At 39.8% G+C, this 109,860-nt stretch overlaps 5 protein-coding genes and 1 pseudogene across 8 annotated transcripts; 5 read left to right on the top strand and 1 right to left on the bottom strand.

Annotated features, from left to right (window-relative positions):
- The first annotated feature begins 4,689 nt into the window (after positions 1-4,689).
- On the top strand, positions 4,690-18,791 carry LOC137272691 (serine/threonine-protein phosphatase 6 regulatory ankyrin repeat subunit B-like). Of its 2 annotated transcripts, XM_067805072.1 has the most exons (4): positions 4,690-4,787; positions 12,259-12,349; positions 13,204-13,303; positions 15,862-18,791. In XM_067805072.1, the coding sequence occupies exon 4, from the start codon at positions 15,866-15,868 to the stop codon at positions 17,195-17,197; it is 1,332 nt and encodes a 443-aa protein (XP_067661173.1). In that variant the 5' UTR covers positions 4,690-4,787; positions 12,259-12,349; positions 13,204-13,303; positions 15,862-15,865; the 3' UTR covers positions 17,198-18,791. The 2 variants fall into 2 exon arrangements, with proteins under 2 accessions (XP_067661173.1, XP_067661174.1); XM_067805073.1 differs by lacking the exons at positions 12,259-12,349; positions 13,204-13,303; positions 15,862-18,791 and adding an exon at positions 8,731-10,368.
- Positions 18,792-25,446: 6,655 nt separating this feature from the next.
- Positions 25,447-46,038, bottom strand: LOC137272690 (E3 ubiquitin-protein ligase RNF14-like). 2 transcript variants are annotated; one of them, XM_067805070.1, is made up of 7 exons: positions 45,924-46,026; positions 33,543-33,828; positions 32,616-32,758; positions 31,432-31,938; positions 29,904-30,132; positions 28,743-28,915; positions 25,447-28,081 (listed from the first exon to the last, which is right to left on the bottom strand). In XM_067805070.1, exons 2-7 carry the CDS (start codon positions 33,721-33,723, stop codon positions 27,878-27,880), a joined length of 1,437 nt encoding a protein of 478 aa, XP_067661171.1. In that variant the 5' UTR covers positions 33,724-33,828; positions 45,924-46,026; the 3' UTR covers positions 25,447-27,877. The 2 variants fall into 2 exon arrangements, with proteins under 2 accessions (XP_067661171.1, XP_067661172.1); XM_067805071.1 differs by having other exon boundaries at positions 26,894-28,081; positions 33,543-33,732; positions 45,924-46,038.
- A 6,470-nt stretch (positions 46,039-52,508) lies between these two features.
- On the top strand, positions 52,509-55,142 carry LOC137271881 (acid-sensing ion channel 1-like; annotated as a pseudogene).
- Positions 55,143-59,547: 4,405 nt separating this feature from the next.
- LOC137272689 (acid-sensing ion channel 4-A-like) lies at positions 59,548-74,256 on the top strand. Of its 2 annotated transcripts, none has more exons than XM_067805068.1 (9): positions 59,548-59,652; positions 63,694-63,856; positions 64,858-65,389; positions 65,981-66,079; positions 70,129-70,309; positions 70,648-70,704; positions 71,956-72,118; positions 72,801-72,892; positions 73,140-74,256. In XM_067805068.1, the coding sequence occupies exons 2-9, from the start codon at positions 63,699-63,701 to the stop codon at positions 73,283-73,285; spliced, it is 1,428 nt and encodes a 475-aa protein (XP_067661169.1). In that variant the 5' UTR covers positions 59,548-59,652; positions 63,694-63,698; the 3' UTR covers positions 73,286-74,256. The 2 variants fall into 2 exon arrangements, with proteins under 2 accessions (XP_067661169.1, XP_067661168.1); XM_067805067.1 differs by lacking the exon at positions 59,548-59,652 and adding an exon at positions 61,567-61,626.
- A 6,721-nt stretch (positions 74,257-80,977) lies between these two features.
- LOC137272688 (alpha-glucosidase-like) lies at positions 80,978-92,607 on the top strand. The gene is made up of 10 exons (XM_067805066.1): positions 80,978-81,238; positions 82,828-83,007; positions 83,660-83,814; positions 84,970-85,095; positions 85,706-85,831; positions 86,643-86,758; positions 88,400-88,583; positions 89,321-89,506; positions 90,295-90,429; positions 91,013-92,607. Exons 1-10 carry the CDS (start codon positions 80,995-80,997, stop codon positions 91,355-91,357), a joined length of 1,797 nt encoding a protein of 598 aa, XP_067661167.1. The 5' UTR covers positions 80,978-80,994; the 3' UTR covers positions 91,358-92,607.
- A 1,633-nt stretch (positions 92,608-94,240) lies between these two features.
- Positions 94,241-109,529, top strand: LOC137273922 (sterile alpha motif domain-containing protein 9-like). Its single transcript, XM_067806829.1, has 6 exons — positions 94,241-94,388; positions 101,365-101,680; positions 102,195-102,414; positions 102,813-102,970; positions 103,362-108,139; positions 108,562-109,529. Exons 2-6 carry the CDS (start codon positions 101,374-101,376, stop codon positions 108,643-108,645), a joined length of 5,547 nt encoding a protein of 1,848 aa, XP_067662930.1. The 5' UTR covers positions 94,241-94,388; positions 101,365-101,373; the 3' UTR covers positions 108,646-109,529.
- The last annotated feature ends 331 nt before the right edge of the window (positions 109,530-109,860 follow it).

Below are 109,860 nucleotides of genomic sequence, written 5' to 3'. Positions count from 1 at the left end.
TATATTCTTTTATATTGACTAAGCCGCATGTATAAAAGAACGTAAACGTCGCGATCCTGGGGTAGGAACGGTGCCAGCACAGATGTTAAAGTGATCGCTCGTTACACCGATCGGTGGTCCAGTGACGACCGAAGATCTGTTTTCGGGTCGATTCTGTCTATGGGTACACAGTGTCCTGCCCGTTTCTGGTGTCCCCCGCCGTGATATTGCTAAAAGTGGCATAAATCCATTTTCACTCATTCACTCAACCCTGTTGTAACACTCAGTGAACCACGTAACATTGTGTGGCTGATTCTGTCGTCCCCTGCTGGCAAGCATTGGTTTCTTGAGACCACTTACAACTGGTTTTCTCCCCGGCCTCCCGTTTTAAACTAATCATCAGCACCATCCCGAAGCATTGTCCTCCATTTGCCACTGTAGAGATTGCTCTCAGTAACATCACCTTAATTTGTGTTAACGATGTAGTCTGAAATTAATGAGATTGCTTTCCTGAGTCACGGTATTCTTCACTTAAAGAGATGATGGTTGTCTCGCTTGGACGCGTATTTAAACATCTTCGTATGTGGGCAGGATAGCACGTCGATATGTGTCACGCAGTACAGGTTATTATGACATGCCAACAAGATGGTCGCCGAAGGAAGACATCGCTTTCTCTCGATGGAAAACAGAAGTAGTGAGTAGTAACAAGAGACGATAAAGTGGTAACACGAGACGATAAAGTGAGAACTCGAGACGATATGTAGAGAGTGACAAATGACGAGAAAACAAGAGCAGGAGACGAGGAATCGATAACCAGCGAAGAGTGAGTGATAAGATGAGACAAACAAGCAAGAGCTAGAAACGAGAAAGCGATAATGCAAGAAGAGAAAGTGATAACACGAGACGAGAGAGCGATGTAAAGTCCTCTTTATCGTATCGTACACGTGCTATCGCCTGTTTTCTGACTTGTGAAATCTTAGTAAGATTACCCTTCATGGCCACCATACCGCGGTTTACTCTACAGACAACTGATGGCGCGACCAGCTAAACTCATCCAGGCCTGCTGCATTCGCGTAAGTGATTAAGTGAAAGGTGTCACCAAGCGTGTCCCAACAGGGATAATCTACAACAACATGGCATTTGTATACAGTCTCACTGGTCCCAATACACAACTTGGCTGTATTATGGCAATCTTGATTCTCCTCATACAAAACCTCGGTCTGACTGTGATGACAATCAGGGCAATGTCCGGCCACAGGCATAGGTGCTCATACGTTGTTAGCCCGAAAACACTTTTTGACAAAGGCAGTTTTCTTGACAAAAACAACGCAAGCAGAACATTTTCAATCTAGTTGAATACCTGCAGGGCTCAAGTAGTTCTCACAACAGGCAGAAAGTAAGATGGATTCAGCTGTTATAGCGGAAGAGGTAGTCAACATATCTGACACAAAACAAAACAGTTCGTGGAAGTTCATGCTAGTCTGATGGTACTGTGATGGGATATCAAACGTTTACCAGCTTCTTGCTCACTGTAGACACATGCTCATTTTACACTTTAAAACCTTAAAGTGTTGGGGATTCTTGAGCACTCTTTCATGGTTATGGAACCATGTCGACCTGACTGCATATGTCTTCCTGACCATATTAAACCTAAACGTCTAAAATCAACGAGTAGCTGCAAACCTTTAGGCATCATCAATGAATTAAGGCAGACACTTCGTCACTTTACGCAAGCATGTTCAAAGTGTCACTTTGCCACATATGAGCTTGACTTATTTTCCCTTAATCATTCCCAACTTCGTTTTCGGACATAATCTGTATCATTTAAAAATCATCATTTTCTATTTAAAGACATCAAAGAATATTGGCCCTGGTGAAAGGAAATCTCCCTTTTTGTGACAACTTTGTGCTAACAAATACAGGAGTAAAACTCACATTTGGTGCTAGAGAATATGTACATAGGGAATCTGAACATGAAGTCTGTCCGTTATAGAAAATGTCCAAGCGTTTTAATATTAAAATATTGTTTGTATTGTAACTACTGACCTAACTGATCAAGGAACAGTATATATGCCGAATCATTACATCATAACAGAAAATGAATTTTATTCTGCTATCTATAAACACTAGTGCTTTTAGTGTTACACGTGTCAGTCAAATAGTTCTTCATAACCTTTTATTATAAAGCTTAGGTTTGTACTGTGTAATTTTTAGAGATGTGGGGACAATGCGCTTAGTTAACGAGTAGGAGAATCCCAGGACTTCCATAATCATTAAATCTTCACTTTTACTTAGGGCTGTGGGTTAGCTCGCCTCCTGGATAAAGCGTTTGCTTGACAGGCCGAAGTCTCGGGTTCGATTCCCCTTATGGATATGATTATGTGCTGGATAAAACCAGGGAGAATATATACATGGAGACTTTCACATATAGTATTCCCAGAAATTATTGAGAATCATGTTGCGTCATGTAACTCATTACGTTTATTAACTTCTGGCGTTTTACTTACATAAACATGTTAAAACATCATCCTTTTACAGTCTCAGTCTTGTTTTAGTACTTTGTTAGACCTCCTCGCTCAGCAATGCATGCCTGAATACGCCTAGGCACACTACCCATCAAAGTTTGTAGGTAATCGTGTGACAGGGTATCCCAATATTAAACCACCTCGGCCTTCATATCTTCAATATTTCTCAGTCCCTTTTGGTTTATTCTGTCCTTCATGACTCCCCACACATTCTCAATTGGGTTTAGGTCTGGGCTGTAACTGGGCCAGTCTAAAACTTCAACATTTTCGCCCGACAACCACTGTTTTGTGTAGCGCGCAGTGTGTTTTGGGTCATTATCATGCTGGAAAATCCAATCATCTTCATACAGTGTTTGTGCTGTCGGAAGAAGGTGACCATTTAGAATGTCAACGTATCTTTCTTTTGTCAAGTTTCCCGTGAAAACACACAATGGCGTCACTCCGCGAGCCGATATGCCACCCCACATGTGAAACTTCGGGCTATGTTTTGGTCGCTGGTAGATAGGTTTGACAGTATCTTTGGTCCAAATTTTCACACAGTTAGGGAAAAGCCAAACAGAACTTTCATCCGAAAAGAAAACATTATCCCAATCTTGATTTTCATGAGCCCGACACCAGTTTAAACGTTTTTCCTTTTGTGCATCTTTCATCAACAGCGAGGGAATTCCACGTTTTTTCACCCAATTAAGTCTCTGTAATTCCTGCCTAACTGTTTCATTGCATACCTGAGGACTTCCTCTGCTAATCATTTCATTTCTGATGTTCTCAACACTTTTCAATTTGCCCCTACTCACAATCTGCCCAAGTCTTCGGCGATCCACAACACTGAATTTCCTAGGCCGACCTGTCCCTGCTTTGTGCTCTATCCCGGTTCCTGTTTGAATATTCTTCAAAGTTCTGTATACTGTAGACAGAGGAATACCATGTCTACAAGCTAACACTTTAGCATCAGCCTCACCCCTTTCAAAATCATCTAGAATGAGCTTTCTTTTCTCTCTTGCTGTAAATTCTGCCATGTCAACACAGGAAGCCGTCTGCCCAGACAAGGGAGATAACTCTTGACGTAATGAGCTGCCTTCTAAGCCTTCAAGAGTTGTCTCCCTTATTTAGTATGCTTAGTGCATAGTGAAAGCCCTTTTTCCAATCTTAGCATCATTAGAAAAAAACCCAAAGATTTTCTCAATAATTTCTGGGAACACTGTACATCTTCAGATTTGTGAGGGGAATATACCATCAGGTGAAAGTTGTTTGCAAGTAATAGTGGTGGTTTTATGATTTTTGATAAATTGTTATGGTGTGTGATGTCTTTGAAAAATGACATATCGCCGATCTGAACTGATCCACTATTGGTGCTTGTGCTGCTTATAGTTCTATAACTTCTTTCTTTCTTTTTGATCTTATTATTTGACAAAACTGGAAAGGTGTTTACAGCGCTGTGTGATAGTTTTAAACCTTCTGGGTTTTTTAGGGGTGTGTGACAGTGTCAGTTAACATTTTGTTAATGTTCATGCCATTCCCCACATGCAATAAGATATCTGAATTAATTACTACACAAAAATGTCTCAAAGTAAAGTTTTTAAAAACGACGTAATGTTAACACATGTGTTCTTTAACGTTTTGGGAGGATTGGCCGTGGTGTATCATTTATTCTTTCATTCATTCACATGTAATTCTTGCTCTTCGTTCTTATTATAATTCATTAATTCATTGTTAAATGCCGACTGATACAACAGACTGTTAAGTTTATACAGAGGAAGTTGCGCTGAGAACGAGCAAAGTCACTGAGTGCGTTGGAGCCTGCCGAAGCACGTTAATCGGTACAAATGGTAAAGAAAGCAAGCGAGTGACCTATCCATGTTGTAGATTATCCCTGATAATCCAAGTCTGTGCCATTTAGTTCATTGCCGAACATTTAACAGTAACAGTTGCAGGTAAGGATCGAAGTTCAGATCTGCGTTATAATCTGATAATTCCCAATACTACATAGATCTAGATATATTTGCAACCCAGGTCATCTTGGTTGCAAATATATCTGTGTTGTATTGGGAGTTGTTTGGATGATCTATTTCTCCCAGTTATGTGTAGTTATACAATTACCTAGCTTACATTGAAACAGTGCAATCAAAGGCAAAATAGTGGCGTAAAATATAACAGCACCTAACCAGAATGGATCAGTGCTCGTCTCAGTTATAACAGTTCTCGAAGTTTGAGTGACACTTTCATCGCCAGTGGGTCCCGCCAAAGAACTTTACTCACCGGAGGACTCGTGTGTTGATTCGAAAGGTAAATGTGATCAGCTGTATGAATGTGACTACGACTACTGACGTTCAGTGTTGTGTTTAAGAGGAAACGACATAAATTTTCCACTGTACACCATTCGTTTTGGGCGGTTACTGTTGCCGATGCGTTTACTCCGGTTTTCGCGTGGTTTTACTATGCGTGCCATTGAATGAGTGATAGTGACGTTGGAACCCGCAAACCATAAATAGCATAAATGTCAACTGACTGACCACGCCATCAACAAAACTTGCATGGGTAGTAACAGAAACAACGGCGCACAACACCAAAGCTGCTTAGTCCAAACCGGTTTTAATAACCGGAACATAGTGTGGAAAACTGTTTCTACGTATTTTGGACGAGATCAAAGAACCAACCAAGTCCACGTGTAATAGTCTACTAGTCTAGTAATTGTTGTGTTGGTAAGGGACCGTTCATAATTTATCACAAGAGGGGGCGATGAGGATTTTTATATTTTTTCTGTACAAATATGGGGGCTATATTGTATATTTCCTGCATATTCGCACAATTCTTTCAGTAAACTTCTGCATGTTTTCTCCCAATACATATGACCATGTCTTAACTGTTCTCAATGCTATAGCTCTTATGGTGAATTTCTAGTATTAGGGTACTAACATACTCAAGAGGACCACTAGTTTTAATTTGTTATCTGTCGTTTGTTATAGGCATTTTAACTAAAATATACAGCATATGGCCTGGACCAAAAGAGTTCTAGATATCCGTTGCTTTAATGTATGGATGTTCATTATAAACACATGGATAAAAAAATCTCATCGTCTGACACCCAGGACAAGCCAGTTTTCAATTGGGGTAATCAAATAATGGTATCTTACTTGTCTACAAGGTAATTTCTGCAAACGGATTCAAACTGCAAATAAGCTTGGATTTCATTTCATATCTGCTCAAAATGTAGCTATTAAATTTCACAATAAAGTAGAGTTATCTTTGTTGTTTTTCTTTTCAATAAACAGTCCAGTACACATTAACATGAAATACCATGTTGATTTATTCTTTCACAATTTCATCATCATGATAATGTCATAAGTCAGGGCAAGTGGAATATTAGTCAGGACAAGTTACTTTCTTAAGGTCACTTGCCCCGTGGCAAGTGGCTTTTAAAACATTTGTTGAACCTCTGAAACAGCCAATGATTATGATCAGTAAAGTTAGTCTCAGTACTATTCGTTACACTCCTGCACTGAGTCTGAGAAACCTTTAAGCGACCCATGACTGTACAATAAATATAGAGACGGCTGTACGGATTTAAACGATCAGACAGTGGGTTTGGTGGGACTAACAGTATTCCCCAGTCACTGACACTGAAAAAAATGAAAATCCGCATAAAACACAGATATTTGAGCCACAGTATATATGCTTATGGATTTCTGATGACATTGTTACCATTAGTTAATATTTCTGCAAGCTGACATCCTTGAATATTGACAAAAATGCTCTTTTCAGCAACTGTTGCCAGTGCTGTGGCCTGCTATATGTGTGCATCAGCCAGAAAAGATTGTACAGAAAATAGCATTCGGAATCGTTCTCTTGCAAACCTTTTCGAGGTAAAACAAATCAGAAGGAATGTGCAAATGTCCCCTTTCCCAATTTAATAAGCTGTGTTCTGATTGGTCATTCTCACAGGTTAACTGATGCAACCTACCACTAGGGTTTGTTACTCAGTAGACGAGTGTAATGAAAAACACCGAGACTCAAGTTTACTTAGACTGCTACTGATAAACATAGTTTACTACATGTACACTTCCAAGTTGCATGGAAGGGGAACAACCTACCGCTATCTAAAAGGTAACATCCTTCACATGATGTCACTATCTTGTGAGGAGATGTTTAATCTATAGAAATGACACCATTATAGAAAGAATATCTCACTTTATTATTATTATTGTAACCAAAAGTTACTGTGTTCTGTAACCTGATTGGTTGAAAAACATGATCAAATGGTATTAGATTCCCGGAAACTGCAAGACTATTCACTGCGTATTGACACGTAAACAATTGTTTTGTTGTGTCATCAACAGTGGTGACGTCATTGAAATCATATTGTGATGTAAAGTTAGAATAATGTCACAAATGAGCAACTCGAGACGCTACCATGGGAACCAGCTGAAACGGCCTGCTCGATGTAAACAAGTGCAGACAGTAAAACCCTTTGGTTTACTTTTGTGTTTACAATGTCGATAAACATCATTTGTTGGCCAATATACGGGAATGCATTTCGAACTGACGGCGTTAGCCGGAGGTTTCAAATGAAACATTCCCATGCTTCAAATACACAATAACACCGGAAATTGGCCAATAAATGATGTTAATCTCCTAATTGTCAGTGTTCTCGAATGGTGTTTCAAAGTAACAGGACACTGGGTCCTGTAAGTTTCAGATGTCTGTCTGACCCACTGAAAATTCACAGGACCCACAGAATAAAATTAAACATACATTTCAGATTTAACATTTGTCATGATTGGCATTGAAATATCAACATTATATAATGAAAAACATTATAAACATAAATATATAAACACTCTCACATGCCACAAATAACAACTTCAGACAAAGTCATTGTGATATATTCAATCAGACATTGGGTACAGCAGGTTGGGGACTTCTGTCTGACCATTGGCAAATCTGCCAGATTTGTCAGAGTGTCAGACACTATTCGTGAACTCTGTATTATTCTTTATCAATGATGAAAGGTAATTAGAAGTGAGTGACACCCTGTCATACTGATTTGAGCATGTGTGTTCATTCACTAGAAATGATGTCATTTACTGGTTTTCTGATGATTGAAAATCATCAGAAGAAGGATTAAAAGTGATTATCAGTTGTAAAAAACATATTTTCAGTTAATCAGAATGGTATTGTTTTAGTATAGAACACTTGAATGAAGTAACCTAAACATTATAGAGTTTGATGATTCATGAACAACCATGTGCTAACAGTGAAGAGCTATGTGCATTGTAAAATTTTAACCAATTTTATTGTTCAGTTACAATTGCAGTATCTTTCATGATGCATTTCATTGCATGACAGTATTAATTAGTAAAAATAATTATTCAGAAAAAGACTTGTGAAAAACCCTCAAAACTGGGGATTACATAGAAGTGTTTACATTTTGATTATGATGGATAATCGTTCGCCACAAGTCCTCTGATGATTGATAGTGGGTTCGATTTCCAATTCCCAACACTAATGTCAGCAAAATGGATGAACCTATTTCTTGCTAAATGCATAGGAAAATGTTGTACCTTGTTAAACACTTACTAAAAGACAGACACTAGATACATGTCCTCAGAAGGTCAATGGTCACTCGATTCATTGAAGTCAAAAGGGTTTGTGATAATTTTTATGTTAGGAAGTTTCATGGCATTGAGGTATTGGTGGGAATGGAATGATTTCCATCTTTGCCTGTTATGCAGACAACATTCTATCCTTTTTCAAATTCACAGTATCTGTATCTTCCTCTTTTTGCCTCCTTCACTAACGTTCAAAGCAGCTGTGAGGTTTTCTAGTGGTCAAATTATTCGCTCATCACACCAAAGATCAACACAAACACAGGAATTATTATTCCCTTGCCATGAAATAGGCGGTGAATGTAGAGGCAAAGTTCCCAACTGCACAGATCGATGCTCATGATGTTGATCACTAGATTGTCTGGTCCAGACTTGGTTATTTACAGACCGCCGCCATATAGCTGGAATATTGCTTAGCGTGGCGTGAAACTAAACTCACTCACCTGTTATAGTGGGAACAGGGAGGCATATAAAAGCGTTTAAAGTTCCAAGTGAGTTTTAAAATAGTGTCTGAAATTCAGGATATTCAGGATTATTGTTCAATGTAATGCATACTGTATTTTACTTAAGTTGGTGTGGAAATGACTCCCATGGTTTCTCTAGGTGTGGTTCCCTCTTTTCAGATGGTATCATGGAAGCCCTCACTGACGCCATACGAAACAATGACATAGATAGAGTTGCAAGCCTCCTTGACTCAGGAGAGATAACTGATATAGATGAAGCCTATGATGTTCTGACACCCTTGTGTGAGGCATGTCATGTCAATGCCAGGGACATAGCACTGCTACTTCTTTCATCTGGAGCTAGTGTTAATGCTCCTTCAAAAAGTCTAGCCAAACAACCTCTGCATTTTGCTTGTGATACCACAGAAGACAGAGTTAACCTTATTGAATGTCTTCTGGAGGCAGGCTGTGATATAAATGCCCAGGATGAGGATGGTAACACTGCCCTTCATCTTGCCTGCACCCACTCAAATGTTGAAGCTACTCGTCTGCTTCTCAGCTCAGGAGCAGACGTCACTTTGGAGGATGTTGATGAGGAGACAGCCTTACTCCGATCCTGCTATGCAGGGGAGGAGCCCTTAATACAGATGCTACTGGAGCATGGATCCGATCCAGCTCAGAGAAACGGAACCTGTTTGTTGACCTGCATTTTACAAAACAAATTCAAAGGAGTTTACATGCTGTTCAAGCTATGCCCAGACCTAGAACTGACAGATGTGTTAATGCTGACTGCCTCCAAGAAGATGCTGGAAAGTAGAACACATCTGTTGGACCAAGGGACATTTCCACAAGATGTTGAGACAACAGCAAAGCTTCCTCCTCTACATATAACCTGTTCCAACCCCCTATTCTGTCCCTCCTACAAAGTGATAGTGAGTATTTTAGAGGTTCGCAATGATGTTCATAAGAAAGATTATGCGGGTTACTTGCCACTACAATATGCTTGCTCCACGGTCAATCTTCATGCTGTTCAGGTTCTACTTGCATATGGGGCAAACTCACTTTTGGATGGATGGACACCATTATGGAAGTTTTTCCCATCACCAATGCTACACAATTTTCAGGATTATTTTCTGGTACTAAAGTTGTTAATGTTGTCAGGTTTCAAAATGGAAGAGGAATCTTTCAGGATGTTCTGCAGAGCTGCAGAAGATTGTACCAAATTTTCAACTGGTGAAAGAAGACAATTTGTGAGCCTTGTGACTCAGTGGAGGTTGCTGCCTTTAGGTCTAAAGGAGCTTTGTCGTGTGAAACTACGGCAGTTACTTCCAGCAAATGTTGACAAATGTGTGGAACAGTTACAGCTTGGCTTGCCACAGTGCCTTGTGAGATATCTTTTGTATGAAGATGTAGTACCGCCGTTGTTGTTTGATTTTGAATAATGTATTAAAACATGTGACACAGTGTAGAAGTGATATTATTCAAAATAATGAAAGTATTGCATTTGCCATCTGCATTTGAAAAGTGCCCCCAGACCAGTTTGACCAAGTGGCCAATGGCATCAATGACAATGTAACTGAAGCTGACGACAAATGTAACTATTTTGTGAAACTGTTGATAGTTTTGAACTGAACTTCGTTTTGAATTTAATCTGAATGCACTTTTAAAACAGTGTAATAAATGTGTTGATATATTGGCCTCTATCATAGTGTTATTGAAAGTTTGTTTTATATAAATGATACGTAAGAAACTTGAAAGGCAGAAATTCTGTGGTCAGGTGACCAATAATGGCATAATAAATGGACTATCTACCCGGAGAGCAGTAAATGGTTCAATCCCATCTGCGTCATAAAAATGAACATCAAAACATGGTACTCTGTCTGGCTCTTGGATAAAGAAGTGGCCATCTGAAAGTCAGTGCATTTTGTCTGAGAGGATGTTCACATATTGTAAAAGATGGCATGCTATCTTGGCGAGTTGATCCTATTAAATGGCGAGTGGTAGCCTTGTGCTTAAAGCGTTCGCTCGTCATGCTGAAGGCTCAGATTCGATTTCCAACATGGGTACAACTTGTGAAGCCCTTTTCTGGTGTCTGGCATTGTGATATTACTGGAATATGGCTAAAAGTGGAGTAAATCCAAACTCAGTCACTGTTAAACTGGCAGTGATCTGTATTACTCAGGACTATTAGTACAAACAGGAACACACACAAAGGCAAGGACCTAACATGTAACCTTGAACACCCATATCAGAATCCAACACTTCCAGTTTCTTCCAGTGTTTCTGACCCGTCCGGGGTAGGATAGGCCTTCAGCAACCCATGCTTGCCATAAAAGATGACTGTACTAGTGATAATAGGCGACTAACAGGATTGTGTGGTCAGGCTCGCTGACATAGTTGACACATGCCATCAGTTCCCAGTTGCGCAGATTGATGCTCATGTTGTTGATCACTGGATTGTCTGGTCCAGACTCGATTATTTACAGACCACTGCTGTATAACTGGAATATTATTGAGTGCGGCGTAAAAATAAACTCACTTACTCACTCACTGTTTCTGTGAAGTTAATGATATGATAAACAAACAAATGTCCTGTTACAAGGAAAAATTTGAATTTTTCAATTCAAGATATTTTTACAGCTGGTAGTTTTTTAATTTTATTATTTTCTCTGATGAAGTGTAATAGGACACAAAAGCTTCAAAAGATAATCAGTTGCAATAGCAGTCAGTTTATCTTGTTGCTGATAAAGATAGATATATCTATCAGCGATAAGCTATACTCATGTGTCACATGTATACAAATAGAATGCCATCTGATTATCCTTATCAAAAATTGAGTAGTATGTTTTAGCACTGCCCTTTTAATCACTGACATAAGAGTTTCGTTATGGTAAATGATGCTGTTATCTCTGACAACTACTTTCAGTTGACACATTGCAGAGACTTGTCCATTATAAAAGGTTGACATTTTCATATTCTTTGTGTGTGTGATTGAGAACAAAACTGGCTCCCTTAAAATTACTTTTTGTCCAAGGGTGAGGTCTTTTGGTTGCGAATATTTGGGGTCATAGAGTGTTTGCCCTTAAGCCTGAAAAACTGTCAGTCCTAAGGACCTAGTGCCATAAAAGGTTGTGGGTGAAGATCAAAATATGTAGGCTCTCTCAGTATTTAACTGACAATATAAGTTGTTTGAGAGGCATTCTAGAAGTTGCTGAGATAAAGATGACAAGAATTTTTTATGGATGATCAACTTCTTTATTGCAGGGTAGCGACGTTTCGGTATAGATTCTTAAACGTCGCTACCCTGCAATAAAGAAGTTGATCATCCATAAAAAATTCTTGTCATCTTGACAATATAAGTAATTCCCAGCAAACAAAAAACGTCAGCTAGCAAACTGAGTTAAAGATTTTTGTTAGAAATTTAATCTAGAAATTACTGATTGATATTTTCTGAAAAATAATACTCAAAGTTATCGGGGATGAAAAAGCTGTTGACCATAAGTAACTGCAGGAAACAAAAAATCAAAAACAAACAAAAAAGTGGTATTCCGTCGGGCCTGGGGACTGATGTTTATTTCAAACAGTAGTCCAGGATCAACAAAATATCAAACACAATAAAGTGAAAATGTCTATGTAATGACACCAGAGATATGTTCATAATGTTTTGTGGCATGGGTATATAATTTGTCCAGTCATGTGTCTGTTTAGGTAATCAGCTCTCCCTGATATTAGACAGACGTGTGACATAAGCACAGAGGAACAGTGGAACTCACATCTTGAGCATCTTTTGGAGCTGAAGGTGAGTGCCTGGGAACTATATTGTGTTTTATGATACATATTTTATTGCATTCATATTGTTATGTGGCAGTGTTATTTTTGCGTTATGATGTCTTAAGTGTTATCCATTGAGTAGGAATGCTTCAAGTGTGATTCATTGTGTATGCATGATTCAAATGTAGTACAATGTCCATGTTGACATGCAGCAGAGGACACTGGTTAGCTGTATGTTCCCAGCTAACATTCATTGTTGGCCCAACATTGGCCCAATGTTTGCCTATGAATGCTATCTGGGTTTAGACTTGTGCTGCAGTTAGACTTGTATATATAGACAGAGTTATGGAATGTACTACAAACCCATTAGGTATGTCAGTTCTGCTATATTCTGAGTCAGAGAACATTATAGAAAAACCCTTTCCTTACGTATGTAGGGGAGCTTACTCTTGTCTCTCAGTTCACATTACAAGAAGACCAACCATCATTCTTACCCTTGTTACTTAGCTTAGACCTACTTTAGAATCTTGCCCATTGTTGTGGACAGGCGTACGTAACCATCTCTCTTCATTGCTTCAGTCAGTGCTTTTGTGTCATACCTTCTTTGGTTTTACTGCTGTTCTCTTTTGCACTGTCTCTGTAATACATTTATAGTGATTTGAAGGGGTGACTAATGAGGGGATACAATATGGAACATACTACTGTGATACTGATAGTCTATTGCAATCAGCTATTGCAATACTATTAATATTGTATCCTTAAACATTCTTATTGAAGTCATATCCAAATGAATGTATCTTTTACATGAAATGAAAACAAGCTGTTTTCAGTCTCTTTAAATAACTGACATGGAACTTTAAACCCATATCATGTTTGTTTCAGATCATGAGGTGACAGGGGCGGATAACTCTTCGTCAAAGTGAATGAATCTGGTACTTCTGTATTTTGAAGTGTGCATTTACAACTGAAGTCAATTACTAAGGTATTGATAGTCACAAATACTTTTAGAATACAACTTTTAATTTTATCACATTTCTTTGTTAAATTTTTGTACAGACTTACCCACAGTTAACTGTTAGTTTCCCCTTGGGAATCAACAGGTAAGGGAAAGTAGGGGCATGTAGGAGATTGAATTTTAAACTAACTAGTACAAAGAGCTTCAAGTCTATCCAACCTTTTTCATAGGTCTATAGTTAATGTTCAGCAGCTGTGGATATATTAACACAAGCCTTCCAACTGTCAGTGTTCTCCAATACGTTTTGAATGCACCTGTATTCTTTGTGTCCATTACGATTACAAATCAATGCTATGTATCCCCTGTCGTGCCTTTCTCTTTTATCAAGCAGTGCTCGTGACCTATCAGTGCTAAATTAATTTCTGGCATCTCTTTGTCCATTTCCCATTACTGCTAATTAACTGTTTTCTTAGTTTTCCACCACTGTTGTCCTGGTTCTTTTGTTGTGCATTCATGTTCAAATATACAAAAGTTAACATCCATTAACCTGATGAATGAGAAAGCATTTACTCTGAACCATTAATTTCTCAATACAGATGATTACATCACACATTATTTGGTGTGAGGCCTGGAGAGAGACATAAATAGACATGAACATTAATGCTAACTTAAGTGAAATTGCACAATACACAGCTACTTTGCTCTAATATGAACAAATCTTACATTTCAGTCATGTCAGGATGTGCTGATCTTTTTTCTGGATTTGAACCATGTAATAAAAATTCAATCAATGCCTATTACTTCCAGAGAGATTCATTTTGTGTTTCTTTCATTTCTGAAAGTATTATTCCTTATCAGTGGAATGAATTGTTTTCACTTCAAAAGTTTCAGCACATGCATTTGTTTTTGTTGATAAATCATCACAGTATTTAGTGGACTGTAATACCTTCCTCTCAATCTTTAACATTAAAACTTAATGTACTGTTATATTGAGTACATGAGAAAGATTACAACAATGCTCATATTTCTGAATTAATCATGTTAATTCATAAGTTCTAATTTTTGAAGGCATGAGGTAGTATATTCAAGTGATCAAAGGGTTTGTTTTTGTCGCTCTGAAATTTGAGGTTGATTCACATCACGGAAGTCCTGCATTTGAATTTTGCTGAAAACAATTTCAAAGCAAAGCCATACTACTGCATATTTTATTTATTTTTGTTTATAGCTGTTATAATGCTGCAGATGATTAGAGCTAGATAACAGTGGTGGATTAATAATTGAGCATAAAGTAGACATTCCACTGACCGACATAGTTATAGACATGTGGTGACAACAATTGCAGCAGATGATTCGAAAGGATTATTTCAGGTTTTTGCCTTCACCTGTCAACAATTAATTATTGAACAAACACACCGAAGAACATGTTATCATTACTCAGCCGTTGACAGTGAAAGTATGTTTTCTCTCTCTCACATCCGCCAGCACACAGGGAGTAGTGGTGTGAGTGGATATCTTGACCTGAATTGTAAGTCACACAGGCAATATTTCAGTCATATCGTGACAAAAACAAGTTATAATTTCATGATAAGTGATGGTACGTTATTAACACCTGAGGGACGGTGGAATAACCAGTTTATCGCAAATATAAATATAAAACTAGAAATTAAATTCAAATCTTTTAAACTGAACAAGAACTAAAGTTTAAATTAGTATTACTAACCCACTCGTCAATATAAACACTACCTTATTATCCTTCTTCTCTTTCATGAACTACCTGATCTTACCTGTAAAATAAACAATCGATCAAATTTGTTTGTTCATTGTGACTATTGAAACAGTCAATCAATCTTCAAATCAATTGCTGTTATTTAGGATATATATAATCTGATAATGTCCTTGCAACTATGTCGGCTGTTTTTTCTCTAAGCACAGTGTCCGTTTTCTCTGGGTTTGGAGGCTGTTATCTCCTGCGCGTTGACCGCTCTCTTGATTTTTTTGGGGGTCTGTTTTCTCCGTATTCCCCCTTACTCATCGCCTTTGGTTGCAACTGGTTGCTGAAGACCAGTTAAACTTAGTTTTCACAGGTGTGTAAGTAGTGGTTGTCTGATTTATTTAAATAATCAATGACAATGACTAAACAACTAAGCAGTCTCTGATGTTTTCTCCTGATTGAACTCAAATAATTTGGGAATTCTTGCTTGCATTAACAGTGTTTGCACAAGGTTGGTTTTGTCTGTTTCATTTCATAAGCACTACAAGCCTGTTCCACGTCAGGACTGAAGTTATCTGAAAGACTTCCTGAAATTTACATTCCTAACATTCTAGTCACCTTTAAAGATATGAAATTTTAAATTGTACTGTGTGCAATTTGCCGAAAAAACATACAAAGAAACCTACATGCGTTTTCTTTATTTTTTGTGTGAAAACAAACAACCAGGAAAATTTGTTAAATGACACTTCCCAGTTAACTTCACGATTGATTGGTTGTAATGAACAAATCATCAGTTAAGAGATTTTATCCAATTCCTAATGCTATGTGTAAATATTGAATATTAAAGCATTCTTTTCTTCATTTCCTGTCACAGGATCATGCAGCCAGTGGTACCGAGAGTCACAAAGTACATGGAGGTGATGACAGAGTATGACCAAAAACCTGGCGTCTGGGGAACTGGAAGGTCCCTTCAACTCGCTGATTTGACTGAAGCAGTAAAACAGCGAGACCATGATGCTGTTCGAGACTACTTAGAGACACACACAGGTCCAGAAAAACAAGACTATGTTGTGCCTCTCACAACAGCATGCATGCTGGGAGACACAGAAATGTTGAAACTGTTCATATCCCATGGGGTGGATGTAAGTAAAATATTTCGGCCGATTCCAAACTACTCACACACCCCTGTTGTTTTCTGGCCGTTGATCCAAGCAAGCAGATCCGGGTCAGCAGAGATGGTCCAATGCCTCCTTCAGGAGGGTTGTGCTGTCGATGTTTGGGACCAAAATGGTGACACAGCTCTCATGCATGCTTGTGAAAAGGGACACGTGGCTGTAGCTCATGTGTTGATTAAATCTGGTGCCGACGTGAACCACCAAAATATTGAATATGCCTCTCCATTGGTGCAGGCAACAACATGTACAGAACCGGAACTGATCAGACTAATACTAGAAGCTGGCTCTGACCCGATGGTGCTGTGTGGTGTTTGTCTTCAAAACTGTATCACCAATAGCAACCCAGAAGGTGTGGGCCTTTTGTACACGGGTCACAACGATTGTGTTGATGATGATGGCTTGAAGGCCAGACTGCGTCTGTTGACATCTAGAAAGAAACTGACAAATGTGAACATATCCCGATTGTGTTCAAACTACTCATCAATACCCGCTCTGCATTTTGCATGTGGAATGGACAAAGCTGACTCTTGGAAGACTGTTGAGGTTATCCTAAAATTTGGAGGAGTTGATGTCAGTATAGTAGATGACGCTGGTTTCAACTGTTTACAATATGCCTGTGCATGTGTAAATGTCAGAACCATACACATACTGTTGGCCAATGGAGTCTATCCTGAACGTGATGGCTGGAGGTCATTGTGGACAGTCTTCCCTTCATTGTCACGGGACCTTGAACCTGACTACCTCACGTCTTTAAAACTTCTGGTGATGGCTGGGTTCATTATGGATGAGGAGTCGGTGAGGGTGTTCAGAGAAGCTGTGGAAGAATGTGACCTGTCAGACAAGGGGAAGATAAAGTTGTCAGCCTTCATCCATGAGTGTAGTTCAGCACCACTCAGACTGACAGCTTTGTGCAGGATAAAGATTCGCCAATCTATTCCTGTCAACATTGACCTCAACATTGACAGACTGGATAATCGGCTACCAGCTGCATTCCGAAACTATCTGAGGTTTTCTGACGTGTTTGAAGCCAGCTAGTGTTGATGTTGCTGATCATCCTGTATCAGTACATTTAAACTAATACCTTGATGTACTTGGTTGCAGGTTCTATTATTTTGGGTTGTGAGTGAGTGAGTGAGAGGTGCCTTACACCAGAAATGGGTGTCACTTATTGTACATGTGTGGAGAATCAAACCCAGGCCTTCGACATGATGAGCGGACACTTTAACAACTAGGCTACCCCACCACCCTTCCACAAAGCAATCTTAATGTTACAACATGCTGGTCCTTTTCTGGAACACCTGGTGTCATCACCGATTTGAGTGGTCATTACCCACAATTTCTCCAGCTATTGTCCCTCTCCGCAAAAACTCAAATGGAATTTGTTTCTTTGTATTTTTAAAACTTGTTATTCTTTTGAATGAACGTTCTGTATTTGGTCTGAACATCATCATCTGAACAATCATCTCAGCAGTGACATTTCTTTATGGAACAGGGCCCTTGTGTCGACATAATCTTTGTTCCAAATCTATCATTCGAGCCAATCTTGGTAAGTGCAATGAAACTATTATATTATGATGTTATTATTTCCGATTCTAGTGGTTGTAAGGCAATATTCAGCAATGAGAACAACAATATAAGTATGGTACATGGAAATGTACACTTATTAACAATTAAGGCTCTCTGGTACTTGATGGCAAGTGTTTGCTTGTCACACCGAGGAAGCAGGGTTGATTCCCTTCATACGTACAGTGTATGAGGCCCATTTCTGGTGTCCCCTTCTGATATTAATATTGCAGGAATATTGCTAGAAGGCCCTAAATTCACTCACTTTGGTACTTGATAACCAATCCCTGAGGATGTATCTACAAAATTAGTTGTGATGGTGGAAAAAGTTATATTGGAGAAACTTTCTGGCCCCTTAACATAAGACTTAACGAACATAAAATTTCATTTGAAAAACAGATCTTAAGTCTACTCTCTCAGAGCACACCGTCAGAAATACAGATCACTCAATCAACTGGCAAGACACTCACATCCTGGATTCCAACATCAGTAACAGGCGCAAAAGAAAACTCTTTGTGTCAATCAACATAAAACGATTAGTGGCAGGTCCCGGGGTAGAACAGGCCCTCAGCAACCCATGCTTGGCATAAAAGGCGACTATGCCTGTCATAAGAGGCGACTAACGGGATCAGGTGGTCAGACCCGCTGACTTGGTTGACACGTCATCAGGTCCCAATTGGGCCGATCGATGCTTATGTTGTAGATCACTGAATTGTTTGGTCCAGACTCAATTATTTACAGACCGCCGCCATACAGCTGGAATATTGCTGAGTGCAGCGTAAAACTAAACTCACTCATTCACTATTGCCAGAGATGAGCAGGGATCAAGGGGTTTACCTCCCTAGTCATAGACTCTGTAACCACTCCTCTATGTAAACGTACCCTTGTCCTTATTGTTAAAGCAGACCCTTCCTTTCATTTTTGTCCCCTTTTTCATCTCACCTCATTGTTTGTACATACTTAACTATATCTCCTTTTTCCCTTGTTCTTGTATATTCTTACCTACATAACTGGCTTCCTGTACATAAATATGAATATACTGTACTGTTCACATTAAACTCCAAAATGATGATGACTATTTCATTATTCAACCTGATGAACTAGCCGAGAAACGTGAAAATAACCCAAAAAGTTGTTACCCATAAGATTTGTCTTGCGTTATGCACAAACACTAAGAGTGAGTGAGTGAGTTTAGTTTTATGCCACTTCTAGCAATATTCCAGCAATATCACGGCAGGGGACACCAGAAAATAGGCTTCACACATTGTACCCAAGAGGGAAATCAAACCCGGGTCTTCGGTGGGACAAGCGAACGCTTTAACCACTAGGCTACCCTACCGCCACAAACACTAAGAGGGAACTGATGATGATATTACACATTTATCTCTCAATACACCTGATGAGCTATGTAGTGACTCCCCAGAAAACTATACTTGCTTGTCAAGGCAAGGTGGATTTTGGGGGCCAGGCGCAGTGAGTATTTGATAGTGTACCATCATACCACAACGACCTACAAGGTGACTTGATTGTTTCTGTTTATGTAGCTGGATTCATTATTAAGAATATACTTTACAATTTCATTTACACATATTTTGTATTAGGTGTATCGAATAAAGTGTTCATTGATGCTTTCCACTCTTCATCTCTTCCGAGACCCTACAAGTTGTGATGGTCTCTATGGACAAGGAAGTGAGTGAACTGAATATGGAATGTCAGTGCTAAAGAATACCCAGTCCTGCTTATCTTAAGAAACAAATTCTGTTGGGAGCAAGAGGACAAAATAGCGGTGATGACATTTGGTATTTGACAGTAGCCACTGCCAGTCACAAGATTTGCCTAATCAGCATTTCAGATGTCAGTTTAATGTTGGATGAAACTGAGTGCTAATGGAAAATGGTTTTAATTTGTATGAAGTGATAACTAGCAATCATAATGGCCAAACCTGGGATTCAAACACGACCCCGAAAGAACAGATCTCTACACATCAACTAAAGTACTGTCGGAAATAGAGAACAAACTGTTTTAGGCTCTTACTCTATACGGCTCAAATTTACACAATGGCAAATAGCATATGTTGAAATAACCCACTTTGGCCTAACTGAGCGTTCAGTGGAATGCGTAATAGGATATCCAGAAAAACAAGTTTACTTGTAAAATCAGGCAAAATGACAATTGGGTCACATGGCCAGGAATGACGACAGACAATTGACTTACCTGGCAAGAAATGCATGTGATGCATACAAGCATGAAGGGTCATCTTAAAGATATTCTGTGTGACTTTTTGTGTGCTGAATATGTGCCATATTGTGATTAACATCTAACAGTTTAATCCCACTGTGGCCATTTTTCTATAAACAACAAAATGCAGTCACCCGTAGAACAATACTGGAATACTGGATTATTAACAGCCTGTTTCAAGGTAAATGTAATGTAAGTGCAAATCAAAATCTACTATTGGCCACTATAACAATGTGTTTAAGTTATCTCTCCAGTTATCTATTACACCTTCCATTAAATGAACACATGTCTTACCTATATCAGAACTTATAACCATAAACTCACAATAGAAACAGGGGGGATGAAGTAATACTATTAAAGGAGAAAGATTATGTACATTGTGTAAGAAGACAATGGGAGATGAACTTGACTTCATGTTATATTGTCCATATTTAAGTAATGTAAGAAATCATTTCTGCCAAGTTATTACTGTAATTACCCATCATTAGATACATTTATATCCCTCATGTCTTTTACACATAATGCACTTCTGTTAAAAATAGACAACTACATGTATGTGAAAACTGGTCTACGTATGCTCCCATAAAACAAATCTGTGCATTTCTATCTTTCTCTACGTCACTAATGGGATCTTCATGGGCATAAACCATTCATTCAAGGTAAGTGTGGTGACAATACATTAGTGATCACATCAACAAATGATAATAGATAAACCCAGTGACGCCTTGATCACAAGTCTGAATAAATTGGTGAGAATGTTCCAGAACAAATTGGAGAACACTAACAAATGACACAGTCATGTATATTTATATATATGATGAAACCTCATTATTCATTGTCAGGGCTTAGTTCAGTACACTGAAGACACACAGGGTCCAAGCACTAAAGTACTTCATGTTTACTGGCTCTGAGAGTGCTGCTCAAATTGCCTTAAGAACTGCATTATCCAACTGCCAGTTGAAAGGATGTTTCTTTCATTTTGGTAAGTGTATCAGGAGGAAGGTGGAGAAATGTGGTCTACAGTCTGATGACAGTGAACATGTAAAAAGCTGAAGAAAATACCATATACCATACAGCATACCACTACCCACTACCCACTACCCTGATACAGACTATACCCTAATTCCAGTTGTTTTAACACTGCCCATTTCCAAAAGTGGGCACAATGGGAGTAAATCCATCTAACTTGTTTTCCTTTTATAATGTTTATGTTGAGATATGTATAATAGTATAACTATAGAAAGGCTTAAATAAGCCATCATATTAAATTTCTTAAAATATAAAGGTGCCTGACCACTCTACAAAGATGTGTAAATGGATACTTCCCCAGTTCAATTCCCCTAAAGGATTATCTTATGTTAGTTGATATCTCAATCCCCAAGCCTGACCCCAACCACTGTCTGCAACACAGCTTGCCCTCATTTCGCTTACCATTGAGATCGCCTACAATATCTTGTGTGTGTTGACCTTCTTTTAGCTCAAACTCATTATTTTAGAGGTAACACAATACTTGATTGATGTGCAGTGAGATGTGAATTTGTTTTTATAAGGATGTAGATGCAATGAGGATACCGTTCTGGTGTTGCGTTTGAGACGACCCCTCTAACCTGGTTGTTTTTCTAGTGTTAGACTCCACAGTAGCTACATGCTGAATATTTTCAGAATTAAACATGTTATTTTTTACGTCAGTTAATGTCATCACTTTGAAGAAGAGAAGACACTAACTTAATACCAGCTAAATACTTCACTAAGTACTGCGAACAACAAAGGTTTGCAAATTCCTTCCATCTCTAACCAGATGACAAGGAATAAAATGTAGTGTTGGCACTCTAAGCATGTCAATATAGTTGAGATTGATAACACATGCCTTGGAGATTGACATCCAGTGATCCAGGAAGAAAAAACAAGTGCAGAGTTGGATATACAAATGTTAGTATGATAATAATACAAAAATCACTCACTGTAACATTCTTGATGACTCTGCTACTTCCTAAACAAGGTAAAGTTGAGACTGTCTTTGTCCAGGCAATCTGTTCAGAACCATTTTCTTGCACTCTTTCTTGCTGAGAACCCCATTTGAGATCTAATTCCATGCTTACTCCATGAGGTAATCAGAGGTCAAACTATACTGAGGTAAAAACGAAACTTCACAAAATGTAATTTTTAAAAATAATAAATGATTTTTTGCTGATGACACATCTATATATCTGAAATTGGATCCCTATCTTTCGACTCTAGAAAAATATTAGCAAAACCCACTCAAATCCATCCATTCGTCATGCAAATGACGTTAGTGCCAAATCAGGTTTTGCACATGCAGTCAATCACGTGATCTTCGCATCAAGGTTTTCTTCAATTGCGTGCATTGGCCTCAAGAATTGAAAAAAACACTTAAACCACAGTTCTAACGGTACTTTAAATGCCATGATTGTCAAATGTGCAAAGTGAACGTGCCGTTGGCAAGTTGCAAGCATGAAGATCAGTTATTGACATCGCAATACCAATGGGATGCAGCCGTTTTACTGTGTATGACTTGCGAGGTTGTCTACAACAAACTGGCACCGCTTCTGATCACTCAAGGTTGGGTCGTCCACATGTGACGCCACTAGCTGAAGACCGTCAAATCGTCCTACGTCACCTATGTGACAGATTACAGCCGGCTACACGAACCAGGGCTGAGATGGTTAGAAGTCGACTATCCTCACAGACCATTCGAAATCAGTTGCGGGCTGCCAGTCTCCATTCTTGACGTTCATATTGTGACTTGACATTCTGTGTACCCATGTTTTGGAATGGCTGTGAAGCCTAATGGAACTGATTGTGGCGCACTGTCAGTGTATCGAGTACATCACACAGATCTCAGCAATGAAATAATAACAATTTAACCATCGTACCATCACTTGTTCTTTTATAGTGCCCTGAAGAAAGAATGTGAGGTTTCTTTTTTGACTCAGTATATGACATTCTACTTCCATTCATAAGCTTCTCGAGCTCCATTCGAGTTGAGCTACATCAATATCCAGAATTGCTATTTTAGCATGTTCAGAAACGTTCATTGATATTTTCTTGTATGCATTATCATCATTGTTGTGACAGGACAGAGACATTAAAGAAACTTATTAGTACTTCATAGTTTGATCATGACAGTGGACAGAACATGCAATCAATTGAAGCTAGCATTGTGTGATTTTAGTATGTGTTACTGATGAAAGTAATACAGCACTCAAGTTATACAGCACTCAAGTTATACAGCACTCATGGCTATCATGTCTTGTAACTGGTTTGTTTAAACAATAGGACAAGCAAAATATGAGGTCTAATTAGCATATTTGTAACAAGTCAAAAGATAACAGGTATTTCACAAATAATTGTGTAGTTTGTCTCTATGTATATTGTTGGATAAATTTTGAGACATTTGATATCAATAGAGTGGCCTGTTGAATATGATAACCACACAGAGAATAGCCCGTCTATAGCCTAACCTTGCTGTAATTAATATCGTACATATATGAAGGAAGCCAACTGTAACAAAAAAATTCCTTTTATTCCATATGTACACAAACAAAGCTAATGCCAACAGGTATGAGTCAGTTCCCATGAAAGCAACCAGCTCTGTCCAACATGGAAGTATAGCAAGGTGATGACTTCATCAACAAAAGAGTAGAGTAAGGCAATAACTGCATCAAGGAAACAGCTCACAAAGAAACAACCATTGTGTCAATCTTGAAGAGTTTGTGGAGGATTCCGCCTGCCTACTGGACCTCCAGATTCTGAGCACAGTTAAAACAGTGTAGCGCTCTGGATGAAATGTTTCTGGAGAATATTGCCTGCCATTTGGTGCTCCAGATTCTGAGCACAGTTAACCTGCTGCAGTTCAGTGTTCCAGGAAGCAGAAGCCAATATTTCAGTATTTAAGTTAAGTTTTGGAAGTTGGGAGAGATGAATCAATGAAATACCTTGAAGCATGGTTGAACATTCCCAGTCTAATTTACTTGTATCAGATGCACGCTGGAAAGACTCGAGTTTAATCCCAAGATAAAGTGGAATGCTGGCACTCTCCTAGCCAGCAGGATTGACAAATTTCTTGATCATTAAATGACTATAATAAATAAATAAATTTTGTTTGTGCAATACTTGTTCATTATAATAATACTCTTAATTGATAATACTCCTAATCTTAATTACACACATCAGTTCACATCATGATCTAGACCATTGAGGTTTCACTAAATCAAGAGGAAATTAGACTTTTCTTCATTTCACAAAGAGAAGAAAAAACATTCAAAATCCAAATGTCTCTTACAGGAAACAAATGAAAACTTAAGTTTAACAACCTCCCTAGGTAATTAAGTAGACTTAGAAGGAATAATAGTTCACAGTTTTTATAAAAGACATGACAGATACAATCTCTAGTTACCATGGTAACTCATGTCATATGAAACAAGCACAATCTAAAAACATTTAAGAGTTCATGACAAAGTTTATTTCTCTTCCCTGTGATGCTTCATTTCATATTTTAGTGGATGCATCTTTTTTTTTTGGTTTTGTCTAGGCCAATTTTATTTCTTGTGTTAGAGATTTTTGTCCTCCAAAAACCTAAAGCAGGAGGAAAAAGATATAACCAAATCACCTGTTACAGTAACATCCCTTCTGAACACTCAAGCATTTAAACATATTTTACTCTGAGCAATTTATGAAGTGTATATCAGACAAAAAAATCTAAAAACCTTCTTGTAAGTTTACATTTTTGGCCAATAAAACATTAAGATATTTTTTTGAGCAGGAAAAATTAATTCTCCATTTTTTTCTTATTCTTGAAAAATATGACAGGCAGATCCATAAAAACAAGAAATAAAACTGGTCTGGCCTTAGATACGAAATACTGTTGTTATGATAGGATAGTGACATTTTACCTACTTTATCAGGAATATAGCATCTTGATTACATGCACAGTGATACTGACACATCGCCAGTCATGTAAATATGGTTGAGTAGAGAGATGTGTGCTTCTCTGAAGAGTATTCAAGTTTCACTAGGTTAATGTCTGGCAGGGCAAGAAGTGATGATGTTTCTTACTTTTCAAACTGAAACCAAATGAAGTCAAGTACAAGCTGTGTAACAATATGGTGAGGCTGCAATTCCATACGTGTCTTGTCAAGTTGGTGTGACAGGATTTGTTTTCTGATACAGTACTTTCATTCAAGTTCAATGCGTCAAACAAGTCATCGAGGCTGGCCACCCAATCCTGTTAGTTGCCTCTTACAACAAGGATTGTTGATGAAGACCATTTCTAACCTGAATATTCATGGGTCTGGTCACTTTTGCCAGTCAGCACAGAAAGGCTTAAAAGTTTCAGTACCTCTTGAAATACCTAGGGAAAAGCAAAACATTGTTACTTCTCTCCAGGATACATAACTTGAAAGACATTTTAAAATTAGTAGCTGAACACATGCAAGCTTAATCACAGATTACAAAACAAAACACAAAAACAATCCTTTTTATGCCATCTTAATGATTCCAAAATATTAAAAAAGAAAACTCTCAAGTTTTGGTAACTGGAAAATATTCCAGTAGAAACTAAATGGTGGCACTGTATTCTTATAGGCCTTGTAAGTAAGTCACAGCATTTAGTGTTTAGTACTTCTGGTGACAAAGACCATTTCATGGTTGTCAGTAAGGAACTGACAACCCTTGCAGGAATAACATATATCCGATCTAACTATCCCCAAATTAACCAGCTATTACGACAGTCAATGGCTGTGATAGCCAAGCATTGTTATACACCTGGTCTTGTCTAGAAAAGTCATATATGGCCGTTGTGCAAATTTGAATGTACACTGTCACTGGAAATCCGGTTCTGGAGGTAAGCTGGTTCCCGTCTCACATATCACATGATGGTGTGCACAAAGGGAACCAGCGTAATACCTGAAGAGGTGCCTCACCTGACATAAAGGCCCTATTCACAAAAATATTAAAAATGTTTTCAAACACAATACCCTTGCTATGTTACTGTCAGATTTCTCAACAGATAACACAAACCTGAACATTTTAACTTCAAGAACTCTCAAAGAAGGTATTTAATTGCTAAAAAATATATATACGCTGACTATCCTGTCAATATGAGGTACGTGTACCTGATTTGGCAATATTCTACAGGAACACATATTTGACACACATTCTAAAACCATGTGACCAGCACTATGTTTATAAGCATCAACAGTGTTTCAGTCTTGGGCAAGGATGCTTTTAAATGCTGCGTGTCAGTGAAAGACTACATATGAAACTAAAAATATGTTCTAGAATCAGTGTTCTGTTGCATAATGCTCTGAACATTAAACCCTGAGCAGTATCAAGCTATATTATGGCAGTCTATAAGCAGGTCGAAGTTTAGTGGTTGATATTATGAACATGCAAGGAAATATGAAACTTAGTATGACCATCCAATCCATTTGATAGTCTCTCCTGACCTGGATAGATCTCCAGGAACTTGTTCTCGCTGGAATCACCTTGTGGGTCTCAGCAGTCATAATTCTTACATATTCTGACATCTGACAAGATGCCAATGAACAATTAATGCCAATGAACCATTTGGTATAGAAAGGACACCTTCACAATGGCAAAATAACTGGCAATGAAACCAAATAGATATGGCATAAACACACATTCCTTCAAGTGATTCAAACTGTTTGCTTTCTAGTCATTTACTTCAAGTGGTTAGTTGCAATGGTCTTGTTAACCAGGGGAGACAACCACTACTTCATTCACTAATGGCAAAGCATAAGACATGCCAACAATGTACTGGTGGTCTGATTAATTGAAATAATTGAAATTAATTAATTGAAATAATCAAAGGGTGGTCACAGTGACTAAATGACCAAGCAATTAATCATGTTTTCTCATAATCAATCACAAACAATTTGGGAACACTTGTTTGCATTAACAATATTTCTCACAAGGTTTATTTTGTCTGTGTCATTAAATTTACATTTCATAAGCACTACATGCTTGTTCCAAGTCATGACTCAATTTACCTTAAGGCTCCAGTAGATTTGCAAAAGAGAAACAAAAATGTAACAGGTAATGTTAATAAATGTAATAGGAAGTTTTATTAAATAACACGAACCAGTTATATAGATGATTGATCAGGTGTAATAAACCAATGACCAATTATGAGATTTTAACCAATTCTCAGCACTAAGACAAAGTTGAGTTTAACAAATAGTATATGGTCCGTAGAATGTTTTGGTCATCTTACGTGCAATTTGAATAACATTCCTGCCAACATGAAGTAAAAGGAGCAAATGATATGCCAAAAGTATGACCTTTTAGAATATGTTCTGAAAACAGCTTATAATGCGAAAAGCCTATTTATAATGTTGGTTCCATGGATATCTTTAATAATCATAATTATGGCTATCTTTCTGGTTTTCTAGTTAATCCAATGCAATGTGCAAATTATAACAGTAACCCAGCCAGATTCAATTATATTAAAAATGAGTCTACCTTAATTAATTAACTAATCTGCAAAAGAAAATGCTATATTTGTCTGAAAATATTAATTAGCATTCAAATCATTGCTTTGCTTGTATTTTTCAAATTTGTTTTCAGAGGGAAACCTATTCCAGTCATTTTACTCTATTCCAGATCAACTCAAAAACACTTCCACTTTTCATATTTTGTGTTCTGTCTCTGGTATATTGAATATTCACACAAAGCAAAATTCCTTTTTTTCCTAATGGGAACTATTAGAAGTTGAATAGAGGCTTACAGCTGTGAACAATAAGAAATTAATCTTTACAAACAAGGGAAGTAATCTATATACCATTAACAAGCAGATTTCTTGCAAACAGCCCTACAGATAATACTCAGATAAGATTTTAGAAGTCGTCTTCTTCTCCTCCTAACAATTAATCTTCAGATAAGATTTAAGAAGTCGTCTTCTTCGTCAAAGTCAAAGCCATCTATGGGTCCCATCCCTTCAAAGAGTCTGTTGTAGCAGGAGTTGTTGGGCATGTTGAAGTGAGCGTAGGGGTTGGTCCTGGACAATGTGCTGTTACATATCCAGCAGAAGTAACACCGACACTTGGTACAGGTCATCTTGTTACAGCCATCAATTTTCTGGAAATAAGAACCAAAACAACAGCATTAACATGCTGCGTACTGCTCACCTGTATATGTGTGCCACAAGAAGGACACTATCTAGCGTACTGCTCACCTGTATATGTGTGCTAAAAGAAGGACACTGTCTAGCGTACTGCTCACCTGTATATGTGTGCCACAAGAAGGACACTGTCTGATGTACTGCTCACCTGTATATGTGTACTACAAGAAGGACACTGTCTAGCGTACTGCTCACCTGTATATGTGTGCTAAAAGAAGGACACTGTCTAGCGTACTGCTCACCTGTATATGTGTGCCACAAGAAGGACACTGTCTAGCGTACTGCTCACCTGTATATGTGTACTACAAGAAGGACACTGTCTAGCGTACTGCTCACCTGTATATGTGTGCTAAAAGAAGGACACTGTCTAGCGTACTGCTCACCTGTATATGTGTGCCACAAGAAGGACACTGTCTGACGTACTGCTCACCTGTATATGTGTGCCACAAGAAGGACACTATCTAGCGTACTGCTCACCTGTATATGTGTGCTAAAAGAAGGACACTGTCTGGCATACTGCTCACCTGTATATGTGTGCCACAAGAAGGACACTGTCTGACGTACTGCTCACCTGTATATGTGTGCTACAAGAAGGACACTGTTTGGCGTACTGCTCACCTGTATATGTGTGCCACAAGAAGGACACTGTTTGGCATACTGCTCAAGCCACTCGCTGGACCATGTCTCCTCTAGGGCTTGTTCGATAGTTCTCTTTCCATACTTCTTCTCTAGGAATCTCTTTCCTGTTTCATCAGCTGCTTGATATTCCTCCCTTAACTTCTTCAACTCATCTGCAACAAGTTTGCAATCAATATTGTGTCTACAAACCTAGTCACAATCAACCAAATCATTCCATGTCACCTTGTATATATCTCAAACATATCAATAATGCACCATGCACTGCTGGAGAGGTCTAAGTAGCTAACAGACATGTTGAGGTTAGACTGATCATTTGTTGCTTAAAAATACATTACAGATTTTACATATATATGGACATTGGCAGACTCAGTCATATTCCAACTGTATGAGTAAACTTCAAGTCTGAACAACACAACACACTGGTCACCTTGGGCATTGATCTACACAACAGGGTATGATGACAAATATCAAGCACTTCTGACAGCCTGACCATCAGATCATTCAGCAGCTGTATGTTTGCTTGAAAACACAGATCCTTTACAGTCGATCTACAGACTTTTCAACTACATATTTTCAAACAGGTCAAATGTAAATATGTCTTAATGTTTCTGTTTTTCTTGTTCACTATGCGTGACCCATGGCTGGTTTGATGATTTATACTGCAGTGAGCAATACTGTAGTCACACAGTGGCAGTCTGTAAATAATAAGGTTTGGACCTGACAATCCACTGATCAACATCATGAGCATCAATCTATGCAACTGGCATACAATGACATGGCCAACAGATCCCAGTAGTTGCCTCTATGTCAAGCATGGGATGCAGATGACCAATTCTAACCCAGATCATCACCAGTGGTCAAGGTAAATGCCATTAATGAATACAATTCTCTGCTATATGTGAGAAGACTGTGCATGTTTAGACACTGCTAGTTGATAATTTGATAATCAACCAAAACTGCAAGTGCAAAACTATAACTTCAAAATGATGATTAGCAAGTCAGACTGGTACATTTACAGTAAGTTTAAAGTGTAGTTGAGCACCTTCTTTCATATTTCCTGTCTCCCCAACTGTCTACAAATTCCCTGTGAGACTACTGGTCTGTATTCTCCACCTGGCCGTAACATTTCTATAGTCTCACCTGACTTGATCTTGCAGGGTGATAGTCCATGGAAGACTAGCTTACACAGAACACAGAAGACGTAATGACATGAGGGACAGGAGGCCATGTTGCTCTCTCGGTCCATGATGACGGGGAACTGGCAGATGGGTCGGGGACAGTACACCACATCTGTCATCGTCTCCAGGGACGTCTTTAGTAGCAACTGGTCATACCGAGTGAACAGTTCAGGAGACACCAGCTCCTTCACCTGTGTGTCAGAAAGAGGAATTACATCAAAAAGAACTGACTTTCACAAGAGATAGTGATTAGTTGAGATCAAGCGTTTGTTTGTTGTTTAACACCGCACTCACCAGTATTACAGATATGTGGTGGCAGTCTGTCACAATATCGAGTCTGGAGCAGACAATCCAGTGATCAACAGTGTGAGCATCAATCTACACAACTGAAATATGATGACATGTGTCAACCAAGTCAGCAAGCCTGAATAATATGTGCATTTACATTGCACTAACCTCCATTCATGAGGTGAATGCTCATAGTGCTAATAGTCAAAGCAGACATATTATTACCCCAAGTAACTGCCTGTCAGGCTCTTGAAGGTTATAGTCACATGATTTATCCCACTGGGTACCCATTTTCTGCTGGGTGAACAGAGGCAATTTTTAACAAACTTGCCAAAGCTGAAACCACATGTATCACACAGGGATTGGGAAAGAGAACTTTGACGATGGGTCATTTTCAGGATTATTAGCCATTTTCTGAATTTGGAATAGTAAACTTCCAAATTTTATTGGGCCATTTTTTATTCCAATGTTCAAAATAGCCAATGGCCCCTGCCTTTCCCAATCCCAGATCACATGTACTTTTTCGTGGGGCAGGGGACAGGAATGAAGTCCTAGAAACTCTCAGGAGTTAAGCTGCCAGTCACCCACCTGAGTACGGCCATCATTGCTTAACTTCTCCTGAATGTGACCTGAGCTCTACGCACATGATCACACGCCACCACTTACCACCCAATCCTATTAGCTGCCTCTTATGACAAGCATGGGTAGCTGAAGACCTAAATCTAACCTGGACCTCACTCCACAAAGCGATCCTAGCACTATGACAGTCGTAAGTCTATGTTAAAGTACTGGAGTTATGATCTTAGGATTACGATCACTTTAAGGAAAAGAGTCTTGGATCCTTAAGACATATCTGCAATGACATCACACCACTGCACTTTGCAGACAAATGAGACATTATCTGTTACCATGACATCACAATCAAATGACTAGGGCTAGCTTTCTATTAAAAAACTGTCGTTTTCAAAGAATATTTGAGTCAAGCAATCACAAATGAAGAGTTGACTTCATGAACAGAAATGGTTTGAGTCATTGAATACGATGAATAGTGGGTCATAAGTGTTTAGCTTTACGCCACTTTTAGCAATATGGTGGGGGATGCCAGAAATGGGCTTCACACCTAGTATCCATGAGGGGAATAAACCCATTGTCATTGGCATGCTGTGTGAACGCCAACCAACACAGTCTACAGAAAGACTCACCTGGGCCGGATGTGCCTGTGACTCACACTTGTCCTCAGGACAGGTGAGAGCAGAAACATTCCCGTCGCCAATCTGTATCGTAAAGTAGTCTTTCATACACTCCTTGCAGTACACATGGTCACACTGTGCAAACTGAATACACAAAGATCCTAGCTTCTCCATGAAGCACACCTTACAAGAATACACTGACTTCTGAAACTGCCTCAGCTGCTCCTGGTGGCTGAAGTCTCTGATTGCCGGTAGCAACAACTGCTGGGAAGCAATGTCCTGAATACCTCGTGGGTCACAGCTAGAAGGTGTGTCCTCACTGGGGTTAGTCCTGGGGTGGGGAGCATTATCACTCTTGCTAGTCCTATAGGGGCACACAACATTGGAAAGATCTAGCGGGGAAGAGAGGTTCAGGAAGTCATAGGCTTCACTTTGGAGGAAGTTTGTCCACATGAACAGAATCACACATCCTGAATTTTCTTCCCAGAGTTCATCAAGTTTATGACACAGTCGTGACAGCTGCAGAAAGGACAATATCACTGGGAATTATCAATAATTTCATCGCAAATGAATTTGGCAGTCAAATAAAGAAAAATTTCATAATATTGTTTAATTATTTCACAATGCTATAAGTTCTGTACACTGGTAGTGCTACTAGTCAACAGTGATTACATAATGAGTCAAGCGGCTTTTACTTTTTAACTTCATTGTTCTGTAATTGGATAATTAGTTGTCCTTAGCAAGGTTTGACTGAAATATTGCCAATACGATGATAAATATTAACTTACTCATAAGTTCAGCGAAATCATGAAATTTGTAATTTAAGATTAGAATTCTTACAGCCATTTGCTTCAAACTGGAAATCAATTCTGAACAGGTTTAGATAAATCCCTTTGAAACTAAGCAATAGCACAGCTATATGACAACATACTGAACCCCATCACCACTGTTCACACATTGGGGGCACAATAACCAACCAGATACTACACCATGTAGTTTTACACAAATGGCAATAATGGTATTGCTCTATCATGTCTAACAAGTTTCAGTGGTCCAATTATTATTCCGTACCTTAGGATTACATACAAACACAGGTATCTGCTTTGAAAAACATATTAGTTAAACATCAAGCTACCAAAAATTGGTGGGCATCAGTAATACCAAACCATCAAATCTTCATAGAATTCAGGACTCACCTGATGCCTTGTGAGCCATTTACATGACAGTGTGAACTGTGGGGGGTGAACAGACGGGTAGTCAGGGGGAAGGGCAAAGTTCAATGTCACTGGAGGTAGAAACTTCACCTCTGTTAAATCTTGTGTGGTATTGTTTGAAATATCTGGAGTGTGAAGTAAAGGAAATTCAGAATTGAAGCTATCAAATAATTAAAGCTAATCATAATTAGCTAAACTTTCTTCAACAGAGGAAAATGACAGATGTAAGTGTGATGTGAATTAAATCACACTTTCCAAACACAAAAGTGAAAACACTGGTTTAGGCTCTAAGAACCTTGGACAGCTCATAACAATTTGTATGCATTTGTCCTTCATCCTATTCACAGGATCTTGTGGCCATGTCACTTGTCATGTTGTCAGATGACAGAGCATCATACAGTGATCTCTGTTTGGAAGCGGTTTACCTCAAAGTGTCAATGATTCATTTAAGGCAAGTTGTATGTGATAATAAGTCTTTTACAGCCTCAACAGGAAGCTAAAGAGAGTACATATGCCTCAATATGTATAATATAGGCCAAAATATCTCCAAAAAGTGTCAGGTTGTGCCTTTAAACTGTTACTTTCTGATTTCGGCAATTGGAAATAAAATGTCTTGATGTCGGTTAACCTATTTGGTCTTGAGGAAAAGGTGTCTGATCTCGGATCAAAAGGCCTGTGGTTCAAATCCCATCACTGGTTCTTGACTAATACACCCAATAACAAATAACTCCATTAATAAAACAAATTAACATAAACAAAAATAATAAAACAAGAGCAAGATAATAAAACAAGGAAATTTTCAATCCATGAAACTTTTAAGTTACTTCATACAGATTTAAAATAAAAAATATGATTAAAAAATTACTGATGAATTGCCAGTGAACAAGGAGTTGAACAGCCCCAACAAACCTTCATCTTCATTTTTGTCTCTGTGAGGGTCCATTCGGATGTAAAATGGGTTGGGGATAGGGAAGCAGGCCACAAACTGACCCCCAGGTTCCTCCCCATCCTGGGACAGTGTGAGGATGCTGTCATCATAGATACTGGCCAAGACAGTTAGTTCATCCTCCTGGTCCTCCTTGTCAGTCATTGCTTACATCTGAAGGCAATTCGCTGAATCAGAGACACATTTTACATGCACTTGATTGGTTGCTGTCCAACACCATCCACAGTTTTCAAGCTACATGGAGGCAGTCTGTAAATAATCGAGTCTGGATCAGAAAATACAGTGATCAACATCATGAGCATTGATCTACACAATTTGGATATGATGACGTGACAACCAAGTCAGTGACTGTGACCATCCGAATTCCTTTGTTGCCTCTTACCAGAAGCATCAGTTGGGCCTAGCTCTCTTAGTGCTAAGACAGTCGTAATTCAATGTTAATGTACGGCACTTATGGCCATCTTAGCCCTAAAAGAGCTTTGAAAATCTAGGCTCAAGGTCATGGATCTTTTATATACAGGCTTAATAATAATAAAATATTTAACTCCTTATCCGTCAGTCTTAAGTGGAAGATTTATCCTCTTTCTCTTAAACCAAGATGGATCTTACACTCACCTATGTCAAATGACTGCTTATCTGTCTGCCACTCAGTCTAAGTAAACTTATAGTCAGTACTTTTCATCACACCCCACTACCGAGTCTGACAAAACCTTATGGGAGGTCGCATCAGGTAACCTTTGAGACTGACCAATCAGAACACAGCTTACCAAATTGTGAAAGTGCACATTTGCACATACCTTTTGAACTTTGTATCTCGAAAAGGTTCGTACCCGAAAGATTCCGAATGCTATTTAGTGTACACTCGCTTGCGGGTGATGCACATGGCCTATGTACAACCATGACAACGGTGAGTAAACAGTCGCTGAAAATAGTGTTTTTGGCAACATTCAAGGATGTTATCTTGCAGAAATATTAGCTAATGGTAACCATGTGAACAGAAAACCAATGCATATATACTGCAGGTCAAATAGCTGTGTTATATGCGGAGTTTTGTTTGTGGAGAGATCTGTGTCAGTGACTTGAATAGTTTGAAAGTCCCTCCGATCCCTAAATAGTAGACTGGTGGAGTGTAACGAAATACACTGAGACTAAGTTTACTTAGACTGGTCTGCCACTGTATTATAGGTATGGCTTGATTTAAGTAAGAATGCATGCAAAAGTCTGAAATGGTAAGAATTCCATAGTGTTGCTCCAGTTTGTTCATTTAAGATTCTTGTGTGGCTGCTTCTACTCATACTGACTTGCGTCAGTTTTACAGTGCTGGCCACTGTGACACCATGCCACATTTTCACATGCATACTCCACTCTCACACAAAGTACCACCTCTGATAGACACAACCAGTCCCTTTTTCAGTCCTCTTGAACATATTGAAGCTGAGCATGAGGCAGAGAAACAATAAGTACTGTCTTGAAACTCCTCTCGTAGAAACATGACATTTATGTCAGAGAATTTCTTAACCCTCTAGTTCCCGCTATATGAAACAGACATGGGAAAATTCTTAAAATGTGTTACCTTATCACTTTCAGTCATATTTGAACATATCATCAAGGTTTTTGGAAATATCTTTAAAACTCAGAGAATTACAAAATGTATCACATATGATACATCGGGAATAAAGTCATGTGTATCATATATGATACAATTTCATATGATAATCAAAACTAACATCATATCTGTTATTTAACCATTTTATTAACGAAATGTAAACACAACAAATTCCAAAAATTCAATTGCAAATAAAACTGTTTGAAATCAGAACAATCTGGACGGAATAACCGGCATCACATGTTGATATACTTCATAGGTGTGAATCAAGGAAGCAGTTTCTGTCCTTATTCAGACAGAAGTGTTGCTGACACTTCATGCATTTGATGAAGGACAACCTGTTGCAGTTGCTGTACTTGCATCTTTGTCTGCTTGAATCCCAGATAGGAAAATGGTTCGTCCTATCCAACCTGACTTGATCGACAACTGGCCTACTTCGAGGCGCAGGGGGAGATCTTGGAAGGATCGGAGGAGAAAGTGAAGGTCGTCCAACTCTGGCTCTGTACTCAATGAGACAACTTGCCACTTCGCTTATGAAGACCCTCAGTTGCATTGGCTTCTGTTTGAGGAGACAACAATGGCGTTTGTACCAAAGCCAACTGTTCACTGCGGTGATCATGACAGAATGCCAAAAAATGTACATGTACCAGCAGCGTGACTTCATTTTCTGCTTGTAGAGTGATGTAAGTGAGTCAAGTAGGTCAACACCACCCATAAAGGCATTGTATGTTTCTATTATGGCTGGGCGTTCAATCATGATGTAAGACTTTGTGCCTTTATCCCATCTTCTTACTTCGCCTTTCGGCTCAACGCCAACAAAAGAAGATAGCATATCCACACTTTTGTTGTCAAACCATCTGACGGCAATTGTGTTGCTCTCTGTGTCAACCAAGTAGTCGGACGCTCCACGGCCTTCTCTCTTCAGTTCTTTTTCGGTTTTGAAATGACACCCTTTAAGTCTATTGGACCTTACAGTTCCAGCAAACTGAATTGAACGCTCGTTGAGTGCCTTCACAAGGGCAATAGATGTGAAGAAGTTGTCGGCAAATACTTTATAGTTGTTGCCTGGGGCCAGTGTTTCAGTTAGTTGTTAGTCGGATTCGCAATTTCTCTCAGGGAGATATTCGTCTCCTGAACTTTCACAAAAGTCCTCTATGTCACTGTCATCAGCAGTTATGGTACTTATGGCATTTCTCAATGACAATGTCCTTTTAGGCCGAGAATTCATCCTGAAAATAACATTTAGAAATAAATATTTTAAAAAATCATCATGTTATTTATTGTTCATTTCATCATTTTGAAATGATAATACAATCATCTTTTATTAAGATTTGGAACAAACTCACATTATATATAATATAAACATATTTAAGCTGATTTACATTTTTTATCAAGTTATCCTAGGCAAAAAGAATTCTTTATGTTTTGAATTTCATTAATCAAAAATAAATATGGTATTTTAAAGCATAAAAGAAAGATATTTACAATGTATCCCAAAAGGTGTTCAGAGTGATCTCCCTTTGACATTCACGTCTTTCCCGATGTATCATATATGATGCACATAAATATTCGTGCAATTTATGAATCAAATGGTATGATTTATGTTTATATGATATGATATATTAATGCTGTAGCATTTCAGCAAACTGAAACAATAACAATTAGCACTTTAACTCACCTGTATCAGTGAATACGATCAAATCAACGGCTCAGTGCACACAGACATCTGTCTTCCATGGAAGCTGCCATATTTGATGACCTTTCTGCACTAAGCATGCAGAGTTAATTTTTGTACGAAACTACTGAATGACTTGCAAAATTGGCTGGACCAAGGTCCTTCAAGGGAGATAACTCTTGTTACCTCATAGGGCACACTAGATGCCAGGGAGTAAATTGTATCATATATGATACGGTGGGCACTAGAGGGTTAAACTATGTAACCAAATAAATTCGTTGGCAACACAAATGATGCAGAGGTACTCTCAATGAGTTCTTGCATGTATGTTTTTAAAGTTTCAGACCTGTCTGCCTGATATCCCCCCAAATCTAAGTCACACTGCAAATATATCTTCGCTGTTGCAACTGCTGTCTTTGTAGATAGTGGCAGGTTGTACCGGTGTCCAAGTTGACTAGCTACAGTGAGAATGCAGAGCCAGCAGACTGGGGTAAGAAAATTATTGGGGCAAACCATAGATGCATCCAGGGTATAGTGGAGATATACCAGAACGTTTACTCCAGACATGTTGAGGATGCCATGGTTACTAATATATGAAAAGCATGCAAGGGAAAACTTACAGGAACTGGCAACCTGTTACATGGTATTATTGTTTAAAGGTCACATGCAACCAAAAAATCAAACATAATTAAAGCACAATAATCACTTATTCATGACATCTAATATACATTGCTGCTTGTTCAAACAAATAAACAAAATTATAAGTGTACAATCGCGATTCAAAAGTGCAATATTTTGTACTTGGGCTTACTTCCCTCGAAACGAAGCCCTTGGGAGACTGAACCCAGTCACAGCGGGTGGCTGTGCACTCAAGTGTAACGACGGCTTCTGATTGGCTGGTTCATTTGCTGACACTCTGAGGGCTCATTGTGTGTTCAGAAAGATGATCTGTTTGATGGGCCTTTCATAAGTATGGCTAGTCACAAGAAAGTAAGATTCTTTATGGACAACAATTTCTTTTATTGTACTTGATGTATCGTTTCAGTATGGATTCATATATCGTTGTCAAACAAAATCATTTACACTAGAATAAGTTGTTATCCCTAGAGAATGTAAATAGAGACGTTGGGTTTTGTAAATACACGCTCTCTGAATTTGAGTTCGATCAAATAAAAAACCATCTCAGGAGAGATGGTGAACTACTGCGTGACTGGAAAGTGTCATTCGTCACAGTACAAAGAAGGACTTAAAAGAGTTTGCACCAGTTTCCGTCAAATCCAGTCATCCGGAAAAATTGCTGTAGTTTGTTTTCAACCCACAGACATAAAAACTTGTAATGTGTACAAGTATCACACCGGCCTAATTACATAATGTGGCAAAGACTGGACTCGGGTGCATGAGTCATAAATCAATTTATTTTGTTCACGGCGTATAGCCTGATAGGTGTTAAGTTCAAATTGCATGTGGTCAATGATTGAAGCTGACTATTGTATATTGTCTTTAGCAGACAGGCAGGCAGATTGGGGGGTGGGGGGGAATTTAGTGAATCATTTGAACTCTGATTTCGCAGGCTTTTTTTTTATCGTGTTTTTTTTCAACTTTACAGACTGAATTGGTACTTTTCATGATTTGTTTCGGTAAGTGCATACCTAAAGGTATCAGAATCTGCAAAGTTGTGTTTTACATTGTATGTGACCTTTAATGAAGTGAGTGAGTTAATATTTAACGTCACATCAGCAATATTTCAGCCATATCGTGACGGGAACAGACCACTGAAAACGAATATGTGTGTGTTATAAAACCTGTCGACAAAGGACAGTAAAACAACTACAGTATCACAATTTGAATTAAAACTAGCTTGGAAAGTTAAAACTAATATCAATATTCAGACAATACAATATAAAAACAGACTATAGATCGCCAGCAACAGAAGGTAGGTCACCATACTAGGGACCATGGGGACTTGTAGTACCTTTGCTACCTGCATGGACCCTAGTTGGATTTACACCATCCCTTCAGCCGCTGGCGAGTGTACAATATGCTAGCCACAATTAAAACAACAGGAATACTATGATTAAAAGCCTGGTAGAATTAAATTTACTATGAATGTTTTTGGACTTACGTACCCTCTCAGGAGGACAATATTTTTACAATACTTCAACCCCCTTTGAGGGTACAGCCACTAACAATTCTAGTTACGAATCCAAACTACCAATTATTAAAATATATCTTTTTACAGAAACATATTGCTCACAATTCAATCAAAAAATCAATTTCTTTTAAAAAACCAATAATTAAATGAAAACTAACGCTGGTAAAAAGATCCTTCATCGTTTTAACTGTAAAATACATATCCCTTGTGATGGAGAATTCGACACAGTCAAGCAGAATATGCTTGACCGTGACTCTCTCATCACAAGGGATACAAAATGGAGGATCCTCACCTTTTAACAGGTATGCATGAGTATATCTAGTGTGGCCAATACGACATCGTCGTAGTATGACCTCTTCAAATCTGGACTGACAACCCAAGTGGGTATAACCAATGTAAGGTTTTATCTCATGTAATTTATTTATACCAACTTGGGTGTCCCACTTCTTCTGCATCAGATCATGGATATAAGATCTAATGGTAGCTTTATAATCAGTGTAAGGAATAAGAAGTGGTGTCACAGATTTGTTGAGTGCTGCCTTGGCAGCAAGATCGGCCATTGCGTTACCAGAAATGCCTACATGACTGGGTAACCAACAGAAGACGATGTCGTATTGGCCAGTAGCAAGATTATTATACAGTTCAATAATTTCAATTAAAAGTGGATGTTTACAAGAAAGATTTTTAATAGCCTGAAGGCAAGAAAGAGAGTCTGAATAGATTATATACTGTTTACGTTTCGGGTGTCTTTGAATATATTTAAGAGCTGTTAATATGGCGTTAGCTTCTGCTGTAAAAATAGAACTATTATCTGGTAATCTAGAAGATATTGTTCTGGATCCAATGACAGTGGCACAAGCCACTGCGCCACCGTCCTTGGATCCATCTGTAAATAAGGGTTTGTAATTGCTATATTGATGTTTCAGTTGATTATATTCTTGTTTATACTGTAATTCATTCGTTTCAGATTTTTTAAAAGTCGTTAATGTTAGGTCAACTTGTGGCCTAACCAACTGCCAAGGAGGAGAAGAAAGAAGACGGGAAGGAGCTATGTTTTCCAGCTCAATGCCGGCCGAAGAAAGAAAGGGTTTAATTCTGTGCCCGAGAGGTGGAACAAGAGAAGACTTTTTGTTGTACAAGTCCTCGTAGAGAGGATTGAAAACACAGTTATATGCAGGGTTAGATTCGTTAGAGTATAGCTTTGTGATATATTGTAAAGATAATTTTATACGACGTTGTGTAAGAGATGGTTCATCTGCCTCAACATATAGACTGTCAACAGGAGAGGTTCTAAAGGACCCAAGACAAAGTCTTAGACCTTGATGATGAACAGAATCTAATACTTTTAAGTTGCTGTTGCAGGCTCCACCATATACGATGGAGCCATAATCAAGTTTAGAACGGACAAGTGATCGATATAGATGGAGAAGGGTAGCTTGATCACCTCCCCATTTAGAATTTGATACCACTTTCAACAAATCAAGTGCTTTCAGGCATTTAGTTTTCAGAGATTTAATATGAGGCAGAAACGTAAGGTGTGAGTCAAAAATTAATCCCAAGAACTTGGCTTCCTTGACAACTTTAATGGGAGTGCCATCTAGAGATAGTTCAGGGTCTTTATGTGGTTTGTACTTACGACAAAAATGTATGCAATTAGTTTTCGATTTAGAAAATTTAAAGCCGTTTTCAAGACACCATTTATTTATTTTGTTTAAACATAACTGCAACTGCCGCTCTATGGTATGCATATTTTTACGACAAGAAATATTAAAATCATCCACAAATAAGGATCCATCAATGGAATCGTTTAAAACTTTAGATAAACTGTTGATCTTTATACTAAAAAGTGTGACTGACAAAATACTGCCTTGTGGAACACCCTGATCCTGATTGTAATGATCAGACAGGGTAGAACCTACGCGGACTTGAAATTGTCGGTTATTTAAAAATTTGCCTATGAATTGAGGCAAACGACCACGCAAACCGAAATCATGTAGATCTCTCAGAATGCCATACCTCCAGGTTGTGTCATATGCCTTCTCAAGATCAAAAAAGATAGACACAGCATGTTGCTTATTAATCAGCGCGTTTTTCACAAATGATTCTAAACGCACTAAGTGATCGACGGTACTTCTGTATTTACGGAAACCACATTGTATATCTGTGATAAGGTTATTTGTTTCCAAGTACCAAACAAGTCGATTATTTATCATGCGTTCCATGGTCTTGCAAACACAGCTAGTTAATGAAATCGGACGATAACTGGATGGATCCGTATGATCACGTCCAGGTTTAGGTATTGGTACCACTATAGCATCACACCACGAAGAAGGAAATTTCCCGGATGTCCAAATATCATCAAATATTGATAAGAGCGTCTCTAAACAGAATTCTGGTAAATGCTTCAGGAGTTGATAATGTATGTTATCAGCTCCTGTAGCAGTGTCATGAGCTTGATCAAGAGCAGTATGGAGTTCATGAATAGAAAATGTTTCATTATAATCTTCCCCATTATCTGAATTGAAATTAATAGTTTTCTTTTCTTCTTGTTTTTGATACTGCTGGAATTTAGGTAAATAATTAGAAGAGGAAGAGTGTTTAGCGAGGGTTTCACCCAGTTTATTCGCAATATCTGATTTATCCGTAAGTAACTGATCTCCATGTTTAAGATGATGGACTGTAGATTTAGTACCCTTACCTTTAATTTTCTGGACCATGTTCCATACCTTGGACATGGGTGTCCGTGAATTTATTTTGGATACATAATTTTGCCAAGATTGGCGTTTATTCTGTTTAAAAGTACGCCGTGCTTTAGCATTTAAAATTTTAAATTTATTTAAATTATGCACCATAGGATGGCGACGGAAATAATGTTCTGCTTTTTTCCTTGCCTTCCTAGCTTGTTTGCATTCATCGCTGAACCATGGTTTTCGAATATGTGGAACTGCAGAGGACTTTGGTATACACTCATCAGCTATGGAATTCAGTTCCTCAGAAAAAGATTTAATAGCATCAGGAACGTCAATAAAACGTTCGGGTTTAAGTTTTTCAGCACACAGTGTTTCATATAATGCCCAGTTAGCCTTTTTAAAATTCCGTCTTGATGATGGAGGAACATCAGATGGAGTTACAGCTTTTAATATAGTAGGAAAATGGTCACTTCCACACAGGTCATCGTGGACTGACCATTCGAATTCATTTAATAGTTCTGAATTTGTAATTGACAAGTCGAGAGCAGAATAAGTCCCTGTACCAGGATGTAAATATGTGTTGGAACCATCATTATAAATACACAAATCATTGTCAGAACAAAAGTCCTCCAACAATTTCCCTTTAGTGTTTATATTTACACTACCCCAGAGTGGGTTGTGCCCATTTAAGTCTCCCATTATAATACAGGGCTTCGGGAGTTGGTCACATAGAGCTTGAAGATCAGTTTTGGCAAATGTCGAAGATGGCGAAATATAGAGGGAGCATAGCGTAAATGCTACATGTAAAGTAATTCTCACAGCAACAGCCTGCATATTAGTATTAAGTGAAACGGGGCTTTGAATAACGTTTTGTCTGACTAGAATGGATGCTCCGCCAGTGGCTCTATCACCCGGAGGTGAAAAACAATGATATGTATTAAAGTGACGAAGGTCAAATGTATCTGTTTGTTTTAAATATGTCTCTTGGAGACATAACGCTGAAGGTGTAAAATCTTGGACTAATAGCTGTAATTCGTGTAAATTAGTCCTCAATCCTCTGCAGTTCCACTGTACAATATTATTGGAATAAACTATCTTTTGGGGGGATTTATTGGGGATCTACCCCGCACTCTTTTAGAGGGCGACAAGCTATGTGCCCTAGAATGGACGTTTTCAGAAACGTCCATGTCTTCAAGAGATCCGTATTTATTGAACAATTGAATTTTGTTCTGTGACCCTTTAGTTCTACCACTTTGATGTTTTGAAGCATCAGGCTTTGGCTTCGGTTTACTTTTCACCGTTTGCTGACTATCAGATGTCGATTGAGACTTTGAATGTGAATGAGATGATGATTTGTGATCAGAAGACCTTGAGGTACTAGGAAGTGATTCCTCAGTCTGTGATGATATAGCAGGGTACAAATGCTGTGGAGAATCGCAATTTACATAAGTCAAGGTAGTTTGGCAGCCTGTGGTTGATGTTGTTTTAGAGCTAGAAACCGATGATGTTTTTGCTACTGTTGCATAACTTTCTGTAAGATCAGATGTCTTTACCAGTTTTTTGGCCTCCGCAAAAGAGATATTTTGAGTGAATTTTATTTTATTGATCTCCATTTGCTCTTTCCAAATAGGACACTGTTTAGAAAAGGACGAATGGTCGCCTGAGCAATTGGTGCATTTTTTATAATCGCTGTCACAATCTTCTGTTGTGTGTGTCTTCTCACCACAGTGAGCACACACAACAGACAATGTGCAGGTAGATACACCGTGTCCATATTTCTGGCATTTAAAACACCTGAGCGGGCTGGGGATGTAGGTATCAACTTGTATGTTGCAGTAGCCTGCCTTCACTGATTTTGGAGCATTTGGACATGAGAAAGTAAACAGATACGTATTTGTTTTGACGGTTTCGTTGTTTCTGCGAGTTGAAAAGCGCTTGACATATAGTACACCTTGATCCTTCATTTCAGATCCTATATCAAGTTCCGACATGTCATCAAACAATCGATCTCTATCTCTCACGATACCTTTACTTGTATTCAAGGTTTTGTGTGCAGAAACCGAGACGGGAATGCCCACGAAAGATTTAATATTCATCAGATTTGTTGCTTGCTGCTTTTTCCCGCACTCGACTAGCAGGGCACCCGAACGTAAGCGCCTGATGTTCTTCACATCCCCAGCAATGCCTTGAATACCTTTGGATACAGCAAAGGGGTTCAACTTCAAAGGTGTCTTATCAGGAGTCTCAATCACAATGAAACGTGGCCAATACTCAATCGATGTAGACGGTCTATGGTCAGTATCAACAGGGTCAATATCAAGTGGACGTTGTTTTTTTGGTTGGAGTTTCATAAGCCATGGTTAGTGTAATACGGTTCATCATCCGAGCTCCCCACCCACCACGGAGTATCACAAGGATAATGCTAAAGTAAGCAGGCCTCCAGCTTACAGCACCAAGGATACCCGGATGATATACTCCAGCAGAAGAATTAGAAATAATTAGTCTACCAGATTGGCCCATGAGCCACCGCCTTCTGGGCATAAGACTCTAGGCAAAAATTTAGAACTTCAAAAATGCATTTTCAAATTCGAAAAGCTCAATGAACAAATAGGCCAAGACCGAAAGTAAAAAACCAAATAAAATTTGTGCAATGATATATATACTCCATGCACAGGGCTTGGCATGACCAGCCGATTGGTCGAACCGGGCCCATTCGACCACCCGTCTAGGTGAAGTAAGGGCCAAAGTGGTGTGTTGGGCAATGGAACGCAGTTAAAAGCCCCAGTGCCCTCAACCACCAGGATCCCGTCCTCCACCGACACGGGACGCAACCCACGGCAAACGGGTTGGTGGACCAAATATCCCCCCGGGTCCACTACGGGGGTGTCGGCGAGCTCTTCGCGTTACCCAGCACCCACCACGAGGAGGTGGCTCGCCACGGGTGCCCCTTTAATGAAAGGTTTTATTGGTGCAATAGAACTCTCTGATAAAAATGGTATCCAAATCTTGTAAATATGCAGATTAGGTCAATACATAAACTACTTTCACCAAACGCCTTGCAAATCCTAAAGCTTGAACATTTCATTGATGACACTGTCACAAGTTTACTGGGGTTTTCCTGCGTCATGAACTATCTTCACCAGTGTATGAAATAAGAAAACATAACTAGCCAGACATCAGGTCTGGTTAACTTAAAAATGTTACAGGCCCTAAATGGATTTAACCAGACCAGACAATCCAAAGAAAATAACTCAATTTAAATAATTTAATTAGCGTGAGACAGATATTTACTTAACAACTCCTCGTATATGAGATGGCACGATAGGTGTCACCTTTTTAGTGATGATGCATATCTATGCAGTGCTTTGAGCTTGAGATAGAGAGAGTCAATTTTCAAATAGTAATGGTCAATTCTAAATGTAATGCTTGATTTGAAAAATAGAATTTACTCATATGTATGAACATGATATCTAAAATTTTTACCAGACCATCAGGATGGGTAGCTGCAAATTTAAATGATTCATCAGAAATGTAGTCCATCTCAAGCTGCCTTCACCTTGGTACGTGCTGCTAAGTATTCTTACGTCAGTGCAAGAATCTCTTTTATGAATTCATGTAAGATTTGATTTTTTTAAAGAGAAATGATAATAATAACACTACATGATAAAGAGATTTAGAACAAAGGCTCGCATAATAAAATTCCACTGTATGATACTAGTGATACGAAACACACAAGGTTAATAATCTCTATGTAGTATCCTTCAACATATTCATGAAACCTCCTAGTTCAACATCTTGCCTTTGTGTTATCATTAAAGGGCAGTGGTAGAAACAGAAATGACAAAAAATGGGTTTTACATCACAGTGGTATGATAACGTCCATGAATTCAAGAGGGCATCTGTGGGTGCCGGTGTAAGACAACAATATGGGGTGGTCAGGCTCGATCAGTTGGTCAGAAACATCAGCCATGAGCGTAGAAGTGTAGGAAGTCAATCACTGGATTGTCTGGTTTAGACTCGATTCCCTTCTGACAGTTGTCACACCGATGGGTGATGCGTTAATGAACAAACAAACTGGCCTAGTAAGTCAGTCAGACAGTCATTCCGTCTGTCAATGTTTACATAATGGTCAAGTTGAAACACCGTCTGTCGCTATGGAATACAACCGTCTTCAAGTACGTTTTAAAATGATTTTTTTTAAAGGGGGCAAATAGTCCTCACCTGTCAATTCCACCATTGAAACTGGATATACCAAGACACTCTGACATGTGGCATGACTTGCACCGTTCTTCGCAAGGTTTCGTGTTGTTTTCGTCATGTAATTAGAGTTACTTCCCTTGTACTTCCTTTGACATTCGGAAATTGTCGGATGAATCCGTTGAAAACGGACTACCCCGTTGCAAAGACTTGACAGGCTTATTAAGAAGTTTAACATATCTTCAGTTAACTTAAAACTATGTGTTTTCTATTTAAAGACATCACTTATGTTTTTTAAGATATCGGTAAATAATTGAAGATACATTTTGATACTTTTATTCAACATAATAGAGTTATGCATGTCTGATGTATATATATACATAAAGTATGGTGGGCATGTTTGAAGAACATCAACGCGGTTGTTATTTTGGCAATACACTGATCAGTGGCACCTTGAAAAATTATTCAGATTCGGGATTCGTCAGACAGAATTCCGATTCTGAAAAAAATATTCAGATTCGGGATTCAAATGCCGAAACCCAAACGTGAAGAAAACTCAAACTTGAGATTCAAATATGAAAAACTGTACTTTGGTTGTTTATGTTATTACGTATGTATGTACTTACGTACGTATGTGTGTGTGTGTGTGTGTGTGCGTGCGTGCGAGCGCGTTTGTCATGCAGGTACGTACGTACATACATACACGTATGTGCGTGCGCATGCGTACCTCATTCGGGGTTCTTAAGCTGAAAAAATATTCGAATCCCGAATCTGATAAAAATATTTAGATTCGGGATTCGAATCCCCAATCCCTAAAGCCGAATTCGTTTCTAACTTCATTAAAATCCTAAAATCCTAAAGTCAAAGAAATCTGCTTAAAATAACACTATTTGTGACACTGTAAAGCAATATTTACTGTTCTACACATGTAGGTAGATTTGATGACATCTCACTTTTGAACAACGTATAAATAAGACAGTACAGCCAAGGCATAAACAGCAATTAAGAGGTGAGGTTGTTCCCAAACCAAATGGGACATGAGTCCTTCGACCTCAGTTCAGCGTGGATCAGTGGTAATGCCCCGTAACTGGATAGTTTAGTGGGAACGAGATATGAAGACTCATGACCAAATCGAAAGGTCAGCATATGAAAGCTGTTGAGTATTTATTATTGTTCGTCAATCGTTTTTTTTTTTCTAAAATGAGCGCCTTATCTGTTTACGTCCATTAGTGTGGACATATAACAGTAAGAAATCATTGTAACTTTAGGTTTGTAGATATTATAATACGTCCTTTTGCTGATGTAGATTTGTTTGAATGTTGGGCTTGTCCTATTTCTTTTTTTAGTGGGTAAATTAGCTGGAAGGAATTGTCCAGTTGAACATTTTAAATACAGTATCGGTATGCATGTACGTCATTCCCCCTGACATCTTTGACTGGCATTCTAGAAGTCGGGTAGATGAAGCATAGAACTTAGGTAGATGAAGGATAGAACTTAAATAAATGGAGGGTGAGGACATATTTTATAGATGTATTCCGTATAGGCAGTGTAATCTCCTGTATACAAATTGATTATCCAATGATTACAATATTGCAACAAAAGGTGAGACGTATTTCTACGTTGGCAGTGTATGGCAAAACCAAACACACTTACATGGCGATAAAGTCTGGCACATCCGATTTCCGTGGACAAAGACAGTTCTCGAGTGCACAACTTTCAACAACAACAACAACGACAAAAAAGAACAAAACAAAAACAAGTATAATTGGACCAGTTGTGCGGATCGCTCTATTTTATCATTATCATTCCCAACATGGAACAATACCAAATTTTCGAACATAAACAACAGGCACTGTTGAAAAACCACCAACATTCGGATGTTGCTACATAATATGTATCTAAAGTTTACACTTACATTTGAGGACAGTCAAAGGTAACTGAGGCCAGACACGTTGAAAAGAAGATACAAACATTTTTTAGAAGAAACAAATCCTCCGGAACCGTGTTCCCTCGACGTATGCGACACTACCTAGTCTACTGGAGGGTTACAGTAGTAGACACGCATAATACATTGTCATAAAATGAAGTAAGAGTTGAATATCCACATGTATCAGAATCTCGAATGTTGCATTTTGCGTTCCATGTGACCTTTAATGTTTCACATCATTGATACCTACTACATTGATAATGAATGTCAAAGGTACATGTATGTTTCTGCGAAACGCTATAACCTGAAACACAAATTGTAACTTGAACATGACGTCCTGGGGAACAAGAATATGTTTTATGGTGTCTTCCAAAGATTGTTTGAAAAATCTCACCTGCAAGGCAGGTTCTCTGTCGACCTCATGGAAGAGCATTTTGCCTCCAGAAGAGTCCTCCGTCGACTTCTGTCCATGGAACGTCTTCTTGGGAGTTGTCACGGTGGTGTACACAGTCCTAATAGTAAATATAACAAAAGGCTTAATCTCTCAAACCATTGATGCCCAAAGGATATGCATATGCTCATTCGTGAGAAACGCTAAAACCTTAAACACAAGTTGTAATCTGCACATGACGCCATGGTGAACAGGGATACTTTAATGCTGTTTTCAAAAGATTGTTTTCAAAAAGATGCCTGTCTGGTGCTCTGTCGGCTTTGTGGTATTCACGATGCCTCCACAAGAGTCCTTGGTCCACTTCTGCCCATGAAATCTTTTCTTGGCAGTCGTCATGCCTCTGGGGGACTTCAAGGTCCATGCATCAACGGTCCTAAGAGTAAAGGTATGTTTTACATTCTTGGAACGTTCAGTGTTTATTAATGCAAGGTATATGCCTACACGTGAAAAAAGCTCAAACCCGAAACACGCGTTATAACTTTGCAGTACACGTCATGGAAAAGAAGGATGCATTATGTTTTCTTCGAAAGATCGTTTGAATAAAAGCAGTTGCTTCCCTGGACTCCTACTAAAAAGGTTAAAGAATATTTTACATCATTTATTCTTTCCACACAGATTATGACTGCGTGAGTGTTGTTTTACACTGCTCTTAGCATATTCCAGCAATATCACAGCGGGAAACATCAAACACTGGCTTCGAACATCATAAACATATGTGAAATCGAATGAGGGTTGTTTGGAGCGTCGTGAGCGAACGCTTTAACCACTAGGTTATTTGACGATCCCCGCAGATTTAAATGCAAAACAACTATGTCGAGTCGTGAAACAAGATGTTATCTGAATATTAAACTGAAATATTGAAATACTTTACCAGCAGGTGGTCGCTGTCGGGAAGTTCACTACCCCTCAAAGTGACCATACGGGACTTGCTTTGTCTGGGAACCACCTACAGAAGGGCGGAATGGTGGGTAAGCACTAAGTTATGTCATCTCTAGACAGCATCATGCAGGGCATGCATGAAGGGGCCCTATCTACATTACCACCTAAATCTACCAGTCAGCATTGCTAAAGTGCTAACCAGGTTAAGTTCCAGTACAAACAAAATGTTAAAGACTGTGTGTAAATGATAGCAGACGAAGCTGCAACTCAAGAACTACCAAATTTGACAATTACAAACTCGTAACATTTGATAAAACAGCACAACGGAGCTAATCGTGGTTCGGTTGAGAATATCCTGAGAGACTTCGTCAGTTTTCCACATATCCACTAAAGACCATATGGTAGTAACACATGCATCAGACGTCTTAACGGAAAGATCCATTAAACCTATGAATGAATGAATGAATGAATGAATAAGATGGATGGATGAAAGAGAATGTGAGTTACTACCACCACCACCGACACTTCACAAGACCCAACCACGAAACTCATTCACCCACAACGTGAATCCGAGCACCACCACGGCAGATTCTACCACAACAACTAACCACCACAACTACCATTACCACAACTACATAGGGAACCACCACTACCATATCGAACAGAACATCGGACCACTACAAAAGACACCAGCATCACATCCACCAATACATGGCGCACCACCACACGTACCACTAATTAGGACACCACCATAGACACTACTACTTGAGATACCATTACATCCACCACTGCATGGGACACCCAAACCAGCCTAAATGACACAATCACATCCACCACTACATGGAACACCCATACCAAACTAAATGACACACAATCACATCCACCACTACATGGGACACCACAAACACATCCACCACTACATGGTGCGACACCGTTACATGTCAACATGGCACAACACCATCACAGGGACACCACCAGTACATGGGACACCACAACCATATCCACCACTGAATGAGACACCAACATCACCGTCTTGGGACGGCACCACCATAGATGCTACATGGGGCACTCCCATATCACCACCATATGGGACAACACCATCACATCCACCACTACATGGGACAACATTACTATGTTGGACACCACCACCACTAAATAGCACAGCACCGCAACCACTACATGGCACACCGCCTCCACATCTTCCACTACATGCTACAGCGTTACCACTACATGGGACATCACCACAACATATAACACTGCAACCACTACATGTTACACAACCGCAATTGCATGAGAACCACAACCACCACCTTCACATTAATCACTACATGGGACACCACCTTTACCACCACTACAGGGGACACCACAACCACTACCACCAGTACATGAGCACCAGCACCACATCCATGACTAGATGGAGCACAATCCATGACTACATATGAGACTAATCCTACATCCGCCATCGCATGAGACACTGCCAGCTGTACACGGAACACCGCCGCAAATACACGAGAAAACACAACCACAGCCACCACATCCATCACTACATGGGACACTAGCACATCCACCACTGTATGGGACACCACCATATCCACCGTTACATGGCACGACACTACCACCACTACAAGGGACACCACCATCACTTCCACCACTACCTGGGATACCACCACACTCACTAAGTAGACCACAACCCCACTACACTACATGGGGCACCACAACCACATCCACCACTACATGGGACACCACACCCACATCCACCACTACATGGGGCACCACAACCACACCTACCACTACAAAGGACACCACAACCACATCAACCACTACAAAGGACAAGACCAACATATCAAACACTACATAGGACACCACAACCGCCGAAACTACAAGGAACGCCACCACCATATCAACCACAATATAGGGCACCGCAACCCCTACATGGGACATCGCCACAGCTTCATGTGACACCATCACCTCTACACGGCATACCACGAGCAAAGTCACTACTATACCGAACAGCATTACCACCACATGGACAATGCTACAATATCATCAATGGACACCACCACATCCACAACTACATGGAACACAACAACTCCCTGCACATGGGGCACTACGACTACATTCACCTTTACATGGAACAACAACACCACAACATGGGACATTATCCACTTCATGGGACACCACCACCACACCCACCTCTATATGGGATACAACCACCGCTAAATGAGACACCGCCACCACATTCACCACTGTATGGGGCACCAAAACCACATCCTCGACTACATGGGACACCACAACCACACCCACCACTACGTGGTGCAACACATGGCACGTGGTCACAACACCATAACTGGGACACCACATCCACAACCACCACATCCACAACCAACACTACCAGTTCATTGGACACCATAACCATACCCGCCACTGAATAGGATACCAACATTACCTCTTAATGGAACGCCACCATCACATCCACCAATAAATTGGATAACCCCATCACTACATTGAACACCACAACTACATCCGCAATATGGGGCACCACCACCACTACATAGGGCACTGTCACATCCATCACTACATGGTAGACCACAACCACATAGAATCTGCACGGGACACCTCCACAACAGACACTACATGGGACACCACCACCACAGACACTACATTGGACAACACCACTACATCCAACGCGACACGGTGCAATGCCACCACCACAGGGGGCACAACCGCCATCTATACTGTATGGGACACCATCACATTTATCACTAAATGGGACACCACAACCGCATCCACCACTGAAAACGACACTACTACCACATTCACAACTATTCGACAGTATATGGTACAACGTTACCACCACAGGGAACACCACCACAACATACAACCTCGGGGCACATAACAACTACATCGGGGCACCACCGCAACTGCATGAGAACTACAACCATCACCACCGCCACCACATCCATCACTACATGGACACCACCTTTACCACCACTACAAGGGACACCACAGCCATTACCACCACAACAAAGAACACCACAACTACCACCACATAGGACACCGCAATCACAACCACCACTAGATGAGACACCAGCACCACATTCATGACTACATGGAGCACTCCATCACATGGGACACTGCCAGCCCTACATGGGACACTGCCAGCTCTACATGAGAAAACACCACCACATCCATCACTATATGGGACACTACCACATCCATCATTATGTGGGACGACACTACCATCACTTCAAGGGACAGCGCCATCACTTCCAGAATTATAAGGGACACCACCACATCCACTAAGTAACTAAACACACTCACTCACTCTGACAGAGCCTGGTTTCTTATCATAATGTCTCTTATAATGCTTCCAACACAGGCAACGGTGCTGCAAGAGAGTGAGTGAGTTTAGTTTTAGGCCACACTCAGCAATATTCGTGGCGGTGGTCAGTAAATAATGGAGTCTGGATCAGACAGTTCAGCGTTCAACAGCATGAGCATCGGTCTGCACAAATGGGAGCCGATGACATGTATCGACCAAGTTAGCGAGTCTGACCACCCGGCCCCGTGAGTCGCCTCTTATGACAAGCACAGTCGCCTTTTATGGCAAGCATGGGTTGCTGAAGACCTCTTCTACCCCGGGACCTTCACGGGTCTCAAAGGCAAAGAATAACCAACTTGTGTAAGTGGAGGTGGTGGTTGGTTCCGGTTCCACAGGAGACACTTACACTTCTTGAAAACAACCGGTCTTAGCGCTGATTGTCGGCGATAGTTCACATCTACATGTCTTTAGCCTTATAAATAATGCACAGTGAAAAATTGTTTCGTCTGGTAATCGATACTACTTCCTTGCTTTTGTTGACTTTCCTTGCTGAACAATACGTGATTATTATTTCATGTTGACGTATATGTGTTATGCTGGTATAGGCGCCTTCGGAGAGTAACGGAATGCTTTCGTCACGCAACCAAACACACACACAAAAACAAACAAAAAAACATTCTCTTGCATATATATTTGCACAATTTATACGCATGAAATCACACAAGTTTGCACACAATGTCCACACATCATACAGCACCATATCCACCTCATAACCGATGGAGGGGTAATGTATTACAACCCTGACACGTACCCCCAGTGTCATATACCTCTCCTATCTCATGGTCCCTTCCATGGGTTTGATTCAAAATTAACGAATCCACAAATATTAGTTATTTAAAACAAGCTTTCGGTCGGTAACACTTCGGTAAAGCATCGACACTACGAGGTGGATAACTGGATCTGCTGTCAATAATTCACAAATTCAACAAACAGAAGCTCGCATGAGTCGCTAACAGCGGCGCCATTCAAATGGTTTCTTCCTGATTATCTGAATGTGTTAACAAATAGTGACTTTAATTTTCCGCCGATTTTAGCAATGTCCCAGCAATGTCCCAGCAATATCACGGCGGAGGATATCAGAAATGGGTTTAACAAATTGTACCCATGCGTGAGGGAATCGAACCCCGGTTTTCAGCGTGACGAGCGAACGCTTTTGCCACAAGGCTGGCCAAGGCTGCTCTTGGGACAAATAAATTTCCGCAATGCTCCATATCAGCATGGTATAGTTATATTGAGAGGTGCTATTGCATTACTGAATAATAATGCTTGAATAATACTTAAACTTAACACGACCGTTAATCAACAGAAGCATTGGTATATTGGCACATCCGCGTACGATGTTCAATAAATTCATTTAAGAGATGTTTTGCAGAATCGGTGGTAATTGTTGTTTCTGATATCTGTGTTACATCTGCTAAATCAGTAGAGGTAGCTTAGAGGTTAAAGCGTTCGCTCGTCACGCGGAAGACGCGAGTTCGACTTCCCACAGGGGTACATGTGTGTGAAGCCCACTTCTTGTGTCCCCCGCCGTGATATTTCTGGAATATTGCTGAAAGCGGCGTGACACTAAAGTGACACTCAATCACTCAAAGCGTAAACCATGTCTGTAACGAAACCGCTTCACACGAACTGTTTCCTGTTTGTCAAATGGTGCATAAGGAAGTATACTGTTATACCGAACTAAATCATGTGGTTACCTCGAATATGTCATATGCGACGTTAACTCAGTAAACAAAGGGCTCAACCTTAACCTTTTCAATACTTTCCTTAGCCAATGGGAACAGATATGTCGGAAAAGAAATAATCTTGAAGTATTTTCTTTTAAACGGTAATTTTGTCAGGCATTGCAATTCTTGATTAGGACATTTAATTAGAATATTATCATTAACTTTCAAATACAAATGTGTAACTATGATCTTGGTCGCTGACCAGAAATATTGTTTACTCGGCAGCAACGCGCATGGACGAAAAGTTGAAGACCAACTGTAACCTAGATCATTGCAGGCCACAAACCATTTTGAATAGTATTCACTATCATTTGCTTCAACGGACTGATTTGGGTGTTAGCTATCTGTTCAACTACCGCGTTTCTCATCGTCAACCATATCGATGAGCTGGAGACCTATTGCACTTATCCCGCCGTCACCAGGGGTCACAACCAAAATGGCGTCATTCGTGGAGTTTCCCGCCGTCACCATCTGTAACAGGTGCACCTTCAACAAAACCCGTCTTGATGCTTACTCTGGGTTGGAAAACTATTCTTTCAATGCTTCTCAAGAACTGAACAGAAATATTTCATTTTCTGAACCAGCTTCAAATTTGTTTCACAAACCATTGTCTTTAAATTGGTGGAGGGATGTTTCCATGGAGGGAGACGAAATGCTGGTGACATGTTCCTTCGGTGGTAAAGACTTCGACTGCATGACTAGGTTCCGACCTGTTTTCACCACTGAAGGATTGTGCCATACCTTCAACTTCAACAACAGTGAAATTGTCAAAGCATGGGCGGCAGGTGACGATGCTAACCTCATCCTCATTTTCAACATCGACCATGACGTCTACACATACAATGCTAACATGGCTGCGGGAATTAAGGTAAACTAAGTAGGGTTAATTTGTGTTGTTTGTTTGTTGTTTAACGCCGCATGAGGCAATATTCCATCTATATGACAGTGATTCAGTGATCAACATCACGAACGCCGACACACAATAGGGATAAGATGACGTGTCAACCAAGTCAGTGAGCCTGACCACCCGACATTGGCGGTCGTCTCCCATGACACTCATGCATTACTGAAGATCAATTCTAACCCAGATCTTCACGGATTGATTACGATTTAAATGACGCAATGTATGTAAATGGTAATATAATGAGGGTTTGACACAAACTTGTACACACATTTCATTGTTTGGAAATGAGTGCACATGTGTAGATCACCGCGTTATTTCTTGTTTGTTTGTTTGTTTAACACTGCTCAAATGGATATTCCAATCACATGATAGTGGTCTACAGATAACCGAGTCTGAACTAGTCAATCCAGTGATTGATATCACGAGCATGTATCTTAGCATTTGGAATACGACATGCATCGCCCAGTTCCGTGTGTGTTTCCTTTACCTCAGGTGTGTGGATTTTTTTAAAATAAATATTTGTTTTTAAAAAAAGGCAACATTTTACAGATTTTTCGAAATGTTAGTTTGGGGCATTCCGATTGCAATCGTACAAACACGATATTCAAATTATATATGCAATATATACGGCAAGTATTGGTTGCTGATGACCAATTCGAACCCCGATCGTCAAGGTGAAATATATATGTTTTTTTTATATGTGTACATTTTCAGGTGCTGCGTAACAATCCTCGATAACACCCAGACGCCTCCCCCCACCGTCGTGATGGCTTCACCCGGATTCTAATATACGTTGCAAATAGAGGAGGTGGGTGTACCTGGATATACAAGAGTATGTAATAACTGAGTGTCTGTGTTATTTCCGGAATTTCGTCACCATTACAGTATTCCATTTTATTACCACGTGTCTGCTTATTGTGGGAGAAAAGCGCGAAGTAATCGTAGTAACTGACGTTTACCGCTTTGGTGAAACCAAAACGTTTTGGCGCTTACAAATAATGAGACATAATTAAAATGAAGAGGGGTCTGGTTGGTTATTTTGTTGTTTTACGCCGTAGTATTCAAGGTACGTTAATTATCAAGTTTGAATCAGACAATCCAGTGATTAGCATCATGAGCTTCTATCTACACAATTTCATATAGATCTGAAGCACACCACTAAAGTTTGGTCTGGTGCTGATAAACATGACAACATGAAATGATCATTGACTCGATTGATTGTTTATTTCGCTTTTTAACGCCGCACGCCGCAATATTCCACCAAGATTCTCCAAATAATAGCGTCTGGTCCAGGCAATACAACATCATGAGCATCGATCTACGCAATTCTATGTTATCATTTGTATATTATAAACGGTGTATTATCTCGCTATCACTTGATTGGTAATTCGTAAAACTGTCCGCTTCGAAGCAGGATTGCTTGAATAAATGTTAAATGAACATATGAGGATGGACGACGTTCTGCCACATGCGGAACTGAATCGGCTCGACGTTTGATAACGGAATGCCACTTCAAGTGGACAATGGTTTTCTGATGTAATGAGGCTTCAGTAGCTCAGGCACTAGAGTGAGTGAGTTAATGATATTCGGTTTACACCGCTGTGAGTAGTAGTCCATCAATATCACGACGGTAGACACCAGAGATGGGCTTCACACAATGTACCCATGTGGGTAATCGAACCAGGGCCTTCATAATCTTTTACATCTAGGCTTCTTAAGCCCTCCACCGCCGTTAGAGAGTCATGATTGAATTCAAACGACGCCCTTGTCGCTGAAGATGAAGTGCATTTAGATGCCATCATTAGTAGCAGATACTGCTGTACTCTCTGTTAGTGATGTGGATGATTCTGTCGTATGAACCTAGTGTACAGTGAGTGAGTTTAGTTTTCGCCGCTTTTAGCAATATTCCAGCAATATCACAGCGGAGGGCACCAGAAAAAGCGCTCCACACGTTGTACCCATGTGGGGAATCGAACCCGGGTCTTCGGCGTGACGAGCGTACCCTCTAACTACTAGGTTACCCACCACCCCTCATGTACAGATGGCAATGACTGTACACCCATGTCCGTTCATCGTGACCCGTGAAGAATTGGTGCACTTGGTTAGCATTGGTCTTCATTTGTCATAACATGCGACTTTGGTAGATTGGGTGGTCAGGCTCGCTGACGTGGGTAACTCATGTTATCGTATCCTAACTTAGTAGACCGATGCTCATGCCGTTGATCACTGGATTGTCTGGCCCAGACTCGGTTATTTACAGACCGATGTCATATAGCTGGAATATTTCTCAGTGTTGTTAGACAACAGATCAACCAGGAGACACATTTTTTTCCATAATTTGTTTGTTCCTTTTTGTAATTGGTAATGCTTGGGTTTCTATAGCTATCCACAAATTGAACAATATAGCTTCTAATTAAACTTTTGGCAAATCCGTATTTTTGTGGAACATCATGTTGCACTAACTTACAATATTCACTCATAAGAACTTCATGATGTTGATGCTTATGGTCTTTGCTGATCGTATGCCGTTGCACTCCGATTGTTAAGTTGGTTGCAATTATCGGAATGTCTGGTTGAGTTGATATGCAGTTCCGCTTGACATATGTGTGACTTACACCTTCCTCTTGAGACACGTATCACCAACAAAGTACCAGCCACATCCCTCCCCAAAATCGATGTAAGCCATTGTCTGTAACGGCAAATGTTTAACAGTCTGGAACAAATGTTCTGTGGGAATATGTTTGTAACGTGTCTTAACGAATCATGTCTATTTGTTCAAGAAGAGACATGACAGTTCAAGAATTATTCCTCTGCTTTGCTAGACAAGCCACATCAGCCATCAGCCTGTAGACCATGAGACAATTCCTCTTGTGTTGACGATAAGAACCTGCTATTGGCATATTGGCGTGGTGGGCGGAGCTGCCTAAGGGGCCAGGCGAGTGATCCAGCGACCTTGGAGGTGGTCCTGATCGAGGCTACTTGTGACCGGGTGTAACAGAATCTTTCACTGTTGTCGCAACCCTGTACACTTAGATTCCCACGCGTGCGTTGGTATATGGCCAGATGGTAGCCAAATGAATACATGCAAACACATAGTTGCGGGTACAGACACAAGCTTCTTTGGGCATTCATGTATAAGGTATAGACTATAGCACCATATAAATACCACATGTCTGTCTTTTATGAATAAGGATGAAAGTGTTCATTGACAAAGCTTCAATTAACATAACAGTTACATGTAGGGACAACCGTAGTGTTGTTTCATCAGTTAACTTAGTATTAGTGACATATCAAAATAATGCTATTTAGAAAGAGAGTACCTGCCAAAATCATACATCGGTAAACAGACTTTTGGTTTGATCTCAAAACCAAGGACATGTATATTCCTTTTCCAAACTTTGTTCCCAGGCAAAAATATAACGCATGTAGATAGTGCTAGATATTATATTGAATGAACCACCGCATATCTATACTGAACTACAAAAGGAACTTCGCTTTTCAAAACCAAAATTTGATGCAATATTTTGGTCTTACAAAATGGTGTTTTTATCATGATTTTATCGTTCTGTTAACATGTTTTTCAATCCAGATTGTCAGTTATAATTACCAACATCAGTGTGTTGAATGAACAAGTATATCGACCAAATGCAAAAGGTTTTCGTGACAATGCAAATGCTCGTGCATATCGTGACAACCCTGCCAATGAAAGCGAGTCCCAAACTTGCAACTCTGACTTCGAATAGTTTAGCACTGATCTACGGAGACTCTTGAGAATTCTTTAAGAAATAGAAAATTTACGTGATCGATACAATCGGCTTGACAGTGACACGAGCAAACTACAAACATTGTTCTTACTCCTCTACCATGTTTCTAGCTATGCAGGAATAATGACTTTCCACCGTGTCACTGTTGATGAACTCATGGAACTACGGAACCATTGCTATGCTTTCAAACGCTTATCGAACAAGTGATGCTGGACCTGTAACGTGGGAATGCTACCTTACCATTGTTTTTCATACAGCATGTACATGTCATCCGTAATAATTCTACAGTGAAATGTAAATTTTTAACTTAAACTATACATGGTACTTCTTTCAAGCGCTCTTTAACAAAGACCCCGCATTTGTAACTTGGGAATGGGGAAAAAGACTCAAATGAGAAAAAAAGACTCAAATGAGAAAAAAAATGACAATGCTAATGTTGTGATTCTCAACGGCCATGTCGTATGGCGTGTAAGAGCTGGTTGAGCAGTAACAGGAGTATTTATAATTAAAGACAGCTGGCATACATTGTAATGACAGTGAATTCATTACCTCTGAGATAACAAAATCAGTTATTGCATACAACACAAGGCATACTTCGTTGAAAGTTATGTTGTCTTGTAAACTGCCCCGTGCCGTGATGTAGCTCTCATTTACAGATGATTTCGTTTTGAATGTGACCATATACTGCCCAGGTTACCATATTTCTTTCGGAATTCAAGGTAGGAATATATCTTAGTACCGTTTGTTACAGGTTAGAGGTGACTTACATGGAACTGGTGGTTAGGTTCAATGACTTCTGCGCAATCATACTGAGTTCCTGAAATCAGTTTTTGTCTGATCCAGCTATAACAAACAACAACATTATTGGTGACTGTGTCAAATAACTAACAACTCCAGAGTATCGATTTATCAAAACTTAGTTTATGTCTCCACATAGAAGTGAAAGGGATGACAACATACTTTACTGTCAGAAGTCTCTGCTGAAGGCAGGGCTTATTGTAGAACAACAAGCTCTGAAGTGCTGAAGCATTAGCAGTAACTTTCCCCGCTAATGTCTTATTGTTTCCCAGCGTAGCCAGGCCAGGCTCACCTTCATGTTTGCTCTCGATCGCTGACTGTGTTGCAATTGAATGCTTCTTCGATTGGTTGGTTAGCAAAAGAGTGGAGAACATATAGTAGAGAGACTTTGCATCTACGTTTAAAAATTTACCAGCATAGTCACATTGTCACGCCTCATTGCATCTGCATGAAAGTAAGCCCTGTGTGTTTGTTATGGAAAATGACTTTGGAGCATGTGAGCGAAAAGTTCAGATTCAATTGTACGTGTACCTGTCTTGAACAACCGCTGTGACTTTTTCGTCTCTTAGAAAAACATATCAGTATCAGGCAAAAATGGATGTGTCCGGGTTATGTGTCACAGCATCCCAATAAATTCTTCAAAGGGCGCATGCAACGCAAAACACATCTTGATATTGATACCTTTTCGTGTGCTCTTACAATAACAAATTATGAAAAATGCAAATTCAACGTATAAAATTGAAAAACAAAATGCGAAATCGAAGTTCAAGCGACTCACTAATTTCACCCCAGCGCTCGGTGAAAAAGTGGTTTCAACAGCTGCGCTGCCCTGCCATAGTGCATGCGCAGTGAGTAGATTCTAGCTTCCTGGACCGGGAAGGCGACTCGTAAAAACACAGCAAGTGATGCGTCAAGGATTATCGCTGCGGTCGAAGTTTGAGAACAAGAGATATTTCTTGTGATAACAAGCATCTTGGGTCTGCAGTACTGAAAATTCACTGGTTCCATAATTGCAGATTTCAAGAAAGTGAAGCATAAAAAATACTAATATCGTTGTTAAAAGTTGCCCCGTTTAAAAACTGTCTTCGGAAACATAGAAAAACATGTTAATTGTGACAAGCACTCTCTGTCGCAGACAAAACTCAAAGTCTGTTTACTGACACCTATGTGTCTGCCTGCCTGTCTGCTTATGACAATCTGCAATACACAACTTCAAAATCTTACTTTCTTATTACTCACCATACTTCTAAAATGCTAATCAAACAGATCTACTCTATCCACAAAGAATGAGCCCTCAGCGTATCGACAAATGAACCTGCTAATGAAGTGTTCGTTACATTTGAGTGACGAACCGCTCTGACTTCGAGGGAACTAAACCAGTGTACAAAAATTTACACTTTTGATTCGCGAATGTAGGCTTATGTTTTTTTATTTGCTTTTTCACAATCAGCAATGTATATTATATGTCATGAATAAGCGATACCTGTGTTTTAATCATGTTTGTTTGTTTTGGGGTCTTTTTTTTTTTTTTTTTTTTTTGGTCGCGTGTGACCTTTAAGTGTTCTTGCTAGACAAAGACGATTGATCAGCATGTCCCAGGAGACCCTAACAACACAATGTCAATGCCTAATGAAGTTGAGTCCAAACGTCATTAGTTAGCTATGCAACACATGGTAAACAGATACACAAGACCGCAATGATCTTCGTTGTTGGGTCAGACATAACTGAGGTGAGCTGAGTTCCAGCTCAGCAACAATGCGTTTCCTACGAGAGACACTATCCTGCTGGCGGTGGCCCCTACATTGGCTGTTGGAATACCAGACTGGTGACAACATGGGTATGAACACATATGGCTATAGACAACTATAGACAGACGAACGGACAACATTAGACAGGTAAAGAAACAATATCGCTGCCTTGGAGTAGCTGATGTGGTGACAGACACATCAAGGGAAAGACCAGTTAAGGTCATAAAGGGCATATACAGTAACAAGTGACATAGTGGTATGGTCTGGCTGACAAGTCCGTGTACAATGTGGTGGTGATAAGGATTAAGACTAGTGTCATATGAATGAGAGTGATTTTGCTCATATGTTCACTGGTCACGAAGGGAATATGGTTTGATGTACACTCGATGTTTGTTCATGTGGGTACCCTTCGGCCGTGGGTACATTAACCCATGTCCCCAAGGGACCAGTGAACAGCGTATTTATCTTACCGAAGACCTCAATATAAGTTGAAAACTGGTGAAAGAAAACATCTGTTATTTTAGCAAAGAATGAAGAAATAAGGTTTTCGAAGTTTGCTGGGTTTTTTTTTTTTAAAAAAAAAAAAAAGGCCCATAGGCTATATTGACATACGCTATTTCAAATATGTTTTACAGTTAGAGTTTGAATGTTTTTCGCCATTACAATACTGAAATATGTACACACAACGAACCCACTGCGCGAAAACGCATCTTGGAACCTTTAATGTCCGTTTACGTTCGAAAACGAAAATGTCATGTGGGAAAAGCGGTTTGGAAAATATGCAATTCTGAGGAATCGGGTGCAGTGACGTACTTTAAGACGGTCATTGCCTGCATGAAAAATATCATTCTAACACGACTAGCTGCTGTAAATTTAAACATTGCCACGGACGTCTAGTGAGAGATAAGCTTCAATGGTGGAAACGCTCACGGAGAGGTCATGTTGATAGGTATATTTGTTTCAAAAGTCACGCCCCTTCTCCACTAAAGACCCGATGAACATTTATTTAGCACGAGAGCATCCACAAAGTGTATTACGTGTATCATTGCGTGGTTCGATGAGTACATTGATTGCCATCTCTAAAAACATGGCTTCAAATGTTTTTCTTTCACAATTATTTGAAGACAGGCATTTCAAGTAACTAACATTAATTAACACAGAACGAACCTGTATGATGCCAAACAGTCTCGCTTGGGAAATGACAAAGAGGTGCTTGTGGCAACGTTTTACTTCCATTCCGAAATGTAGAATGAAATATAATGTTGGCATCCCGTTTTAGAACATTGACAACACTCTCAATCAAATGTCATAATCATTTGCAAACATATGACCCCATTGAACGAGGATGTATTATTTTCTAAAAACTGCCATCGGAAGTATCGGGTTCAAATGCTGTTATAACATGTTTAAATAATGTTGCATTATTGCACATATTAGCAAATCACTGAATACCTTGTACATACTAAACAGTGCAATGTGGCAATCTTATCCATTCTGTAACAAACGTAATATACTGGACAACACTTCCAATCGTGCTACATGTGTGTTTTTCAGTTAGGGACAATGGTGCTACATGTGTGTTTTTCAGTTAGGGACAATGGTGGGCTCTATCACCAGATTTAGACTGGAAAATCTACAACTTGCAACGAGTTTATTCCAGATTCTCATGCCTGAGAGAGTACTGAAATTAAAATCATTCTGTTTGAGACTGCTGCCACGTCTCGTCGCGAGTGGCATTATACACTGTCACAAATAACTGACGACATTAAAATGCTAAAGTCTGTGATGATACCATTAATGACATCACTCTCTCAGCAGCTGCCGATGTTATGAGACAAAAGGGTTATTTGTGACGCTGTGTTTCCAACAAAGTTGCAAATATGTTGATTGCCTTCTTAGATGGTTTGCAAACATTTATTATGCTTTTTTCAAACGTAGGCGTGGCTAAACTGGCAAAGAGCCAGTCAGAGAATTGCCGTCGAAGGCAGCTCAAAACATACAATACACCATGGATCAGATCAAAGGTACCACAGTCGGAGCATGTTTCAGTACACGATAGCGTCAGTGATGACACAAGGTGATCAAACTAGGTTTGTCACTTTTGATGGTCAAACATCTGCCTTTTTGGGAGTGATAAATGGATCATTTGCATAACATTTTGTTAATTTTGTTAATTTTCTGCTCGCTCACTATGAAGTACACGTTCGCTTTCAGACATAATGGATAAGAAGAGGGCACAGACTATAAACCCTGATGCAACCCGGCGTTCAACAGAATATGGACTAAAAGATCTGTGGATTGAATTCAGCCAGACTACAGGCCTTCATGTTGTTGATAAGATTAAACCCCCTTCATGCAATCCGTTTTCGATTCGTGGGTAGGTGTGAGTGTGTTTAAAACGTACTTGTGAGCTGTATGTCACCGTAAATAATCAAGACAAACCATTCTTATCATCATGTTCATATGCACAATGTAATGCTAACATATACATGAGATTGCTTTTAAAAGCTTTCCGTTAGGAGACTAAAATTTTATAAATTACTGCTACTAATCCATTCCAAAAGGGAATCATATAAAGATCCTAAGAATATTGGTTATCGCCAAAGTATTTAAATAAATGTCCGCTCTATACAAAACAAGCAATTGTCATAATAACATTGCATATTACCATCGGCTGTGTTTCCTCTCAATCATGCTACATTTCATCTAAAATGCGAGGACGATCAAGGAGGCAAATGCTGCCACTGCCTTCCTCCACCATCGATTGCACTGCTGGCATCATAGTTTGAAAACGTCTTTTCTATCACTCATTAATTTGTACCGAACAGTCTGGCTTTCGAAACAATAGGTTTAGTTTTTTAGTTTCTTTTTATTTCTTGTGTGTTGCTTTTGTTTTGTGTTGTTTGTTGTTTTTTTGTGGGTTTGTTTTTCTTATTTTTTTATTCGGTCGTTTTCGGGGAAGTGTGCATGTGTGTTTGCCCTGTTTTTTGTTTATATTTGCGTGTTTTTTTTGTTGTTTTTTTTGTTTTTTTTGTTTTTCGAAATTGGTGTAGGGTGTGTGGGTGTTTTTGTAAAGTTGTTGGAAGCCTGAATGAGGAGATGCGTTTCCGAACCATTGCATTTGTTGGCAATGTGTCATTTAGGTTCGTGCGGTAACTGCTAGTCTAAGGCATCCACAGAAATAGTGATTAGCGACTGGGAGCTCAGTTTCGTAGTGTCGCCCATTTCAAACCTCAAAATTACACAATTCCAAATTTATTTAAATAATTGTTATTGTAGTTTTGTTACTCCATAGTTAAGGCAATTTTGCACATTGCCAAATGTTTTTCACGTTTAATAAAAAAAAAAAAACCAGTTCTAGTCTTCTTTCTTCCACAGATTGGTATGGATCTTGGCCTTGTGCTCAACTACGGGGTTTCTCGTCTATAACCTTGTCCAAGAGATAGGATCCTACTACAGCTACCCAACCGTCACCAAGATCACCCCCCAAATCAAACATTCACTCAACTTCCCCGCCGTCACCATCTGCAACAGATGCACCTTCAACAACACTCGCCTTGACGTTTACCCAGACATGGAGACCTACTTTTTCAATATTTCTCTCGGAAGGATACGAAAAAACTCATTTTCTCATCTAACTTCAGATGTGTTTCAGAAACCGGTGTCTTTAGAATGGTTGAGGAACATGTCAATGGAAGGCTCCAAGATGTTGTTTAAATGTGTCTTTGGTGGTGACGACTTTGATTGTATGACTGACTTCCAACCTGTTTTCACTTATGAGGGGTTGTGCCATACCTTCAATGCCAGTAAAATTGTGTTAACGCCAGGTGACGATGCAAACCTCATTGTCACTTTCAACATCAACCAGGATGACTATACCTTCACCAGAAACAAGGCAGCTGGGATTAAGGTACAGAGTCCCCTCACTAAATGAGTAACTAATTGTGTGAACATATGTGCACTTTCAACTAAAAAAAGACCGGAAGCTGCCCAAGATCATTCAGTGATGAAGTGTTGAAAGAGGCAGCTAACGGTCATTAAAACTGAACAAGATTATGCAAACACACATACACTGGGATTATCTACTGATCTGCGAAACTTACAGAAGAGATTACGTTTGAGCACGGCTTCATGAATTGTCATTCAACTCTGTGAAGACTTCGACATTTATTTAGGGAGGACGCTTCTGGTTGAACGGGACGTGCTCAACCATAAGCTAGATTGATGTACAAACACAAAATCCTAAGCAAAATCAATAAATCACAACTGTCAGATTGTTCAGTCTCCACTGATAGTTACCAAGACTACTTGCTAAACTTTCAGGCCGTTCTGTTTGTACAGTGTAGTTGTATTGGGTGAAAGTAAAGCTCCCCTTCCATCAACTTTGGAGTAGTTAGATCTTGAGTATGTATGTCCATGATGTTTATGTTGGTATTCTCAAAGCATAATGGATCGCACAGGGTAAAAAAGAGAGAATGAATTGTTGTGTCTATGTTCGCAGGTATTTCTCCATCATCCAGATGTCCACCCAGACGCTAGTTCTACTGTCTTGACGGCTTCACCCGGGTTCTCAACACATGTTGCCATACAAAAAACTGAGGTGGGTGTGTTTGCTGGTTTTTAACGCTACACTCAGGAAATTTGTAAATATTCGAGACTACGTGCTAATCCAATGATAAACAGCATTTGCAACAACCTTTGCAACTGGGAAGATATGTGTCAACCAGGTCAGTGAGCCTGACCACTCGACTTGCTGACGACTTATTCTAACTCGGACCTTCAAGGATGACAAATGTGTATGTTGGGAATTTTCGAAAATACGCTAATAAATAAACGCCAAAGGAATGAGTGAGGTACCTGCTGTCTTCAGCTGTCGCTGTGATGCATTGACGTCCACTTCTTTGTCTGTCTACGGTGACCCCCAATCAGTCTGAAGCGCTCAATAAGTCTTATGTCACCCTGACACTTGCACGAAGCTTGCCTCTGCACTGCCGCACAATTCGTTATGGAAATGCATGTAACTAAGATGGTAGGCATGAAAGCGCGATACCCGGTCTGAGCACTGTTCACTTCCTGTGTACGTATAAGTTACGCGCTTGGCATGCTATGCTTGACCGAAAATGGTACGTATTGTCAAGCAGTGGCATACTATCGAACGAACAATTCGGGACAATACGCAAGCCCCCGAACTCCCACTTCACGACAGGTTAGAAGGCGTGACCTTTGAGAAATCTGCCGCGACCATGTCGCACGACCGTTCGTGCTCAAAATTCGTACAACTTTCAGGGCGGTTTCATAACCGTTATGTCAACAGCATTGTATGTTCCAATGGCTCTTTCTCTCTCCTCAGCTCTTCTCATCGCTTATTTCTCGTACCGGTGCACGTACAGTGTTCCCAGAAATTATTGAGAAAATCTTTGTTTTTTTTCTAATGATGCTAAGATTGGAAAAAGGGCTTTCACTATGCACTAAGCATACTAAATATGGGAGACAACTCTTGAAGGCTTAGAAGGCAGCTCATTACGTCAAGAGTTATCTCCCTTGTCTGAGCAGACGGCTTCCTGTGTTGACATGGCAGAATTTACAGCAAGAGAGAAAAGAAAGCTCATTCTAGATGATTTTGAAAGGGGTGAGGCTGATGCTAAAGTGCTAGCGTGTAGACATGGTATTCCTCTGTCTACAGTTTACAGAACTTTGAAGAATATTCAAACAGGAACCGGGATAGAGCACAAAGCAGGAGCAGGTCGGCCTAGGAAATTCAGTGTTGTGGATCGCCGAAGACTTGGGCAGATTGTGAGTAGGGGCAAATTGAAAAGTGTTGAGAACATCAGAAATGAAATGATTAGCAGAGGAAGTCCTCAGGTATGCAATGAAACAGTTAGGCAGGAATTACAGAGACTTAATTGGGTGAAAAAACGTGGAATTCCCTCGCCGTTGATGAAAGATGCACAAAAGGAAAAACGTTTAAACTGGTGTCGGGCTCATGAAAATCAAGATTGGGATAATGTTTTCTTTTCGGATGAAAGTTCTGTTTGGCTTTTCCCTAATTGTGTGAAAATTTGGACCAAAGATACTGTCAAACCTATCTACCAGCGACCAAAACATAGCCCGAAGTTTCACATGTGGGGTGGCATATCGGCTCGCGGAGTGACGCCATTGTGTGTTTTCACGGGAAACTTGACAAAAGAAAGATACGTTGACATTCTAAATGGTCACCTTCTTCCGACAGCACAAACAATGTATGAAGATGATTGGATTTTCCAGCATGATAATGACCCAAAACACACTGCGCGCTACACATAACAGTGGTTGTCGGGCGAAAATGTTCAAGTTTTAGACTGGCCCAGTTACAGCCCAGACCTAAACCCAATTGAGAATGTGTGGGGAGTCATGAAGGACAGAATAAACTAAAAGGGACTGAGAAATATTGAAGATATGAAGGCCGAGGTGGTCCAATATTGGGATACCCTGTCACATGATTACCTACAAACTTTGATGGGTAGTGTGCCTAGGCGTATTCAGGCATGCATTGCTGAGCGAGGAGGTCTAACAAAGTACTAAAACAAGACTGAGACTGTAAAAGGATGATGTTTTAACATGTTTATGTAAGTAAAACGCCAGAAGTTAATAAACGTAATGAGTTACATGACGCAACATGATTCTCAATAATTTCTGGGAATACTATATATCAATGCATGCATTCTAGTCTCTCTTTAAAATGGATGCTATTACTGCCTGAATATTGCTACGTTTTGGCGATATGGACTGATATTGCTATTTATCTTACCTCACACGTAAAAATCGCTGTCTGGCGCTCTTCTGTTCAATTCAATTTTCAACTCTAAATCTGTTTTTCTTGTGTCGTCCGCCACATCTAGCAATGGCTACGAAAACAGTTGACTCGCATTCCAATAAATAATTTTGACAAAACGTTCAAATGTAGTCCATGTGAATATTAAGAAGGGGGACCATATCGCGGCGATTTTACTAAGACAGTACTTACTGGGAAAAACAGCAAGATGCAAGATGCGAATCGTTTGATTCACACAGGCTGGCTGTACGATCCGCTATTCATGCTTCAAACATTTCAAAATTGACATGGAGGTCTTCGGTACGATAAGTACGCTGTTCACTTGTCCCCCGGTGACCATGGGTTGAAGTACCCTCGGTGTTTATGTTCCCTGAGCCCGAAGGTACCGTCGACGTTTGTTTACGTTCCCTGATGGGCTCGGAGAACATAAACGAACATCGAGGGTACCTGAAATCATTGTCCCTTTGTGACCAGTGAACGACTTATAGTATAAAAGGAAATGGAAAAATGTTACTTTGGGAACAGAAATATTAACAAAGGTAATTTTAGATGTTCCAGAACACAATATGAAAGACACATTTTACTTGTTTTCACTTAAACAAACCAGCAGAAGATGATATGAAAGACTTAAATCATAGGAATGTTTCTTTTAACGAATGTCCACCCTCTACAATAACTGTTTCTCATTTCAACAGATACAAAAAGGTGACTTCTAATGGTTTATTTTTGTCTGAAAGCAGAATTCATATTTCAAATTTCCTTTGGCCATCTAAATCACTGTTACTGCTATATTTCGTCATGGTCGAAAACAGGAGAGTTTAATGCTTAATATGAATACTTCTAAGAATTACATGATTTGAACAAGGTTGCGTTGTTCAGCCTTTCGTTGGACTAATGCCTCCCAATATATGTTTGAGAACTCTTCAGTAATTCATTAAGGTAAGAGGGTAACGTTTCTTTGAACGTTTAGTGTATGTTCTAATTACTTTGTGACACGTTCTAAATAGTAGAAAATGTGCATCATAGACGTTACCTAGTTATGCCCCGTAGAGTGAGTGAGTGAGTGAGTTAAGTTTTACGCCGCACTCAGCAATATTCCAGCTATATGGCGGCGGACTGTAAATAATCGAGTCTGGACCAGACAATCCAGTGATCAACAACATGAGCATCGATCTGCTCAATTGGGAACCGATGACATGTGTCAACCAAGTCAGTGAGCCTGACCACCCGATCCCGTTAGTCGCCTCTTACCACAAGCTGAGTCGCCTTTTAAGGCAAGCATGGGTTGTTGTAGGCCTGTTCTACCCCGGGACCTTCACGGGTCTATGCCCCGTAGAATGTTGTGAACTTAATAATTCCATCCTCTTCCTATAAAGATATAACAATGTACACACGTATTCATAGTCATGCCTGCTTAGTCAGTTCCGGTTCAGGATATATAGCTGTTCCTCTGGGGATGTTTCTGCACCAACAATGTGTCCATGTCCATGCAAGTCTTATGATATGGTACAGTAAAACAAATCCTCCCGTTTCAAACAACCCTGTGAACACATTTTCTGTAAGGGAGGTGGATATAATGTGTTTTTGAAGCATTTAACCTTGATAATTGTAAACTTTATCTCCACTTTTAGTGTCTATACATCTATACAATCAATTATCAAAATTGGTGCCCTAATATCCAATTATCATCGCGTTCTTATTTTGAATCGTTGTATATTTGCTGGTCATATCCACCACAATGTCCGCCATCTTACTATCGTGGACTGTTGACATGCATGCATTTGGCTCCACAATTTCAAAACATTTCGAATACATCATTGACTTTGATTTGTTTCTAGTTTCGTTACCAGCCCCGCCCCTACATGGCATTTGATGACACTGATTGTCTGGACACAAACAGTCCTGACTTTGTGAATCCTCTGAGAATCTACTCCCTCTACACCTACAGCCATTGCTTCATGGAGTGTGTTTACTTGAAAGCATTTAAACAGTGTGGGTGCGTCGGACCGTACGTGCCAGGTAGGTGTTGGGCAGATTTGGGAGACATTTACACCACGTGTTCAAAGGAGGCGCGGTTCTTTTTCAATGGCATACTGCGGTCCTAGGAGAGCGGTACCAGAACCAATTTGAAAGATGACTAGTAACCCTGTACACATATGAAGGAAGTTGGCATGTTGACGCTTACGTTTAGTTTAAAGGTACATAATCGTGCTTCCACAATCGAGTCATCAACCGTCAGGTGTGCGAGTCACATGTGAGTACACTTACTCATGTCACGCTCCCACGACAAACCTGTTATCGAAACATACTCGATCAGATTTTTTGTATTTTGATCACTTGTTTCATTTCCATTATAGTGGATGGTCTTCTGTGTTCTCTTGTAAAACTGGACAGTTGTTACAACCCTGCTGTCAGTGAGTATATCGGGCTTTTATCTAAGATATCCTTGAAGATTTGCATTGGTCTGCAGTATCCCATGCTGGTCGTAAGAGGCGACTAACGGGTTCGGCAGGTCAGACTCATTCTGCTTTGGTTGAACGACGCTTACGATTATGATCAATGGATAGTCCGGTCGTGACTGCCGTCATATTGCTGGAATATTGCTGACTGCGGTGTTTAACAACCAACCATCCAGCCTATCAACCAACCCTCAACAAGAGAGCATATCAGCGTCCATAGTCCTTATGTATTTCAGTTGTGCAGAGCCGTAAAGCAAAGGCTCACACAAAAATATATACAAATCCAACGACAGGAATCCCTGGTCGTGCAATGTGGCATTGTGATTCGTAACAATTAAGTTCAATTTTTAGAGCAAGACATCTACTGGAATACCAAGTAAGTGAGGCAAATAAATTAGAAGAAGACAAGACACACGTCTGACTAATAATTTCCGAGCCTCAGAAGAAATCAGTTTACTGACGATGGACTATCACCGGAGTCTCTCCTAAAAGCATGAGTCTCGGTCTACTCTTTCGTTGTTACAAGACATTAGAATAAATAATACCCACAGTTGCAAATTTTTCTAGAAACCTTTCTAAATCAGCTTCAAACATTGCTGCATTACAACGACACACGTGTTTGGTACAGGTTATTTAGATGATAGCGTTGGATATTACTCTATATTAATTGAGGATGCACTACCTTGGGATTAAATGCTGAACAACCAGTAGTCCCCAGTCTGTCATCTCCACAGCGTTGATTGAAAGTGCTGTTTACGTCACAAAACCTGCCGATCAGGGGTTGCTTGAAGACCCTCTCTGCCTCGCTCTGCTGTAAATGACTTTACAAGGTTTTTGGAAGACACACTTCTGGTTTACAAAAACATGAAATGACAAACTGGAATGAAACAAAATACGTTTTCGTTTAACGAGAATACATCGATCAACTAATCAGGTGTGAATATTTGAAAAAAGAGAACATATATCTTGTTGAGACTTAGGTGTTGTCAGTCAACCCCCCAATAACTGGTGGGGAAACCATAGTCAAGAGCTAATCACGTCTGTATTTTAAAATATCACAGTGAAGGCCAAGGTCTCCGGGTTGGGTAATTCAGTCTTTAGCCATACCTTTTGCTGAAAACACAAGTACGGGCTAGTCAAGTTTAGTATATTTTGGAAATATCCTAATCGTGTAAACATTGCTTAATGCACTTTTTCTTTCACGAGGATCGTTGTCCAAGAATGGTACCTTCGTGAAGGAGTGTAGATGTGTCAGCGAGTGCGTGTTCGACAGGTACACGGCCCAGGTGTCCTCCAGTTCCTTCCCTGCAGACAAATGGGGATCTTCGACTATGAAGGCCACAAGGGCAAAGGACAGGGCGAGTTTGGAGTAAGAATTTAGTGTCTTAAAAGATCATGGTTATTTTTGGCCTTCAGTGAAGTTTATGTTGAATTCCGCCGATGGAAGGGGGCAGGGGTGGGTGGGGTTGGTGTTTGAGGGCCCTTTTTGCAAACACCTGGTGTCATTGCTATTTAATAGTAATTCATAAAGAAATACTCACGTTATGGTTGGAATATAGTTCTGTCGACTATGCTTCTGGCACATGTATCATCGATGTGAAAAGAGTTTCTTCGTTAAAATACTCACACTATATCTTCCTTTCAAACCGTATGTTTCAATCTGAATGAATTTCACCTCAAATTATCCTGTTCAATGCTTCCGAAAAGCTTCAGTGTCGATGTTATTTGCTATAAACATAGTGGTTTATGGTTTGGTATTGTTGATGAAAATGGGAAACTCCTTCATAAATGTTTGGCACTTGGAACACCGAATAAACACTGTGGCAGTTACGCTTGAAAAAGATCGACACTGTTGCTATATTGACGCCATATCTGGGGAGAATGGGCCCCACACCTTGCTGACAACGTCGCTGGTGAATGGTTTGAATCCAAGGCTAACCTAGATGGCGATCCTTTGTCTTTCACCGTCATGTTCATGGGTTTTCAAAATGTCAGCGGTAGTAATCCAAGCAAATGTGCTAAAGATGTGTCAATATTCATCTGTTATTCAGAAGCAACTTCCTGCAGCTGAAAGTGTTTTACGATCAGATGATGGTGACATCAATCACACAACAACCTCAATATACCGTGGCCTCTCTGTTTTGTAAGTATTATTTTACAACCTGGTATTATCCAATTGGTGAAGCTCCCCTGTATCATTTACCCAGGGAGGGGATACAATTTTACCCGGAGCGTCTGAATTCAGTGTACAGAGTTGCGTCCCTTAGCACTAACATTACCAATACTGCACCATATGACAACCACATAGCTTGTAATGCGTTTTTAAGAGTTAAGTCAGAGTTTATTTCTGTCACGACGTACATGTTGATGCGATGGTGATGCTGTTGCAGCCACTGTAGGGGGTCAGATGGGACTGTGTCTCGGAGCCAGCATCCTGACAGTGGCAGAAATAGCGGAACTCCTGCTGTTCATCATCATCTTCCTCTTGGACAAATGTAGAGGAAGAAAAGCTCGTAACAGAATCAGCAATTGGTAGACAAATGAATGCAGTTTCTATCAAAGGCATTACAGTATACAGCTATCATGAGGATAGACATGCCATGACGTCCCTACACAAGTTTTTCCATTCGTTTATTGTTTGCCGCCGACACTATTCCCACTATGTCTGGAACAGACCATCCAGTGATCTGCAGCATGAAGCATGACCCACGCAAATGGGATAGGATTGCATGTCAACCAGGACGAAGAACAATTATTGTAACGGGGATCTTCATGGGTTCATTACAAATCGTAGAAAACGCATCAGGTTAAGTTAAGTTATAACAATATAAATAGACATTATACAACGTCCCAACAGAAATAATAGAAATAACCTAACATTAATTTAAAAATTCTGTTACGAGAGAACCAAACAGGTGCCAAACAATAACAGCTGCCAATGGTGACCATAAAAACTACTAGTGTTGCCGCTATCTTGTTGACTCTGAGAGAAAACAAAAAGAATAAAAGCTGCTGTTGTTGGCGAACACTTTGTCAACAGACGTGTGAAATTGCATCTTTTTAACATTTTATCTTTTTCTCGTGAAATGATTGATGTTAAGCTAACGAAATACATTCTTCTAAACGACTTATGCGTATATACACATTTTTAAAAATTTATTTATTTATTTATTTATTTATTTATTTATTTATTTATTTATTTATTTATTTATTTATTTATTTATTTATTTATTTATTTATTTGAGGAGTGTATTTACAACAAGGGGGACATATTGAATGTCCTTGACACATCTCCGACATGGTGCCACATTTTATATGATGTGAGATGTCTCGAACGTTGCTAACAACTATTTGCATTGGAAAAAAAATGGATCAGTCTGTTTATGTTGATCAGGGTTCGATGACGTAATCTCTGGGGACTGGAAATTATCCAAGAGAATATTTTATCCGTGGTTGCTAAAAACACCGTTGAAGGCACCAACGCTATTTGGTCTGGTGTCTGGCCATCAGCCCCCTTTATAGAAGGAGACTGATTCCAGCAAAGAAACGAACATAACCTTTCGCGAGTTTTTGTTGTTGTTTTGTTTTTATACTCAAACAGCATTTTTTTCTTAAAGCGAATAAATTGTTTCTTTGAAGTGTGAATATGTTCCTTGTTAATATTTGTAAACCCAAAGGCTGACAACGTGTTAGGACAACGGCAGAACACCTTTTATCTGTTTGGGTATAACCATTGGTCTTGTCTCAGTTGCCGGGTAAAGAAAGGTGGTTCGATCCCCGGTCCAGTCATACTCAAGGCTGTTCACACGCGGTATATCTTGTTACTCTCCAATATGTTCGGCATTAAGGGGAAAATATTGATTTGACTTCTCCGAATCTGTGCCTCCAACACAAGAAGCGTGTTCGTCACGGATCAGTTACATCATGGAAGGAGACATAAAACATTAATTCCCACCCATGTGAAGAATCAAACTCAGGTCTTTGGTGAGCAAACCCACTGGGCTACCCACCGCCCCGAGGCTAAGGGGAAAACGAAAGTGAGATGGGTTTCCCGTCAGTAACAGAATTTCAAGTGTATAACACCTGGTTACCCAAATGAAAAGTCTTGAATTATGGGAAAGCTTACAAGAAGGTATGAAGCTGTGCTGTTGAAACACAGGGTTACCGGTTCCTGGTACGTATGGACGCATCACTACAAAGTATTTTATCTAACCTCATACAAACATGTTGTTTTATGAGCGCTCTTCTGTAATTTTCAGTGTACCCTTCTTACAGACGAGGGACGTCGTGCTAGTAATTCTTTGTCTCGAATAACATTGAATTACCTATGTTTTGCGAATGCACATCGATGGAAAGGAGATAACTTTAAATTTGTTTTCCTTGTGTCGTCCGGAATATCTCGCGAGGGCTACGAACAGATTTGCCTTGCATTTCAACAAATAATTTTTGACTAAACGTTCAAATGTAGTCCTTGTGAATATTAAGAAGAGCATCGCAGCGGCTTTACTAAGACAATACGCGCGGGTGAAAAAGCAAGATGCAAGATTCGAATCGTTTGATTCACACAGGCTGGCTGAAGTGTGCGATCCGACACCCATGCTTCAATCAGTTCAAAATGAACATAAAGGTGTTCGGTAAGATAAATACGTTGTTCACTGGTCTCTCGGTGACCAAGAGTTGAGGTACCTTAGATGTTTGTTTATGTTCCCCTCGCCCTTCGGGCTCAGCGAACATAAACAAATGTCGACGTCTTCCGATACTCCCCATCCTTCGCTATTCCACAAATGTTTATCTCAGAAAGAGACGTGCCAGTCTACATGCATGCAGTGCCGGACAGTTATGTTTGACAGATATGTAAGGTAATGTCAACTGTTGAAATCTAGAGGATCCGATTTCTCGACAGGGAGCGTTTGTTTCCATGGAATGCTGAAAGAAATGCTTGTAGTTGCTGGCAAAGTCCATTCATCTCATACTGAAACCGTCCAATAGTGTAGCTCGAGGCGCACAGTTAAGGTTTGCCGGTAGAAGCAAATTGCTGCGGAAAGACAGGCTACACATTTTCACCGCCCCCAAAAGGCCTGGCCGATAAACGTACGCTAATGGTCTCACAAGAGTGGTATCCCTTCGTGCATCAGTCAGGATCAAGCTGGATAAGAGAGACTTGTCCATCCATTTACCAATATACACGCTAGATAAAAGCTAATTATCCTGCTTGCGTGTGTGCATGATGCAATAAAAAAATAAAGTCTACATGCATACTGTTTCGTTGAATATTCCCGCTTATCTAAACATCAAGGCAAGAGTGAGTGATTTAGTGAGTTTAGTTTTGCACCGCACTCAGCAGTATTCAAGCTATGCGGCGGCGGTCTGTAAATAATCGAGTCTGGACCAGACAATCCAGTGATCAACATCATGAGCATCGATCTGCGCAGTTGGTAACCAATGACATGTGTCAACCACATCAGCGAGCCTGACTATGCTATCCCGGTCAATGCAATGTCTAATTGTAAGGCAAAGAGGTGATCACATGCAGCTGCTTTGAGATCGACCTGTTCTGACAGTTAGCACTGCTTGTTCGTACAAGTGTTTGGTCAGTAAGCTGGTCAAGGTGCGCTGAAATCGTACCTGTTAATCAATAGGCTGCTCCCATCTGTGGATAGAGTAAGTGATGCAGATTAAACCGATTCTGATGCTTCGTGGAGTCACTGAGATCTTGTTGGGTCGGTTGGTCGGTTTGTAATATGAAAAAATAACTGAAATGTGCAGAAACGAATAGGATTGGATTAGGATTGGCAATGGGAAATCTGCATACGGAACAGTATCAACGCTGTCTTGAAGAACTTATGTTATGCAGAATACACACACACACACACACACACACACACACAAACACACACATACACATATATATACACACACACACACACATAAATATTGGTATGAACCACATTTATTTTTCAACATAGTCCCCTTGTGAGTCAAGACACCTGTTCCATCTTTTCTGCCAGGTGCTGATGCCATCTCTGTAGAAGGCGCCATTTTCCTCAAACCAAACCTCAGTAGCAGCAATAAGCTCATAATCATCCTGAAATCTACGACCACGCAGGTGTTTCTTGAGATTTGGGAACAGATGGTAATCACTTGGTGCCAGGTCTGGAGACTAGGAGGGGTGCGGCAAGATTTCGTACCCGCATTCCTGGACAGCAGCGGCTGCAACGCGAGAGGTGTATACTGGAGCTTTGTCTTGATGTTGAAGAATACCACGTCTGATCTTGCCCCGACGCTTCTCCTTGATTGACTGTCGCACTTGCCTCAACAAGTTAACGTAATATTCCCCATTCATTGTTCTTCCTTTTGGTAAGTAATCTATGTGGATGACGCCTTTGCTATCCCAGAAGACTGTCTCTTTCTGTCAATGTGAGCTGTTCAATAACTTCTGCGAGTAGGATACCAAAAGTTATATATCACATCCGCTACACCCCAAGGTTCAATGTCGTACCATAGGCTGTGACACCTGGGTATGAAAAATGCTCAAGGCTCACAACTTATTGACATCCCCTCGTATATACACACATATACATATATATATATAGTGATCTGCATTCCTGGATTCTGCTGAAGAATGAGCTGACATTTTCTGATGTACACTTATTTAAACGATCCAAATACTGCAACATCCAGTGGTTGTGTGATGTGGCTTGTGTGATATGGCAGCACGAATAAAATGATGTTATGCATTTTCGCCCATTCCACATGCGTCAAAGAAACCTGTGTTCTATGGCCGTCAAAGAGAACAAGAATCTTGAGTCCTGACGGACCTGCCGAAATACCAGCACATTTAATGAAGTGTTTGATCAGGTAGTCCTGTAATATATTTGTGTTGGACCAGCCATTAACTGACATGGAACCAGAGAAACCTGATGGAGCACCTTTTAGTAACTCATCAATAGTAACTTCCTACAGCATCACCTCCTCCAATGATGGTTACTGTAGAGGACCTTGGTGACGTTACAGGCTGTGGTTGACAAGTGACATCACATATGATCTTGGGGGATGCGTGTTCAGTTGTCACACCTGTTTCATCCAAGTTAAAGACACTTTCAGGCTTGTCATGTAAACCATGAAGTGTCATAAGGGTGGCCAGCTCTCTGATGTATGCCGGAAGGACTGCTTTAGATGCATATTGAGCTCGCAACATTGGGAATGTTTTAGGTTTCGCCAATTTCAAGTCAGGACATCGTCTCAGGAAACCGTAAAACCAGTTGTCACTCAAAGGGTGACCGCGCAGTCTGCAGCAAGATACTGTACATTAAGTTTGGTGTTCCCACGGCCTATCCTCTTCATTGAATTATATAGAATTCTGTAGTCACGTTAACATTAGTAAACAAGAAGTACATTGTCATCGGCCATTATTTTACATCCAAGCGCACAATCTGGCGGTATAAACTTAGCAATAAAGCTAAAGATGTTGTTTGCTACCTTGTGAAGGTTTTTAAAGACACCAATCCTAGTGTCGCATCACAAACGAGGTTTGAAACAATCACCATAAGTTAGCTTGTTAAAAAAGGCAACACTAGATATAAGATTTTTGGGTTTTAGGCATATACAGACAACATAAAATTCTAACTGGATACCATCGAGACACACAAAGCTGTCATATGTCGAGTCTCGTTCCCCACTGGAGTGACAGGGGTAACATTCGCAACTGGACGACTTGCCGACATCATTCCTCTAGGCTGTTTCATTCCACAGCTTCTTCCGGCAACAGCTGTCGATGTCAGATGGGCAAACAGAATTACCTCCATTAACAATGTACTACTGACAATCAAAATATATGTTATTCTTTTTTTGTTCACACACATGATAGTGTCACCACAGATTTTCAATAACCCATTCTATATAATTTTCACAGCAATTTTCTCTTCACACGAAATGGAATGTTTAACATGATTAACCATCCAGAAAATATCTTAAGCGTCACACCAGACGCATTTCAATGGACTGCATTCTAGAAATTGCTGGTTCATGGATGACACAACTTTATGGGTGATCAACTTAATTATAGTCATGCTATGATTTTGGTATAGATTCTTACACCAATGATGGGCTACAACTGTTTTTAATACAACACACACGCACATATGATAATGAAAAAACAATAACAAAGGTGGGAAACAAAGCATCAAAGAAAGTCACATGATGAGCTAGGATAACATTATAATGAGCTTAGATAACATTAATGAGATGAGTGAGTCATCATGACAACTAGTGAATGTAAGTTAAATAAGCAGAAGCCAAACTAGTGAATGGTATTTAGCTGGAAACCAGTGATGAGATATCTGAGCTGACGACAGGTCGACGAGAAGCTAGAATGAGTTTTGTGGATAATTATTTGTGGATTGTGGTTGTACGTTGCTAGGATGTAATAGTCCTGATCCCTATCAGCACAAGGATTAATCCTGTTCATTGTTTGTGAGTGTTTTGACAGTGTCCCAGTTGATGTTGTGTCCTGAAAATTTGGTGATGTGTTCTGAAATGGCCGATTTGGTGTCAGCTCCGAGGATGTCATATGTTCTTTGATGCGCATGTTGAGTGGCCTGGGTATTTCACCAATACAGTTGCTGTCACAAACACATGTGAATCACAGTGAGCCTTGCACCTTAGTCAGTTAGGGACATCAAAATGTCCGTGTTTCTGGGTGATTAAACAGACGTTTCATCTGCTTTGAGATTAATGTTTCCAAAGTGTTATTTTTATGTGTAAGAAATGAGTTTCTAATAACAAACAGAACTACCGGTACTTCCAGTTCAAGACATCTGATCAGTAGTTATATGATCTGTATTAAATGAGACCATTACTACTTTCAGCAACCAAGTGAGAGATACAAATGGCTAGATTCATTAAAGCTGAGAAGCCTTCGTCGCTGCTCCCAGCAATAGTTTTGCTTATTTGTGTCAGAGAGCGACAACGCGACCACGCGACAACGCAACAATAGTCCATAAGCCAAAGAAACAATAGTACAGTGACTGGAGATATACCACTGAGTGTGGTAGCGTAACGTAGTGATTATGGCGTTCGCGTGCCCTGTGTTCGACTGCCCAAATGGATGCCACATGTGAAGCCCATCTCTGATGTGCCCCATCATGGTATGTCTAAAATGGTGCTGACACTGGCCAAAACCAACGATCACTCAGTCAGTTACTCTTGATGATGTTAGGAAGTCGTGTTGTTCGCCAAGACAAAGATACGGGTTACAGATATTTTTGCCTCCGCACATGGATACAGGGCGTGAAATCCATTTCTAGTGTTCCCTGCTGTGGCATGACTGGGATACTGGAAAAGCTGCGTAAATCCATATTGACTCAATCTTAAGGGGTAGTGGTAAAGTCGAGTGGTTAAAGTGTTCGTTCGTTATACTGAAGAACCTGGTTCGATTCCCCACATGGCTGTAATGTGGGAAGACCATATCTGGTGTCCCCCAAACGGTATATAGTGGATATATTGCTAAAAGCGGCGTACAGCATACTTACTCACTCTATGACCTGTGTCTGTTTAAGGACGCGAGTTAAGACACATCATGATATCAGATACAGTTGATCTCCAGGATGTGTGTATGGAGGTGAAAATATGTCAGGCTCGTGCGAACCAAAATCACGCTATATGTTATTAAAAACGCTGTAAAACAAAATCTCATTTGCTGATGGATGTAGATTACAACGATCCTCTACCTCTGATAGTTCGTCAGCGGTGCTCTGTGTTGACACGAACAAACGCTACGAACTCATGTCCTTGAATACTTAAGGCTGAACAAAAGAGCGTCTCTTCACCAGCTCTTCAAACATCATGGGTGTCATGTGTCTCGGGTAGGTCAAAAAGAAGAACACCCGAAACAGCTGACAGTTTACATATTACATATTGCAGCTATTCCCAAGCATGCAGGTTTACTCTTAATTAGCGTTCAATTTCATGAAATATGTACACTTTATGCAGTGGGGCGAATTAATCATGCGTCCTTGAATGGTGTGTGTGATGCTCAAATAAATAGGTTAATGCTAAATGCGGTCTCTGACGCCTTACCTGGGCTAAGGAGAAATGTATACAAACTTGACCTATATGACGTATGGGAGCTGCAAGTGCTTGACATAATCTACAAGCGAGATATATATTTACCGATTTTTTTCCCTGTCTGCATTGAACGCAGTCGACGTTTAACAGCGGTCACAATAACGAGTATTGCACGTGAACATGAAGGGTGCACTGAAAGGGAGAAGTAAGGAAGGTCTACAAAATGTCCAAAATGAAAAACAAAATGTCAATACCATTTTTCTGTTGGTTCAGCTTGTCGTGGTGCTAGCTGCCATTGGAGGATACGTGTGGTATGGTCGTCAGGTGCACGGCGACCTGGAATGGTGGAAGACGTCGGTGATCTACCAGATATACCCACGGTCATTCAAAGATTCGGACGGGGATGGAGTTGGGGACCTGAGAGGTAAAGGCATGACTGGTGTGTGTGTGTTTGTTTGTGTGTGTGTGTGTGTTTGTGTGTGAGGGCTAAAGAAGGAGAGAGAAAATCTGCGTGTATGTGTGTGCTTTCAAATTTGTTTGTGTGTGCATATGTGAGAGAGAGATGGATAAAGAAAGAAAGCGAATCTGCGTCTGTTTACGTGTGTTCACATTTCTATTGCTTCTCTCTCTCTGTGCGTGTGAGTATATGTGTGTGTGTATGTGTGTGTGTGTGTGAGAGAGAGAGAGACGAGTATGTGTCTCTGTTTATTATATGTGTCTGTGTGGATGTGCTTGTGTGTACATGTTTGTGTATATGTGTGTGAATATATGTGAGTATAAGAGCGTGTATGAGAGATGTCACCGTTTAATCCTAAGTATAACCCATGGTTGGTATTTAGTACGAAATCCCCTTATATTACACAAGTATACGTGGACTGTTTTAAGAAACTGTTATATTTATGAATTAAAAGTCGATCTTCCATCGTCATTGTGCAAGGAACTTCCGATTGCTCGGGACCTCTTATATGTATATATAGAACTTTATGAAGCACCCCGTCTGTTAGAACGGTCATATGGATTAAGGTGCCAGAACTTGCATACTTCTAGGGCAGTAATGCCTCATTATCCGATGGAAAATCGGATATTTGACTGAAGAAAAGTAAGAAACTGTACTATGTTAAATTTGTATGCTCTGTTCGTGAGAAATGCCAACATTGCCAATTATCCTGGCACGACACATGATGAGACCAGGATCTCGCTGTCTGTAAAGGCCCTTTGAAACTTACTGACGTGTTTGACATCACTGTGTATCCGACACGTGTCGGGATGACAACCTCCACCAGTCCCCTCATGCTACTAGTGAGCCTGCAAAGGCGACTATGCTTGTCGTAAGAGACGACTAACGGTTCGGATGGTCAAGCTCGCTGACTTAGTTGACACATGTCATCGGTTCCCAATTGCGCAGATCGATGCTCATGTTGTTGATCACTGGATTGTCTGGTCCAAACTCGATTATTTACAGACCGCCGCCATATAGCTGGAATATTCCAGAGTGCAGCGTAAAACTAAACTCACTCACTCACTCACTAGTGAGCCTGCGGACACGTTCCTTACGCACACATCGCATTCGTTTCGGTGGAGATTCTGAAGCTTGCTATACAGAGTCCTCGTATACCCAATTATGATCAGAACCATGAACATCCGGGCTATTATTGATCTTCAGCAGCCCATGCGTGTCGCAAAAGACAACTGACGACATCGGGTGGTCGGGCTCGGTATACACAATTCATCATATCTCAGTTGCTTAGATCAAGGCTTATGCTGTTGATCACTGGATTATATGATTCAGACTTGATTATATACACACTGCCGCCAGGTTGCTGGAATATTACTGAGTGCGGTGTTAAACAACAACTAACCAACCACCGATTGTAGTCCGCGTTTCTCTTCGCTGTACATATATAAATGTCTGTGACACGCTACACCGTGGGATGAACAGGGGCGAAGTTTTCCAGTACAAGGTCCAGCGGTCGCTACAAATCACACAGCTGACAGACGTGTACGTCATTGCAGGTATCATCTCGAAGCTGGACTACTTCCAGTATCTTAACGTCAAGGCGATATGGCTCAGTCCATTCTACAGGTCTCCCATGAAAGACTTCGGATACGACATCTCCAACCACACCGACGTCGACCCCATCTTCGGCACATTGAAGGACTTTGATGATTTAGTTAAAGAAAGTCACCGCAAAGGTTCCTAAGTTTTTTTTTCAGAATTTGAAAATGTCTAATAGCTTCAATTTTGTATCCCAAAAGCATGGACTGTACTTTAGGACACTAAACAGCTAACCAAGAATTCTGATATCTGTCTTTGCAATCGGCAGGTTTGAGGTAAATGATTTTAAAACCTACAATATTTCGTCTGAAGCAACTTGAATGTTTTCTTTTACGGCTTCACCAAACATAGAAGCCGAATATCCGTATTAATCTGTAGTTTCCAAGTTATTCGTAAATGTAATTAAAACTGAGAGAAAATGTAATCCAAAAAAAAATGACATTTCTTTTATCTTCACACCAAAATGTAATAATTTTTTGTTTTGTCATGTTAATTTTACTTTTAAAATTTAAGCGTCATGTGCCGATTTCGCATGAACTTACGTCACAAAGCTCCTTAGTGCAAATGAACAAATGAAAAGTAACAAGATTATATTAAAACTGACATTCCTCTCTTTTATTCATCTCAACAACCTTAATTATGCTGCACTGCAACCATCTAAACCGGTTTTACATAGATTTATTGTACCCGACAATTTATGAAACTAAATTATTTCAAAAACGCAATTGTGATGATCTGTAATTACCTAACTCTCTCTCATTCAGTCGCTTACTCAAATGGCACTTGCAGACATCAAAGTGATTATCGACTTCGTCCCCAACCACACGAGCGACCAACATCCTTGGTTCCAGAAGAGTCTGAAGGGGACGGGAAAGTACAGGGACTACTTTATGTGGACAGACGGCAAGTCATCATTTGGCGTGAAGAAACCCCCGAATAACTGGGTAAAGTGACGGCTCGACCACTTACCGTGCTCCCTGCCTTCCTTTCCGTTACAAGCTGACTGCCCGTGAAATAGCAGAAACACTGGTCGTAGTAGAGTCAAATTTTACTCACTTCCTCACAGGTGGTATCTATCGTGTAACTTTATCACACAGGAACCCGACATCGCACTGTAGGTTAAACACAGGCCATAGATATATACTTACGTCATATATATTAATGGAGTAAAGGAGCAGCAGCTGCCATATTGGATTGTCCGGCAGACATCGACTCGTTCCGATTTCAAGCTGAAATGTACACTTAGAATTCGGTGACATTCAAAACTATGCACACGTACCTCTCAATTATACATGTCCCCACACATCCTGCCTGATTTTCACGACATAACACCTATTTTATTAACTTTAATACGTCCTCAAACTCGAAAATCAAAGCGATATCGGGTTCCTGTGCTTTATCATTAAATATTCATAGAAAAGAAAATATTATCTTGGTGATGTTCCTAACATTTCTTGCTTCATGCATGGTACATGCATAAAGAGGAGTATGTTTGTGTCTGGGTCATGGCTGCCCGAATCGCAAGAGGCGCCGGAAGTTGTTGTGCAGATTTACGTCCCTTGGTATCTCCTGGAGCCTATGATTGTGATTTCTGATCCGGGTTCGCACCAACTATTTTGCTATGTTTGCGAGCAACTGAGCAGAAACCATGGGCTTCAGTAATATTGTACACTTCTGTGACCTGCATTAGCTCATCTACTTCCGTTGAGTTCAGATAGTAGGAATGCTGTTTAAAGAAACTCACTGAATATTTCTTTATTGTCCCAATTGGAAAAGACGTCCGATCGCTAGCTGACATGTCATCGGTTCCCCATTGCGCAGATCGATGTTCGTGTTGTTGATCAGTTGACTGTCTGGTCCAGACTCTATTATTTAGACTCTATTATTTTAGGCCGCCGCCACATAGCTCGAATATTGCTAAGTGCGGCGTAAAACTGAACTCACTCACTCAGAACTTTGTACTCTAAAGAACGTTGTTTGAGACATAAAACTATGCTTCATCTTACTGCTTTTATATTATCCTGGTATCCCACAAGTTTTGTGCACAGTTAAAAACGACAGTTCTTTGTTGAGCTTTGTCTGACTTGTCTATCTTCTAGCTGGGTGTGTTTGGTGGGGAGTGCTGGCGATGGAACGAACAACGAAAGCAATATTACTACCACGCATTTGTGAAGGAACAGCCTGACTTAAACTACAGAAACCCGGATGTAGTCAAAGATATGAACGTAAGCGCCACACAGCTCCTCATCCAAGTATTTCAATAATTATTGCTTTAAGCGTTCCTATTGTAACGGCAGCAGTAGAGTAAGACAAGGAAACAGTACTTTTTTAATTGCCATGCTTTTATCAAGTAACAGGCTGAGCTGAAATCCAGACGTTGTGAATGATATGACCGTGAGTGATATGTTTGAGGGATACTTCCACCTAGTTAATAAGAACTCCCACTGTACCAGGTATCCAATTACATTGTTTATATGCAGTATTAACTGGTTTCACAGAAGTAGATGCTGGTGAATTTTCTTCTTACACATACTATGGTTCCTCAAAACAATCTGCATTTCACGATCTACTTTGTTCAATGAACCTAATCATATTAAATATATAAAAGATATATTATTGTGTGTAACATTATTTATAAAAAAAAGGTATTGTGCCATTGTATGTCATAGAAGACGAATGTTGTATAGATGAATAATGTATAGATGCAGCCACTCTGCCCAGGTCTGGATAAATAAGAGTTTCCGCGTCCTCCTATTTCCCTGTTACAGCTATCTAATTACTTTCGCTTCGTAAGACAAAGCAACCTAGATGTGTCACCTTGACCAACTGTTGCAGGACGTACTCCGGTTCTGGATGGAAAGGGGAGTCGATGGTATCCGGGTGGACGCCATCGCGAAACTGTTCGAGTCCGAAGATATATTCCAGGACGAACCTAGGAGCAACCGACCTGGTGTGCCTGCCGTACGTATGTATGTTTGGGAGGAATGACCAGAGAATCATCTAGGTCTGAGACTTTCATCACATCCGTTAAATCCAGCTTCAGGAATGTAATGCTGACAAAAATATGAGTGAGTGAGTTTAGTGTTACGCCGCTGTCCGCAATATTCCAGCTATGTGCCAGCATTTTGTAAATACTTGAGTCTCGACCGCACAATTCTGTAATTAATAGCATGAGCAACCGATGACATGTCAACGAGCCTGACCACTCGATCCTCTAACGACAAGCATGGTCACCTTTTATGGCAAGCATGGGTTCACAAAACTATGAGCATAATCAGGGCTCAACTTTATTAAAACCCACGAAACTCTGGAAACAGATAAAAGAAAGTACCACTATACAATGTTCCCTCTCTTAGTATATTGGCCTTTCATGTCGACCCGATGTTTAACCTGGTTAATAGTGTGGCATAGTTGTGTGACGGTTCTTTGTCTCAGCGATATACTAGTGAACATCCGGGCTAGATTTGTCTTCAGTAACGTATGCTTGTAGTAACGGGATAGGGTGGTCAGGCTCGCTGACTTACATGAAACGTAATCGTAACCTCATCACTAGTTCTGTGGTAAAGACTCGATTGTTTACACACCGCCGCCATATATCGCTCCTGCTGAGAGCGGCGTTAAACAACAACCACCCACTTCACACATAAATATAATGAAATAAAGTGTCAAACTGGGAATGCAAGATTCACAGAATACATATCCTGAATTTATGGCGATACTGCGTCAGTGATTTCCTCTTTGACATGATGTTTGATGTGGATATTGTAAACAGTTCCAGTATGAGTACCTGACACACATTCACACAGAGAACCTACCAGAGATCGGGGACGTTATTAGGGGATGGAGGAAGGTCATGGACGAGTACGAGGCCAAGGACGGTCAGTCAAGGTCAGATAACAATATCACATTACATATATACAATAATAACAGTTGAGGGACCCTTTTCAAAATTAAAATCAGTTTTGTATTTTGTGAATAATCCTTGCCAGCAAACCTTTTTTAAATTATGAAGTGCCCTTTGAAACACTTCTCTTTGTAAAGCGTAGTGGGGAACGCTTATGGCAATGCTGTATGGAAGTGTTCCTTCAAATGAATACATAGAGAATAGTATATTATATATAGGCATCATTACATACGAATTACACGAAATCAGTGTCGCTTTCACTCGGTCAGATACCATAGATATGTCACGATTTTCGTATACTTCGGATGTAATGAGACCGAGTGTGGCAGTTTATTTGTGACCCACGTTTTACATGCACTAAACTGACTAAAACGTATTGCGGACGTTGAAAGAAAGACGTTGCGGAAGAACGTTGCACTGTAATGACGTCACTAAACGTCTGCCCACCCCTCCCCCGTGGTAACCGACCTCACAATACACGTCAGTTGTGATCAGCTCCAACAGCCTTCCACAGCAAAACCACACCGAAGCAGCCCGATTCTTGGTTTGCAGTTGCTTCACTCAGCTAACATCACTGGTGGAAACATTGCTTTTATGTTTTTTCGACGGATATAATGCCTCAGTTCGACTTACAATTAAACTGCGACGTGCACAATGGCTACATTCCCACAAGTCGTGGAATGAATTCACCTGTTTGTTATGAATAAAAACGTAGCTCCGTTACAACGTGACGTAATTTATTGGTCATCGGTTATCCATTCAATCGTTAGAAACCGAGGTCAAGTCTTTACGACACAGGTCAACGTGACGTACTAGAATAGTATGCAACTACCAATAAGTTGCCCACGTAGGTAGTTAATGTTTTTATATAAAAGATTTGGTGTGTAGTTAGCCAATGTAAGCCACAGGTAGTTGTAATTCATAGTACCCTTTGGTATGTTGTATATATGCCGGAGATTGTCCAACAAAACCCTTTCAGTATAAAAAGGAGTTTTCAAGCGTCTTCCAATTCCTCTCATACTTAGATGTCCTCCAATCTACCTTTACTACTTTTGAAAATGTATTTTTACTCTTAATTTGGGATATGGCGGATAAACTTTCATTATATTACAGACTCGGGAGTTTATAAGTAGCCTAAAAGTGCAAATATTAGCATCGTCATGATCTCGATATATTCATTAAATAGACATTGATTGTTCAAACACGATTTAACAAAATACTAGGATTAATAAAGGTGTTAAAAAAACCACACGGAATAAAAGCGACAAAACCATTTCTATAATTATATGAAATCTTTGCTAGAAGCAGATTACTCTGGACGAATCCGAATGAATCGAAAACGTATGTTTACGAATAATCATCGATTAATCTGAACACAGCGAAAGCATATGTTTACGAATAACCATCAGTTAATCTGACTACATTAAAACATATACTTACGAATAACCATCGATTACTTGGGATATTAAGTTTTCGTGGAAAAGTGTGTGTCTCCTGCGGCACCAACCAAAGCCAAGTCAATTTTCAGCAGAAAAGAAACCAAGGGAACATATGTTCCAAACAGAGAAGCGAATCAGATTAATCGGACATTATTCTACCTGCTGTCGCACTAATTTGTTGTACAGGTTTATGGTGGCTGAGCTGTATGATCCTCCGGCCATAAGGAACAAGTACTACAACTATGGTGCTGTGCCCTTCAACTTTGACCTTGTAGTGGATCTCAAGGCCAACTGCGGAGGTAACTGTTTCAGGGAGGCTATCAGCAACGAATACGACAATCTGCCTGAAGGGACGTGGCCAAAGTTTGTGGTAAGTTTGAAGTATGGTGGATGTGACGCGGTCAGTTATTTTATAAAAACAAACAAACAAAGAAAACAGCATTATCTTGTTTCTGGAGAAACAGCTTGCGAAGTAATACCAAACCCTGGCAACCAGACAGCGTAGGTAGAAGGCTGGACATCAAGATTACTGCATCCAAGCATTACGTCTGACGAAATGGCGAACTGATTTAATAGAATTAGGAATTTGATGAATAATTACTATTTCGTTAAAAAATAAGAATAAATATTATATCAGAGTGCTTTTCAGAAGCAAACAACTGAATCCAGGACCTACAATGAATATGTTATTGGACGTCGATCTATTTGCAGAGTGCAGTTGTACAAAGTGATCTTTTCGCCAGGGTGATCGTAACTCCCATACCTTTAACTTACATTGGAGTTACGACAGTCGTAGAGCTACGGTCGCTTAATACAACTACACCATGGCCAATAGCGGTCTGGGTGTTAGTATTACGTAATATCGGGATCAGCAATAGTGTTTTGAGGGTAAATCACATTGCGCATGACCTTCGTAGTTGTCGTCAAATAATTCTGCGATGACATCGGGAACCATTCACAAGATTTAAAATATATCTGGATGGTGTTGTGCTCCATTTTAAGGGATTACAAATACGACCAAACATAGTTCATGAATGAGATACTATCCATGAAGTGCCATTACATTTGGAGTTACTGAAGATGTTTTCCTCTTTTGTCTTGCTATAGCTCGGTAACCACGACCGTAAACGGGTGTCCAAACGCTTTGGCATCGAGTACATCAACGTCATGAACATGCTGCTGCTGACACTGAAAGGAACGCCCACCACCTACTACGGCGAGGAACTGGGCATGGAGGAGATTGAGGTCAGCTTTGAGGACACACAGGACCCCTGGGGCATTAACTTCGGAAAGGTAATGTCGAAATTGTGCTTGAGAGACTGTAGTTTTAAGCCGCTTCCAACAAAACTTCAGTTGTACCTCTGAGTGGCAGCTTTACTGGGAAGAAATGACGAAGTCTTGGCGTTTACCATTGTGACAGAACTCGGGAACTCGGGTATCGTTCTTCCAAAGCTAAAACCATGATAAGGGCGAACTAGGATTCGAACCCACTATTCTAAGGTTGCTGGACAGCTAAGAGACACAACTTTGCACAGTCAAATATGGCGTCTCAGACAACTGCTTTACCTGTGCCCCAACCCCTCCCAGTGATGAGTCTACAAAATTAATGATAGTGATTTAGCCATATTGTATGCATATAAACTTCCACCAGGATACCTGTGTGTGGAATCGAACACGATTTCCTGGTTTTAGAAGTGTTAGCCATAAAACTACCCAAGCACGTATGGCTGGACCTTTATTGCCTAAAGGTGTCTTCACATAGATATTCATTAATGAATATTTCTAGCTTTCGTGGGTTGTATCAAATCAGATCATGTAACACATTTTGCCATTTACGAGAAATGGGTACGATAATTTCCGAAGTAGGTATGCTGACTACAATTACTGCTGGCATACATATTTTTTTAAATGACTACTTTTAGGCTGGTGAGAAATATACGAGTGTAAAAATGTAAAGTACAGAACATACTGGTTATAATGCCATGTATTGCTTATAAACACAGAAGCCATGCAATTATAGTGACAATCTGCGTTCTACGTATAAAATGACTGTGGACATGACATTTTGTACCACTTTTCAGGACCGATACACTGAATTCTCCCGGGACCCCTGTCGCTCTCCCCTCCAGTGGGACGCTTCCGATCAGTCGGGGTTCACCACCTCCTCCAAACCATGGCTACCCGTCCACCCGGGGTACACGACATGCAACGTGCAGGTAAGGCAGAAAGTGATTACCACTGTATAGATCCGAACGTCTCAAGTCCGGACCGTTTCTCTGCAAGGGTCACAGTTCGATATGGTTTGACTGTCTTTATTGGTAACTTGTTCACTTGTGTCGACAGGTGTGCATCTGAAGCATTTCTCCTATACCTTCTCGACTAGTCTCGATTTCGTGGCACTTCGCAAATGCGCTATATGTGTATGTTAACTTACATTTGCCTTTCTCTGCCATGGGTTCAAAGGTTGTTTTGTTACGTAAGACGCAGACCACATGACAGAGACCATCTCTAGCTAATTATATATCATTATAAAAGCCCTTACTTTTTATATTACTGTTTGTTCATGAAGAGGTCGAATGCACAGCAACAGTCCAAGTTCGTGATAAACGCAGATGCAAACTATTCCAAGCTGAACAAAACCATCACAAGGTTGATATCTTTTAATGGATTTTGGTCTAAATGTTAAATATGCAAATTACTGATTCGTTTACCTCGAAACAACTTGTTACCCAAGTATGCCTTCACGAATGCATATTAGATATGCATGTTGTAACATTGCTCTTCCACTTAATCTTTCAGGTGCAAAAGAACAAGAAAGATTCACCTTTGAATATTTACAAAACTTTGGCAACGTTACGAGAGGCGACTGCCTTTCAAGACCCTGATGTTCAATTTGCCGTTGTCGACGATGATATTTTATCCTATGTGCGAGGTACCGCCAACACTGGCCGATATCTCGTTATGATGAACCTCGGACGCGGTTCGTCCACAGTGGATTACACCAAGGACCCCGTCAGTGCCAAAAACGGCCGCATTGTCGTAAACACGGGGAACTTTAATGAAGCGAAATTTAACGTTGGGAAAAGCCTGTCATTATCTAGTTTAACTCTGAAACCTGGACAAGGTGTAGTACTTAAGTTATAAGACATGTATTAGAGGTCATAATGTTCGATTTCAAGCTGAATCCTGTCCAGCAAGTATATATGGTAGTACTGTGTCTCTAAATACTATGAAGCCACAGTTTGAGAACCTGGGTTAAAAATGAGTTTTAAAAATATGTTATGTTTTGGGGTTTTTTAAAAGTATTTATTGATCATTATAATATGCTTACTTTTTCAAGGGATGTGTAAGTCATGTCAATGACCCTTGATTACCTGGGCTTTCTCGACTTGTCTGCAACGCAATCGACTAATCAGTCGTCAAGTAGATGGAACATTGTCGAGTGCGGCGTTAAACAACAAACAATGTGAATCAAGGGTTATCACTGTCCTCCAGTCATTTGAGGTTCCCGCATGAGGAACAAAGAATGGCTGACTTTCCATTTCTGTCTTTTTCATTTTTTTCCAGAGTTCCAAACTGATTACTCAAATGCGCACGTGTGAAGACAATTTGTGGTGTCCCACGCCATGATGTTGCTGAAACATTGCTGAAAGGGGTGTAAAGGTACACGGACGCACGCACTCACCCACTCATCCATGTGGGCATTGACTTTCGTGACATTATTCATCACATTTGAGAATATGACCCATTAAGATCCGTGTCAGAATAGGTCATGCTTGTGGTAAGAGGCGACTAACGGGACCGGTGGCCCTGTCTTGGTTGACACATGTCATCGTATTCCATTCGCCTAGATCGATGTCCATGCTGTTGGTCAGTGGATTGTCTAGTTCAGACTCGATTTTACAGATTTATCCAGCCATACGGCGTCTGTTTATAAATAAACGAGTATGGGCAAGACAATCCAGTGATCAACAGCATGAGCCACACAACTGATATACGATGACATGTGTTAATGAATCTGACCACCCGATCCCTTTAGTCGTATCTTACAATAAGCATGCGCTCAGAAAAAGAACAACAACAACAACACTAGCTCCATTACTTTGCATAAATACACATGCTACTATAGCGGCTACAGTGAGGGGCATGATAATTCTTATTCATTTACTAAAGCAGAGAAACCACTTTGGAAATTGTCGTCAGAGGCGACTAACGGAATCGGGGGTTAGACTTGTCGACCTGATTGACACATGTCATTGTATCCCCGTTGCATAGATCGATGCTCATGATATTGATCACATGATTATCTATACTCGCTTATTTACAAACATCAATAGAGATCAATAGAGATCATGTAACATTATCACAATACAATAAATGGACATACACCGTCACTGTTTTGATATTTTATCAAAAGCAAGGAACTATTCTATCCCATAGTCTATGTGAGTCGACTTGTACAAAATGAAACAGATGAAAAACATATTTAATATCTAGTATATATGCCAAACGTGACGAATCGTCACATGACAGATTTCCTTTGGTGTCCGCCTGGAGGATTGGTTTATATATGACGTCGATTTGACAATGGATCCTATTACTAGCATTGAAATATTGAATATGACTTTAAAGACACAACTACACATTCAGCTGTTGTGAGTGAGTAAGTATGGCTTTTAGCAATATTCCAGCAATATCAGTGCGAGGGACGCCAGAAATGGGCGTCACACAGTGTACCAATGTGGAGAATCGAACCTGGGGGTTTGGCGTGACGATAATAAGCGGGTAACATTACTGTTTTAAACGCATAAAAAGGTTTTGGACAATTTTTAGCACTGTCTATTTTTAAAAGCATTTGTACTTGAATTTATAGCAACTGATAGAAATTCTAATTCTCTACATTGCTGTGTAATTATATATAGCCGTACGCACCACGCGAGCGTATTATTCTGGCACAACGTTCTTTTCCAACCCTGAAACCTGAATACAAAGGCACAGAAAACTGGAAAAGAAACCAAAAATAAAAAAAAACAAAACAAAACAAAACAAAACAAAAAGTACCTAGCATCCAGGGGGGTTCACCACTGAGCTACCCCACCGCCCTGCATTTAGGCATAGATTCTGGAACGAGTACGACACAAAGCTGGGTCACTGCTGAGTGCGGTGTTAAACATCAAACATTCAAACAAGCGTTAACAATACAAAAATCAAGCAATCAGTCAATCTAACAAACAAGTTAACCAAAGGAAACAAAGGAGAAACATATCGGGGTTCATATTTTTCATGCGACGCCCTAGGGCAAATGGTGACGTGACGTCATGAACAATGTTATGACGTCGCGTTTTTTCTGTGACGTTGCGTTCTACGTACGTCGACGGCGGGCAACCGGCCCGTGTTTGAAAGAATTAAGATTTGGGTTTATTTTCCTAAATTTGACGACTTCGGTAATAAACAGAATATTATATTCGTGTCCATATCATACTATGTTTACGACACTCAGTATATCCATCGTATATCTCGCTCGGGAAATACCAACATTTAGGCACTTGTTGTATATATATATGTATATACAACAGGCACTCGCGTAGTAAGAATAGTGTGACATGGGCACCCATATAATATCCTCTATAAACTGTATTCCCGTAACCATAGTGACTGACTTAAATTCTTTTAATATTAGGCTCTATAAATTTGTCAGACTTGCTGGCGTGAGTGGTGCCGTAAAAAACAAACAATTAATTAAGTGAAATCAAATGGAATAAAAAGATGTTATCCTAGAAGTATCTTCTGTTTATACTGTTCACCTGAGTGTGGAACTAAACTCAGGTAAGAGGCAAAACATTAGAAGAGCACTTGGCGTACCATATTTTTACTTTTTCTCATGTTGGTGTCCATGCATTCGTGCAGTGAAACCACAGCCACCAGTTTTACGCACTCTCTGATAACGATGACAAGGGAAACAACTGTTTTGGAAATGAATTCGAAAGTTGGAAAGTACAAGAAGGCTAAAAATACACCCGTTTCTTCTGATGACGACGCGTTGGAACCGGGGCGCTGTTGCGGAATTCTCTTCAACAAATGGTGATCAGCAGCAGAGCGAAGATAGCGTTTATCGATGACAAAATGCTGATGTTACGTGTTGTATCAGCGCGGAATGAATAATTTCAACGTATATGTAAGTATACATGTTAATTTTGACATATATCGGAATCTGAGATAGTGAGAACAAACCCAACTTCCGGATCAGGAGCTATTTATCGAAATGCTTCATTAAAATCGAGACTGATGTCTAGACAGAGTATTTACCCATTATATAAAATACAGATACATCCCATATCACATGCAAAATCAGTTAGAATCTGGTAAAGGTATTCATGTTTCTCTCGCCCAGCATATAACTGGACGTCTTGGCACAAGGCTGGAATACGAGTTTATAAATAAATATGAACAAATGTTGCTTACAATTCTGGGAAAATCCGCAGTTACCTGTTCTAGTGAAAAACTATATTTTTCATCCCCAGAGACATTGATCCATCCTTATCATGAAGGCTGATAATTAAGGCCAGCATGTTATAGTAGACTTCTTTGAGCGGCACACAAAAGATGGACCAGTAATAAAAGGCTATATCTTTTAATATAGGGACGAACAACGTTTTTCTTACAGTGAGAACGAGTTACATAACACCATTATCACTTGTATCCTCCAAGTGACTACTGAACCTACACAGATTCTCCCACTTGAAGTTGTTCTTCCACTGCTGTTATTCCTTATGTTGTAGTTGACTTAGACATAAAAGTCAAAATGGCCATAACCCCTAGTCAAAATGGCCCCACAGAAAAGTCAAAATGGTCACACAGAAAAGTCAAAGTGGCCATACATTCTTTTATTATTTTTAATGCTCATGACATTTGTATTATTTGATATCAAAGTGTAAAAATGACAAAAGAAGTTATATCACACAACAAAACTTGGTGTTTATCATTGAGGTACTTTCCTAATTGATATTTTGAGACTGAGGTTAATGAGCAGTTCACCCTTCTCAAGACTGGCTCACAGAAGGGGAAACCTCTACTGATGGAGTCTAGAGGATAACCCAGTCTGGGGCTTCTACAAGGAAGGAAAGCTCAGCCCCATAGAGCTTAGACTGGACCATTGGAGTAATCAAGCTTATTTGACTAGAAGTAGTCACTGACAAAATCATTGGTAACTGCTGTACATGGATATAGAACATGCACATATATATTTGTTGATTCACTAGAATTAGAATGGTCTCATGGATGACATGTAAAAATAAACAGTAAAAAGTTGTTTGTACTTGAAGAACATAGATATATATATTTGTCATTTGTTGAAAATGATTTAATAATACATGTGTAGTGAACATCAAGTTTTGCCTGATATAACTTCTTATGTCTTTTTTCACAAATAAGTATAAAAAATAATAAAATAGTGTATGGCCATTTTGACTTTTTTGTGGCCATTTTGACTTGGACGATTTGCGGCCATTTTGACGTGTGGCCATTTTGACTGGGACCCCATATACACATTTTTAACCCAACTGTTGGGCAGTTGATCTGAGAATGTGGCAGTCCATGTTGAAAATATCCCATCCCAGGCCTCCGGGCAGGCAGGTATTTTGAAAGCTGCATAAATGCATACCTTTTGTATCTAAGTGGTCAGTAATCAAGATGAAAACCTTATTTCATATAACTGGTGAAATAGTGACATACCTTTTTGAATGGACTACAAACTAAACAGTGTCATGAACATTATTTAGAAACAGCTCATAAGAATGATGACCTAACAGGGTATTCTGTGAGTAAATCAAAACAATTTTTCATCACAATAGTTTATGTATGATATTATCGATGACACAATTTTCCTGTTAGTGATTGTTAATATTTTTTCCTGTTGATAATATGTCCAATTGTCAATCTTTGAGTGATAGGATTAAGATACCAGGGCTGATGTAGTGTCGGTAATTGTTTAATTGTTGTGTTCCAAATGAATAGGTCAATGCTTATGATCTTAATCACTGAACAGTCTGGTCCCTATTTGAATTTTTGTAATGCCTTCATATTGTGTAGTGCAGCAGCAATGAGGCATCCTAATGACTCCGGGTACCCATTCACAGCTGAGTGAACTAGGTCCCGTGGGACATTCTTTGTCCAAGCTTAACTACACATTACTGTACCTGCAACGCTTTCCTCTCACTTAGCCAGATTCTGTCAAATGCGGTCTCTCACACAGTGGAATTTGGCTGACTATGGTTGGTGTTTTGTTAACACTTTGTCCAGGTGAACTATAGTTAGTTTCAACAAAATGCTCAGTTAGTGAGATTCGTGAAGTTTGTATTAAAGTGAGACACATGTACACTGATATGGTATTATTTGAATCCTTTTGGTTGATTTGATGAAATGATCAGTTAATGACATTAGCGACATTTGTATCAAGGTGATATACATTGATTTGGTATTGATCTTGATACGAATTTCAGGAAATGCTCAATTAGTGAGTTCAAGATTGTTTATGCAAAAATAATTATCATTCCGAGCACAAACATTTTGGGCTCTGGTTTCAAAAAGATGCAAACTGGACTGCACAGATGAATTCTGTAATTGATAAAGTTTAACAAATGATAAAATGTTGAAGGAGTTACCAATTATCAAGAAAAATCATTTTTGTCCAGCACTATGGAACTTTGGAATTCTTTGCTTAAAGACTTGATTCCACCATATCGCAATATTTTGAGTTTATTGCGGTTTGACATCAACATAGGAAACAGGTTCTGTGAAATATTCAACTGCAGATTCCGATTAGAATAAGATAACCCATCGTGTTGTTGGGGTGCTGCTTTCGAGGACACCTTTCATTATTTTTTTTATTTGTCCCAACTATGATGCTATAAGACACAATTTATTTTATTTCAAATATGAGTATAAGTTAACTCATTAAGGCCGAGAGACGCATATGCAGGTCAAATTAATTAGCTTCTCACAGCGAGAGTCGCGTATTTGGGGTTATAAAATGCACCTCTTATTCAGCAAGAGCCGCATATTGGGGGTGATAAAAAGCACCTCCCATTCAGCGAGAGTCGCATATTGGGGGTTTTAAATTTTAAATTCGTATTGTACCTATTATTTCATTCACTTTAGCAGTAATGATAAAAAATTAGCTTTTCTTACGAGAGAGGTTACTTTCTGTGGTAATCAGAAGAACTATTAATGTGTTTTGATAACAATTGCTTGCAATGTCGGGGGCTTATACAGGTAAATGAACACGTCTGCAAGAAAGGGGATTAAGAGATGTTGTAACAGGAGGTAAGTGTTTGTTACTCGTCATTGGGAGGGAATACTAAGATACTCTGTTTGCACATTGATTGAATTAACGGTGACAAGGTTGCAAAACCTTATTCTAAATTAAATCATTCATTCATTCATTTTGTGGAGTCCATTGTCAATCTTCTGAAATTCGTTTGCTTTCAAAAGAAATATAAGTATGCCCATCTTCATAAATATTTGGGGAGATTCAAGTGCAAGTGTATACATCACAATAAGTCAGTATAGTGTAACTTATTTTAATTCTATAATACATGTACTTGAATTGTGATATTTATTCGTAACAATGTGCAGATTATATTGAAACGTTCAGCAAGCCATTATGTTTGATGTACAAGTAGTGTGCGCAAAATGTATATGCAAATAAATACTCTCTCTACTCAATGGTTGGTTTGGGTTATCTGGGGTAAAAATAATCTGATTGTAGCAATTTGAGCGCTCTAAAGAAAAGTGCTTGTTAGTCCTACATGTACATTTCAGGCATCCTCACGATTATTTATGTTCACGATACACAAACTTTTTCATGATAGCTAGAGTTGATAAAACCGAAATCCAGCATATCGATTGGTCAACGATCAAACCAATAGTCAATCTGTAACCAAGCTGTCTAGTGACCGAACGTGCTCTTCAGAAATTTAGCCCATGCCCCATCACCTGTTATTTCCTCTGTGACAGGTATCTCCTGATACAATTGGTCACAGATAAGAAATCAGCCACTGTATTGAACAGCTGAGATACAAAACGTCCTATTCGGGAACTTTGATGACGCCCATCCCATGACCCTTTGTCTTATGTATGTGCAAGGAATAGCATTATACAATATACATACATGTATGTTCGTGTGATAACGTATATTTTCTGTGTTAAATCTTGATGAACCAAAGTGACAAACTGTGAATCTGCTCCATGTAAGTCACAGACTAGCTTATTAGTACTTACCTTAAAATATTCAGTATACACTAGCAACGTGTCAGCGAAAACGCTTCTTTCATAGAAGATTATTAGGCATGTGCGTAAATTCTTCTTTACTGCCATTGACATAGATGTTTTGAACAATTTAACCTCACACAATGACATGAGAGGGACAATTTGTTTAAGTATGTCTTACATACGAAGAATACAAACGTGTTAAGAAAATACACACGCCACCAAAAGTCAACAAGAGAAAATGTAATAAAATTACGTAAAACGTTACATATATGACATGTATTCACTCCTGCTTTCTGTCAACATATACCTTTACAACGCAATTAAACAATTAAACAATCAGGACTTGCTCGTATGACGAGACAGTTTCCTGTAATCTAAGAAACCAGCCAGGGATATCAGGCGTGATTAGCCCTAATTAGTCTCGTCACAGCCGGCCGGGCAATCAGCACGGGGTTCCAGGTGTTTAGCAGTGAAGCGGCTCTCAGGCTTAATGAGTTAACAAAGATAGAGAATGAAACGAAACGAGTGTCCTTGCCATGGTATCTGACAGAGCGAAAGCAAGGTCAGACACCAAGGGAAAGTCACGAGTTTCGTATACAATGTGATCTTATTTTATCATATTTTATTTATTACCCAAGTCTAAGATGTATTAAATTGACAACATAGCTTATTTTCATGGTTTCTAACTGAAACCAGTTTCATAAAGAGGTTGCAGAAGAATTGTGTATGGTATGAGAACACTTTTAGCATGATGTCACATTGTAATGATGTCACAAGGTCTACTCCCTTGGTAACCAACGTCACAATGCATTTTAGTTGTCATTGCCTTGAACAGCCCCAAACAGTAAACTACTCCGTAGCAACCCATTTCTTGGTTTGCAGTTGCTTCACTGGTGGAAACATTGCTTTTATGTTTTTCAACAGATATAATGTCTCAGTCCGACTGACAGCGAAACAGTGACACTGCAAGTTTTGCAATGTTTACATACCCACAGCGCATGTATGTTGGAGAATGACTGAATTCACATGTTTGTTATGAATGGAAATATAGTTCTGCTACAACGTGATGTAACTGAGAGGTCATCGGTTATCCAATCAAATAGGTAGAATCTCCGGTCAAATCATTACGACCCAGGTCAAGCCAATACGACACTTGTGTGGTGTATGAGATGAGTATGCACCTACACATACGTTGACCACGTGGATAAGAAATGATACTCTGTATGGTAACTTCAAATTGCCCGGACCTATAAATCATCATATTATCAAATCGGTACATAACTTTATTACCACTTCAAGAAGATTTAATCAGTTTTAAGTTTTCATCTGGCTCTTTGCAGAACTAAAAGTACTTTTGCTGTATGGACTCATTATGGTGTGTTGTGCATTGTGGTGATGTGTCTTGTTATGATGTTTGGTGGGTGGGTGGTGATGTGTCTTGTTATGGTGTGTTGTGGGTTGGTGGTGATGTGTCTTGTTATGGTGTTTAGTGGGTGGAGGGTGATTTGTCTTGTTACGGTGTGTTGTGGGTGGGTGGTGACGTGTCTTGTTATGGTGTTTAGTGAGTGGGTAGTGATGTGTCTTGTTATGGTGTTTAGTGGATGGGTGATGATGTGTCTGGTTATGTATTTAGTGGGTGGGTGATGATGTGTCTTGTTATGGTGTGTAGTGGGTGGGTGGTGATGTGTCTGGTTATGGTGTTTAGTGGGTGGGTGATGATGTGTCTCATGATGCAGCATTCTGGGTGAGCAGTTTTGCTGTGTCTGGTAATTTGATGTTCTGGGTGTTTGGTATTGCTTCTAACTGTGCTGTGTTTTGTTTCGATGATGGTGCTTTCATGTTCAATACTGAAGTACTCTGTTCCTGAAAATGCTGTAAAAGCAATTTGTTATCTCCTGATCAAGATCTACCTGTCACATTTTGACACATATGACATTGTAAAGCATCCTACAGTGACACTGGTTTCAAGCACAAAGCTAAAACCATTTACGCAAAACCAAGATATACTTTGTTTACTAGTACCTTGACATCGCAAAATGCAACTTTAGTGGTGGGTTTTACGCTAACTCCTTAGTCAGGTAGTCTATCCCTCTCTAAGAACACAGGTTCCTCCTTAACTGATCTAATGAACATTGTATCATCGTCTGCATCTTAAAAACCCATTTCTTCAAAATTGTATATGACTGTTAAACCATGAGGCACTGTATATACTGTGTACATACTATTAATATGTGAAAGTGCCAGTGAAGAGTGGGTGGTTGAGATAGTGAGGTCAGATTTTAAGTCACACTGGCAATATTTCAACCATATCATGACTAATACAGGCAAATTATAAAACTTTGGCAACGAACGACAGTAAACTAACTAGGTGATCACATAAATAAATTCAAAACTAGTAATTGATTCTAAAATATTTTACATTACAATACAACTTAGAAAACAGGTTATATATTGCTTACAACTGATTCTGAGGTAGATCACCATACTGGAGAGCACGGGCCTTATAGTACCTTGGCTATCTGCATGGACCTTGTAGTTGGATTTCCATGATCACTTCAGACCCAGGTGATTGTAGCCACGTTTATCTGGAATTAAAAACTACAAAGATACTACACTTAAAAACCTGGTAAGTGTTAAATTGGCTGGAACAGTGAATCTGGCACCTTCATCTCTATATAAAATAACTAGATTAGATCTGACAATCCAGTGATTGATTTTGTGAATATCAATCCAGACCATTAGAATACTATGACTCGTCATTATTAAGTCTAATTTTGAATTTCAAAAATGGGCTTGCTATACTTGTATGTAGCAAGTCCACTTGACTTATTCAAGGTAACAATTGTTTCAAACTCACACTATATGACATATTCTGTCTATAGTGAACAAACATGATGGACAGAAAAGACTGGGCGAAGATCCAAAAGAACTGGGATTATCTGAGGAAGGTGCTGACTGCTGTCTACCTCCTTGATGACCTCCGGTCATGTCCAGAGATTGTACTGACAGAAGAAGATGAACAGAGGGTGAGATATGAGCCAGTGGATGTTGACAAGAATGAGAGACTGCTGCGTATCTTGAAGCACAAACCAGAAAGTGCCCAAGCCTATAAGTGGTTTCTTGGTGTTCTTAAGAAGCATCAGAAAGACATTTATGATCGACTGCGGGAGACGCAGCTGGATGCTAGTGATGTTACAGGTAAGGCTGAGAGAGAGAGTATCAGGGCATGCTACTCCAGAAATGAGCTTTTTGTGCCCATGTGGGGAATCAAACCCGGGTTCTTTGGCGTGACCAGCAATCGCTTTAACCACTAGTCTACCCAATATGAAATGCAAATCCACTGAACCAATGAAACTTCTGCTTGTTCTTGTGTCATCACCAATGACACCTGTTTTCAATATGCACATGGGGCTCAGCTTTTACCTGTTCCTATCCCTACAATCGTGTCTTGTCTGTGAAATGTCTTTATAGATGTGCACCCCAATATGTTGTGATATGTTATTTCTGACTAATTTACATAGAAGGGACATTATTTGCAATAACTAGTGGAGGCGTTACAAGCGATCCATCATTCAGTTTGGCAAGGCTGAAGCTGGACTTCTGTAGCCAAGTTGACTATCATCCCTTGATAAAATTGCTGACAACCATCAGTCACTTGTATTGCCCATTTCAATACTGCAAACTAAACCATATTTGTACATCTTTGTTAAAGATGAGCCCAGCTATGACATCAACAGCCAGGTGAGAGAGATCCTGCTGAAGAATTTTGTTGATGAGGCAGGCAAAAGCTGCACCTTGCCCGAAGTGAGGAGTGCTGTTCACGTACTCAGAGGGAGAGGCATCAACTTTGACTGGAAGGATGAGAAACTGAAAAACTTTGTTATCGAGGTCTTCTCTGGGGTTATCTTTACACCAGGCAAGAAGAAAAAAGTGTATCCTTATCAATCTAATAGATTTGTTGGAAATTTTACATATTTGTTGTTTGTACTGCTTTGTATGTCCTGATTGAGTAAGTATGGTTTTGCTGCACTTTCAGCAACATTCTAGCAGTATCATGGTGGGAGACTTCAGAAATGGGATTCACACATGGTACATAGAGCTGGATCTGCTTCTTTTATAGTGCCAAAATCAAGGAGACACTATTTCAAGAAAGGTGTTATCTGAGGTATTTATGAAGCTCACATCCCGAAATGTTAAAATTAATAGCTGAACACATTAGACACATGTTGAAAACACTACTTGAGGTTGTGTCATTTGAGTTTGATGAGGTCTTCTTGTAGTTAACTTCTGGGGGAGACTTCTAGTCCATTCATTTCCTTGAATCAGGTAGTCCAACATTTTCTAACCTTGGCACAAAAGAAGATAAGCCAATAGTTCCTGAGGTACCTTCATCACCTGAGGTGCCAGCTACTACAGTTCCTGCAGCTGCTAGCCTAGGTAGTGGTGAAGACTATGGTGCTGGAGTACAATCACCAGGTAGCAGTAATGGTAAAACCATGACAAATTAACATCATAAACTTCTCAGCTCATAAAGTGTAATTTCTTAGGGGTCAGTTGTCAGTTTTGATGAGTGTTCCTGGGGCAAGAGTTTGATTTGAGAAAAGCATTTTTATATAAGTCTACATAATGTGGTGTTATTCACGGAGAAGAGTGTCCTCTGCTTTGTGAACTTCACTATTAAAGTAATTTTCTAAAACTGCATCATTTTTATCATATTACTCTGACATGCTGTGTTATGACCAATTCTGTTAAAAAAGGTGTACACATTCAGTTACATGGCTATGCCATGTGTGAATTAATTATGAGGACCAACTCAGACTCCAACTCGCTCTCTTCAGCATTGTTTTCAGGTACTAAATGTTATTTGGTTTCATTTCAGACCCTCCAAGTCACCTCAAGGATATAGAGTCACTGACAGTTGATGAACTGATAACCTATCTGAAACCAAGTTTTAGGAGCCTTGATCTTGATGAAGATTTTGTAGCAAAATTCAGAGACTTAGAGATTGATGGAGTTGTGTTTTTGACAATGAAAGAAGAAGATTTCAAACAGGAATTCTCCAGTAAGGAACTCTCCTTTGGGAAGAGACGTAAACTAATGTTAAAAATTAAGGAGATAAAAGAACAAACGACTGAACTTCCAAAGCTGAAGGTTATACGACAATCAGTATCAGATAATGAGAAGGATCAAGGAGAAATGAGAGTTGATGCAGCTCCGAGTCTACCTCAAATGGGTAACATGTCAGTAGGATCCATTGCTGCACCTGTTTACAAAGAGCACTTCAGACGGTTTGACTCAGCTGTATCTCCGACAGATCGATACACTAGGGGAAGATTAATGGAAATATCTGGCTACTCCAGAGAGAACATGATCAACCCTGTGAAGAAGTTCCTGCAACTTGACAATGGTGAGAAGAATGTGTACAGAAGGATTGCCAAAGAGGCAGTGATATTTGCATCTGCTTGCATGAATGACCGAACCAATGGGACACTTTATGTTGGCATCATTCCATTGCCTACTGAGCCTTGTCAGGGACAAGTTGTTGGAATTCATCTTGACAGAGAAAAGTGTGAAGACACCATCAGGCAACTGATTGGAGAGGCATTTTATGAAGATCAACAGGAAATTGCATTTCAGGCAGTTCGCTCAGCAAAGTTTATTGAAGTGTCTAATCCTGTGTCACAAGACAGACCTCTTTGGGTGTTGGAGGTTGATGTTGTTCCTACTGGGAAGGTTGTCATGGAGGAAGCCTTCTTTGTTCGGGGAAAGGTTGTAGCAGGACACAAAATCAAGAGAGAACAGTTGTACAGATTAGCTGATGGAACTGTAAAATCACTCTCTGAAAAAGAGATTTATGATTTCATGAAGAAAAAGAAGAGCATAACAGAACTGAGACTTCAGCAGGAGATCCAGTCATCAGCTTCCTATATTCCACCAGATCTGAGAAAGAAGATTCTAAATCTGTTTACAGGTGGCAGTGAAACAATAGAAGATGAAATGTATCCAGTTTTACTGATAAGTCCACTAGATACGTCAATGGATCTTGGCTATATTGAAGAAAACCTCTCTTTCATCCAGTATTTTGATTCCAAGGCGATCTTTGATTTTGATCCAACCAGTGATTCCAATGGGATCTATTCTGTCAATGAAAAAAAGCAAGTTTATGAAGTCCATACAACTGATAACTTTGACAAAAATGCAGAGGAATACTCAGATAAAGTTCTAGAATCTCTTAAGCTGTCAACAGAAAAATCATGGATTTTTTGCAATGGTTACAGTAGACTTTCAAAAGAGGAAATGCAACCATATGATTGGAAACAGAAGAGATTTGAAGGTTTCAAAGAGGCTTTGAGGTTCTTTCATTCAGGAATTCCACTTGGAAGGGGCATGCTGTTGATCCTTCTTTTCTCGAAGAACTATGAAGTTCTGCTGGAGGCAGCTGATGAAGTTATTCTGAAGTTTAAGGATCAATGGATGGTTATTGCAGAATCTATGGAGATAGCCGATTTGTGGATGGAGGAACTGACAAGGCGTCATGTCGTATCAAAGAAGTCTCTTGAGAACAGATGTGTTCTTGGGATGCCATGGAGACATGTCAATACAACATTCACAAACATTATCAATCCAAAACAGGCAGGAACTTGTGAGCTGCCAACTTCCTCTGGAGCCTTCTGTGTTTTAAAAGAAAGGAACATTACTGAGATGAATGACCTGGAAATACTCAGCAGCAAAGAATGTGAAGGAAATGAAGAACTGACAGACAAACAGTCCAGAGAAAGATTACGGAGGAGTCTTGAAGTGAAATTCTTCAGAGGAGGACAAGTACAGTGGATGAATTTCTGGTTTAGAGATAATCATGTCTTAAAGAGACATCAACACAAAGAACTCATCAGGGAGGTTGAAAATGCTCTTGAAACCCCTAACCGCGATGAGGATTTTCGGGTTAATATAGTCACGCTGATGCATCAGCCAGGTGCTGGTGGGACAACAACATCAAAACAAGTTCTCTGGGAACTGAAGGAAAAGTACAGATGTTGTGTAATCAGGAAGATTACCGATGATACTTCAAATCAGATTGCCATGTTGAGAAATCATGATGAGCCAACAACAAGGAAACCACCATTGGTTCTAATAGACAATGAAGAGGAAGATAGGGTTCAGCAGTTACTTCTTGAACTGGAGGAGAAGGCGAAACTGGCGTCTAGATATGAAGAATACTTTAAAGTATTCTGTGTTGTCCTCTGGTGTAGAAGAGGTGTGAACCTGACAAGGTCTCATGAGGGACACAAGGTTGTCCTGAAGCATGAACTTCAGAAATGGGAAATGGAATGGTTTCAGAAGAAATATGACTCTTTGGAAAAGAAATTCCATGAAGATAAAAAGGTTGATCCCAAACTCCTGATTTCGTTCAACATCCTGAAGACGAACTTTGACCCTGCCTACATCAAGAGAACTGTCAAAGAATTCATGAGGGAAATTGATGACACCAAAGAATCAACACTTCTAAGATTCCTCTCCTTGATCAATGCATATGATGGCGATTTTCAAACAATTCCCATTTCTGCTTTTGACCCGATCATTGGAATGCAATCAAAGCATAAAAGGATAGTGCAGTTTGGAATATTAGAGAAAAGCGGGTCAAGGGGAAAAGGATGGGAAACAACTATGAGCACATCATTGCGTGTGTTGGTGAATGAATCATCACAAAGAGGTGTCCATGGAACGCATATAAAGACTATTCGGATCACCAGTAATCTGCTAGCAAAGGAAATCCTTGACTACATTCTGAGGCAAAATAACCTTCAGACCAGTGAAATCATGCTTGAGCTTCTTTCCTCATCAATATTTGACTGTGAAAATGCTAGCACTTACAAACTACTGAATATCATCAAGAATCTTGTGAAAAAAAGGGTCATGCAGAAAGGTGGAAGACTTGCCAAGTTTTCACAACTTATTTTGGATATCGACAAATCTGAAGGAGCTGACAAAGCAGCTGAAATTTGCATTGAAGTTTTCAGGAAGACTGAAGACCCAATGATAGCTCAGCAGATAGCACGATTCTACATCCACACAAGCAACTGGTCTGAAGCTGAGAAGTATGCCAGAATTGCAACAAAAAGTCGTCCTAAGAACTCATTCTTGTGGGATACGTATGGACAGGTGTATAAACAACAGTTGTTGGATCACTATGACAGGGCCAAGAAAGGAATGAAAATCAGAAATGAAGATGCTGGTGAGATCATTGAAATTGCTAAAAAGGCCATGGAAATTTTTAGAAAAGAGCAAAGTCTTAGTGAAACTGAGAAAAGTTTGATGACAAATCATGGTGGCTACCTTGGAGAACTGAGGGTCATCTTCTGCCTACTGAATACATTTTGTCACTTTGAGAGCTTCACGGGTGGAGAAGATCTTCACAAGTTTCTTGTTGATCAATCTTACAAGCCTGACTCCTTCTCATTTTTGGATAGGGATGAAGAAGGGATGATGAAATCACTGGGTGAATCAGCTTTTAGAGTGATACGGAAGCTGGAGGATGAGATGGTGCAGTTGAAAGGTGATGCAAGGGAGGAATACAGGCCCGACTGGTCATTTGACAGAAAAACACTGATTTTGCTGAAAGAAAATTTAAATACCCACTTTGGAGAGGACTCAGATGAGGTACCAGAATCTCTCAGTATTGAAGATGCATGTGAATATAGAAGACGACGTGCCCGGAGAATGGGTGTAACTTCCCTACAAGGGGCTCTTGGTTTGAAGTATGAAGAATATGATTGGGAAGTAAGTCTGGTCACAGTTTATGACCTGATGAAAGAAAATGTCAATTCTGAAAGCTGCACAGGTTTTGATTTGGTCACAATACTGAACACAGTTATTGCCCTTCATGTTGCTGGTTCTTCAAAGACTGAATCAATTCCATATTCAAATATTTTAGAATGGAGCAACAGGTTGTACAATGCCAAGCAGCCAGAATACCGACCATATTTAGAGACATTCCTGTACCTGGTTCTCTTTCACCTCCCTACAGACAGCAGGAGAGCAAAGGGATTCAATCTCTGCTCTGAAGTCAGAATAAAAGAAGCTTTGTACCGATGGAAGGAAGCATTTTTTACAAATTATCCTAAACATCGTGATTTGGAACAGTTCTCCAAGAGGAAAGATACCACACTTTTCTTCCTTGGAAAAGGTGTTGGATTGTCAGAAGTTGTATATCAGAAGGAACTCCTGAGTAAAGGGGCAAGAATGCGTGACAATGAATACTGGCAGTCTGACAAAGCAAAACGGAGATTCCAGCGCCTGGAAGGCACTTTGCTCGTGGGTGGACAGGAAGTTCAGGTTCAACTCCAGCTTCCTGGTGGAAACAAATTCCACATCACAATCCAGACATCACTGCCAACAATGAAAAGGAGCATGTGGCAGAAGAGGGTCTACTTTGTTCTTGGTTTCAGTTGGTCTGGTCCAAAGGCCTATGATATCACCATTGACAACCCATCCAATGGGGAAGAGTCTGTGGTTGAAGGCAGAGAGCCGTTCCCAAGACCATCTTTCCAACGTGGCCATGAGATCTACACTCTGAAACTTCAGGAGATAGAGGCTGAGATGGCACAATGTTTGAAGCAGCTCCAAGAACTGGGACAAAAGAAAAAGCTTTCAAAGTCTGTGAGTATGAAATAAATAAAGTAGAGAGTACACTGAATGTTAACATGCCTGTTAATCTTCAAATTCAAAACATTTCAATGAAAAATTGTCTCCACCCTAACCCTACATATGAGAATTACCCCTATGATTCAGCAAGTAATTGAGCTGGAGCTGAAAAGGTTTTATCTGGTCTTTTTCTAGTGCGTTTTTTAAGTGTTGCATTTTGCTCAAGTTTTTGCGCAGTGTTAATCACAGAAAGTGACTTTTGATGTTTTTACCCAATGGAAAAAAATTGTTAGAATTCTCCTTTAAGGCAGAGTGACAAGTATGTCTGTAACATGGTTTCAGATTGAGCCTCTGATATTTGCCCTCATTGCACACATTGTTTAACATTAATGTGTTGAGTGGCTGTGGTAATGAAAGTTTCTGAATCTTGTTTTCAGGACAAGAGGGAGAAGAACTCCTTTGAAAGAAAACTGGAGGAGCTGGCAAATGCAAAGTCTGAACTCCTGGGAGACCGGACATAGATAGTTTGACTTCAGATGGTATGACTGAATGTAATGAAGGCAGCAGGCTACATCTTGGAGATGTGACCATATCACAGTTATATTACATTTACATGTGGCACATGTGCCATGATTTGCTAGCTGACCCATTTCAACTTAGAGACATCTTTCCATGACTAATGCTGAACACTTGTGAAGATTTGGATAGAATATTTGATGTTCAGTAACCCATACTTGTCGTAAGAGGTGATCAGGATTGGGTGGTCAGGGTTTCTGAATTGGTTGACACATGTCATTGTATCCCAATTTCATAGATTGATGCTTATGCTGTTAATCAATGGATTGTCTGGTCCAGACATGATAGTTTACAGACAGTCCTCATATAACTGAAATATTGCTTAGAGCAGTGTGAAACTAAACTCCTCACCGATTCTGAACAGATGGAAATTGTGTTCCTGCCGTTCTGTTACAATCTTAAAATCTTGGATGTTTAGCGAGGAGTACAATGGCAGAAGGGATAATTATGGTCATTAGGATTCATACTTTGGAAGGATTTACTTCTCATGTTAAACCAGGATTCTGTGTTATTTTCCCAAGAGCAATATGTGGTTCATTGTTTATTTACCATCATTTATCATGAATTAGATGTCCTGATTGATTTTTTATGTATTATTGAGAACGGTTTGAGTACCACTGAAGATTTGTTCAAATTCTTCATTCTAACATAACTTCAGTAAATACTGGGTTGTGATTAGTTAATCAGAGTCATTCTGTGGTATATAATCATGTTACATACGTCTGATTTCCCAAGACAGTATGTATTTTTTAAATCTTAATATCATGGTTATGGTAGAATGGAGATAAACGTATTGTGTTTGAAAATCAGAGGTACATAACAAAATTATAATTGCTCTAAATTTTCATTTAAAACCTCACGTTATATGTTCAGTTTTAACTGACATTTAGAGCTATTATAATTTCATTATATACCTCTGATTTTCAAATGCAGTATGTTTATCTCCTAATTGTATTTTTCTGTTGTGCTCAGACACAATGTGCATAGGTTTAGAATATTATGGCTCTGAGACCTTATTTGATGTTCATTTGACCTAGTCTATGCATATTAAATACCAGCATTTTCTGAACAATGTTCAGAACATGTTGTCAAAATGTTATCAGGAAGTGACAGTAACTGATCCTTTCCTCAGCACCAGTTTGAGACATGTGAAGATCCAG

Source organism: Haliotis asinina, chromosome 2 (genome assembly GCF_037392515.1).
Source record: "Haliotis asinina isolate JCU_RB_2024 chromosome 2, JCU_Hal_asi_v2, whole genome shotgun sequence".
Lineage (NCBI taxonomy): Eukaryota > Metazoa > Mollusca > Gastropoda > Lepetellida > Haliotidae > Haliotis > Haliotis asinina.
The sequence above is the reverse complement of the archived record's forward strand: the minus strand, read 5'-3'. Positions and strand labels throughout refer to the sequence as shown.

Coding starts and splice junctions, on each gene's coding strand:
- LOC137272691 (XM_067805072.1), top strand. CDS start 15,866: ATGCAGCCAGTGGTACCGAGAGTCACAAAGTACATGGAGGTGATGACA.
- LOC137272690 (XM_067805071.1), bottom strand. CDS start 33,723: ATGACTGACAAGGAGGACCAGGAGGATGAACTAACTGTCTTGGCCAGT. Junction 31,939..32,615: donor AATGGCTCACAAGGCATCAG/GTGAGTCCTGAA, acceptor TCCTTTCTGCAG/CTGTCACGACTGTGTCATAA. Junction 28,082..28,742: donor CTTGTGGCACACATATACAG/GTGAGCAGTACG, acceptor TCTTATTTCCAG/AAAATTGATGGCTGTAACAA.
- LOC137272689 (XM_067805068.1), top strand. CDS start 63,699: ATGGATAAGAAGAGGGCACAGACTATAAACCCTGATGCAACCCGGCGT. Junction 65,390..65,980: donor ACAAGGCAGCTGGGATTAAG/GTACAGAGTCCC, acceptor CTATGTTCGCAG/GTATTTCTCCATCATCCAGA. Junction 72,119..72,800: donor AAGGACAGGGCGAGTTTGGA/GTAAGAATTTAG, acceptor TCTGTTATTCAG/AAGCAACTTCCTGCAGCTGA.
- LOC137272688 (XM_067805066.1), top strand. CDS start 80,995: ATGAAGGGTGCACTGAAAGGGAGAAGTAAGGAAGGTCTACAAAATGTC. Junction 83,008..83,659: donor TAAAGAAAGTCACCGCAAAG/GTTCCTAAGTTT, acceptor TGGCACTTGCAG/ACATCAAAGTGATTATCGAC. Junction 89,507..90,294: donor GGGGCATTAACTTCGGAAAG/GTAATGTCGAAA, acceptor ACCACTTTTCAG/GACCGATACACTGAATTCTC.
- LOC137273922 (XM_067806829.1), top strand. CDS start 101,374: ATGATGGACAGAAAAGACTGGGCGAAGATCCAAAAGAACTGGGATTAT. Junction 102,971..103,361: donor ATCACCAGGTAGCAGTAATG/GTAAAACCATGA, acceptor GTTTCATTTCAG/ACCCTCCAAGTCACCTCAAG. Junction 108,140..108,561: donor AGAAAAAGCTTTCAAAGTCT/GTGAGTATGAAA, acceptor TCTTGTTTTCAG/GACAAGAGGGAGAAGAACTC.